Source organism: Squalius cephalus, assembly GCF_949319135.1.
Source record: "Squalius cephalus genome assembly, chromosome: 2".
Classification (NCBI taxonomy): domain Eukaryota; kingdom Metazoa; phylum Chordata; class Actinopteri; order Cypriniformes; family Leuciscidae; genus Squalius; species Squalius cephalus.
In genome coordinates, this window is record NC_137123.1 from 3792533 (window position 1) to 3905292 (window position 112760).

Genomic DNA, 112760 nt, shown 5'->3' on the forward strand with positions numbered 1-112760 from the left:
CATTTATAATGTTACGAAAGATTCGATTTCAAATCTATTTCAAATGTATGTCAATGTATGTTTGTAAATAAAACGTATCATGGTTTCCACCAAAATATGAAGTGTTTTCAACACTGATAATAATCATAAATGTGTCTTGATCATCAAATCCTCATATTAGAGTGATTTCTGAAGGATCATGTGACACTGAAGACTGGAGTAATGATGCTGAACATTCAGCTTGATCACAGGAATAAATTACACTTTACTGTATATTCACATAGAAAACAGATTATTTACATTCTAATAATATTTCACTGTTTTTACTGTATTTTTGATCAGATAAATGCCACCTGAGACTTCTTTGTCATTCATATTAAGTAATTTTTACCCAGAATTAAGACTCACAAACTTAGAAGAACAAAACTTTATTTTAGTGGCAAAATTTGTGTCAGTGTACCAAGATTTAGATATAGGCTACATCAATACAACTGTTAAGAGTGATATGTCCTTATTTAGGTGACTACGTAAAGGTATGTGTGTGTGTGTGTGTGTGTGTGTGTGTGTGAGTGAGTGTGTGTGAGTGCATTTGGTTTATATTACATTGTGGGAACCAAATGTCCCCACAAGGATAGTAAAACCTGAGATCACCAGTCAGCGGTCCATGAGGGGAATGGGTTAATAAACATACTAAATTATACTAAATTAGGTGATTATACTAATAACATACTAAATTATACTAAATTATTACTAAATTTTTTGAAAATGTAAAAGTGCAGAAAGTTTTCTGTGATGGGTAGGTTTAGGGGTAGGGTTAGTGTGTGTGTGTGTGTGTGTGTGTGTGTGTGTGTGTGTGTGTGTGTGTGTGTGATGGGTAGGTTTAGGGGTAGGGTTAGTGTGTGTGTGTGTGTGTGTGTGTGTGTGTGTGTGTGTGTGTGTGATAGGTTTAGGCGTAGGGTTAGTGTAAGGAAATAGAATATACAGTTTGTACAGTATAAAAACCATTAAGTCTATGGAGAGTCCCCACAAAGATAGTGAACCAGACGTGTGTGTGTGTGAGTGTGAGTGTGTGTTTGGGAGTGTTTGGGCCATCATTCACGCTGCATGTGGGCCAGATCATCTTTCCACATGTGATCTGGGCCGGATCTGGGCCGTCACAATGTTGCTATGATGAGGGAACCTACTTAACTATATTTTGGGGACAAATTTGTACCCAGAAGTGACCAAAACCTGACAAAATCTCCAAAAACCTAACATTAGGGACGTCTTCATTTGTAAATCTGATAAAAAATAAAATAAAATAAAAATAATAAGTAATAAGTAATTAAAAGTTTTTAAAAATGTAAAAATGCAGATAGTTCGTACAGTATAAAAAACATTACGTCTATGGAATGTCCCCATTTAGATAGCTAAGTAAACGTGTGTGTGTGTGTGTGTGTGTGTGTGTGTGTGTGTGTGTGTGTGTGTTGTATTGGTGGGTGTTCAATCCCTGTTGTGCAATTCAGGAAATGACATCATCTGTGTGAGTGTCAACAGCGGGCATTGTGTGTGAAATGAGTGTGTCTGAAACCCCCGTTTGCTCTCAGTAAGTCTGCCAGTGAAATTACAGACAAAATCACTGACATTAAAGTCTCGATGCTTATAAGGCTAATGTATCGTGTTTTAAGCACTTTTAGGTATTTTAACTGAAAAACACATTTTTTTAAGAAAGGTTTTATTATAATTTTGCAGTGTGAAAATGGAGGGAAACGCAGCAAAGAAAGAGCGAGCGCGCCTTTGGTTTATATGTGACATACTGGCACAGAGCGAGAACAGCTGCTCTCTCGCTCTCTCTCTCTCTGTGTGTGTGTGTCTCTCTCTCTCTCTCTGTGTGTGTCTCTCCCTCTCTCTCTCTCCCTGTCTCTCTCTCTCTCTCTCTCTCTGCCTCCCCCCACCTATCTCTCTCTCTCTCTCTCTCTCTCTCTCTCTCTCTCTCTCTCTCTCTCTCACACACACACACACACACACACACTCACCCAGATATGAATAGCTGCTGACTTCTCACACAGTAGCAGAGTGGAGAAGGAGGAGAGTATACCGGACGAGGCCAGTGGAAAAAAAAAGAAGAGAAATAGTGGAAACTTGAATTCCGACAGCGTGGATTAAGACAAACGGAGCTTACGTGAAAGACGAGACCAACCCGAGGAGGAATCATCTGGGAAAACTGACTGGAAACTTCTGAAAAGAAGAGAGCCCTTATTATTATTATCAGATAGAGGAGAGGAGAGATTTTTCAAACCGCTATAAGTGAAAGTCGGACTGACGGGAATCTCCGACGCGTTACTGGAATACAGATTTCCTGTGGGAGTTTTATATTATAAACAGAAGAGAGTCTGACAGCATGTTTCCTAACATGGAGCTGAAGTGGGCACTTCTTCTTTTGGGTGAGTAGATGTTTATGTGTTTGTGTGTGTTGTTAAGTTGAAGGTGGACTGGTCATTAAGAGCAGGCAGGCATGAGTGTGTGTTAAACAAGGACTCTATTCTTTAAGCTGGAGGGTTTCTGTTCTGTTCCCAGTTAAACCAGACAGACGTCGCTCACATTCTTCTTCACAGCACTGAATCATAATGAAGAGCCTCTTTCTTAGACACAACACAGACAGTGAGATATGACTGATAAGAAACTACATCAAAACTGTTTATGTTTGTCAGTGGATCCATTGTGAACTGTGAGATTTCATCAAAGTCATTTGTTTAGATCTGTCGAGTAAAATAAAATGTTCTCATTTTTATAGTAAAAAGCTAAAGTCGGACTCCTGGATGTTGATGGTGTTATTATTGTCTCATTTACAAATTATTATGAGTCATGGACTTATTTAAACAATGCCATTACATAATTCCATTATATTTTTATTCAATTATGACTATTATGACATCACTTTTCTTTAATTATAATATATTTTAATTAAAGAAAAATGATGTCATAATAGTCATAATATTATAATATACTATAGTAATAATATAGTTACATATCATTTAAAAAATGCTTACCATTCAGTTGTCTTTTTGACTCTTTGTCCATATAAATTTGAGAGAAATACACTATGAAAATGTCAAATTTTACATTGAAATTTGGATTTATATTATTCTACATTCTAAATTTTGAATATTCAAATAGTACATTATCAGATACTGTTTCAAGTGTACATTATACACTCACAGATGGGGCAAGGCATGATGCAATATGTCACAATTTTACAATAAATGTATAGCGTCTTACACCATCTTCATCTATTTCTTCATCTATTAGCTATGAATCTGTATTTTGTTGTATTTTTAATTAAAAATGAATATAAATGCAAGTGGATTTGGAAAGAGCCGGTCAGGTCACTTTGAAAGTAAGCGGGGGGAACTGTAAATTGGATTTCCAAAAGGACTACTTTATCTCTCAGTAATTCCCATTGATCAATGTGGTACAGCAACAGTTAAAGCTTCTTCTTCTTTTGGTCCCATGACGGAGGATCAGTTTCACAAGCCCTTGCGTTTTTTCTTCAAAACCCCACAGAGGTGCTCTCTGACGCAGTGTGAAATCTTGTGTAGGCGCCTTCACTTTCATTTGCCACTTCTCAGATACCATGTGTGTTGGTCAGGGTTTGCATACATTATACACTCTTAAAAATAAAGGTTCCCTATTGGCATTGCTGGTTCCATGAAGAACCTTTAACATCCTTTGAACCTTTCCACTGCAAAAAAGTTCTTTAGACTAAGAAAATTATGTCTTTTTAGGAACTGTTCACTGAAAGGTTCTTTGGGGAACCCAAAATGGTTCTTTAATGACATGGGCATGAAACAGGAAAACCACTTAAAAAACATACTAAATTATGTCTTATTCGAAATATAAAATATTTGAGACTAGATTTGTCCCTAGAAATTACTTAAATAATCATGAGGCTTGTCAAATGTTGCTACTGTGAAAGCAGCGTAAACACTTAGCCTAACCACAGATGGTCTAGATTGAAGTTTTCTAGTCTTCTACCACACATGCCACATGTTTCCTCTGCCCTTTAGCAAGCTTATAGAGTCTGAAGTAGTGAGGTTAGGTATAGTGGTTCAGAGTCAGTGGTTGTTCTGTGGGAAAACATCAGTGCCTTGAATTTAATGCGAGCGCAACTTGCAACCGGTGCAATTTTGTGAGGAGAGGTGTGACGTGCGTCTCTTTGGTTTGATAAAGATCACTCTTGCCGCAGAATCTGGATCAGTTGCAGAGGTTTGACAGTGATGCTGGAAGGCCTGCCATCGCAATGATAGCAGTGATTGGAAAAAACGTGTTTCTGAATGACAGATGCTAGTGATAACATGTACTGTAGATGGAGAAGAGAAGCGGCCCCAGCACTGAGCCTTGAGGCACTCCAGTAGCTAGATGTTGGGTCTTAGACACCTCACCCCTCCACGACACCCTGAAGGACCTACCTGGTTACCTGAGTCAGTTACACAACTCAAGGGTACAGCACCATACAGTATGTAAATTAAATATTTCACCACCAACAGTCAAACTGAAACCCAGATATGAAAGTGAAGGCACACAACCACTAAATACTTTATAAGGTCATGAACTCTTTTTTGTTTTGTTTAGTAGGTTTAGACATTTGATTTTAGAGCAAACCAAAAAAAAAAAAAAGAAGAAAAAAGCATGACTTGAGTGTGAGCGCTGGGTGGAAAGTTATGTGTTGCATCTGTCGCTCTGCGTTCACCTAAAAAAAACCCAGCAGAACTGAAAATGGTGTGAAGTGCATGCTCTCTCGTCTTGCAGATGTACAGATTATTCTGAGAGTTTTGAGTAAAGAGCTGCTGGTTTAGTCCGTAGAAGCGCTCAACACATCAGCCACAGCACATCGAACAGGGCATCTCTGGCGTCTGTGGTTTCCTGAACACGTACACAATTAGATAGTGTTGCTTGTATGTGTGAAAGTGTTCTTTGTACACAATGTTCTGTTTGTATGCATGTAGTGTTAATTTTGTCAGCTATTTTTAAATGTATTATTATAGGCTGTGTATAATATAAATTGACATACTCTCTACATTATGAAAACTGTTAAAACAACAATCTTCTCCCAAAAAATGAAAATGGTGAAATTCCTAATAGTAATTCTGATAACTTTAATGAAATTCCAAATGTTTTTCCTATTAAAACAACAGCAAAAAAGACAAATAAAAGACAAACAGTTCATCACTGAGAAGGTTTGATCACAGATTTAGTCGCACAAACAGCACAAGTGGCTCGAGACAGAACAGACTGACTGAATGACACTTTCATTTAAGCAGGATAGTGTCTCAAATGGAGGTCGCTGAACTCCGGCTTACATGTTTGTCCATGTTTTCAGGTCATCAGTGCTTCTTCTGCAGTGTAGAGAAAGTGCGTGTGCATGGTTGCTAGGTTGCAAATATTAAGTAAAACACTGGGCAGAAAATGTATCCTGTTACAGTTTTTTTTTACACACTAAAAGCGGTACTTGAGGCTCACTCAGTGAAACTCTTTACTCATGTACCTAATCTTCAAATCGCAAGCATCAAAGCTCATAGAAGCTTATTAAAAACGGTCTGTATTATTTTGTCTCCTCTTTTTATTTGATAAAAACAGAGATTTTGGTAAAGCTTACATTTTTTTTACTACATTTTAGTCTTATCTTTTTTCCGTCAATGATATTACATGTTGATATAGTCAAAGTTATCGTTTAATGACGTTGGTGCCGTCTCGTCATCGTCTCGTCTTAGTCATGGAAAAAAAGGATCGTTGACGAACATTTATCATCATTGATCATGTCATCATTGATGATTTCGTTAACAAAATGAACACTATATGTAGGGACGCTGTAATGGAAACTCATGTGCAGGCGTTGTGTAAGATCCAAGAACTGTAGGTGGTCGAAGAGAACCGCTTCACTGCAAAGTTGTGCAACACTCATGTCCTGTTACACTCAAATCTAGGGATGCACGATATATCATCCACCATACCGGTATCAGCCGATACATGTTCAGTTTTAATGTTATCGTTATCGGCCTAATAAGAAAATTTGACCGATATATTAAAGCCGATAAAAATTGATTATTTCCTTCAGCTGAGACACTTCAGATGCGCACTGTTCATCATGATGGTTCTGAATTACTTGAAATATGATTGAAATCACTTCAAAAAGGAAAAATACGGTTAAGTGCAAAGCAAGTCTGAAAATAATTGTGTACTAGGGTCATGGCTTTTAATGGTGAGACAGTTTTTTTAATCAGGTTCTCAAAAATTATTTAAAAGAATTGGATTTAGATTTATATATATATATATATATATATATATATCGGTTATCGGCTTTCAAATACAAAGGGTTATCGGTTATCGGTATCGGCCAAAATTTTAATATTGGGGTGCATCTCTACTTAAATCTGCAGTCACTGCAAAATAAACTGATTTTATTGAGCTTACATTCTGAATTGAACTAATGATGAATTGAACAATGGTATGAAAAGGTCTTTCTGTTTAGTTCTTGCGTGCTGCATGCAAAAACACACACACACACTAATACAGCATGTAGTGTAGTGTAGTGCAGACTCAAATAAATGACTTTTACGAGTAGGTTCTTTTAGAGAATCAAAGATTACAGCGCAACCAGTGTAGATCGATTCAAACGCCAGATCACTTTATCAACCATTCAAAAAGAATCAATAATTATTTTTCATAATGCATACTGTAACACAACCTTTAAGCAATTCATTCTGCCCGATGTGACTGGAACTTAAGTTAGGTTTAAAGTTTAATTTGACTTGACAGAAGAGTTTTTCAGATGTATGTATGGATATATTTATGAATGTACAAAGATAATTGTACAGATCTTCTTTTTCTTCATCAGGTTTTTTCCTGCTGTCTAGTGAGTCTCATGGATGTGGCGTTGGATTCACCATAAGAAGAGGGAAATGTGTCGGTAATGAGAACCTTGTGTGTTATAATATAATATGGTTTTGTCATAATGTGCATAATACACAGTTAATGCTCTGTATGTCATTCAGAAGAGGGAAATCGTGTAACTAACTGTAGTTTTTAAACTTTGTAATGATATTTCTTTCTTGATTCCTGCCTCTCTTAAGATGATGATGAGTGTGAGACGCTGAATCTGTGTGGTGAAAATGCTCAGTGTTTCAATACACATGGAAGTTACTACTGCACCTGTGATAAAGGATTTAAATCAAAAACACCCAATTTCACAGCAACAACCGGACAGTGTCAGGGTACGAGAGGGGTTTATGGGATAAATTATGATTACTATGATTACTATGATTAAAACACTATGATTAATACCGACTGTTTCCCCAACAGATATCAATGAGTGTCTTGAGGAGACCTCTGCATGCTCAGATGGTCTGAAGTGTGTGAACACCATTGGCTCTTATAACTGCACGTGTCCTGAAGGATATGATCATAACACAAGTCTAGACCTTGGGTGTGAAGGTGAGCAGCCTCACTCGTATTGCTTTCCATTTACTGTTAATCAAACCAAAGAACTTCAGTTTCAGAAATTAACTTTTTATTAATGGTCAATATGTGCCTTCCAGAACAAATGTTTGGCTTTCATTATTTCGACATTTACAGTGGCAGTTGGTTAAAATGGTGTACAGAGAGCAGAGAGCGTTCTCAGAACATTCGGTTAAAGTTATGAGCAAACGTTCTTCCAGTGTTGTTAATAAAACATTCATCATCTAATCATTTACTATACATCGTTCGCGGAACTATTTGACCTGAAACGGTAAAATGTAACATTTTTGTAAATGTTGTACTTGTTTCGGAATGTTCAGAGAAGATTTAAAAGTAACGTTTGCAAAATGATTAAATGGAACCAAACAAGATCTATGTGATGCATTTATAAATTTTAAGCATATCATTTAATGAAACATGAAACACAGAAACATATGAGGATGTTCACAGGAAAGCTGACGTTCACAGGATCAGTTATGTGGCTCTGTGTGGAATGCAACATCATACTTGCCACATGATTTCACTATGACTTTGCATGCAGGTACGGTTCGTGTATCATCTAGGAAAACATTGCATTTGCTTTGCATGGAAATTGCATCATATAAAGATTGCCATCACCTCTGGGTCATTTGTCACATCGGAAATGTTTTAAGTCGAGTTGCATTGTGACATAAAGTGTCTCTTGCCATTTTTGGCTCGTCTTTACAAATGTATTGGGTTTACATCTGGGCTTCCTATACAAAAAGAAAGTAAATATGCTACACAAATAGGATGAGTTGCTATTCATAATCATTCAGCAGTTGAACTGATAAAACATCTGTCATTAACCTCTGTCATCTCACTTCTTTATGTGTGAATGTTCCCCTTGTGCTTGTGTCTAAATGAAACCCTCGTCTCTGTGTGTGTGTGCTCGCTGTAGATGTGGATGAGTGTGTGTCCTCAGTGTGTGGAGTTCACAGCAGTTGCACTAACACACCTGGCAGTTTCTCCTGCATCTGTTTTCCCGGGTTTGAAAAACGTGATAACGGCACCTGTACAGGTGAGCGTCAGTGTGCTGATGATGCTAATGACACTGACAGTGTGTTTGAGTGATGGGCACATTAAACATCATAACATGCCGTGTGTGTCTGCTGTCTTAACATCAAAGCGATTGCAGTATTATTAAATAAAGATGCTATTAAAGGAGTCTGCATTCATGTGACTGACAGTCTTCTCTCTCTCTCTCACAGACATTGATGAGTGTAAAAAAGATCCAGATGTTTGCGGCACAAACGCAGAGTGCAATAATCAGGAAGGCAGCTTCATCTGCAAATGTGACTCAGGTTACAGTAATTACGGCAACAACCAGTCAAAATGCATCGGTGAGCGATCAAGTAGAATGCACTTTTCAAAACATAAATGTGCTAGTTTAAGTGATTAATTGTGTTGTGTTTATGTGCGCAGAGATGAACTGTGACGTGTTTAAAATGGAGCCTGATATGGAGAAAAAGGTAGAATTTCTGTCTCCTTGTGATTATTTTCATTAGTATTTTATCAGATGGCGTATAAACGGTGTGTGTTCTTCTAGTTGAAGGATTTACTGGCGCTGTTGAGCAACAGCTGTGAGTCTCTGAGTGATACAGCTGGAGGCCGTCAAACCGGAGATCAGTTACTGGAGGTGAAACTGCAGCTTCCTCTTGTTTCTTCTGCATTTCTGATGTTGAAATCGGGGTAACTTGATGATAGAGCTGAATATTCCTCTGTTTAACTCCAGATCCTGTTCACCTCCACCGATGATCTGCTGTCGGATGGGAACATCGCTGACGGCGAGGCGCTGAGTCGGTTTCTGGACACGGTGGAGAACAGCATGCGTCTGATCGGACCTCAGCTTAAACAGCCTGTGACCAGGATGGAGACGCACAACACCTGTGAGACACAAACATCATCTCATTGTTACTGAATAGAAATACTGTTTCAGACATGCATAAAATGAAAGAGATTGGCACTTTTATTGTAAACACAAAACATGCTGTTTATGTAAGATTGTAACGGTACTGAAAGCAGTTGTTCTGTATGATCATGTGAATCACAGTCGCTGAGGTTGCAGTCACACGGAATCAGACTCCGCCCAGTGGGCGTGTCACTCTGAGCACAGACTCCGCCTTCTTCAACACCAGCTGGGAAACAGTTGTAGGGAAATCATATCCAGGTACAAATACACATATGCACATATATGTACTTATGAAAGCATCAGTGCATTCAAGACCCGATGTAAATGTTATCTTTTAGGTTTTGCGTTTGTGGCGTTGGTCAGTTATAAAGATATGAACTCATCCAGCGATCATTTTCACACGATGAGCAGAGAGAGATCAGACGATAGAGAGAGAAACATCACTTATCAGCTCAACTCGAAGGTGGTGACGGCCGTCGTCAGTAATCCAGAAACCAAACAGCTGTCTGAGCCGGTGACGCTCATCTTTACACACAAACAGGTGAAGATATCTGCTCACTCACGAACACCGACCTCACACACACTGAGATCTCACTGGAGACACACACACGCACAAACTAAATGGTTTCATTTTGGGTGTTCTGTGTGATTACAAGGCCATTGCTATGTGGTTATTGCAAGTTGCAAGTGTGTTACTGAATCTTAGTGCTGCATTTGATACTATCGACCACAACATTCTTTTGAATTGACATTAGTGGAAGTGCACTGGCATGTTTCATATCATACTTATCTGCCCATTATTTACCACTTATTAAAACAGTATTAAAACATTTACAATTATTACCACAAGTTTGTAGCAGTAAATGAAGATAAATGTTATATTGATGACACAAGTTCAGTATGGCGTACCACAAGGCTCAGTACTAGGACCATTGCTTTTCACTCTGTACATGCTACCCTTGGGAGATATCATTAGAAAGTATGATGTTTTAGTTTTCACTGTTACGCTGATGTTACTAGGGCATTGTTATGTGGTTGCTAGGGCATTGCTAGGCAAGCCTATAAAGCACAATCCTATGTTACTAATATGTTCTGATCTGGTGCTGAGATATAGCTTTTTTTATCATTGCTGGAGTGATCTAAATGGTTGGTTTGGCAAACATTTGCCAGCATGATATATAAGAACTGGATGCCTTTCTGAATGAATGAAAAGAGTTGACAACCACAATAAATGTTTATATGTCGTGTGTAAATGAACAAAAACACACAAGAGAGTTTTCTTTAATACAGAACTGCATTAAATTTTCTAAAACCAATGTTTCTAAAAACAGTTAGTGGTTTCAAGAATGTAATAGGTTTAAATAGACTTGCAATTGATAATCAGGGTCTTTGTGGTGAAGCTGTTTGACCAAAGATTTTTTTCTGTTTAAGCTAGTGATAAAGATAGGAGAGAAACTCCAGCATCCCACCAGCCGCTCGTGCGGATAATCAGACGTTTATGTATTTATTACTTTTTCTGTCTCTTCTTCTCACTTCTCCAGGAGAGGGCGGAGTCTAAGGGCGTGGCTTACAATTGTGTGTACTGGAGTGAGGCTGAGGGGGCGTGGTCTGGGCGGGGCTGTAAGGAGGCGTGGTTTAACAGCACTCATACAGCGTGTTCCTGCTCTCATCTCAGCAGTTTCGCTGTGCTGATGGCCCTTTATCCCATACAGGTACATCTGTGAACCAGAAAAAACTGAGATTTTACATATTTCAGATTTTAGATGAAATAATAATGATTTTTTTTCCTCTTCCTCTCCTCCAGGACTCGTTTGAGCTGGTGTTGATCACGCGTGTGGGTTTAGTTCTGTCTCTGCTCTGTTTATTTCTCTGTATCCTGACGTTCCGGTTCTGTCGCTCCATCCAAGGGACCCGAAACAGCATTCATCTTCATCTGAGCGTGTGCCTCTTCATCGCAGACCTCGTCTTCCTCTGCGGGATCTCCAGCACTCACAATCCGGTGTGTGTCTTGTATCTCCTGTATATAGCAGCTTTGAAGTCTAAAAGTTACACTGTAAAAAAATAAAATAATTGTTCACTCAACTTACATTTTTTGAGTTATGTTTTTCACTGATTTAGTTATGTTGTAATTACTTAGAACATTAAATTTGTCAAATTGAAAATATGTAATTACTTGAAGTTACAAAACTTAGTTGGAATAATTTATGAAAGTAAAGTGAACTTACTTTTTTTTTGGCACTTTTACATTTCGCTTTGAAACCAAATCTTCCGCCATCGTCTTGTCAGTCAGCTCATCATCACGCGATAAATTAAATCTGACTCCTTCTGCGACTCATTCGACTCCCGCTGCCTTGAAGTCTAAAAGGTATCACAAGCAATTACAAAAACAAATTGTGTTTTCTCTCTCTCAGGTTGGGTGTGCGATTGTGGCGGGGCTGCTTCATTTCTTCTTCTTGTCTGCGTTCTGCTGGATGCTGCTGGAGGGGGTTCAGCTCTACCGGATGGTTGTGCTGGTGTTTCACACCACATTAAAGCATCTCTACATGTATGCGGTGGGATACGGAGTCCCTCTCGTCATCGTCATTATCTCGGCCATCTCTTATTCGCAGGGATACGGCACCGATCGACAGTGAGCACTGTTTGTGCATTTATAGCATTCATATGTGCGATTGCTTTCTAGCTGTTTTAATGGTTATTTTGTGTTTGTGCTCCAGCTGTTGGCTCGCTCTTGAATTTATGTGGAGCTTCTTCGCGCCCGTCTGCATCATCGTCATCCTCAACAGCTTTTTTTTCATCATCACTGTGTGGAAACTGGCCGAAAAGTTCTCCAGCCTCAACCCGGACCTCTCCAATCTCCGCAACATCAGGTGTGTGTGTGTGTTTATTTCTTAAAGGGGCCGTTCACTCAAAATGTCATCAATTACTCGCCCTCATGTCATTCCAAACCAGTAAGACTTTGGTTCATCTTCGGAACACAAAATTAAGTTATATTAATGAAATTTGAGAGATTCCTCTCCATTCATTGGACGTCTGTTCACCCAAAACTCAAAACATTCATAAAGAGATGAGAGTTTGAAAGTCTTATGGGTTTGGAACGACATGAGGGTTAAGTAAACGATGACATAACTTCCACTTTTGGGTGAACGATCTAAATAGATTCTGTCAAGTTCTAATCGGTTTCTGGTGACTTTCAGGGGTTTCACAGTGACCGCAGTGGCTCAGTTGTGTGTTCTTGGAGGGATGTGGGTTTTCGGCTGCTTTCTCTTCCAGGAGGAAGGAACTCAGGTTGTGTTGTACCTCTTCACCATCCTAAACAGCCTCCAGGGGGCGCTCATCTTCATCATGCACTGCCTGCTGTCCAAACAGGTACACACACCAAAAACGGAAACACAGTATGGTCTGGATTCAAGCTAAATTTGAAAGATCCCATCAACTCTGTCAAACAGACAGAATTTTGACTCCCTGCTTAAAGCATTTGACTGTAATCTGGAGAATGAACCTCATTGGTTCTTGCAGTGTGTGTTTAACGTGTTTTGTTTTTAACGCCCCCTTCAGGTCAGAGAGGAGTATTACAAGGTGATTAGCAGGATCTGCTCAGATAAGGAGAAGAAATATTCAGATTTCAGCACCAATCAGTCCAGCAACAGTCAGGTAAATTTGCTTCATCGTTGATACTGAAATCAATCTTGTCTCATGTAATCGCTCAATCAGTGTTTCAACCATGGAAATATGTCAATAAAACAGCTTTTAAAGTCACGTAACGTTACATTTACCTCAGGAAAGCAATTCAATGTGCATGAACTTGTGAGTCAGGTTGAAAAAATAGCATTTTGACAAATATATTTAGCTATATATTGTGTAATGTAATTTCAGTGCATCACTAGATTGTGGTTCAGCTTCTAAATGTGTCCTCTGACCTTTACAGCGACCTCTACGGAGCGATCAGAGCACAGCAGAGTCAAAGATATAGAGCGTCTGTCACGTCCTGGAGGATCTCTAGTGATGTTTGACCTTTAAAGACACATGGAAACGCAACTTCTCACAGAGCACATGGGACAGCTTTCCACTGAGAAGATCTTAAACTGCTTTCTTTCTGTCTGTTAGCAAGAATATTTCAGGTGCGGGCTCGTCACACTGGAGGCGGATTTGAAACGTATCAACAGCTAAATTAATAAAATGTGTAGGTCCGTTTTCTTCCTCTAATGGACTTTGGAGACACTTTAGCTGTTCTTTGTCGTGCCTTTAGTGGAAAACGTCCTACGTTACATGCAAACGGCAGCTTTCATTTGCTTATATAAGAACAGTTGTGAACATGATATTTGAAGAACTAGTCTCCAGTCTGCCTTAAGAAAGAGCCTTAATCTGAATCCTTAATCTATTATTAATCACAGATGCAGGTTCATGTGATCTGCACTTACACGCCACTTTACGTCCTTAAGCTGTTGGGAAATTTGACCTCTATTTATGTGGGAAACAGGTGAGGTACTTTAGATTAATTAAGCTAATTTAACAGAGCCGATGTTGCATTGCACAGAGCAGGTCTTAATTAATTTCACAAAGACTTATCCTCTTAAAAATCCAAGTAATACTAGCTCTGAAACTACTATCATGAAGACCATAGAGATTTAAGCACAAGCATGCATGCGCCTTGAATTTGTTGCGCTAATTGCACTGGCTCGGGCCGTTGTTTCACATTTGAAAAAGAAACAGAAGAGACACAACAACAACAGATGCTAACACTGACATGCTTTTCTGTGAGGGGGTTAAGAGATTCACCCAACTCCATAGTTTAAAGACTTTTTAATGGGTAGAAGATGACGCATGCATCAACAGCCAGTGTTCGCACGCGCCATGAAGTGTGGTATAATTTGAAAGGCTATGCGTTTGTGCCAAAACTAACATATTTAGGGCTTTAGTGTCCTCATTTTAAGAACAAAGTGATTTTGTAAGAAGATCAAGCGAATGCCAAAGTTTTAAAACTCTTGCTTCTGCAACACAAATGTCTTTTGTTTTGTTTTTTAAGCTATCCATTGTATGTGAAATGATATTTGAAAGAAACAAATGTTTTATTTTACATTTTCCACAATGGATATTATTTTGTATCTTTAGAAGAAAAAGCTGTTATTTTTTTAAGTTGATTTGTAATGCTCAGTCTACAACTATACTTGATTTCTGATTGTAACGTTACTGTACGTGTCGTGTATTATTGGATTTCCGTGTCTGAGCCAGTTCAGATTGTGATTCAGATTCAGATGTGGTACTGCCATGTTTTTTTTTTAAATAAATATTTAATAATCGCTAAAAGAAGCTGTGGCTGAGTTTTGTGTTCACATGAGGTCAATATGGCAATTATCCCATAAACATACACTTTTATTCTATAATCACACACACTGATCTGCACATTACAGTAAAAGTACTTGCCCCAATAAAGCCTCACACATTTTTACACCTTGAGGTTTCATTTCTTCCCAGTAGATATCTTACCTTACATGGTGACTCAAATGCTCTGGAAGAACAGTGATGTAATGGATCATTAATAACAATGTGTGAAAGGAAAGCCATGGCTCTTGTTTAAATAAAACCCATTCAGCAATTAAAATATGGTGCAAGTGATTGGTTCTTATGGAAACTCAAAAGTGCTGCGTAACACAAGAATGAACCTCACTGGTTCTTGCAGAAGCACAAACTTGCTACGTAACACGAGAATGAACCTGATTGGTTCTTGAGGAAACTCAAACGCGTGCGTAACACATGAGAATGAAGGGAAGGGGGGGGGGAGTTTAACAGAACCCACTCAGTCATTGCCGTCCACAGAAGACAGGAGGGAGGATCCCGGATTGTGCATTCGACTCGTGAGCGGCGCGTTCTACGACTTTATTTTCCATCGTGCATCTCGGGGGAGAAAAGGGACCGGGTCTCCAAGGGGTCTTTTCAGACGGCTTCTGGTCGGCTTGGCAGCTCATCTTCTGCCTTGGACAGGACACGTAGGAGCTTGACATCAATATGATGGAGGTCCCCTTCCGTTGCTGCTGTGGGGCAATCCAGTATCCGTGAAAATAAGAAAAGTAATCCGTGAGAGTAATCCAGCGGGTTGTTGGAGCACTCGTCATTTGAAGACGCTGCCACCGAAATGGCATCATTCTCAGCGCCTTCCATAGCTCCGAAGGACTCCATATCCTTCGCGTCAGGGGAGGGGAGGACATCAGCGGTCTTGAAACTGGAAGGGAACCTGGAACAGGGGGGTGAGAGGCGCATGGACGCTGAGCCCGCGGGACTTTCCTCGGCTTGAGAGAGTCTGCAGAGGAAGAGCGCGGCATGGCTTGGGCGAGTTCTTCACCTTGAACGAGGGCGACACAGAACCTGAGAGTCCAGAGGCTCATATCTCCACAGTGGGAGCAGTCCGACCCCCCAAGCACGACCCAGGCAGAAGATACACGACTCGTGGCCATCCAAAGGTTCAATTGGCTCTGCACAGGAGAGGCAATCGCGAGAGGTCATCCTTGTCCGAAGCTCACCAGAACACAGCAGGGGAAGAGAAGGCGTGTAGATCACGGTGAGTAGTCTTGATAGGATTCTGGCTTCTTGCTTTTTAGATGGTTGGCTAAAGGAAAATATTCTGAATGGATGACGTCCAGGCGGTGCCTTATATAGAGAGGAAAGCCCTTCTCATATTTGGCACGCTTGAATGCCATTGGCCAGTGTTACTGGTGTGATTCAATAAGGCTTCAGTAGTGTTTGGAGGAAGGGTTTCCCCATAAGCATTGGCAACGCAATGACAAAGTGAGCCGAATCAAAAGGGAACATGGAACAATAAAAACAAACTAAGTGGGTGCAACTGGCAGTCTCTAACTTTAATCTCTTTCATGCATCTTTAAGCACATACATCATGTTTAACAATGTTATGCAAAACTATACTATTTTTATTAGTACTAGTTGTCAACCTCAAGACAAAATCATTGGTTGTGTTCGAAATCGCTCCTATACCCTCATTCACTATTCCCTACATTAGTCCACTAATATGGTTCACTTGAAGGAGTGAATGAAAACGAGTGGGTGATTTCAGACACTGAGTGCACTGGAAGGGCTGCCGCTTTTGCATAGTTTGAGCTGTTTAATAATCATTTGAAACTGAGCAAACTGGCAGCTGGCAGTCATGGAAACTATAGATAAAACCTTTATCAAACAATAATCAATTAAAAAGGAATCTCTACCTGTATGATATTACGCTGTAGCCACACTGGACCAGCAGTTTGGATCTTCTGGTCAGACGAGGAACTTCATTCGGCACCATCCTCAAAGTGCATTATGGGTATTCTTTAGTCGTTGAGCATACATCAGTTGCACACTCATTGTGGGATTGAATGAGTGCACTTGATAACTTCCACTACAAAATGGATATCCCTTCAAATAGTGCCCTGTTTAAGGGTATTGGGGCGATTTCGGACACAAACATTGTCCTGCTCTGTCAGACACTGTCTATCTCTACTTCTTATTCACATGAAATCTTAATGTGACACTGCCTCCTACTGGCAGAAAGAGCTCAATGTACAGTTTCAGGATGAGCTCAATGAGTCTTTTATCCAGATTGAGCTGTGTAAATACACTATGATGATTCTGGAGCAGTTTGTTCTTTAGCGTGTTTCTTCTGGTGGGTCTGAAAACTACTTAAATAAGCGAATCTCTTGTCGCAGATGGAGCAGCGGTAAGGCTTCTCTCCTGTATGAACTCGCTCATGGACCTTCAGGACATGTGATCCAACAAATGTCTTACCACAATATGAGCATTTGAATGGTCTTTCTCCTGTATGAATCCTCTGGTGCAACACTAAGTTACTGTTATGTTTGAAACTCTTCCCACAATCACTACAGTGATGCGGTCTTTCTCCCGTGTGGAGCATCTGATGACTTTTGAGAGTACCTGGATTGAAAAAGCTCTTCCCGCAAGAGGAGCACAGGTATGGTTTCTCTCCAGTGTGAATCCGCTCATGGGATATCAGGGAGAATTTACTATGGAAACGTTTATCACAGTTTGAACACTGATACGGTTTTTCAGAGTGTAATTTTCGGTGTGGCCTTAGGGAACGTAAATCCTTAAAGGTTCTCCCGCATTCATTGCACTTGTACGGCCTCTCATCGCTGTGAATCCTCTCATGAGAAATTAAAGAAGATTTGTGACGGAATCGATTATCACAGTGTGAACACTGATACGGTTTTTCCTCAGAGTGTATTTTTTGGTGTGACCATAGACAACTTCCGGCTTTAAAGGTTTTCCCACATTCGCTGCACTGGTACGGCCTCTCGTTGGTGTGAACGCGCAAATGGATCGTCAGATGGGATCCATGGTTGTAGCTCTTCTCGCAGTGAGGGCACTTGTACGGCTTTTCACCCGTGTGGATTCGCTTGTGAGCATCAAGATTCCCTTTGGTGATGAAATACTTTTTGCACTCGCTGCAGTGAAAACGCTTTTCGCCTGTGTGAATCTTCATGTGAGCTTTTAGACACTTATAAATGAAAAAATCCTTCCCGCACTGTTCGCAGTGAAACTCCTTCTTCACTCTGTGCTCTTTTGAATGACGTCTCTTCTCTTCTAAGGTTGTAAAGCTGATGTTGCATCTCTTGCAGGTGAAGTCTTTCTGTTCTGTGTGTGTTCTCTCATGTCTTGCTAAATGTCCCTGTGAGCTCATGATTTTCCCACAGGTGACGCAGGAAAAACTCTTGGCCGTCGGCTGATCTTTTGATAACGAGGACGTTTCTTCATCTCCATCAGTAGATGAACCGCCATTCTCATCTGAAAGGAATGAAATGGTAATACAATTTAGAAATTTGAAACATACTCAAAAAGTGTTAATGTACCATTCACACATCATACATAAATTCTGTAATATTCGTCTATTAACCAAACTTCTAGGGTTCTGCTGTCAAACCTGATCAGGAGCATCAGAGACCAACAGCCAATATGAACCTGATCATACAGAGTCTCTACTGAATGACCAATGAATGTCATTCAAGTGTCATGAAAAACAACAAAAGATCATGAAAGAAACACACCTGCAGGAATAAACTCATCATCATTATTCTGATCTTCATCAGCCTCATTATAGTCATCATCCTCCTGTTTAAGGCTCTGTTGTTGTTCCTCTACTGTGGTTTCTTCTCCTCGTCTCTCTATCAGGTTCCTGCAGTCCTCCAGTTTGACGGAGCACATCTTCATCTGCTGTTCTCCAGCGTTACAGTCAGAGGTTTGTTCAGCGGATCCATGATCCTGAGCGTCAGTATAACACAGTAAAGTGAGGCTGAGCTCTGAGTCCTGTGTGTCTCTGGATCTCTGATCTCTGATACTCCAGAATGAATCCTGAGCTTCTGTCCCACAATCCTCATCATAGTCAATCTCATCCTCCTCCTCATGGCTCTGTTGTTGTTCCTCTGCTGTGGTTTCTTCTCCTCGTCTCTCTATCAGGTTCCTGCAGTCCTCCAGTTTGACGGAGCACATCTTCATCTGCTGTTCTCCAGCGTTACAGTCAGAGGTTTGATCAGCGGATCCATGATCCTGAGCGTCAGTATAAGAGAGGAAACTGAGGCTGAGCTCTGAGTCCTGTGCGTTTCTGGATCTCTGATCTCTGATGCTCCAGACCGAATTCTGACAGTAAAAAACACAACATATATTAGCTGACTCTGACATTGGGCTCATGACTTTTACTTGGAATCTTAATTGGTTAAAAGAGGCCTCATTTCATTGGACAAACTGACAGGTGATCAAATGATTCATATACAAACCCCTCTGTTGGGTTTGTCTCCTCTTTCTCTCAGCTTTGCCTCCAGTGATGCCACCTCTTTCTTCAGCTGACAAATTTCAGTGATGAAATCCTCAATATCCAGCATGGACAGATCAGTTCCTACTGATTTACAGCAGATCACATCCATCTGCCCTCTCATGGTCAACATCTGAAGACAAACATCACCATTATTATAAGACACATTTATAACAGACTGATCAAATTCAAAATTATTCTTTTCATATGATGATCAAGAGAGAAACTTGTAACCTAGAGTGCAAATGATCATTTAGAGGTCTTTAGAATTGTGTGGAAAGACTCTAATAGCAGCCAGGGCCGAGCATCTCAGCAAACTCATAGGAAATAACTAAAACAATCCAAGGTTTTATTTAGTACAGTGGCTACACATCATAACCCCCAGTGTTAAATTAACTGTCCTCAGAGTTTATTTGAGTCCACACTCAAGAGTGTTAAAATTAACTCTGAATCAGTGATAAGTTAATGAGATGATTAAGTGATTCACTGAGTGATGATTGAGCATTAGTAATGAACACCTGCTGTCAACAAGCAGAACCACTGACGGAAAGAGTCACTATTTGTAAGTCACCATTATGGTGATCAGTGTTTGCTTTAGTTGGGCTCTTGACCCTCCTTTACTTTATATTAGATTTTGTTTGGGCAAGCAAAGAAGTCTTGCCTAGTGTCATACTGGATTTCTGAGAATGCCTTTGGTTTCATGTTCTTTGGTTTTGACTGTTTGCATGTCTTTTGGTTTTACCCTGCTGTCCAGTCTCTCGTGGATTTTAAAGAAACAAACAAATAATCAAGAGGATCACATGATGGCACCGTTGTGTTTGGCATGCCGTCTGTTGTTCCTGGTGCTGTGGTCATTTTTTAATACAATTTTAGCTTATTATCACTCAGACACACTTATATATGACCGGCAATCTCTGGTAGAGATTAGAAAAGTAGTTTTGGACTTCAACTACGCTGTCTTGGTTGTCTCTTGTTCATATCCTCCACCGTTCCTGTCGGATATCCCTGACTACCTGCGTTGACGGCCTCTTGTTACATGGAGGAAACGCCTTAGGCGCTGTGGCAAGCGGAGCGGTCTTGCAATTAAAATGAAAACTACTTTGGGGTATCGTGGCTACCGTGCTGTTTGTGCTGGACTAGTTTAACGTGGAGAGGTGGGGTAAAGTAATAATTACCAGAGCTTCTCAGTGATTTTAGTCCCGTCCGAATGTGCATCTCAGTAATCATTACGGACAACGTCAGTAAATATTACAGCGACTTTTAACTTCAGTAAAAAGTTCCGGAAAAATTACCTCAGGTAATACTAATCCCGTGAGAATAGACCCGCTGTAAATATGTACGTAAATATTCCATCATTTCCTATTTAAAAGTAGTTTTCCGTGGTTTGTCAAGTATGGAGGCGCTTGAAAAAGCATTCAGTTGTGTTCTAGGCGGTGGGATATCAAGTCTGTGGCAAAACTCAAGTGTTTTACACACACCATTCAGATCAAAAAGGAGGTTGAAAGCACTTGTTAGAGGCACAAAACTTATTTAAGATAAGTGTTAGATAAGTGTCTATCACCAACATAATACAATCTGAATTTAATACATCCGACTGGACCAAACTGTTTTATATAGGCCTATACAACACACACATATATATATAGTGTAACGACTATGGCTCGATGGGTAAAAATGGACTTTTAATTTATATACTAATTAAAAGTGAAAACACTTTCTAAGTCCCACAGACTTGGCAGACTCTGTAACTGAATCCCTTTTACGACCCACTTCCCCCTTTCCACAGTGTGAGCTTCAAAGACATTCTTTGAAATGTTACACACACACACACACACACACAAAACACACTCGTGGACTTTGAAACAGACATTCCCACACAGAACAAGTCACTAAATGTTGATATGTATTCCTATGTTTCTTTAAAGTGTCATCGTTTGCCATTACGGAAACACTGACAATTTTATTGTACGTTTAATCAAGCTTTATTTGTGTGTAATGATGCATATGAACGTAACGTTATGTGTGTCCAAAATCTACCTGTAATTCTTGGTATCTGTCTGACCGTCCTGTTTTAATTCGATCAGTCCCACCTAAGTTATATAAGTAACATCTTTAGTTCAGTATGTATAATCTTAAGAGGAAATATGAATTATTTCGTTCAGGAGACATATGGTGAAAGGAGGCGTTTTCTTCACACAAAGAGAATTTTCCCGCCTCAGAACCGAAAGATTTCATTGGGTACCGTCATCAAACAGGGCGTTACCCCGCGCTGCTTTAAAAACCACAACACAAGCAGACGTCTCTCTCTCTCTGCTCTCACACGCTCTCACCCTCGTGACTCCGAACTCTGAACTCTGCACTCTCACCCCTCCCTGCTCCATGAGCAGCGGAGCGAGAGAGGGGACAGGGCCTTCATCCAAACGCGGATGTAAAAAGCCTTTCTTGGCTTGTAACCAAGTTTTCTCGCCCTTCCCGCACCGGGAAGAGACTTCCGTACCTCGGTAATGTTACATTCAGTGAGTTTTTAAGAACTTCACGCGAAACGCAAGCCTACAAATCGATGAGACACGGTCCAGCCAAGATACGCACGTGGTCCCGAAGCCCAGCTTCCCACAGACAAAGGAACAGAATCGCAAGTAACGTATAGAATGATCTCTCTCGAAGCTGCTTTCACAGTTGTCTCTTAAAAAGGTTCTGTTTGTGAATTACCATACTTTCTCCCTCACTTTCTTCCTATTTTCATTCTGATCAAGTCATGTTTATGTTTGTTTGTTTAAACGTTCGTGTGTCTTGTGTAATTTTACGTACGTAGATTAGCCTATATTACTTCCTATATGCATATAATCCTTTGTGTGTCATTTTTGATTAAATAAATCTTTTATACTTTGACTGACTCTGTGCTACAATCCCACCAATGTAATTGTCAATGAAATTGCGATAAGATCTGGCTACTAGCTCTTTATTTTAATTCATAAACCCAGCAATTTGCATCCACGGCCAGGAGAGAATTTGTCTGAGGTTTGATAATATAAATATTCCTTCTTAACTGGTATAATCAAAGCATTCGCTGGTCGAATGACTGATGAGAGACCAGTTATAGAACGAAATATTTTTGATAATTAGCAGGTAATGTAATAGCATATGTGAAATTTATGAATTATGACTATGAGTTATGATTTTAATATTTCCCCAAATTTGAATATTGCTCGAGCTAATATTTCATATGTGACCTAATTACGATTGTTACCAATAAACGCAACAATAGGAAGCAACACTGATTGACAATCAATTTCACATGCTGTTGTGCAAATGGAATAGACAATAGGTGGAAGTTATAGGCAATTAGCAAGACACCCCCAATAAAGGAGTGGTTCTGCAGGTGGTGACCACAGACCACTTCTCAGTTCCTATGCTTCCTGGCTGATGTTTTGGTCACTTTTGAATGCTGGCGGTGCTTTCACTCTAGTGGTAGCATGAGACGGAGTCTACAACCCACACAAGTGGCTCAGGTAGTGCAGCTCATCCAGAATGGCACATCAATGCAAGCTGTGGCAAGAAGGTTTGCTGTGTTTGTCAGCGTAGTGTCCAGAGCATGGAGGCGCTACCAGGAGACAGGCCAGTACATCAGGAGACGTGGAGGAGGCCGTAGGAGGGCAACAATCCAGCAGCAGGACCGCTACTTCCGCCTTTGTGCGAGGAGGAGCAGGAGGAACATTGCCAGAGCCCTGCAAAATGACCTCCAGCAGGCCACAAATGTGCATGTGCTTGCTCAAACGGTCAGAAACAGACTCCATGAGGGTGGTATGAGGGCCCGACGTCCACAGGTGGGGGTTGTGCTTACAGCCCAACACCGTGCAGGACGCTTGGCATTTGCCATAGAACACCAAGATTGGCAAATTCGCCACTGGCGCCCTGTGCTCTTCACAGATGAAAGCAGGTTCACACTGAGCACATGTGACAGACGTGACAGAGTCTGGAGACGCCGTGGAGAACGGTCTGCTGCCTGCAACATCTGTGAAGAGCACAGGGCGCCAGTGGCGAATTTGCCAATCTTGGTGTTCTATGGCAAATGCCAAGCGTCCTGCACGGTGTTGGGCTGTAAGCACAACCCCCACCTGTGGACGTCGGGCCCTCATACCACCCTCATGGAGTCTGTTTCTGACCGTTTGAGCAGACACATGCACATTTGTGGCCTGCTGGAGGTCATTTTGCAGGGCTCTGGCAGTGTTCCTCCTGCTCCTCCTTGCACAAAGGCGGAGGTACCGGTCCTGCTGCTGGATTGTTGCCCTCCTACGGCCTCCTCCACGTCTCCTGATGTACTGGCCTGTCTCCTGGTAGCGCCTCCATGCTCTGGACACTACGCTGACAGACACAGCAAACCTTCTTGCCACAGCTCGCATTGATGTGCCATTCTGGATGAGCTGCACTACCTGAGTCACTTGCGTGGGTTGTAGACTCCGTCTCATGCTACCACTAGAGTGAAAGCACCGCCAGCATTCAAAAGTGACCAAAACATCAGCCAGAAAGCATAGGAACTGAGAAGTGGTCTGTGGTCACCACCTGCAGAACCACTCCTTTATTGGGGGTGTCTTGCTAATTGCCTATAATTTCCACCTATTGTCTATTCCATTTGCACAACAGCATGTGAAATTGATTGTCAATCAGTGTTGCTTTCTAAGTGGACAGTTTGATTTCACAGAAGTGTGATTGACTTGGAGTTACATTGTGTTGTTTAAGTGTTCCCTTTATTTTTATGAGCAGTGTATGTATATATATATATATATATATATATATATATATATATATATATATATATATATATATATATATATTTTGTGGTAACCAGACGGAAACATGGCCCCTCACAACACAGCACAATCACCTGCAGCACCATGGAGAGCACCATCAGAGGAAGACAAAAGATCAGGGCTGCACAGTGAGGTTCAGGACCAAGGATAGCTCCAACACAGGTGTGCACAATTTCCCCCTCTGGCAGGGAGCCTCAGCTGCAGGCTGTTGGGACAATTAGCAGCTACATAAAAGAGAGCTAAGCAGCCACAGTAGGAGAGAACAGAGGAGGTGAGCAGACACTGAGTGCTGGATGTTATACCACCCAAACATCGGAGCAGATTTGACCCACCAACGTTCTGGAGCATAGAGGCCTAGGGGAGGATGCGAGTAGCCTGAACAACCTTTGCTATCCCTACATCTCTTCTGCCTCCCTTCCAGATATAAACTTGATGTCACAAGGAGCTACCTAAGAAAGAAGTAAAACCTGAGTTACAGTTTTCTCCCACGCTTTATGAAGAATAAAAGTTATGTTTTGTTGCACTGAAACTCTGCCTAGTGAATTGTTTTGAGTAAAACTATCCAAGTCTCGTCTGTGAAGGTTACATATGGTGGACAATGCGGGCAATGAGTTGAGCCTCGCGTTGGATTCAGACTGGGCAGACGAGAAACAATAAGAAAATGGAGGAGGCTCTGACTGCCATTCTGCAGGCTCAAACTACACTGAACGCAGCAGTCACCGAGCTCTGCCGAAGGACTGAGGCACACGGTAGAAGACCCCAAGATTATCTGACCAAAATGACTAGAGAAGATGATGTTGAAACCTACCTCGACCTCTTTGAAAAAAAAAAGGCCCGAAGAGAGAGATGGCCCAGGGCAGACTGGGCGAACCTGATATTCCCTCTGCTGACCGGGGAAGCACAGAAGGCCTGCCGTGACCTTACCGTTCATGAGGCAACCAATTATGAAGTGGTCAAGAGAGCAATCCTCGCCCAATATGGACTCAGCCTACCTGCCAAGGCCCAACGCGCCCATAGCTGGGAATACCAGGTATCTCTTCCAGCACGGGCTCAAGTAACCACACTAACCCGCGTGGTGAGAAGCTGGCTAGAGGAAGGGGATGGGCCACCTGCTGTGGAAAGAAAAGTGATTAATCGATGCATATGTAGCCTGCCTGCCGATGCCAAAAAGTATGTGGCTCAACAAGGACCACAAAATGTAGAAGCCTAAATTGCACTCCTAGAAAACCACCAGGTGACTGTGAACTTGTTGAAGACTGAAGCAAATAAAACCACCTCTTGGAAACGGAGGCATGAGCCTCCTAAGAAGCACCCGGCAGCGGTCCGAGCCAGACCACTAAAAGCCCAAGGAAACTGGAAAGATGAGAGGCCTCCGCGAGATCCTGTTCCGTTCTGATGTTTCACATGTGGAAGGGAGGGACACCTGGCCCGTGATTGCTCAGGCAGAAAGGAACTCATGCCCACGGCCGGTACCTCAGAATCATCAAGGCTACACTGCCATTTCCTTACCTACCTGCTGGGCTCATGAGGGGGTAGTCACCCCTAGGGTCCCTGTTAAGATTGGGGGCAGGGACACAGAGGCCCTTACAGACTCAGGCAGTATGGTGACACTGATCCAACCAGAGCTTGCAGGGCCTATCAGGGGAAGAGAGATCTCTGTGTCCTGCATTCATGGGGACTCCAGAAACTACCCTACTACAGAAGTAAGCATGGTTACCCCACGAGGGCAGTTCAAAGTACAAGCAGGGGTTGTGGATCACTTACCAGTCCCTGCCCTGGTCGGCCGAGACTGTCAAGCGTTTTCGGCCTACTGGACAGACTGAGCTGCAGAGGGGAAGAGACCTACTCGACGTAGACGAAGAGACCGTCTATCCAATCACCACACTTCACTAACCACTGTAGAGACCACAGACACAGAAACAACCAGCCTGAAGAGCCCCCCAATGATGATAAAGGTATGGAAGACTGTTCCAACCCACTGCCTCAGAAGATCCTGAAGGTGAGCAGATACTTGACGACATAGAATCCAATAAAGTATTTTCTGAATTTCCCCCATCAGAAATCCTACAGGGAGAAAGGCTGGGACGGTTCGGCACTGCTCAACTGCAAGACCTGGCACTGAGCGAAGCATGGGGGAATGTACAGGTGGTTGAGGCCCAGCTACAAGATAGGGTGAGTAGACTCAAGTATCCACATTTCATGATCAAGAATAAATTGTTGTATAGAGTGGATCAGCGAAGAGGTGAGATTGTAGAAAAGTTATTGGTCCCCAAACCATATGCCTCTAAAGTGTTGTATTTAGCCCACACTCACCTGCTGGGGGGCCATTTGGGGGCAGAAAAGACCTACGAAAGGATCCTTACCCGTTTCTATTGGCCCGGCCTCAAACCAAGAAACAGTTAAGAACCTTCCTCGGGCTAGTTGGTTACTACAGAACATTTATCCCTAGCTTTGCCACAAAAGCAGCCGAATTGACTCGCAAATACCTCCCAAATCAGGTAAAGTGGACAAAAGAAGCAGAGCAGGCCTTCGTCGAGCTAAAGCGATCCCTCTGTTGCGAACCCATCCTGCAAGCCCCAAACTTCAACAAACCCTTTGTTCTACAAACAGATGCCTCGGAAGTAGGGATTGGAGCCGTGCTATCTCAATTGCAGAATGGTATGGAGCACCCAGTCATGTTTATTAGCCGTAAGCTACTGCCCCCTGAGAAGAATTATGCCACAATTGAAAAAGAATGTCTGGCTGTCAAATGGGCTATTTAAAAATTGAGATATTACCTGTTGGGCAAAAATTTGTCTTAGTAACTGATCATGCCCCGCTTAAATAGATGTCTCAAAACAAAGGGAAAAATGCACGAATCACTCGCTGGTTTCTTCAGTTGCAGGGCTTCCAGTTTACAGTGGAACACCGGGATGGGAACTCTCATGCGAATGCCGATGCCATATCCAGGAGCCATGACTACTCTGGGACGTGCACTCCAAGCGGAAGCTTGGAGCTGGAAAAGGGGGTGTGTGGTAGCCAGACGGAAACATGGCCCCTCACAACACAGCACAATCACCTGCAGCACCATGGAGAGCACCATCAGAGGAAGACAAAAGGTCAGGGCTGCACAGTGAGGTTCAGGACCAAGGATAGCTCCAACACAGGTGTGCACAATTTCCCCCTCTAGCAGGGAGCCTCAGCTAATTAGCCAATTAGCAGCTACATAAAAGAGAGCTAAGCAGCCACAGTAGGAGAGAACAGAGGAGGTGAGCAGACACTGAGTGCTGGATGTTATACCACCCAAACATCGGAGCAGATTTGACCCACCAACGTTCTGGAGGATAGAGGCCTAGGGGAGGATGTGAGTAGCCTGAACAACCTTTGCTAACCCTACATCTCTTCTGCCTCCCTTCCAGATATAAAGTTGATGTCACAAGGAGCTACCTAAGAAAGAAGGAAAACCTGAGTTACAGTTTTCTCCCACTCCCCTCTCCAACGCTTTATGAATAAAAGTTACGTTTTGTTGCATTGAAACTCTGCCTAGTGAATTGTTTTGAGTAAAACTCTCCAAGTCTTGTCTGTGAAGGTTACAATATATATACAGATGTGTGTGTTTGCGCACAACATGATATCAGGAAGCAACGTAATACGCACATGGCGACAGGAGGGTGACGGAGGTGCGTCATTTGAGTTACTCCTCCCACTTCTGCTAGTTTTACTGAGATATCTTATACCATGCGAATTGGAGTAAAATTACATTACCCCACCTCTCCATGTTTAACTAGTCCCGTCCGAATAGGGCTATAAATAATTAAGCTGTTAAAAGCACATTTGTTGGGAGGATGCACTGTGCTTAACCTAGCCATCTAAAAAGCATCATGCTCAAACAGAGCAACAAATGTTCTACTTCTCTAAAGGAAGAAATATGTAGCCCACAACATGACTCAGTTGTGCAATACTGCTTCTTCATTTTTATTTAAATAATAAATAACGATAAACAAGCTACAATTAGTCCAAAATGCAGCTGCTAGAGTTCTTACTAAGTCAAGTCAAAGGCGCTAGGTCCCAAAAAAAAAAAAAAAAAAATATGTCTATGATACTCTGTCAAATAGGCTAATTTAGATTTAATCTGGTCGTGATGAAATTACTGAGTGTGTTAAAGATATGAAATACTGGATGACCTTTAATTTTCTTCTATTAAATTCAGATAAGACTGAGGTATTACTTATTGGACCAAAAACATGTACACAAAATCTCTTAGAATACAATTTGCATTTGGGAAGGATATACTGTAACTTCATCCTCTACAGTTAAAGACCTGGCTGTTATATTAGATAGCAAATTGTCTTTCGAAAATCATATTTCATATGTTACAAAAACAGCCTTCTTCCACCTCATCGCTAAGCTCCGGAACATGCTATCTCTTTCTGATGCAGAAAAGTTAGTTCATGCATTCGTGGCCTCTAGACTAGATTACTGTGATGCTTTATTAGCTGGTTGTCCTTCATCCTCAATAAACAAGCTACAATTAGTCCAAAATCCAGCTGCTAGATTTCTTACTAGGTCAAGAAAATATGATCATAACCAATTTTATCATCTCTAAGTTGTTTACCTAATAAGTTACATACTGATTACAAAGTATTGCTACTAACTAATAAGGCCCTAAATGGTTTAGCTCCTGTGTATTTAACTGATCTTCTATCGCCTTACAAACCATCTCGCTCTTTAAAGGACAAGTTCGGTATTTTACACATAAAGCCCTGTTTACAGATCGTTTCTGATGAAATAGAACGGTTAAGATTAAACTTTTGACAGATGCTGCTGTCGCGAGAATTTTAGGTTTATTTCGCTCCCCCCCCCCCCCCACACCCTACACCCTACACCCTACACCCTACACCCTACACCCTACACCCTACACCCATTCTGGAGGGGGGAGGGGAAAGCGAAATAAACCTAAAATTCTCGCGACAGCAGCATCTGTCAAAAGTTTAATCTTAACCGTTCTATTTCATCAGAAACGATCTGTAAACAGGGCTTTATGTGTAAAATACCGAACTTGTCCTTTAAGATCACAAAACTCTGGACTTCTGGTAGTACCTAGAATATCTAAGTTCACTAAAGAAGGCAGAATATTTTCACATTTGGCTCCTAAACTCTGGAATATCCTTCCTTATAATGTTCAGGGGTCAGACTCACTCTCCCAGTTTGAATCTAGATTAAAGACGCATCTCTTTAGCCAAGCATTCACATAATGCATCTCATTACCATGTACTCCAGTTATATCAGATCAAATGCACAGGATTACCTTTTGTTTGAAATGGTATTTTCCAGCTGCTTCTCTGTTTTATCTCGGGATGCCCATCCAGAGGTAACTAGAGAGTATGTCAGCTCCAGTTAGCCTCTCACAAAGACTTCAGATGCCCAACACCTGTGAAGAGATGACACCAACTCTGAATCAACATGCACACTGCCAAGTTTTCTATATATTGTAATCATTATGATCAGAACTAGTAATTATCGCTGTAATGAGATCGGTTATACCTAAATGAATACATGATGTTAGCTAACTGCATTTTTTGTATTATCTTAGAACTGTACATTTCCGACATTACTTTGACAGTCACCTCTTATAACAGATTACTCTAAATTGTAATGTAGACATTTTCTGTAAAGACGCATTGAGACGGTATGTGAAAAGCGCTATAAAAATAAATAAGAATTGAATTGATGATGAACGAGCAGAATTGTACAGAATTGATCTGTAAATAACGAAAATGACTTTAATGGGAGAATATTCAGAAATATAAATGTAATATATAAATGCACGTGTTTAGGCGCATTTGCCTAGTTTCTTGAGTAGGAATATCAAATATTATATTATCATCTAACACTCTTATTAAGCTGCTGGATTCAATAAACTCAAATTTCGGAAATTAAACAGGATGTGATACTCATTTCTAAGAGTCCTTTAAAAGTGGCCAGATTTGAAAATTAAATATCGTGTTAGTACACTGGTTTATCAAATGATTAAAACACGTCAGCTAAAGTAAACAATAAACGTGTGGTTACTGTGGTTTTAATAAAAATATCGTAAAGTTGGACAATGGTTAAATTAGGGTTTTAAGGATAAACAGCGAGAAAACGCTTGATTTAAGCTCAATAAATCACTTCAGACAAAACAACATACCTCAGTCTGAGCGCGGCAGCTTCGTCCTTTCTTCAGTGGTTTTACCGGCGCACTCACTAAGGAGCGTCACAGCGGCTCCTACAGGTTCCAGTAACACCTGCTGTTCACTAGAAATCGTATTTACACGGCAAACTTTTTCCGCCTTTTTCTCATTCAAAAATACCCTTGAATTCCAGTGGCGCGGAGCCTTGATGACGTGTTTTAACGGTCATCAGCGTCGTAAATCCTGCAAAGTTTTTTATATTTTCATTTTTGTTGTTGAATATATATATACATTTATAACACTATACGTTGAATTATATTACATTTGCATCAAATTACAAAAAATTAAATAAAAATAATAATACAAAATAGCTGCTGTGAGGCTGTGGGAGTAACAGTAAAATTGACATCCCTCTTCTGACTGGCATTATCAATCTCTTGTTTTTCTCTTGTTGAAAGTTATGAAAACACTTTTGTGGAGTTTTTATTTTGCTTTTTGAGCAAACTGGAACACAAACAAATATATTTAATGTAATCTCTCATCCGCTTCTGAGAAACCCGGAAATGTGAAATGGTTCAATTGTGAAAACACAGCAAAAACCGTCTGCTTGCACACCCTATATGATAATATAAGTTTTTAATATTAACGTTTTTGCTATAGTACAATAACGTTAATTCGTTCAAATTAGGACGGCGACAAAAATATGTTTTTAGCTGTTATTTTTGTAATTAGTCATGCTCACTGCAACATTCTGCAACCACCTTCTAGTGGTTCAACGGATCTCAAAACTCACAGTTCGAATGATATTATGTTTTTTTAGTCACAGATCAGATCATTTTTCAGATCAGCAAGAAAAATATATATTTTGGGGGTGGGGGGTAAATTTGCTTTCCATTTATTACTTAAAGCACTCTTCAAGTACTCCAATACCATATCAAAAACTAGCCTAACTAATAAAGTCCAAACATTATTAAAGACAAGTGAACAGTCAGCAAAAAATAAGAACAAATGCATAAATCACAAGCATAGATAAATACAATGTAACAAAGTTACAAATAAAGTAAGGTCTAAATGTAATGTTCATTTCAGGTACTTTCTCGAGACAAAACCGACTGTGTTCATGAGAATACTTGCTGAGACTGGTATTTTGACCTAATTTTGTGTGTGTGTGTCCATCTAAATGCAAGGAGACGCGAAAGAGGAATCAATTTGGGCTTGAATTTGAACATGAACTGAGGTAAATAACTGTCATTTCTTGCCCTGATGTGGTACTGCCATGTTTTTCAGTTAGTATTACTGCTGTGGTCGAGTTTTGTGTTCACGTGAGATCAATATATACATTTACAATAAATATATAAATCTGCAAATGCACAGTGAAGGTAAAGTAGCTACCTGAACAAACAAAAACACACATCTATCATGGTGGCACAAATGCTCTGGAAGAACATAGATGACATGGAAGTTTAAAAGCATTGTGTGAAAGGAAAACCACACTTTCACATCCCAAAGAAAACCATCCGATAATATATATATTTCTTTTCCTTCCTTACAATCATTCTTGAGCGCATTCCGAACACATGAAACGTGTTTAAAAGCGCTGTGAAATCCAGGCACTCATAGATAGAGCCTATTATTTTATTTTGAGGCTTTTTAATAGTTCAAGTTCTTTCAAATTTAAGATACAATAATTAGCCGCGTTTTCACTGCAGGAACTTTCCCCAGGAACTAATCTTACAGCAACATAGTGTCGGCCCACATCTGGTACACATGGATTCCACACGGCCCAGATGTGGGCCGGATCTGGGCCGACACTATGTTGCTGTCTGGGACTTTGGGGTGGTACTCGGTGTGTTTCGACCGCAGGAACCAGGGTCTACATGAAGTTCTGGGTAAAAATGGCCCCCTCAGAAAGGACTTACTCACGAGGTACTACTTTTTTAATAGGTCAGGAACTTTCGGTGGTGGGACTTGGGCGCTGAACATGCTGATTGGTTGACTCCAAGCAGCATTTTGATTGAATGACTGGTTGACACACAGCAACAAAGCCGTGACCGGTCTTTCTCCCATATGAATTCGCTGGTGATTTTTTAAGGCACCACACTTACTGAAACTCTTCCCACAATCGCTACAGTGATATGGTCTTTCTCCAGTGTGAACTCTCAGATGAACTCCAAAATGAGCCAGATTAAAGAAGCTCTTCCCGCAGTAGGAGCACAGGTACGGTTTCTCTCCGGTGTGAGTCCTCTCATGGCAAATCAAATCAGATTTGTGACGGAATTGTTTATCGCAGTGTGAACACTGATATGGTTTCTCCTGAGAGTGTATTTTCTGGTGTGACTTTAGACAGCTTGAGTTTGTGAAGGTTTTCCCACATTCGCTGCACTGGTACGGCCTCTCGTTGGTGTGAACGCGCACATGCCTCTTCAGATGGGGTTTGTGTTTGTAACTCTTCTCGCACTGAGGGCACTTGAACGGTCTTTCACCCGTGTGGATTCGCTTGTGAGCATCAAGATTCCCTTTGTTGCTGAAATACTTGTCACACTCGCTGCAGTGGAAAGTCTTTTCGCTGTGTGTCTTTATATGAGCTCTCATATTATGAGGAGTGGTGAAAAAATCCTTCCCGCACTGTTCGCAGCGAAACTCCTTCTTTGTGTGCTCTTTTGAATGACGTTTCTTCTCTTCTGCGGTATAAAAGCTGATGTTACATCTCTTGCATGTCAAGTCTTTATCTTCTGTGTGTATTCTCTCATGTCTCACTAAATGTCCCTGTGAGCTCAATGTTTTCCCACAGGTGACGCAGGAAAAACTCTTGGCCGTCGGCTGATCTTTTGATGTTGAGGCTGTTTCCTCATCTCCATCAGTAGATGAACCAGTGTTTTCATCTGCCAGGAACAAAATGGTGGTAAAATGTCAAACTTTAAAACGTATTTGATAGGGATGCAACGGTTCAAAATAGCTCACGGTTCTGTTTGTATCCTGATTTTAGGTTTGCGGTTTCGGTACGGTTTGGTATGTGCTGTGTTAAATACTATAGAGCAGGGGTCCCCAACCCCCGGGCCGCGGACCGGTACCGGTCCGTGGGACATTTGGTACCGGGCCGCACAGAAAGAATAAATAACTTACCTTATTTTCCGGACTATAAGTCGCTCCGGAGTATAAGTCGCATCAGTCAAAAAATGCGCCATGAAGAAGAAAAAACATATAAAGCCTAAGTCGCACTGGACTATAAGTCGCATTTATTTAGAAATTTATTTCACACACACAAACAAAACAATGTTACGGACGGGACAGTTCTCCGTTACAGACGTGAGCGCTCTGAAAGCGGCACTAAAAGACTGCTTTAAAACTTTCACAGAGACCTCAAACAGAAACCACAAAGCCTGTCTTTAAATTTAATTTCATTTTGTATTAATTGTATCTTAATTTTAATCAATGTTTCATCAATCAATTGCCTGGATTTAATAAATAAGAAGTAAATATATTAGAAAATAGATAATCACGACACGGAGGCGCCGGCACGTGAACTTGTAGCTCGTCTCATAAATAAACCGATACTCAGCGTATAAGGTAGCCTACTTGCCTCACAGACCTGAGACATATATAGAAAGCTTGAAATGTCTTCTTTTAAACAGAACAATTCAAAACGAAAGAAAACAGACTCTCTGCTTATGTAATCCGTATGCAATGTGCATTTCTCTCTGGCGCGTTCACTACTGCGAAGATCGTGAGTCAGCATTGTCAACTTCATCTATGCAGCCGACACTGACGCAGAAAACACTTGTTTATTAGTAAACAATTAAAATGTCTCCTGCTATATTTTTCATATTCATAATCATTAATTCTGCCGGTTCATTGTGACAGCTTTTAGATGCTTTATTGGCAGCGCCACCCTTACATGTTACATGAACGCATCAGCACCGAAAACATGGAGATTTTTTTCTGTTGTGGGGGGCATATTGTTGTGTTCAGGCTTTCTCAGTTGTCTTTAGGCGCGATGTTACGAGGACGCTGCTAATAAAGTTGCGAGTAAGCCTACACATTGGATTCACGTTTATTATTATATTTAAAAAATACCCCAGGTTTATGCCGGTCGTATCATTTTATTTTGTTGTATTTATCCGCCACACCTTAAAGGCCGGTCCGTGAAAATATTGTCTGATATTAAACCGGTCCGTGGCGCAAAAAAGGTTGGGGACCGCTGCGATAGAGCAAAGATACAAATAAAATAAACAGTGCTTTTCAGGTTTTCAGGTAGGTCTAACATTAGTTTTCAGGTACAGGAATTTAATCAAAATGTAAAATAACATTGCATATTTGAATGTATAAATTAAAGATCAATCCTCATTAAAGTAAGAAAAGCTATTCAATCAAGCGCAGTGAGTGATTTTCTAGTCTTTTGTTGTTTGATTAACATTAAAAACACAGACAGCAGGAATATTAGGTTACTGTCACTTTAAGACCGAATGCACAGATCCAGTATACTGATACTGTCCACATGCGGTCTTTCTCGATTGTATAAGTACACTTAAGGCATAACAGACTATGTCTGCTAAGATACTCATCAAAATGGACAATGTTGACATAATCTTTGAGCATTTTGTTCGTTCAAGCACAAGACTTTAAAGAGAACTCAATATTTGCAAAGAGCGACCATTTTGATCATGTTTTTTTGATTATCGCTGTTATAATGCATTTTTTCGGGAGTCAGCGTGTACATCCATCGAAAGAAGCATACATTAGTGGTACTGTCTGTTTTACGCATTGTTATTTTCAACAAACCATATTATAGATGCGTCATCAGATTTGAGATCAACCACGGTGCAAGTGCATCCCAATACGGTTAGATTTTTTTTTACCTCAAGAACCGTTACACCCCTAGTATTTGACTAGAGCTAGTTATGTTCCCAAATATCTGAGTCGATGTGCTCTCAAACCTGGGGTGCGTTTCCTAAAGTCAAATATGTTCGCAAGTTCCGTCATTACCGGTATAGTTCAATGGAGATCATAGTTGGCTAACAATGCTTTTGGGAAACACACCCCTAATCAGGACCACCCGAGACCAATATGAGCCTAATCCGACAGAGACTACTGACATTCAAGTGTCATGAAAAAAGGTCATAAAAGGAAGAAACAAACCTGCAGGAATAAACTCATCATCATCCTCATTATTCTGATCTTCATCCTCCTCCTCCTCATGACTCTGTTGTTGTTCCTCTGCTGTGGTTTCTTCTCCTCGTCTCTCTATCAGGTTCCTGCAGTCCTCCAGTGTGACGGAGCACATCTTCATCTGCTGTTCTCCAGCGTTACAGTCAGAGGTTTGATCAGCGGATCCATGATCCTGAGCGTCAGTATAACACAGTAAAGTGAGGCTGAGCTCTGAGTCCTGTGTGTCTCTGGATCTCCAGACTGAATCCTGAGCTTCTGTCCGATCAGTCACACACACTGAAACCTTCTCCAGATCCTGACAAACACATCATAGTCAACACAAATAAAAAACAACCTGTTGATATTAGCCTCATTACTGAGGCATAAGAAGTGAGAAGCTAACAAAGCTTTGGTTTGATTGAGCTGAAGGATGAAATGATGAGCTGCTCAAACCTCTCTGTTGGGGTTGTCTCCTCTTTCTCTCAGCTTTGCCTCCAGTGACGCCACCTCTTTCTTCAGCTGACAGATTTCAGTGATGAAATCCTCAATATCCAGCATGGACAGATCAGTTCCTACTGATTTACAGCAGATCACATCCATCTGTGCTCTCATGGTCAATTGATGTTGGTATTTTTTAATAAAAAGTTAAATTATGGTTACTGCTGTTAAATCATGGCTAATTTGATTTTTAAGAATAAACGGCGAGGAAACGCTTAAAAGCTAATTAAAACATTAAATACTGTAAATCAATAATCAGTTAAAAACCTCAGTATGAGCGCGGCAGCTTCGTCCTTTCTTCAGTGGTTTTACATCGCGCTGAGGAGCGTCACAGCGACTCCTACAGGTTTCCGAAACAACCGCTAGATATCTCACAGCAAACTCTACCCCCGATTACTTGACTTCTATCGTGTATTATTTCTGTGTCTGAATCATCTCTGTAAACATGAACTGAGGTAATAACGGTCATGTCTGGGCCTGATAAGTGCTAAAATAAGCTGTGGTTGAATTTTGTGTTTACATGAGACCAATATGCCAAATATCCCCTAAACGAGTAGCATTTACATTTATTGGAACATTCGGCATCGTTCTCATACTATTAGCAACACATTTAGGGTGTATTTACATTAATGTTATCGCGCTCACTCCAGCGCGGTAGGAGGCGCCACGGAGCTCTTCATTCCGCAAGTAAAACAAACCCGAACGAAAGAAAGAAGATCTTACTGTTTGAACACTGAGCCGGTGGGTGTTAAATACGTTTTACTACATTTATATTGACGTTTTTTGGGGATTTTTTTATTAATCTGTTTATAGAATGGTTGATTTTGTTTAGTGTTTTGATGATCGGAAATTAAGATTTTTTTTTTCTCTCTCTCGCCGAATCGCGTTATTTTTGCCGAACGCTAACGTTAAATGTGTTGATTAATTCTAGCGACAGAATAATGCGTTAATGTGGGTGATATTATACAATATTTGAAGATATTCCTGCTTAACGCTGGCTCAAAAATGACAACAAAGCATTTCAATTTCTGCATATTCTCTGAAATCAAAAGTTATATTTACTAACAGATCAGTTCTGCTCTCGTTTATAATCATAAACAATCTTTTTGAGTTTGATCAGTGTCTGTTCATTCTAAATGCCTTGTAATAAATATGTTGTGTTTGTCGTCAGATGTTGACCATGACAGCACAGATGGATGTGATCTGCTGTAAATCAGTAGGAACTGATCTGTCCATGCTGGATATTGAGGATTTCATCACTGAAATCTGTCAGCTGAAGAAAGAGGTGGCGTCACTGGAGGCAAAGCTGAGAGAAAGAGGAGACAACCCCAACAGAGAGGTTTGAGCAGCTCACTTCAATCTCTGTCTGTTTGTCCATTTGAAAATGTGTCTTTAAGTTGATTTATAATAACACAATGACATATTCAGCATATATTTTGTGTTTTGCACTCTCAGGATTCAGTCTGGAGCGTCAGAGATCAGAGATCCAGAAACACACAGGACTCAGAGCTCAGCCTCAGTTTACTCTGTTATACTGAGACTCAAGATCATGGATCCGCTGATCAAACCTCTGACTGTAACGCTGACCAAACCTCTGACTGTATTGCTGATCAAACCTCTGACTGTAACGTTGACCAAACGTCTGACTGTAACGCTGATCAAACCTCTGACTGTAACGCTGATCAAGACTGTAACGCTGAAGAACAGCAGACGCCGCTGAAGATGTGCTCCGTCAAACTGATGGACTGCAGAAATTCAAAGGAGACGAGAGAAGAAACCACTGCGGAGAAAGTACAGAGCGATGATGATGATGATGAGGATGATGACGACAATGATAATGATGATCACTGTGATGATGGTGACTTTATTCCCTCAGATATGGGTATGTTTCTTCCTTTAACATTTTATCTTAAAGAGACAGTTCACCATAAAAAGAAAATGATCCCATGATCTGCATCCATCCATCATAAAAGTAATCCACACGGTTAATGAAGGCCTTCTGAAGCAAAGCGATGCGTTTTTGTTAGAAATATATCCATATTTAGAAATTTATAAACTAAAATAACTAGCTTCTGACAGACGGCCGCACACACTGATTTACAGCGACAGAGTGACCGTTGACCTGACGCATGACGTACTGACGAACGCGGAAGCGTTAGATAGAGCAAAACGAAACAACGGTCCCAAATTTGAAGTCTAAAATGAGAATTTTTAAAGAGAAATGTGGGAGAATTTCGATATTAAGAGAAGAGGAGCTTGAGTTTGTTGCCCAGCCCTGTTTGTTTGAACCGCGAGAGTCTCATAGCTTTACTCCTACATCTGCGTCATACATCGTCACTCTTGTGGCGTAAGTGGACTTCCGTAGGCCGTCTGCCGGAAGCTAGTTATTATAGTTTATAAAGTATGGATGTTTTTCTTACACAAACGCATCGCTTTGCTTCAGAAGGCCTTTATTAACCCCCCGGAGCAGTGTGGATTACTTTTATGATGGATGGATGCACTTTTATGGACTTGAAGGATTAGTTCACCCCAAAATGAAAATTTCCTAATAATTTACTCACCCCAATGCCATCCAAGATATCCATGTCTTTCTTTCCTCAGCGGGAGAGAAATTATGTTTTTTGAGGAAAACGTTTCTGGATTTTTCGTCTAACAATGGACTTCATTGGTTACCGTCATTTTTAAGTCCAAATCAATGCAGTTTCAAAAGTCTTTAAAGTGTTTAAACGGGCTGTACGCGATCACAGCTGAAGAAGAGGTTATCTAGAGAAACGATAGGTCATTTTCAAAATTATAATTTATAGACTTTTTACCTTCAATAGTTGGGATTGAGCTGGTCAACAAACGGACAGGGAACTACGCCATCACGTTGAAAGGTCGCGCCGGCGCCGGCAATACAATTTGAACTACTATTCATATTCATCAGAATGTTATTCATATACTATTCATATTCATATTCACTGAATACTATTAATATATATATAATAGCAAACAATACTATTTGAACTATCCTCTTACGTACGGTCGCATTGTAAACAGTGGGGCGGTACTTCTGCCGGCGCCGGCGTGAGCTTTCAACGTGATGACGTAGTTCCCTGTCCGTTTGTAGCTTATGTATGCTTATATATGTATACGGTGATGGGCGTCGTGTTCCTATAGGTAGATGAGGATCAGCTGAGAGTCACTGATGCGAGTTTGACTAACGTGACCCGCCAGAACTGACGCTACGTGTTTAACAAGTGTTTTTACAGGGTTTACAACTTGAAGTTTTAGATGCGCTCCATCATAATTAAAGGAGAACTCCGGTCAATTTTAACATTGAGCTCATTTTTTTGTAAATTTGGAGTGCTGTCTATACAGAGAACAACGACAAAAATCGGTGTTGCCTACACCGTGTTATCCTCTTTTTAAAATTTGCACCCTGTTTGCACACGCGCGTGATCATAGGTAACTAAACCTATGCGCGTGAACTCGACAATCGACTACTTTGGACCGAAAACAGGATGTAAATACAGGTATGAGCGCTGGCTTAAATAACATCATTTTTATCCATTTCTTTCACATCTACTGCAGTCAGATTCACTCGTGTTCACTGAAGGAATCACTCACATGACCTGTGCACTTGTAATGACACATCAACAAGGATGTTAAGAGGCTAAAAGCAGGTTTAAATATTGCCCCATTGAAGTCAACAGGGTGCAAATTTTAAAAAGAGGATAACACGGTGTAGGCAACACCGATTTGTCGTTGTTCTCTGTATTGACAGCACTCCAAATGTACAAAAAAAATGAGCTCAATGTTAAAATTGACCGGAGTTCTCCTTTAATCGCAAAATTTCTTAGGATGCCGGTCGACATGGCTTGAATGTTCATTATGTTACACGTTGACCCAAATTACATGAATATATTTTCAGAATTGATATGTGTTGGGGACATGCAAGCCGATAGATATATTATTTTGTTCTTTTCAGATGTGAATGGCGGTTCATCCTCCGACGAAGAAACGGCCTCGACGTCAAAAGAGCCGCTGAAGGTCAAGAGTTTCTCCTGCGTCACCTGTGGGAAAACATTCAGAAAACAGGGGAATTTAGTGAGACATGAGAGAAAACACACAGAAGAGAAAGACTTCTCCTGCAAGAGATGCGACATCAGCTTTCCCACCTTAGAAGAGAAGAGGCGTCATTCGAAAGAGCACAGGGTGAAGAAGGAGTTTCGCTGCGAACAGTGCGGGAAGGTCTCTTACACTTCCGGCAATCTGAAGATTCACATGAAGACGCACACGGGCGAAAAGCCCTTCCACTGCAGCGAGTGCGACAAGTATTTCAGCACCAAACAATCTCTTTTTGTTCACAAGCGGATACACACGGGGGAGAAGCCGTACAAGTGCCCTCTCTGCGAGAAGAGGTTCAGAGACGGGTCCCACTTCAAGACACACATGCGTTCGCACGCCAGCGAGAGGCCGTACCAGTGCAGCGAGTGCGGGAAGACCTTCAAACAGCCCATTTGTCTGATATCTCACCAAAAAATACACTCTGAAAAACTGCACCGATGCTCACACTGTGACAAGCGCTTCCGTCAGATATCTCAGCTGAAGCGGCACGAGAGGATGCACTCCGGAGAGAAGCCGTACCTGTGCTTCCACTGCGGGAAGAGCTTCTCCGACCCGGCTCACTTCAGAGTTCACCAGAGAGTTCACACTGGAGAGAGGCCGTACAACTGTGGCGTTTGTGGGAAGAGTTTCCGTCAAAACACCAACTTACTGAAGCACCAGCGGATTCATACGGGAGAGAGACCCTTCAAATGCTCACATTGTGACAAGACGTTCGCTCGATCGGACGTCCTGAAGATCCACGAGCGCGTTCATACGGGAGAGAAGCCTTACCGCTGCTCCATCTGCGACGAGAGATTCGCCTATTTAGGGGGTTTTCAGACCCACCAGAACAAACACGCTAAAGAACAAACTGCTCCTGAATCATCTTAGTGTCTTCCCTCAACTGATCCTAAAAATGTACATTCATTCACTGAGCCAGTAGGAGGCAGAGTCGCGCTGAGCTTCCATGTCAATCATGCGTAGAGATGAACTGAATGTTGATTGCCATGATTATAGTCATGTTTTACAGAGTAGGACAATTGCAATAATCTGATTTACGGTTGAAGAACCTATTCATAACAAGCTCTATAAACTTTACACTTTACAATTCGGTTCATTAGTTAACATGAACTAACTATTAATCTTAGTTAATATTAATGTCAACATTTATTAATACGTTATTAAAATCAAAGGTGGTATTTGTTAACATTGTGTGTCTGAACTAACATGAACAATGGACAGCTGGATTTTTATTAACTAACATTAACAAATATTAATAAATACTGTAACAATTGTATTACTCGTTGTTAGTTCATGTTAGTTAACACTTTAATGTTAACTAATGAACCTTATTGTAAAGTGTTACCGTTTTTTAACAGCTGCGTTCACGCGTGGAGCGTCTCAAACGCCATCTCTGCATGCTGTGAGTTTGTGTCGCGAATAACGTTTATCTGGGAACACAATGTGCGCCACTTCCTCAGATTTCATAAAAAATCATCTATAAACCTACTCCAATACGTCATTATGTTTCTAAATATGCAAAGTGTTAATCAGGATTTTAAAATAAAAGTTTAAACCATCGCTCTGAGTTCGCATGTTTTGATGTCCTCATGTTCTTGTTCAAGAAATTACTGTGGCTGTTGCATTTATATCATAATGAAGTGGCCAAATATAACAAATTAAGCAAATGTTTGAATTAAATGTCATTTGGACAAAATTAAACAAGGATTTTTATCTACTGTAAAGTGTAATAACACTAGGCCGAAAGCGCCCTTATGCAGACATTTGTTATAATACATAATGTACATAATATTATGATTGTTTATATTATGTATTTTAACAGTGTTGTTCTATGATTACTTGCTTTTGATACTTTATTTGAACTAAATATTATTGCTTCATTGTTGTTTTATATGTATAAGCTATTTTAAAAGCTTAGGTCTATTTTTATTACCACAAAAAAAAAAGAGAAAAAAAGATCAGATTACTTGATTAATCGTCAAAATAATCAACTGATTACTCTATTACCAAAATAATCATTAGTGCCAGCCCTGATTGAGGTGAATTTGACTGATAATGGACAGCTTTCTGCAGATGTATTAGAAATTGAAAAAGTGTGGTAATCATTGGTAAATGTAATAAACATGCGTGCATTAACGTGTCAACTTTGACAGCTCTGATTATAAATGATTTTGTCTTCAGCATACTCGAGCTTCATCTAGACCTGGACCCAGGTATTTCATTAACTTTGTATTACCATATTGGCAAAATTAAGTACGTTTGAATCTGTAAACAACATAATTATGGAATTCCAGTGTATAGAGAGAGAGGGGTTGGATTTATAGTTAAAGAGCAAATTTGTTTGTTTAATGTTTTGCAATGATAATTTCATTTACAACCAATTGGGAGGACCAGACATTACATTTAATATTTTAGCGGACGCTTTTATCCAAAGCGACTTACGAATGAGGAGAGCAATAGAAGCGTAATATACAAAATAAAAGGGATGTCCAATATTTCAATCATTTAATTGTCATGTGTGTGTTTATCATAGTGTTTATCATTTTACTGCTCATTCTTAAATCAGTTTAAGATGAATCATAAAGGGAAGGAGGGACACCTTGTGGTTGGACTGTCTCTCAGGATCTCAGGATTCCTTGTAATTCTATCTCAGAATTACAAGGAAGTCATTGTCACCTGGAGTCTGATTTTCTTTGGGAATTGTATATCACGAACCTTAAAAAAATAAAAGCAGCTATTTACGATGCTTCCTAACATGGAGCTAAAATGGGTAGGCCTACTTATTATGGGTGAGTGAAATGTTTTACTCTTCACGCGTGTGTGTGGGGGAAGTTGTATTAGTAGTCAGACTAAAGCTTCTTGTCAGAGACGGTATTAAAAAAATTAAGTAAACAAATACTAATTTTAAGCTCGACGATTTCCGTTGTTAGACATCGAAACCAAAGAGCCATAGAAAATGCCTCTTGTTGTGCACCAACAGCGATCGATAAATCGATTAATGAGGAAATAGTGTGCGTGCCTTAATTTTGAAGTGAACCACCCACACACACAAATCGCGCACATGTTCAGCGCGACCGCTGAAGTCTGGCACCTAACTTACTCGGATCTTTACCTGATTTTCCATAAGGTTTTAAAAGCTTTTCCTTCATGTCGCATTTTCTGATCACTTTCAGTTCTGTTCAGGGATTATCTTTAGATCAGGGCGTGAAGATGTCCCTCACAAGGAGTTGGTAATATTGGCTCTGTCGACGATTATTTCAGAAAATACTTTTGACTCGTCACATGTCGACAAAACTTATGTTTAAACAGTAATATTTATTTATGACTTCTGTTGTCAGTCAAAAAGAAAGTTACAACAATGCCAACACATGACCGTAGGCTATTATAGCCGCAAAATATTATAATTTTTTTGTCTGCCCTACAGGTAAAAGAGAGAACAAAATATAGTTTAGTCAAAGTGCCACTATTAAAAAAAAATGTATAGGGTGAAAGCTGCAATTTTACAAACATTAAAATGCAATAAATATCGACTTTATCTAGCAATGTCTATTACCATTTAGATTTCAGCTTCTCTGCATTTTGAGTAGATTTTGATGAGCAAAATCGATTAAGATATTTATTCAACCTCATAAAAAATGATTTATTCAAGAAATAGAGACGAATATAAATCAGTGTGGCGGTTAATTGTAATGGCAGTTAAAGGTCCCATGACATGAAAATTTCACTTTATGAGGTTTTTTAACCTTAATATGAGTTAACCTTAATCTTCCCCTTATGTCGTCACTCCCCTTTCCGAGCCTCTGAAGAACCAGTGGATTATGTGAATTTCTGATGTGTAATTGTTCAAGTTCAGACAGATAATCTTTCTCTCAAAATCATTCAATACTGTTTATGCATCAGTAAATCAAGCCAGTGACTAAACGCTCAACTTCACATCGTTTCTCTTGGTAGGATGAAAATAATCTTTTTTTAAACTGTGATTAAAATATATACAGAAAGCGATCACAGAACAATCCCTTTCCAATCGCCCAAGCTGTCAATCACACAGCACGAGTTTATCTGGACACTTGCCAAAACTCGTTATGAAATCAATGGCGCTGTTACACTGCTCAACAAGTGCAGAAACTGTGTTGCAATGATAAGATCTTCATTCACACGATCAACAGGTTGTCATCTGCTCAATGCTCATCACTGCAACCTTTTATGTGATGGGAATAGATCTAAATACTTAAACTTCTCACGATTCGTAGTATTTGAGAGAGTTCCACATGTAATGCTAGCTATTTCATATGCAAGCATGTCAGCCAATCACAGCAGTGGGCGTTTACTCTGAAGTCTCACAGCAGCCAATCACAGCAGTGGGCGTTTACACTGAAGTCTCACAGCCAATCACATCAGTGGGCGTTTACACTGAAGTCTCACAGCCAATCACAGCAGTGGGCGTTTACACTGAAGTCTCACAGCAGACACGTCCCTTCAAACAGAGTGTTCAAATCAGAGGCTAAAATCAGGCAAGGAAAAATGCCTTTTATTTCTAAATTCTTACTATTTTTGATCTTAAAAACGTACTAACATTATAAGGGCACCCCAGGAAACATTCTAAAATAATAAAATAATCCATGTCATGGGACCTTTAAATTTAAAATTGTGATAACACGCGTGTTTCTGTGGAGGAATGTATCGAAAAAAGCAAGGAGGATTAAAGCACAGACACAAATATAGTAAGATTTTTGTATGTTTTCCACAACATGCTTAGTCAGCTTTATAATCAATGCGGTTTGGCTGCATACACATTTAATGATGTTCAGCATTGTGTAGACAGCAACATATGAATATAGTTTATAGTATATAGAGTTATGCTGTACTTTCTTTCTCTTCCCAGGTCTCCTTCTGCCGTCATGTAGTGGATGTGCCTTTGGATATAAATTTGTTAATAACAAATGTGTTGGTAAGTGACTTGTGATTTAATTGGATTATAGTGCAAAAGTATGATTGTAATGACGTTTTTATGTCTGTCAGTACAATTTGTGTATAATTGTTGTGATCTAGTCTTCTAACTTTGTAATCCCATGTTTCCTTCTCTTTTGCAGATATGGATGAGTGTGAGACGATTGTGTGTGGCGATAACTCCAATTGTGTAAATACAGATGGAAGTTACCAATGCACCTGTAATAACGGGTTCGGAAGGACCACCATATCAGGACCGTGTTATGGTATGAGAGAGGATTGTGGGATTGAGTAGTCCATCTTATTTGAACATGTCTACAGTTACAATTATTCATTTAGCACTTTAATCCAAAATGACTTAAAAAAACATGGTAAAAAGCAGCTTAAGAGACACAATATTTTCAGTTCATCATGCTGACTTAATGTATAAGCTTAAACTTTATATAAAATCAACACACAGTGTGTTTCGTTACTGAATGAATTTGCGTTTTGAACGAAATTCAATGACTCACTCATTGAGATCATAGTGATTGTGTGTTGATATTTTGCTGGCGTTTTCATGACCCTAAATGAGAAAAGTCGCAAATTTAGGTTAACTAGTGTTTTCCGACAACTAAAAAAAAAAAAAATTGACCCGCCAACTTAAAATATGGTCATTTTGATTGGACAACACATCTTCCCATAACCTAGACTATTTTAAAATGCCTCGAACAGCACAGAAAATGTTCTCTCACTCATCTTTTCTCTCTCTCTCTCACAGACATCAATGAGTGTAAAGTTCCATATTTTTGTGGCACAAATGCAGTGTGCAAAAATCATCCCGGCGGCTACACCTGCGAATGTCACAAGGGTTACAGTAACTACGGCAACAACCAGTTAAAATGCATCGGTGAGTGTTATAGCAGCAGGGCAAACTATTATTCGCTTCATTTTAGATGCACCGATGCAGTGTTTAGGTTGTTCTTATAGACGTTGGTGAGTGTTAGCTAATGACTTATTTTGAAAATGCAACAAAACGTCCTCGCGCGGCGCAAGCCATTGAAATGAATGGGTGTCATAGCACAGCGCATTCCACGTCCTGTCTGAAAGGGCCATTAGTGACTGAGTACTTGGTGTGATAATGTAATGTTAGTATTGCATGTCCGTTATGGCACGTTCATTTGTGGAATATGCAGTGAACATAGCCAAAGTTACAGCACAGTAACTGTAACGTTAACTACCCGCAACTTAAAACCTGCAAACGTTAGCCCAGTGCATAACAACAATCGCTGATTGCTGAACAGAAATCTTGTCAGATGGAGTGTCATACTAGTAAGTTAGCCTACTGTAAGGTTGAGGATGGCCTTATGCAATATTTACACAGCTCTATTCCAGTAGATAAAGGTAAATGTCTTGGCAATGAAATACATTCTTTTTTTTTTCAATTAACATAGGCTATTTATCAGGCAGGTGCCTGTGCACTGTCAGAGTCCTCTGGGTTGAAATGGGATTACAGGTTGTTGTTGCACTGTCTCAGATTTTGTTCAAACCTTGTCTTTATCAAGAATATGTCCCAAAACCAAGGCCTGTAAAATATTCCTGTTCAAATCCTATGTCTTCATATTTTCACCCCTGGAAATGACTTCAGTTTTACAGCCTGAAAATCACATTATCTGGGAAGCAATATTTGGACATTAATATAATGAAAAGCATTATTCATAGGCATTATCTACTTATACAGTGATACATTTTGAAAAATAAAACTTGTGATTTGCTTAAATATCGGATCCTTCTGCTATTACGAAACACAATTTTGGCTGTTTATAGCATTATCTCTTTTAATGTGATAAAAACACTAAATAATAATTTTGACTATGTATTGGTATGTAATTTACGGTGGTGTAAGGTGCTGGACAAAGCTTTAAAATGGACCTTGAAATGCTTGAAAAGTGCTTGAATTTGACCTTGGAAAAGGTGTACAAACCCTGAGACGAGTGTCGAAAATAAATATCCCCTGCTCAGGTCGTATGGAGTGTGTGAATTCAATTGGCTCTTAGTAGGGATGCACGATATATCGGCCATCATATCAGTATCGGCCAATATATGTTCATTTTTTATGTTATCTTGATCGGCCCGATGAGAAAATTGGTCCGATATATTAAAGCAGATAAATAATGTATTATTTCCTTCAGCTGAGACACTTCAGATGCGCAGTTCATCATGATGGTTTTGAACTGCTTGAAATATGACTGGAATCACTTCAAATAAGGAAAATACAGTTCAGTGCAACATGTGCTGCGCAAGTCTGTCATATAAGCTACATAAAATTGTGTGCTTGGGACATGGCTTTTAAGGGTGAAACTTTTGTTTTTGTAATCAGGCTCTTGAAAATTATATAAAAATTTGGATTTAATTTTATTGACCAATATATCGGTTTTCGGCTTTTAAATATTAAGAATTATCGGGTATCAGGCAAAATTTTCATATCGGTGCATCCCTAGCTCTTACGAGTGTATTTGTCCACTTGGGGACGAGCAGACGCAGTGTTTTCCACTGGGGTTAACAGTCAACAGAGGGCTTACATGTCTCCGATCAACACACAGTGTGTTTCGTTACTGAATGAATCTGCTTTTTGAATGAAATTCAATGACTCACTGATTAAGGCAGTGATTGTGTGTTGACACTTTGCTGGTATTTTTATGACCCTAAATGAGAAAAAGTCACACATTTTCAAGAAAAGCATCATAGGTTAAATAGTGTTTCCGACAACTCAAATAAATCGAAATGGGTCAAATTGACCCGCCAACTTAAAATATGGTCATTTTGATTGGACTTCCCATAACCTAGACTATTTTAAAATAACTCGAACAGCACAGAGAATGTTCTCTCACTCATCTTTTCTCTCTCTCTCACAGACGTCAATGAGTGTAAAGTTCCAGATGTTTGCGGCACAAATGCAGTGTGCAAAAATCATCCAGGCGGCTACACCTGCGAATGTGACCCGGGTTACAGTAACTACGGCAACAACCAGTCAAAATGCACCGGTGAGTGTTATAGCAGCAGGGCAAACTATTATTCGCTTCATTTTAGATGCACCGATGCAGTTTTTAGGTTGTTCTTATGGATGTTGGTGAGTGTTAGCTAATGACTTATTTTGATCTTTCCTGATGTTGTTGTGCACAGAAATGGACTGTGATCAGTTTAAACCTCAGCCTGAAGCCGGACACACACCGAAGAAGGTAGAATGTGAACTTCTGCTTATTATGATTTATTAGATGCCAAGCTATCATGCTTTGTAAATGTTAAGATAAATTGTTCTTTAAAAAAAACATTTATAGAATGCTCTTATAACTTTGTTAATATTTTATATGTGTTGTTCTCATGATGTTGACAGAAAACCTTCCGGGAACAACATTCTTGTCTTGATGAATGTTCTCGTAGTTTGAAATCCCTTATGATGTTATCTATATTTGCTGAAATGTTAACCTTAACATTCTTGGAATATTACCAACAACAACAAAAACAACAAAAAAGCATTCAGCAATGTTATATTGAGTATAAATAAGTCTAGGAGAATGTTGTATTAACATTATCAAAACCTTGTAAATGATGGTCTAATCACGATTATCAAACTGGACATTTTAATGACTGTTTTCTGTTTGTCTTTCAGTTTAAGCATTTGATGTCAATGTTGAAGAGCAACTGTGATTCTCTGAATAACACACAGGGAGAACATTTCACAGCGGAGCGGTTACTCGAGGTTAAACACACACTGCATGATGTATTCTCATAGTAGTTTGTGTACATGCTTTGATGAATTTCACTGATTTATTTCACAGACCTTGTGCAATTCCACCGATGATCTGCTGTCGGATGGGAACATCGCTGACGGCGAGACGCTGAGTCAGTTTCTGTTCGCGGTGGAGAACAGCATGCGTCTGATCGGACCTCAGCTTAAAGAGCCTGTGACCAGGATGGAGACACACAACACCTGTGAGACACAAACATTAAGAAACATCATGAAACTTGCTGTGTGTTTAATTAAGATGGTTTAATTAAGCAGTTGTTCTGTATGATCATGTGAATCACAGTCGCTGAGGTTGCAGTCAGGCGGGGTCAGGCTCCGCCCAGTGGGCGTGTCACTCTGAGCACAGACTCCGCCCTCTTCGACACCAGCTGGGAAACAGTTGTAGGGAAATCATATCCAGGTACAAATACACTCACGGTCATGGACACATACACTATAATGGCGAAAGTTTTGGGACGTCTGCCTTTACATGCACATGAACTTTAGTGACATCCCATTCCTGATCCGTAGAGTTTAACACGGAGTTGGCCCACCCTTCCCAGCTATGACAGCTTAAACTCTTCTGGGAAGGCTTTCCACAAGGGTTAGGAGTGTGTTTATGGGAATATTTTTAGAAACCATTCTTTTAGACGCCCATTTGTGAGGTCAGGCACTGATGTTGGACGAGAAGGCCTGGCTTGCATACCTGCCAACATGTACGCATTTTTCGTACTCGGCACCAGTGGCGGCTGGTGATAATTATTTTTGGGGGGGCGCCATTTTTATTTGGGGGGGGGGGGGGGGTCAAAATACAAAGCAGAAACAAAAAAGCAATTTTGATCTCTTTTTATTTACATTTCAGACCAACAAAGTAGTAACAAAAAGCATGTTTCCTACTTGAACATAATGTTGCTCTCCTTTATATACAGACCCTTTCCAAAAATTAGAATATCATGGAAAAGTTTAATTATTTTAGGAATTCAACTTAAAATGTGAAACTAATTTTATAAAAAAGGCTGATTGCTTGCAAAGTGAGATATTTTAAGCCTTGATTTGTTATAATTTTGATGATTATGGCTTACAGCTTATGGAACCCACGAAATATTTTTTTTTGAAAATTAGAATATTACATGAAATCACACTGTAGTAGTTACACAGTAATCCCATGGTCATTGAACCAGGTTTTGGTTATTTTGGCAGTGTGGGCAGGTGAAAATCCTGCTGGAAAGTCATCTTCATCTTCATAAAGCTTTTCTGCTGAAGGAAGCATGAAGTGCTCTAAATGTCCTGGTAGACGGCTGCGTTGACTCTGGACTGCCAGGACATTCTGCACTTCATGCTTCCTTCAGCAGAAAAGCTTTATGAATTGCATGGCATCTACTTTGTATTCTTTATAAAGCAATGTTCTATGCATTTGTCCCTGTCAAATAAATATTAAATAAATAAAACTCATGCTAACTTAGTGTTTAGCTAACTTAGTGAAGATTATTAGTAGGCCTACCAGACAAAAAGACGATGTCTAACGTTATATGTAAATAAACTGCACATTGAAACATATGTTTGCGATGTCTGCCATCATATTCCTGTCTCTCTTCAAGTCTCGTAAGTTAGCATGTGTTTGTTGTAACGTGGCTGTTGTACTGCGATGCCCACCATGTCAGAGTTCATCTGCTGTCAGTCAATCCTGCATCACCATGGCGCACACACTTACCATGCTTCGTACTCTGTCACTTGCCTGCTGCTGGATGTGTAAATCTGGTTGTTCCGGTCCGAGATCCTTAAAGGACAAGTTCGGTATTTTACACTTAAAGCCCTGTTTACAGATCGTTTCTGATGAAATAGAACGGTTGAGATAAAAATGTGGACACATGCTGCTGTCCCGAGAATTTTAGGTTTATTTCGCTTCTCCCCCCCCCCCCCCCACCTACACAATGGCAGCCTATGGGCACTGGAACAATCCTTCATAAAACGCATTAAACTTTCGTTTACAAAGACGTGAAACTCACCGAGTGGTCAGGGGTGTTCACTGATATGCTCACACAAAAATTGCTGAAAAAGATGCTTTCCAACAGGTGTTTTACCATTCGTTGTAAAACTGTGGACCTATTTTTCCAAACGTCTCACACCCGTAGATTCTTCCGTTGAGAGCTTGAATAATAAACACTCCAGCCCAGTTGGTGGCGATAATGCACCTTTGCCAATTACAAGCAAACCACTGGCATTTAATTGAATACACAGAAGAAGCAGAAGAAGAAGCGGCGGAGTAATACCGTACCGCACACAGCCCATCCAATTCAAGTCAATGGAGGAGACAAAAACTACGATAAAACCTGTTGGAAAGCATCTTTTGCAGCGATTTTTGTGTGAGCATATCAGTGAACACCCCTGACCACTCGGTGAGTTTCACGTCTTTGTAATCGAAAGTTTAATGCGTTTTAGGAAGGATTGTTCCAGTGCCCATAGGCTGCCATTGTGTAGGTGGGGGGGAGAAGCGAAATAAACCTAAAATTCTCGGGACAGCAGCATGTGTCCACATTTTTATCTCAACCGTTCTATTTCATCAGAAACGATCTGTAAACAGGGCTTTAAGTGTAAAATACCGAACTTGTCCTTTAATCTTTTTTTTCTTCAAGCGAAAGTCTTGAGAAAGGGTTTTTTTGTAAATAAATAACAGAATTTCGATTAACTGCTGCCATTGCGTAATAAAAAGTGATCAGCCTAGTAGCAAGCAAGGTTATTTCCCACCGCGTAGTACCGTTGAATGACAGGTGACGAGAACCAATCAGATTGGATAAAATAACATGTATCCAATTATGATTGGCCAGGGACGCAACGACTTGCGCCCCGAGGAGGATCTTTAAGAAACCAATTAGAGACCAGCTTCAGGTCACATGCTGCCCGAGAATTTGTGTACTCACATAGACACCCATGTGTCCGGCGTCCCTCGCCCATGAAACGTATTGAAAAACATAGTAAATAGTTAATCGATTAAAGACAGTTTTTATTAAATTCTGAGGCTCTTACTACCAGCCGGCACATGAGTAAACTATTATTATTATTTTTTTATTTCATTTTAATATAATGTTTTTACACATGTTCATTTATGAAATGTTGATGGGGGCGGCGCCCCAGCGCCCCCTATGGACAAGCCGCCACTGCTCGGCACGCATTTTGACCCATACGTACGCTTGTACGATTCTCTGCTCTCTAGGTACGCATTTTGTTGCTTCTCGCATTTCGCCGATTTCAGTTTCTATGCAATCTATGACGCTGATTCTGCCACTGAGACACAGCGTTTAAGTGGAGTGAAAAGCTTACGGCCAATCAGAGCGCTGCATGTTAACCCGCCGCCCCTCCTATCCATATGCTTCGCGCTCAATTCAATTCAGTGCCTCAAGCAAGCCAGACTAGCCGGATAAGATCATCTATATGGATAAGATACCTAGGCTTTCATGCCATGGCTGAACCGCCACAAAAAAAGGTTCGGAAAACACAAAGATTTTTAGATGGCTATCGTGAGAGATGGCCTTGCCTCCAGATGTCCAGGCTACCTCATCATGCGTTCTGCACATCGACGTCGACATCAGTCACCAAGGGGCAACAGGTAACGAACACAGTCTCACACACAAATTCTCCCTATCCCAAAACATAATTATATTAAAAATAAAAGGATGATGACTTTGAGTAATAAACGTTAATAGTGTCAATAGACTAACGATAGCTTATCAAACCCGCCATCCTTCTCATTAGTTGGGGAAATTATTTAGCAGTTAGAATAGAAAGGTGGTGGAATGGCTAGAAATCTAGAAGGTTTTAGATAGGCCAGGTGCTGATTAACGTAAGATAAAGGTAACAGTTAGGCTATTTTTAGCCTAATTGAATTTATGAACATTAAAAATGACCTTGACATCATAACAGGCAGTCCAGCTGTGACGAGCTCAGTTCAGTTCACGCGTTCATGTAACTTAGGCTAACATGTAAAAGCTGTCGCAAAGAACCGGCAAAAGTAATGATTATAAATAATGTCAAATATAGAAAGGAGACATTTTAATTGTTTATTAATAAACAAGTGTTTCCTGTATCAGTGTCGTGTCGACTGCAAAGATGATGTTGATGATGCTGTCTCGCGATCTTCGCAGTAGTGAACGCGCCAGAGAGAAATGCACATTTCATACAGATAACATTAGCAGAGAGCAGTCTGTTTTCTTTCGTTTTGAATTGTTCTGTTTAAAAGTAGACAGGTCTGTGAGTCAAGTAGGCGCTGAGTTTCGGTTAATTTATGAGGCGAGCTCTAGTTCACGCCGGCGCCTCCATGTCGTGATTATCTCTTGTCTTCTATATTTACTTCTTATTTATTAAATCCAGGCAATTGCTTGATGAAACATTGATTAAAATTAAGATACAATTTATACAAAACGAAATTCATTTTAAAGAAAGGCTTTGTGCTTTCTGTTTGAGGTCTTTGTGAAAGTTTTAAAGCAGTTACTAGTGCCGCTTTTCAGAGCGGTCATGTCCGTAACGGAGAACTGTCACGCCCCTAACATTGTTTTTTCCTCATAAATGCGAACACGAAAAATAAAATAAAATGAATATTTTATGTTTTGTGGAGAACCAACCCTTCTTCCTCCAGTGGGTAGTATTACTTTTGGTTTGCGCAGTGTAATTCAGAAGGCTAAGTGTAACCTGGTCTGACTCTCATCTTTAACACATTACTACTTAGTACTTAGGCCTATTTATTAACTCACTCCGCCTCCTATTGGTTAGAGTCAGACTAACAAAAATATGGGCACAAAATATTGGACAGGATATAAGACAACATTTGTGTAGTTTCAATACATGTACAGCCATTCATCCATGCCATTCCTCTACACAGTAATAATAATTTATTGTAATCTAGAAGGTACTAGTGATGAGCCAAACAATGTATTTTAATGTAAATGACTTGTATCCTTTCAATGAATTGTGTGTGTGTGTGTGTGTGTGACGTAATTCATAATATTTGTAACAACATGCAGGAATATAATTCCCCCTCTATTTTCAGATTGCAGACGCCATGTGGAAGGAACAAAACACAAGAAATTGGAAAGTGCCATTGCCTCAGTCCCTAAGATCACCACAAAGTTTTTTGGAGATCAAGATCTACGGACCATCAGGGCAGAAACACTTTTCTCCAACTTTATTGCTGAGCACAATGTGCCAGTGTCTATAGCTTACCATGCTGGACCATTATTTAAGAAGATGTTTCCAGATAGTCAAATTGCCCAGCAGTACGGCTGTGCCCGAACCAAGACAGCAGCTATATTGAACACACTTTCCTCAAATGATGAACAGGTCATCAGTGACCTTATGTGCCGTTCCCCATTCAGCATTGCAACCGATGGTAGCACAGACATGGATGATGTCAAGCTTTATCCTTTGGTTGTCCGTGTCTATGATCCCAGTGTTGGAAAAATAGTTGTAGTACTCCTGAAAATTGTTGAGTGTAGAGAGTCTACTGCCGAAGGGATATACAATCTCATTGACCAGGAACTAAACAAAAGGAAAATACCATGGGGCAATTGTGTAAGCTTTTCTGCTGACAACGCCTCTGTCATGCAAGGGATAAGAAAAGGTGTCGCAGCATTCATTAAGTCACAGAATCCCCACATTTACATGGTCGGCTGTGCATGCCACCTAATGCATTTAGCTGCGGAAAAAGCTTCAAGGAGTCTATGTATTGACATTGAAGACATGCTCATCTTGATCTACTACTACCTTGACAAGAGTAGCAAGAGGAAAGCTTTGCTGCGTGACCTACAAATGCTGTGCAACACTGATGTGAGGAAGATTTCGAAATTATCCTCGACCAGATGGCTGGCTCTTGGCAAATGTGTCAGTAGACTCCTCCAGCAGTGGGAACCTCTGACTCTGTTTTTTGCTGAAGAGGCAGCAGGGAAGAAGGCAGCTAAACCTCTCACATCCTCAGCTCATCCCTCTCTGAAGAGCCCAGCTGCCTCTAAGCCCTCAACTCTCACACCTACCTCGGGTAAGCTTGCTGTCTCAAAGACTTTGTCCTCCAGCTTTTTGAAGACCAAAGTCCACCAGAGAAAGTCCAAGACCGGACCAAGCTCCACACAGCAACAGGCAGGGCCTACACCAAAACGGCAGCAGACAGGACCTACAACCAAACAGCTGCCGGCAGGACCAAGCACTCCACAGCAGTCAGCTCAACCACCTAAGGGGTTTGACTTAAACCAATTTGTTTTTAAACAAAAAGAAATGGGCAAAAAACAGAGGGATCTGTCCAAAAAGAAAACAGAAGAAAAGGAAAAGGAGATAGAAAAAACAGAGGTCACAAAACCACAGAAGTTGTATGCTTTCTTGACTGACCCACAGTCCAAGCTGTAGGCTCTTTTTTTAAAGAGAGCTATACCTTTATTTGAAACTGCAAATCAGAACCTGCAGAAAGAAGAGCCATGTGTGCCCATATTGCTGCAGATATTGGAGCTACAGTTGCAAAAAATGCTTTTGGCATTCTGTAAACCTGACTGTGTTGTGGAAATGATGGAAGAAGTAAAGAGAGGATGCAAACCCACACTGTACAAATCCAGTGAACACCAGCTACCTGATGATGAGCTGTCAACTGGACATGACACAAAGACATTCATCAAAAGTCAAGCTAACTTACCTCTTGGAGCTTTCTTCAGGGATGTAAGGAAATATTTCACTGCAGCTGTTGAGTACATGCTCTCTAAATTCCCCTATGGGGACGAATTGCTGCGTCATGCTGCCGTAGCTGATATAAGCAGACGACAAACAGCTAAATTCTCCTCACTGACATACTTCATAGACAGGTTCCCCTGCTTCTTGGGAAATGGTGTTACAGTGGATGAAGTGGAGGAGGAGTTTCGGCTCTTTCAGTCCTCCACCTTGAATGATGGTTTTCTTACCAAACGGGCTGATGAAGCTTGGAGAGAATTAGGTGTGATGGAATCAGGAGGGAAGAAACTTTTTGCAAACCTCTCCACAGTTATGCTTGGGGTGTGTGTGATTTTTCACAGCAATGCAGACTGTGAAAGGATTTTCAGCTTGGTCACTAAAAACAAAACACAATGTCGTGCTAGCCTGAGCACAGAGATGCTTAGTTCTCTGGTGACAAGAAAAGTCATGATTGCCTCCAAAGGCAGCATTTGTTACAAAGAGACTTTCACTGACGCACTACTTAAAAAAGCCAAATCTGCAACCTTTAACAAGTTAAACGATGCAAAAGTTTAAACTATGCATGGAAAAATATAGTTTTTGTTGTTGTTTGTTTTTAGCAAACTGATTTTGATATTGATAACTGCTAGTTTTGCACATTTATTTAATGTTTTGATTTATTTATTTACAAAGAATGTCCTCAGTTTACTTTTATTTCTGACAAGATTTTCAGGTGGAAGAAGTTTCCATGGGCTATGCCTCCTGTACAAAATGTTCGGAGTGATTGCAGTAATTGAATAACATTTATGGTCTACTTGTATATGGTTATGGAGTAACTAATAAATCTTAATTGGTGAAAGTATATTATGTGTATAATATGTATTATAGTGTTAGGTATCTCATAGGTTTCTCACAGGTGTGTGTGCAACGGTGGAGCGTACATTAGTGGTGGGCTGTCAGGTTCTCGCGCGCGGGGGCGGGGGGTCGAGGGTGGGGGGGTTGTAGTACTCATAAAATTTCTTCAAGGTTGGCAGGTATGGGCTTGCAGTATTCATCGTTGAGGTCAGTCCAGTTCCTCCACACCAAACTCCACATCCATGTCTTTATGGAGCTTGCCTTGTGCACTGGTGCGCAGTCATGTTGGAACAGGAACATCCCCAAACTGTTCCCACAAAGTTGGGAGCATGAAATGTCTTGGTATGCTGAAGCATAAAGAGTTCCTTTCACTGGAACAAAGAGGCCAAGTCCAACCCCTGATAAACAACTCCACACCTTAATCCCCCCTCCACCAAACGTTACACTTAGCACATTGCAATCCGGCAAGCACCACTCTCCTGGCGACCGCCAAACCACTGCATCCAACGCTTTGCATTGCACTTGGTGACGTAAGGCTTGGATGCAGCGGCTCGGCCATGAAAACCCACTCCATGAAGCTCTCTATGCTCTGTTCTTGAGCTAATCTGAAGGACACACGAAGTTTGTAGGTCTGTAGCTGTTGACTCTGCAGAAAGTTGGCGATTTCTGACCTGCTCTGTGACTTTACGTTAGTTGCTGTTGTTCCCAATTGCTTCCACTTTGTTATAATACCACTAACAGTTGACCGTGGAATATTTAGTAGTGAGGAACTTTCATGAATGGACTTATTGCACAGGTGGCAACCTATCACGGTCCCACGCTTGAGTTCACTGAGCTCCTGAGAGCGACCCATTCTTTCACAGGTGTGTGTAGAAGCGTCTTCATGCCTAGTGCTTGATTTTAGTCAACTGTGGCCATGGAGTTTATTGAAACACCCAAATTCAATGATTTGGAGGGGTGTCCCAATGCTTTTGGCAATATAGTGTATATGTACATATAAAAGCATGAGCGCATTCACGAAAAGATGTGAATGTTGTTTTCCTTTAGGTTTTGCGTTTGTGGCGCTGGTCAGTTTTAAAGATATGAACTCATCCAGCGATCTGTTGCACAAGATGAGCACATCATCACAGGAGCAGGAGAGCGGAGAGAGAAAAACCACTTATCAGCTCAACTCGAAGGTGGTGACGGTCGCTGTCAGTAATCCAGAAACCAAACAGCTGTCTGAACCCGTGACACTCATCTTTACACACGAGCAGGTGAAGATGCCGACCAGCACAACAACTCACTAACTTCACTGTTAAACGGTTACAAATGGAAAAAACTACCACATAAATATGTATTCCCTGTTTGAAAATCCAGTTTAAGCTTAAGTAGCTGTTTTGTTACTGGTCCAAAATGGTCTACCAGTTTGCTTCAACTAATGACTTGCTTAGACCAGCAGAAAACCCAAACTTTAGCTGGATTCCCCATCAGGGTTTAAAGAGATTGTTTAATGCAGTTTTAAAGCGCTGGAATGCATTTACACCAGATTTACAACTGCAGAATGCGTGTGAAATCTGAATTTAAAAAAATTCAATTGATGACTGAAGACAATCTAAAATGTGACTGTAGAAATGATAAAATACCTACAATGTGCGTCATGTACCTGGTGCTGCTTTTCATTTATGAAGAAGCGAAGCAACGTCAGAGCTGAGAATTGTGAAGACGCCTTAGTTCATGCACGCGCACACACACACACACACATTGTGTTTTGCATTAGTTTACAGCTTTTCCAAACTTAAAGGTATAGCGGAGGATTTTCTTTTTCCGGGTGGATCATCAAGACTATTGGTCCTCCTAAGTGTCAGTCATTCTGGTGATATGTTTACGTAAGGCCGCACACGATTCACACGATGGCGTGCACTCAAAACACAGGTTGGGCTTCCCACTGATGCCTCAGTCGCCAAGTTTCTACTTGACAGGTAAAGTTTGGCATGCTATTTGGAGAAATCCATTTAAAATCACTGCTAGTAAAAGTTAATGTAAGCTATGATTAGCTCGTGCACATGTTTAATAGGCGTTCCCTCTCGGGAGCAGGTAGAGTGTTGCGCATGTGCATTTTTTCAAAAAGTGGAGAGGGCGGTTCTTTTCTAAAATTCGGGAAAATCCTACGCAATACCTTTAAGGCAGGTGTTCATGTGCTCCTCGTTTCCTAAACGGTTCTTCTCACTTCTCCAGGAGAGGGCGGAGTCTGAGGGTGTGGCTTCCGCGTGTGTGTACTGGAATGAGGCTGAGGGGGCGTGGTCTGGGCGGGGCTGTGAGGAGGCGTGGTCTAACAGCACTCATACAGCGTGCTCCTGCTCTCATCTCAGCAGTTTCGCTGTGCTGATGGCCCTTTATCCCATACAGGTACATCTGTGAACCGGAAAAAACTGAGATTTTAATTCAGATAGATGAAATGATGATGATTTTTTTCCTCTTCCTCTCCTCCAGGACTCGCTTGAGCTGGTGTGGATCACGCGTGTGGGTTTAGTTCTGTCTCTGCTCTGTTTATTTCTCTGTATCCTGACGTTCCGGTTCTGCCGCTCCATCCAAGGGACCCGAAACAGCATTCATCTTCATCTGAGCGTGTGCCTCTTCATCGCGGACCTCGTCTTCCTCTGCGGGATCTCCAGCACTCACAATCAGGTGTGTGTCTTGTATATGGAAGCTTTGAAGTCTAAAAGTTACACTGTAAAAAAAAAAATTGTTCACTCAACTTAAATTTTTGAGTTATATTTTTCACTGATTTAGTTAAGTTGTAATTACTTAGAACATTACATATTTTCAACTTTCAAATTAAGTTACTTGAGCTTACAAAATTTAGTTGGAACTTGTTGGCACTTTTACATTTCTCTTTGAACCCAGATCTTCCGCCAGCGTCCTGTCAGTCAGCTCGCCTCACTCTCATCATATGATAAAGTAAATCTTAGCCTAATGGTGACTGCACACGAAACATCTAAACCTCTGTTAATTCTCAATAAGAGCTTGTGTAGACGTCTGACAGAAATAAAGTCGGTCTGGTTTGTCATAAGTGAAGCTGGTAATGCTGTTGTTTGACCCTCCTCTGCTAAGATCTTGAAACATTTAATTGATTTGGTTTTCAATTGATACGTTTCTCTGACATCAGATTGCTAATTATTTGCAAAAAATGGGAATGAAAAAAGTTGTCTCAATCATTGTTAACACAAGGCAAAAATGTTTTGTCACCTTAATTCAATTTTTAAGTTGAATCAACTCATCCTTTTTAAGTTAAAATAATATTGTTTTCCCACACTTTACTTGGATTTACTTGTTACAACTGACTGGACTAGGAAATAACAGTTGAATCAACTTAAAAAAATCCATTACTTCGACTTTGTTTTCAAATTTGACTCAACTCTAGGGATAAGTTCATTCAACAAGAAATATATTGCCAAGTTAACATGGAATTTTAATTTTGTAAGTTGACTCAAATTGTTCTATGGGGAATCACAAGCAATTACAACACAATATTTAGTGTTTTCTCTCTGGGTTTCTCTCTCAGGTTGGGTGTGCGATTGTGGCGGCGCTGCTTCATTTCTTCTTCTTGTCTGCGTTCTGCTGGATGCTGCTGGAGGGGGTTCAGCTCTACCGGATGGTTGTGCTGGTGTTTCACACCACATTAAAGCATCTCTACATGTGTGCGGTGGGATACGGAGTCCCTCTCGTCATCGTCATTATCTCTGCCATCTCTTATCCGCGGGGATACGGCACCGATCGACAGTGAGTGTTCAGCTGTAGAAGTGTGTGTGTGTGTGTGCAGCATATCTCAGATCTCTGAATCAGTGTCATCTTATTCATTATTGTAGTTTTATTATTGTAAAATAATTAATAATTTTAGTTTTTGTTAACGATAATAACCCTACTCTGAAATAAATATCACTCTTGCCACTCCAACATTTTTTGTAAAATAAACTATTAAATAATTTTTGTTTTTTAATAGATAAAAAACCCCATGAAACCCATTTAAAGGTTTACTTTTGGCTGATATACACAGTTAAAATTGCAAATGATTTCCTTTTGGAAAAACGGGCCAAACTTTTTGATGATTCGCCTTGTTCAAACAAATCATGCAAATCACAACGAACTTTATATTAATTAAAAGCTATTAAAAATGTCTTGGAGGTCTTTGATAATGTGACGCCCCAAAATGGTTAAACGCAGCTCCAAAGAAGCAAAATATAAATTAATGTATTTTGTTATGTAGATTTCTCAATTCCTCTCTAAGAGGACTAACATTTATACTTTTATCAAAAGTAATGTAAATGATGGCATACATTTTTTAAAGAGTGATTTTGAATCCAATTAGTCAAGTTCACCCACACCATAAAGTTCATACCCATATTTTAATGTAATACAAGTAATACTCAGTATAAAAGATTCATTCTGAACCAGAACGACAGGTAAACTCTATTCAAAATGCTAGAGATTCACGTCTTTCTGTCGCCGATCAGGTGTGTGAAATGTGTCGATATGATCATGTGTCGACACATCCACCTGATCTCAAACAGGAAAACCCCCGTAGCAATACTTCATTGTGAGGCTTCAGAAACTTCATGGTCAAACATCAACTCAGAAGCTGTAAATCCCGATGAATCATTCACAGAGTCCCTGAAGACACACAGTAATGAGGCTCCAGTCTCAACATGTTGTTAGAAGAGCGGAGAAGGCGGGCAGGGCATGACAACATCAGGGTATTAGCATTAACTAAAACTAAAGACGGAAAAAAATTTAAAAACTTGAAATAAAATAAATGTCAACTGAAATTTAAAAAAATTATTTTACAATACAAATGCAAGAAACAAATTCAAAATGTTAAAAACAAAAAAAATATTTGATCACAGATAACTAAAGTAACACTGGATGAATGGACCCAGCCTGAATACAGTCAAAGGGAAAATGATAGAGAAAGAAAGATGAATTAGCCACAGGACGTCTTCTCGTGTGTGTGTGTGTGTGTGTGTGTGTGTGTGTGTGTGTGTGTGTGTGTAACCATGTGACTGATTTATCATTCCAGCTGTTGGCTCTCTCTTGATCGTTATTTCATCTTGAGTTTTTTCGCACCCGTCTGCATCATCGTCATCCTCAACTGTGTTTTCTTCATCATCACTGTGTGGAAACTGGCAAAGAAATTCTCCAGTCTCAATCCAGACCTCTCCAAACTCAAACAGATCAGGTGTGTGTGTTATTTTACTATCATTCATACACTATTATAGTCACGGCCCCGGGAACTAGAGGAGCTGCAGCGACATGTTTTTATTATTCCACCTTTATTCTTATAATTGCTTTAACGATTATTATGTTTTTATATGTTGTCGATTGAGCACTTTTGGCCATTGGTTCGGAGAACTGTCAATGTGCTTTGGCAGTGTAAAGCGTTTTTACTGTACCAAATTATAAAACTACTAGTTTTTCAAATAGGAGGACGATACATGACTCGACCGCAAAACACGATTCTTTTCATGGTATGTAATCACTCTATCATATGTTTTGAAATCTCACCCTGGTCATACTGAGTCAATATTTATTCTGATTACTTTTGTGTGACTAATCCCACCATTATAGCTAGTGTGAGTAACAAAATGCTTTCTCTGAGTCAAGATTTGCCTGCAATAATGATGCAAAAACTGACATTTAAATGCTAACTTTTATGAAAAATAGTCTTTAATTATGTCTCAATTTATAGCCAAATGCATGAAAGTGTTATGTCTGAAAACAACGTTCTGTTTATAAATGTATATTTAGGGCTATACCGCCATCTAGTGGTTACGCCGTGGTATTGCAGATGATAAATGCTGCACAATTTAGAGGTAAATATTAAGTACTAAAAATACAAAATAGTAAATAAAAATGTTTATTGAACTAAAAAGCCCAAATAGCCTATATATGTTCGTTCTCATACAACTCTATATGTTCCCGCGGCTATGATTATATTTTTTTATGAGTCAGTTTTTAATTTAGTTTTATCTCAGAGGTTCTGATGAATTATATTGGGGGTGTGTTTCCCTGTAGGAGTTTTACGGTGACCGCAGTGGCTCAGGTGTGTGTTCTGGGCGGGACGTGGGTCTTTGGCTTCTTCCTCTTTCAGGAGAACGGGACTGAAGTCATGCTGTACCTCTTCACCATCCTCAACAGCCTCCAGGGGGCGCTCATCTTCATCATGCACTGCCTGCTGTCCAAACCGGTACTTACACACACCATATGCTCATTAAGCCTGCATTTATTTGATCAAAAATACAGAAAAAAACAGTAATATTGTGAAATATTATTACAATTTAAAATAATGGTTTTCTATTTTAATATACTTTAAAAAATATAATTTATTTTTGTGATGCAAAGCTGAATTTTGATCAGCCATTGTCTTCAGTGTCACATGATCTTTCAGAAATCATTCAAATAATTTTTTTCATAATTATTAATTTTTTCAATTAATTTTGTCTAATTTAGGAAATATGTAACATAAATCTACATTTCATTGCAGCAATTATGCATACATTTAATTGTGTAATATCATATCGACCACTAGGGTTTGATCTGAAACTGTTTAGTCAGTTAATTTTGATCAATTATGTTGGCTGTTGTGTCGCCCCCTTCAGGTCAGGACGGAGTATCACAATCTGTTTCTCCGAATGTGTCCACATAAGAAGAAAGCAGAATCCAGTACCAGCCAGTCCAACAGCAGTCAGGTACGTCAAGCCCAAAGTATACTTGAGTTTTTACCCGTATGCGAGGGTCCGCGTACAGTTTACGTGATGCAGATTTCGTCACCAGTATGGAGTATGTGCGCCGCCTGATTTTTGTAAGGTTGCACATGCGCACTGAATGTGTTTTACACACTAATCAGTTGTTCCACAAGATAGCAGCATTGTCTCGGACCGTTGTTTCACAGTAGAAAACGAAACTAAAGAGACAGAACAACAAGAGGCGCTCGCGTTGACAACCGCTTGTGTGAGAGAGCCGTAACTTTAGTTTAAGGTGAATAGGGTACATTTTTTAAATAACAGATATCACCATGAAACTTCCTCAGTTGATTACTTACACAAGTATATAAAAAAAATGTATTACAAGTTTTTGAAATGTGTATGTTTATTATGCAAATGATGCATTATCTCATTAGATATGCGCAATTTTGCATATATTTTCGGTAGATAGATCTGAACATATGATAAAGCCATGTGCAAAATTCTTTTTTCATTTTGTTTACTCACAAGATGAAAATAAAATTCAGAGGGATTTCAGGATATATGCTTTCATTACCTAGGAAATCTAAATATACTGTCCATAGCCTTAAAAAAATTGATTTTCGCCATATTTTTTTAATTAAAATGTCACATAAATCAGGTCAGGAATGATTTATTAACAAATCCCTCTGAACATATCTTCAGAACACTGCTAAGTGTATAACTGGAGAGTTTGGTGTACACAGGCTGAGATGTTTCTACTGGACAATGACAAAAAAACTCATTTTGAGAAAACGGCATTTAAAGATTTAAATCGCTCTAAATGAGATTTCGCTTTAAATCCCCCTTTGGACATTCACGATTGGTTACTGATAGAAAGGAAATGCCCATATTTGGGATAGCGTTGTGCAGGAGACTCGGAGCTTTACAGCGACACCGGTCATGACAGACTTCAGTGAACAGACGGAGCTCGGTGTGTCACGTTGTAATGCAAACTTCCTGGTAAATTCGGGAGAAACTCACTGCCGCAAGTAAACAAAATGTAATAAAATAAACATCTTAATGCATATTTTCAACGTTTTCTTCATAGCAGCTTGAAAGAACACATATTGAAGGAGTAAATGAGTGCAAAATCTCAAAACTGAGCACTGCATGAAAGATGTTTTTGCCTGCCGTGTCTCGCCTTAAAAGAATACAAAGGCTTTTTTTTTATCGGTCATAACTTCGGGAAAAAAAATAGCGCAGACACTGAACAAAGATGAAACTTTCTAGAGCAATTGTTGACTGCCTGCGTTTACGCACCCTATCAAAATTGAAGGCTACGCATTCAACTGTACGTATATGCTAGTGTACGTGTAAAAAAGGTAAGTATATTTTGGGCTTTAGTGAGTGTGTTTGAGTGTTTTAATGCAGTGTTTGTGGCTTCAGCTTCTTCATTCTTCCTTTGTCTTTCACAGAAACCTCTGCGGAGCGACAACAGCACCGGAGAGTCACAGTGCTGATGGACAAACTGCTGAACACAAGTCACTTTCAACGACAAACCAAGACTTTTCACTAAGCTTCAGTTCAACCTTTCCAGTCGGAAGATCTTCAGATTGCTTTCCATCCGTCTGTTCAGTGAGAGCATTGCACAGGGTATGGCGGCGACCTGGTCAGTTCAGCGCTAAGTGATACATTTTTACTGCAGGATTAACGAATTGTATAATTGTTTAATAAAAGAGAAAAGCAATCTGGTTGTTATATTCCTGTCAATGGTGCTGCAAATGTGTCTATTTTCAATGTGATTTTGAAGTGTTAAATATTGTGGCCAATAGCAGACATTTCTGTTGAAGATAATGAACAATCGCAGGTGTTTAAGTTACTGGTAGTGAGAATCTGCAGGGTATCTCTCAAAACGCTGAATGAGTTTGTTTAGCGCAAGTTTTACACTGTAATGTCTAAAACTAAAAATCAAAAGCAAACTGTGAAAAAAATATATTAGTGAGTGGAAATGGCTAATGAGCCAATTAGTGGTCCTCTGCCGCCATCTACCGGTTATAGTGGTTATTTAATGTCTTTTTTCGTTTTAAAATTAGTGTTTGTTTTTCACCAAGGTTTTAGTTTTCCTACATCGTGAAACATTTCGTTTTTCAATCGAGGACAATCTTTTTGAAGGATGAACAAAGAAATGTTATTTGATCATCACATTAAAAAAATAACATTTAAATTGGATAATATTCATACTTTTGAGCTTTGAAGTCCTTGAAAAGTCATTGAAAAGTTCTTCATTCTCATAACATTGGTCTATAACTTTCTAATTTGCTGGGTTATGATCAAAGTTATATGAGATTTATACATTAATAAAATATTTAGGGTGCTTCTGTCTTCGGCTTCTCTTTGTTATTTTTTTGTGCAACTGGAGGGTCTTACTTTTATATCATGCAAATTGTAGCTTCTTTAAAATAATCAATGTTTTATTGCGTTGAGGGAGATTTTGAAATGATTATGTCACAAAAACAGTTTTAAACAGCCTTAAAATGACTCTTAAAAAGTCTGAAAAATGAATGTGAAACTGTAGTTGGGTTTTAAACAGTAGAGCGGGTTCATTTATGACGGCTTTACAATACATAAATGATCTGATCTTAGAGACTGGGGTTATTAAATAATACATGATATTAACAATTTATAGTGTTGTCTGTTTGTGTGCTAATATTTCATGAGTTTATTTTAAAATGTATTAAAAAGACGTATTTTATTGAAATCACTCTGTGCTGTTATTATGCTGATGATCAAACCATAAACATCTTTACTGAGAAATAAGTCTGATTTTTTTAGTGCTACATAATCAGTTTTTTCTCGTTTCTGCCTCCATTTCACAGGAATGTAAAGACTGTAATGACCAGAGTTATTACCCTGAGTGAAATGTGTTTATATTGGTAAAAACTTAGAAGTCGTGTGAGAAGGACAAATCAGCTCATTTGTAAGTCTTCTCAATAGCTTTCGAAACTCAAACTTCTGCCGATTTTCAGAATGGATTTATTTATTTATGTAAGCTTTACAAACTTTGCTTGTTGCACTAATTTTGCTTATTCTGATCACTTTTACTGGGCTTTGCCTTGTTTTTACTGTTGACATTGTAAATATTCATGTGTGTTTCCAAGGGATAAAGTCTGTTAATTTCTTGACCGCCGTTTGCAAATATTTGACACATTTTTATAGTTTCTACCTGTTTTGTTAAAAACATTTCTGTCATATTTTCTCATTTTCTTTTACTTCACTTGCCATGTTTTGATCAGTTTTCTTGTTGTATTGTTCTCATGGCAGGGAATTTTATTAAGTTTTAAGAAAGTAAATGGTCCTTATATAGTCCTTATTGTCATGACTATAGAATTCTATCACATTCTTTGGGTAGTGAATGTTTTGGGTGGGTTTTGAAGAGCTTTAGGGCTGGGAATCGCAGACCGAGTCAGAAGAGTCAGAACAAGCATCTCTCTTGACACGAGCAGGAGTACAGCAGAACGTAGTGGAAATTCATTTTAAAAATCACTGGAACAAATAACAGGCTAGAGATAACCTTTGAAAGAGCTTAAGACTTTCAGGACATTCTGCAGGAGATTTTCTTTAGGACTTTATATCATAAAGACTTAAAAAGCTGCTATTATGGGACTGTTTGTTTTTTATTTAAAGGGGTGGTTGATTATGATTTGACTTTTCTAACTTTAGTTAGTGTGTAATGTTGCTGTTTGAGCATAAACAACATCTGCAAAGTTACAACACTCAAAGTTCAAAGCAAAGGGAGATATTTGCTTTTATAGAAATCACTTTTTAAGGACTACAACAAACGGCTGGTAGAGACTACACCACATTCCTCCCGGGTTAGTGACATCACCAACCCTAGAATTTACATAAACCCCGCCCCCTGAACACGATTTATCGATTATCAAGACAGAATATGCTAATCAATGACTTAAAGATAACTACACATAAGCAACATAAATTCATCATCTAACCATTCAGAAACATCCTGTTGCTTTTACATGTTGTCCCTTCTTCTTGATTCTCTCCATCATTGTCTGACTCCGGTTTGAACATTAAAGGCTAACAGTTTTTGAAGTTTTCAGTCCCAGCAAACATTTGGACGTTTAATGACCGTTGAAAAGACGTCCGTCCGAGACGTCCCGTCATGGTTGAAAAATAGTTCCAAAATGGAAGTTGAACCGACGTCTTTTCTGGCCGTGAATTCCACGTCTCTTTGCGCGTCCCTGGACGTCTAAATGCGTCGTCATATGTGTTTAAATGTGTTGCTGCATAATTTAAGTGTATAAGCCTGCATATAAAATAATCACACACCTATTGTGTAACATCGTGAAAGACAATCAAGTCTTGAGGTTTAGCCTACACATCTTGACAAAGGTTCTAAAAAGGTCCAAAATTGGTCCAGTCAGACCTGAACGTCAATAAAACGTTTTAATCACGTGTACATCAAAAACAATAACACATTATTTGTGGACATAAGCAAAAAAGAAGCATGTTCTGATTAAGCACAACATTTTATTGATCTTGAACAGCCAAAATTTCTCTTTATTTTTTATATGTTTAACATTTCGTGAGCTTAGAATTATAAGGTTCTATCTCCACTTTTGGTCGAAATTGAGTTTTTGACAATCTGATCCATTAGGTGTTTATTAATGCCTGTGTGGTGTTATTTTTGTAAAAAAAATATTTTGTTAGTAGTTATTAATAAAATAAAAGGTTCCATCTCACAAAACATAAACCGAGTTTAAAAACTTTGATCCTCAATAAACTACAATAAACAGAGATAGAACCTTATAATTCTAAGCTCTCGATTTGTTAACCAAACTAAATACCAATAGCAAAATACTGAATTATTATATAAAGATAGTTCACCCAAAAATGAAAATTATGTAATTTACTCACCAAATTCCAAACCTGTATGAGTTTCTTTCTTCTGCTGAACACAAAAGAAGATATTTTGAAGAATGTTTGTAACCAAGCAAATAGAGCAACCATTGACTACCATTATTGGAGAAAAAATGATTATTAATGGGAAGCGACATCTGCTTGGTTACAAACATTCTTCTAAATATCTTTGTGTTTAGCATAGAATACAGGTTTGAAACATGAGGTTGAGTAAATGATGACAATTTTCATTTTTGGGTGAACTATCCCTTAAACACCTTGTTTGGCTCATTTTTGTATCCACCACCCCCAGCTCTTCCTGGAGCGTGTTTCAGGTGTTCTGCCATTGCTGCATCAATTTCAGAGTCTGTAGCATGTGGGCTCCACCTCTTCACAGCATCTAAGGGAAGAGAATATATTTCTTTTTAAAATAAATGAAAATTTAAAATTTGAGGTAAATGACATGCACTTATTTTCAAAATATTTTTATGGTCTTCAGCTAAATTCAAAACAGCATTTGTCCCCTGCCTCTTCAATACCACTGTGGTGCCCTTGAGAAAGACCCTTAACTAGGTGTGTAACAGTGAGAAAGTGAACAGGACATTTCTGATAAAGACAGGTGGGCTGTGATGTCCCCTGAAAAGACATGTTTAGCAATTCTAAAATTACAAAATATTTTTAAAGCAGTTACTGAAAACATACATGTTCAAATCCAGCTAATTTCATTCTACTTCAGATAATTTACTTTCTGAAAGAAACTCTCAAAAGGCTACATTAATAATTTACAGTAATAACTTTGACTGTATCATTAAACATACTTTATACTATGGTATACCGTTGTATAAGTTCAAAGTAACTTTTAGCCTACTAGCTAATTTTAGCCAAACTCAGTTAGCCAATTTCAGTTGACAATGTGGGCATCATTTCTTTCGGTTCATTCATGTCAAACAAGTAAAACTCTAGCACGTGAATCTAATAATACAAAATGTACGTACCCAACAGTAGATTTCTAATAATATGGGCCTCAATTCCTCCTCTCTCCGTGGTTGTTCAAACTTCAGTGTTCTCCGGAGTGAGTCTATGGGGAAAACGCGTTAACATCTCGTGAGATAATCTAACCTATCGCGGGATTTGGTAATGTCGGGAGATCTTTTGTTACATCTTGGCAGCACAGTTTTGGCAATTACATCAAACTCAGACATAAATGGTGACCAGATATATTTCTGTTTTACATGTATATGCATACATTCCATAAAAAAAACACACAACGTATCAGGTAGGCTACAGGTTGAAATAATGACTAGAATGCAGAGGCTTTGCATTCACTTAACCACATAGGAACTGTGTGATTATAATTTATTTAAACAAGATAAAGTAAATATATTTACTTTGTATACAATTCGTGTATTTCATAAAGATAATTCCTGTTTTTTTTCTGTCTTGCTTGACTAGACGTGTAAAAGACATCAGTGGACGTCTTCACAACCTCTTAAAAACTACTTGGGCAATTAAATTAATTTTTGCAGTATTAACCATGCAAGGATTAAGCACAGCTTTTGCATATTTCACAAGGATTTCATGATGGAGGGTCATGATGGACTATAAATGCACGTGTAAAAGACGTCGCCAGGTGACGTCCTCTCACCCAATACACTATATATTGAACTACACGTAGCTAAAAGTCAAAATAACAATTATACATGCAATCCCAGAGAACTGTAGACATGTACAAATGTATCTGAATGCATTTTTAGGAAATGTTCTGTGTTACATATTTTTACCGATTTATGCCGTCATACCGCGACTATTTTTGGCCAGGGACACGACGTTGCCGTCGGACCAATGTTTGCTGGGGTGTGTCTGTGTGTATGTGTGTGAGTTAAAGGGTACATAACATGCACAGTTTCACCTAATCTCATGTTAATCTTGAGTACCTATAGAGTAGTAGTGCATCCTTAATATCTCAAAAAAGTGTTTAGTTTTATTATATTTAGAAAAGAAAAATACAGCTTTCCGATTCTCTCCGGAAAAAGCCGAGGTCCTGGAGGCGGAGCTATAGAGTCAGGCGGTAGTGCTTGATTTCCAGCAAAAGACAGAAATCTGATCCAGTTGTACTTACATGAATGGGGTCTTTTATCACTGGGACCGCTCCACGTTTTAATAGCAAACGATTTGCAAATCCAGCGTCGACCTGGGCCTTGTTAATAAAACATTCGTCACTGAAACGACCAGAACACACAACCGCACTTCCTACACTCCGTTGCTGCCCCGGAAAAACAAACTGCATCCACTGTTCCTGTAACACTGGGTTCTTTGGAAAACTGAACACGGTAAGCTTTCCCTCACATCCAAATACACACTTTTTTGGAGACATTCTTGAACAAATCCTATGCAGCGCTGCCGATGATTTCCTGTTGAAGCGCGTTGATGTGCGCGGTCTCGCTCTCCTCTAGTCGACGTGCGCGCGGGCGAGCTTTTCCGAGAGAAATGCTCATATAAGGAGTTCCACTCTTATCTACGTCATTAGATCCACGATCTAAAAAAAAACAGCCGAAACTTGTACCAACCCGGAAGTAAGATTTTCAGCATAGAAATTCTCCGTTATTCGTCCAAAATATTTTTTTAAAACTTTGCCCATGTTTAGCATGAGAATCTATCTCTTTAACACTGTAAACAACTCTGAATACATGAAACACCATTGTACCCCCCCCTTTAAAAGGACACAAGCTCTTGAAGCTCCGCCCCCTGTGCCGGGAGCAGCAGCTCATTTGCATTTAAAGGGACACACAAAAACGGTGCATTTTTGCTCACCCTCAAAAAGTGACAATTTTAACATGCTATATACAAATATCTGTGGCGTATTTTTAGCTAAAACTTCACATACACTCTCTGGGGACATCAGAGACTTATTTTACATCTTGTGAAAGGGCATTATACCACCCCTTTAAGGGGCTACCAGAGGAGTTTTGAGATCTATAGTCAAAATAGACTTGACCCTCCCTTCGCCAGCAATGCATTTTTCTATGACCCTCCAAAATAATTGTGAAAAATGGCATGACCCTCCCTGATCATTCATTGATTACTTCTGTACTGGTTTGCGCTTGTTTTGCAAAGATGTTCAGATAGCCATTGTTGTTGTTCTTTACAACCATGACAAACGACTTAACCTCTGCTTTCGCATCTTACACATCACACTCCACTGTTACGGTGGCCATTTCAGTAGATTTACTCACTAACATTGTTGTGGAAACACAATAAGCATGGAAACTGTAAAACTCGATGTACATTCACTTCACATGTAGAGTTACACTCACAGGACACTGCACTTATATCGCAATCACAAAAGTTCATTATTTGCTTGTGCTTTAAAGCTTTGCCGGGTAAACATTTCATTGGTGTTCAGTTCTGACATAATTCACTTTTTCTGAGCGCATACGCCTGAAGCACACGTGTGCACTGTCAAACAAGGCCAAACTGAACTTTTGTTGGGTCAGACCCATCTGATAGCGATGGGGGGCCGAGACTGAGAGAGCTACATGGAGCTACGTACATGGAAAAATATGCACCAAACAAGCCACTTTGACATTTAGCTGTATTCATGAATAGAAAAGTTGGGTGACCCCCCAAACCCCCCCCCCCCCCCCCCCCCCCAAAGAATAAAAAGACAAGACCCTCCCCTCAACAAAGAATAAAAAGTCATGGCCCTCCCCTCAACAAAGTATGGCTCGCGGCGAGTCGCGCTGGAATGCTGACTTCCTGGTAAATTCAGGAGAAACTTTCCTGCCGCAAGTAAACAAAATGTAATAAAATAAACATCTCAATGTATATTTTCAACGTTTTCTTAATAGCAGCTTAAAAGAACACAAATTGAAGGAGTAAACTAGCCCAAAATCTCAAAACTGACCACTTCATGAAAAATCGTCTCGCCTTAAAAGAATACAAAGGTATTTTTATTGGTCATAACTTCTGGAGAAAAACAGAGCAGACACTGAACAAAGATGAAACTTTCTAGAGCAATTGTTGACCACCTGCGTTACGCACCCTATCAAACGGAGGATACTTTGTAAGGCTATGCATTCAACCGTACGCATACGCTAGTGTACATGTAAAAAAAAGTGTATTTTGGGCTTTAGTGAGTGAATGCTGTGTTTGTGGCTTCAGCTTCTTCATTCTTCCTTTGTCTTTCATAGAAACCTCTGCGGAGTGACAACAGCACCGGAGAGTCACAGTGCTGATGGACAAACTGCTGAACACAAGTCACTTTCTTCAGTTCAACCTTTCCAGTCGGAAGATCTTCAGATTGCTTTCCATCCGTCTGTTCAGTGAGAGCATTGCACAGGGTATGGCGGCAGCCTGGTCGGTTCAGTGCAAAGTAATGCATTTTTACTGCAGGATTAACGAATTATGTAATAGTTGTGTAAAGCATAATTTATAATTGTTTAATAAAAGAGAAAAGCGATCTGGTTGTTATGTTCCTGTCAATGTGTCTGCAAATGTGATTTTGAAGCGTTAAATATTGTGGCCAATAGCAGACATTTCTGTTGAAAATAATGAACAATCGCAGGTGTTTAAGTTACTGGTAGTGAGAATCTGCAGGGTATCTCTCAAAACTAAAACTAAAAATCGAAAGCAAACCGTGAAAAAACTATATTAGTGAGTGGAAATGGCTAATGAGCCAATTAGTGGTCCTCTGCCGCCATCTACCGGTTATAGTGGTTATTTAATGTCTTTTTTCGTTTTAAAATTAGTGTTTGTTTTTCACCAAGGGTTAGTTTTCATACATCGTGAAACATTTAGTTTTACAATTGAGGACAAACTTTGAAGGATGAACAAAGAAATGTTATTTGGTCATCACATCAAAAAAAATAACATTTAAATTGGATAATATTCATACGTTTGAGCTTTGAAGTCCTTGAAAAGTTCTTCATTCTTATAACATTGGTCTATAACTGTCTAATTTGCTGAGTTATGATCAAAGTTATATGAGATTTATACATTGTTAAGGTGCTGCGAATGCGTCACATCTGTAACTGGAGATGGAGTAATAGATCTGTCATGGGAACAGCTGAAATCACTCCATTAAATTAATAAAATATTTAGGGTGCTTCTGTCTTCGGCTTCTCTTTGTTGTTTTTTGTGCAACTGGAGGGTCTTACTTTTATATCATGCAAATTGCAGCTTCTTTTAAAATAATCAATGTTTTATTGCGTTGAGGGATATCTTGAAATGATTGTCACAAAAACTGTTTCAAACAGCCTTAAAATAATCCTCAAGAAGTCTGAAAAATGAAAGTGAAACTGTAGTTGGGTTTTAAACAGTAGAGCTGGTTCATTTATGACGGCTTTACAATACATAAATGTTTTGATCTGAGAGACTGGGGGATATTAAATAACACATGATGTTAGCAACATATAGTGTTGTCTGTTTGTGTACTCATGAGTTTATTTTAAAATGTATTAATGTATGTATTTTTGGGCAATGGGGGGTCCTGGTCAATACAAGGGGGGTCTCATGAAAACCAACAGAAAAAACAGTAGACACGGCTAATAACTGCATATTACTGCTACTAAACAACAAAAGCAACACAGCATATCAAATACTTTGTTTTTAATTAATTATCAATTGCAGTTTGCAAACACATTTGCTTGAACTTTAATTGCCATAGCCACACCCATGACAGAAAACATATTTAAAAAATAGTATCTATTCTCTATGGAAGCTTGTTTCCGCCACTGAATAATAAATAAATAATAATAATTGCGACTTTTTATCTCACAATTCTGACTTTTTTTTCTCACAATTGCAATATATCAAGTCAGAATTGTGACTTTTTTCCTCAGAATTGTGAGATATAAAGTCGCAATTCTGAGAAATAAAGTTGCAATTGCGAGATATAAAGTTGCAGTTCTGAGAAATAAAATCGCAATTGGGTGTTATAAAGTCAGAATTGTGAGATATATTCTGAGGTAAAAAAAAAAAAGTAATTTTTTTCCCCTTAGAATTGGACTTTATATCTCACAATTGTGAGTTTATATCTCACAATTCTGAGAAAAGATGTCAGAATTGCGAGATATAAACTCGCAATTATGTGTTATAAAGTCAGAATTGCATGATATAAACTCACAATTGTGAGATATAAAGTCCAATTCTAAGGGAAAAAAATATATAAACTATAAACTATAATATAAACTCGCAATTATGTGTTATAAAGTCAGAATTGCATGATATAAAGTCGCAATTGCGAAAAAAAAATCTGAATTCTGACTTTATATCTCGCAATTCTGACTTAATAACACGCAAATGCGACTTTATTTCACGCAATTCTGACTTTATATCTCGCAATTCTGAGAAATAAAGACAGAGTTGCGAGATGTAAACTCGCAATTGTGAGATAAAAAGTTGCAATTCCCTTTTAAAATGCTTTACTCTGTGGCGGAAACAAGCTTCCATAATTACTATACTCTCACCACCTTTTGATTGCCCTACTTCTGTCCAGTTTCCCCCTGGCATCCTCTCTGCTCCTCTTTTGTCCAACAAAGCGATCCATTTTTAGCTTCAAGCTATAGGCTAGCTGTAGCAGCTCTTGCGGGCTCGCGGAAGCGCCTTGAACGCAATGACGCAAGGCGCAGCGACGTTCGGCGTCGCAGTGATTCTTATGTTTATATTTTTTTATATAAACATGAGGCCTGAGGACATCTGCAACTTTTAGACCGTCCAGACTGCACTTGACAATCCCAGAAGCATTATATTTACAATGTGTACTTCAAGACGTACTGTAGTTCTGTTTGAAGTTAAAGCGCAACACAATGGTCAGCGCATTATTATTATTGTAATTAATTTTTTTGGACCACAAATGCAATTTTGTCTGTTATGGTGTAAGAACGTGTCACTGTCAACCCAAAAACTTTGCTTGTTGGACTAATTTTGCTCATACTGGGCTTTGCCTTGTTTTTGGTGTTGACATTGTAAATGATGCATGTGTTTCTAAGGGTTAAAGTCTGTTAATTTCTTGACTGCCGTTTGCAAATATTTGACATATATTAATGGTTTCTACCATTTTCTTTTACTTGCCATTAATCAGTTTTCCTGTTGTATTGTTCTCATGGAAGGGAAAATTATTATTTTTTTTATAATTTTATTTCGTTTTAAGAAAGTAAATGGTCCTTATAAACCTTGTTTGTCATGACTATAGAATTCTATCACAGTCTTTCGGTAGTGGATGTTTTGGGTGGGTTTTGAAGAGCTTTAGGGCTGGGAATCACAGACCGAATCAGAAAAGTCAGAACAGCAGCAAAGAGAGAACAGCACCTCTCTTGACACGAGCAGGAATACAGCAGAACGTAGTGGAACAAATAACAGGCTAGAAATATCCTTTGAAAGAGCTTAAGACTTTCAGGACATTCTGCTGGAGATTTTCTGTAGGAATTTAATATATCATAAAAATAGTTCAAGAATTAAAAAGCTGCTATTAACTGTTTCCTAACATGGAGCTAAAATGGAAACTTCTTTTGGGTGAGTAGCATATCATTTTACTCTGTTCACATCTGAAGTGTATTTCTGACGCACTTTAGTTGGACTAGTAGTCAGACAGCAGCTGGGAACATGTGTCAAAGACCACAAGTACAGAACTGTGCCTGTCTGTGTTAAACAAGACTTCTTCTTTGAGATCAATGATTTCCGTTGTTAGAAACTTGAAACCAGAGAGACTTCGAGGATATTATTCACACAGTATCGCAAGTTTCTTTCTTATACACCAACATGCCTAGAATCGCCCCCGTGTAAGAAAGACTGACCATGTGGAAATGATTGTGAAACAGTGCACAAAAGAGTTTTGTTTTTTTTAACCACCCCCTTGAATCCAGCACATGCTCGCGATCCCGAAGGTCTGGAGAAGCTATCTTTAGCTTCTATCTTTAGGATATTAAATACACGTTAGCTCTGTCTGCAGCTTTTATGACATGCTGCAACAATTATTTCAGTAAATAGTTTGTCACCAGAAGCCAAATTAGATACTAATATGACTGTTTTTATTTACAGCCATGAGGCTCAATGTTTAACAATTTTCTCTGCCTCTTTTCGTCAAAGTGGCACTCAAAATTACAATTTCACATTCGCAGTAAATCGGTAGGCTACAGGTTGTATGTTTCCTTTAAAAGGGACCAATTATGCCCCTTTTCACAAGATGTAAAATAAGTCTCTGATGTCCACAGAGTGTGTATTTGAAGTTTTAGCTCAAATTACCCAACAGTTGAGGGAGCAGAAGAGTTGAGGGAGCATTTTCTTTGAAAAAAAAATAATTCCACCTCGTCTTCAGCGGCTGCATCAGATTTCGGGAGCAAATTGAGAGAGCTGTGTGGATTAATACATCCAGCCTAACAACACCTACAACGCTTGGGAGACATTCTCGTCAGTGCAGCAATGGCGGATGTGTACAACTTGCTGTGAACTCGATCAGGGGTGCGTTTCCCGAAAGCATCGTTGGCCAACTATGGTCGCAAGTTCCGTCGTTACCAATAGAGTTCAATGGACATTGCGATGAACTTGCGACCATAGTTGGCCAACGATGCTTTCGGGAAACGCACCCCAGGGCGGGTCTACACTGTAAAAAATAAAATCGTAAAAAAAACGGTCAATGACTGTCAGCTACGGCTGCCAAACAAAAACCGTAAAAATAAAGTTAAATATCCTAATTTAAATGAAGTGCAAAAAACTTTTACAAAAATTTTCCTTAAATGTTTTACAGAAAAACACTGTTATTTTACAGCTATTTCATTAATTATTACGATCAAACACCTTCATTGTAAAAGAATCCCATAAAAAAACGGTCAATGGCTGCCATACAAAAACCGTAAAATTAATGTAAAATATCCTAATTTAAATAAGTGCAAAATACTTTTACAGAAATCTTCATATTTGAGAATTAACAGAGGTTTAGAAGTTGAAGTTTTATTGAAAAGAATAAAGTTTGAGGTCACCATGATGGAGATCAGTGTTTGCTTTAGTTGGGCTCTTGACCTTTTAGCTTTTAACATGAGTATTTATCTGGTTGCTTTAACTGAGTGTCTCTGATGCATATTTGTTATGATAGGAATCCAAGAGAAACTTAAATCAGATGATATTGGTCACTTTTTACTGATAATAGTCATCATGTAGTAGTTACTTGCTTTATTAATACCACCTGAAGTGTAATATCAGATGAAGTCGTTAAATATTACACTGTAAAAAAAAATCCCGTAAAAAAACGGTAAATCTCTGGCAGCAAAGTTTCCAGACGGGTTCTGTTAAATTACAGCAAATTACCGTTTCACAAAATTACAGGCAAAAACCGTAAAAATACAGAATTGACTTTACGGTCAAAATTAATTAAATTACAGTACATTACTGTTAATAATGGCTTATTAAACCGTGGAAAAACGGATAAATTATGTCAAATTACATAAGAACATTTAACTTTAAGGTTAAACTGTAAATTTAGGGTTTTATAAAGTTATTTTATAATAATGCTCTGTCTATCTACAGTAATTATCTTTTAATATATAGTTTTTCTGTGTAAAATAACTATGAAGTTATGTATAAAAATGTAATAAGTCCATAAATTCAAATACAAAGTTTGTATATTTACAGTTTTTATTTTTTTTTGCAGATCCAGTTTCACAACTTTGACCAATCTCTAATTAAGCACTTAATAATAGCAAATGTACAGTCAATTTCTGTTAAATTAACTAAACGTACAAGTACGGAATACCTGCACATTTACAGTATTACTCATTAAACAAACACTGAACATCAATATACGTGAATGATAGGAAATACAGGCTTAGTATATCATTTAGAACATGTAAAAATATCCACATTAAAAGACTTTATATTTATATTAAGAGAACAATAGAAGCAACAAGTGCAGTGACAAGTCCCAGTTAGTGTAGCACAGTGCACAATTTTTTTTTTTTTATTAAAACAAAGATTTAGTATTATTGGGTCAAGTGTTTATGAAAAGATGGATCTTTAGCAGTTTCTTGAAAATGTGTTGAGTTGGGCCGGTCATCCCACCAGCAGGGAACAGTCCAGGGAAAGGTCAGTGAAAGTGATTTTGTGTCTCTTTGGGATGATGGCACCACAAGGCGCCGTTCACTTGCAGAACACAAGCTTCTGGAGACACATAGATCTGAAGCAGTGAGTTTAGGTCTTGCTGCAGCATGTGGATCAGTTGCAGAGGTTTGACTGATGCTGGAAGGCCTGCCAGGAGAGCATTACAATAGTCCAGTCTGGATAGAACAAGAGCTTAGACAAGGAGTTGTGTGGCTCCGATAGGAAGGGCCGGATCTTTCTGGTGTTGTATAAGGCAAATCAGCAGGATCACACAGCAAGGATGGTTTGGCTGAAACCATAAGCAGGTCTGTCTTGGCAAGGTTGAGTTGAAGGTGAAGGTCATTCATCCAGCAAGAATTTTCCATCAGGTAGGCTGAGATGCGAGCAGCAACCATCAGATCCTCTGGCTGGAATGAAAGGTAGAGATATGTGTCATTAAGTGATAGGAAAAGTCATGTTTCTAAATGACAGAGCCTAGTTACACTACAAAAAAATAAATAAATAAATAAATAGATGGGTGGAATCTAAGGTCTTACTGTAGTAAAACATTGTGCAGCTCCAGTGGCCTCACAAGGATCAAATGAATATTCACATGGGAAAATACAGTATAAAACAAATTAAATGTTCTGCCACTTTTAGTGCAATCATATGGAATCAGATGACTCAGCCATAACAATATTTTAAATTACTTCTTCCCATACCTTGTTTGCCATGATCATTCTGCTTTCCACTTGACCTGACATCACAAAAAAATAAAAAAATAAATAACAACTCAGTATTACATTTACACATGTCAGAATATGTTCCACTGGGACAATGCAAAACCTCAACTGACTATGATCTGGAAGCTGAGCAGGAAAGGCTAATAGTGAAGGTTTGAGCTGAGACACCTAGGGGTGTAAGTTAACTTTCTGTTCATCTGGATCAATGCAATTTTCATAACCAATGATCAAAAGTATCCTATGAAAAAGGCTACTATGATGAACCCAGTTCATCCAAAATGTAGATAAGTTCATTTCTTCATCAGAACACAAACATTCTATCAACTTTTATTTTATAAGCCTAATATATGCACATGTATGCATTCTATAGCTAACGTTACGTGTTGGCAAGCAGATGCAGCCAGAATATGCAATTTATCATGTTGTGTTCATATTCTAGTCTCATGTGCTTTCCTGTATCAAGTAAGTTACAGTATTTACTGAATTCGTTTTCTTAACAGTCTTGATAGCCACGTCAACCCTTACGAAAATTAACTATGGTTTAACCACAAAGAAAAAAACAAACAAACAAACAAACAAACATGGTAGGCCTATTTGTAGTATAACTGTGGTTATTAAAATAGTAATAAAAATCCGCCAAAAACGTGGTTACTATAATTTTACTATAATTAAAACCAAGGATATTTTTTAAGAGAAGCGTTTTCAGCTTCCAGGCAGTGTTTCAAAATGTCCCGCCATTTAAGAGATTGATTTACTTACAGATAGTATCGCGTATTAATGAAGATTTTATATACAATTAAACGGACTTTGATATGTATAACAAGTCTACGAAAGCTTGTTTTAGGTCTTTTGAGGTGTGGTTCAACAGATCTTTCTTAAAACAGATGGAAAATGTAAAGACGCATGATGCTACATTTTTAGTGTTTTGCCCTCCAGCTCTCGCCAGTTAACTGAACATCATTTAAAAATGCTAACGTTAGCTTGAAAACTGTAAACTTAACACAAATGTAATATAAAATATCGTTCACATGTAACTTAGTATAATGAGACTCTTACCTCAGCCGGTGATCGGTTGGCATGATGTCCGCTCGCTGTGACGAACAAGGCTCACTGAAAAGGGCGTTTATTTCCGAAGAATCCAAACGGACTGACTAAAAACAGAGCTCCTGCTCACGGCTGCTCTTGACGAATACGATTGCTTTGAACCACTGTTGATCTCACAATCAGTGTTGCCAGATTGGAAATGTCCAAGTATCGTACCAGAAGCTCAAAATTATCGTATTTGGAAGAAAATTATCGTACACGAGTCAACGACATGAAAATGACAGACATCCCTGTAGTATTAGGTTCTTTACGGTAGCATTGGAATGCATAGGAAATGTGTGGAACATATATTGAGTGTGTTACGGTACTTGTGTTGAGGCAATAAAAAGTTATCAAGAGTTATGGATGGCTGTCGCGTCTGGCTCCTTAAGAAAGGTTGTCGTTGTACCTATTAACCAACAGAACATGGTGTCAGAAGTGCAGAAATAACGGCTCGTTCGTGAATTAACAAGTTGTGAAGTTAGTTTCAGTTTCGGGTTAGCGATTAACTGGACAAGTTAACGGCACCATCATGAATCAGTTTCAAGTTTCTCCGCCGGAAAAATTCACGTTTAAAGCGGAGGACTGGTTGAAATGGATAAAACGTTTCGAAAGATTTCGTGTTGCGTCAGGATTGGAGACGCAGGCTGATGAAAATCAGGTGAATGCCTTGATCTACATGATGGGTGAGGAAGCTGAAGACATATTAACTTCCCTGCATTTAAGTCCTGAAGAAGCGAGTGACTACGAAGTAGTAAAGAATAGACTGAACGATCACTTTGTAGCTCGCAGGAACGTGATTTTTGAGAGGGCTAAATTTAATCAGCGGCAGCAAGAAGTGGGTGAGTCTGTGGATCGCTTCATAACGGAACTGCATTGTCTAGCCGAGCACTGCGGTTATGGAGATTTGCACGATGAGATGGTGAGAGATAGACTCGTCGTGGGTCTGACTGACAAAAGGTTGTCAGAACAGTTGCAACTGGACCCTGAACTTACACTTGAGAAAGCCGTCGTACGAGTTTGACAGAGTGAGCAGGTAAAAAAACAACAAGAATTACTCAAGTCAAACTTCAAAGGGGAAATTTCAAGTGAACAGTTGGATAGTGTGCAAGCTAAACAGAACAGTTATATGAAGTCTAAACCATTGAAGTCACAATATGGACATTTGGCAAAGAAAACACCTCAGGAAAGACCTAAAAAGGGGTCATTGTGCACAAGATGCGGAGACACAAAGGGCCATAATCTGCAGCAATGCCCAGCGAGAGATGCAATATGCAATCGTTGTCATAAAAAGGGACATTATGCTAGGGTGTGCAAATCAAAGAAAGTATACGAGGTGAGTATAGCCACGCCAACTGAGGGGATCAATGAGGAAATTGTATTCCTGGGCACTGTAACGGCTAATGTGGAAGGAAGCCCATGGATGACTGACATTAAAATTGACAATTTGGAAGCAGTGTTCAAAATTGACACTGGAGCTGATGTTACAGTTGTTCCTATGACGCTGTATAATCAAGGCCAGTTCAACAAGCTGAAACATCCGGGAAAAATTCTTCAGGGGCCGGGTGGAATGTCACTGAAGGTAAAAGGGAAATTCACAGCGACCCTCAGCAAGCACAATAAATGTACAAAACAGGACATTTATGTTGTTGAAGGTTTGCACATGCCATTGCTAGGCCGACCAGCAGTCGCAGCACTTCAGCTGGTAGCCAGGCTGGATGAGGTCAGCTTAATCACAAAGGATAGAGTGGAAAGGGAGTTTCCAAAACTCTTCAGTGGTTTAGGCAAAATGGAGGGTGAGTACAGCATTGTGCTGATTCCAGGTGCAAAACCCTTCTCTCTTTCAACACCTAGGCGCATTTCCCTCCCTCTTCTACCAAAAGTGAAGGAAGAATTGTACAGAATGGAACAGCTTGGGGTAATTTCAAAGGTGGAAGAGCCAACGGAATGGTGTGCTCCCATGGTCGTGGTGCCCAAGCGGACAGGGAAAGTGAGAATTTGCACAGATCTCACTGAACTGAATAAGTCAGTTATGAGGGAAAAACATCCTCTCCCTTCTGTAGAGAACACATTAGGACAACTTGCAGGTGCCAAAGTGTTTTCTAAGCTTGACGCCAATTCTGGGTTTTGGCAGATTCCACTTTCAAAGGAATCGTCTTTACTCACCACCTTTATAACTCCATTTGGCCGATACTGTTATAACCGCCTATGCTTCGGAATCTCCTCTGCGCCAGAGCACTTCCAAAAACGCATGTCAAGAATTCTGGAGGGACTGGAAGGAGTTGTATGTCAAATGGATGATGTACTCGTTTGGGGATCAACACAGAGTGAACACGACGAGAGGCTGCGGAAGGCGCTCTCGAGACTTCAAGAATCAGGAGTCACACTCAATGAGAAATGTGAGTTCTCCAAAAAGAAAATCAAATTTCTTGGACAAATCATCGAGGCGTCAGGGGTGAGTGCAGACCCAGAGAAGGTGGAAGCAATAAAAGCCATGACACAACCACGTAATGTAAGTGAAATGAGACGGTTTTTGGGAATGGTCAACCACCTTGGTAAATTCTTACCATTTATGACTGACAAAACACAACCACTCAGGGATTTACTGAGAAAGTCCAACATGTGGGTCTGGGGGTCAAAACAGCAGGAGGCCTTTGAGAAAATCAAAGAGGAACTGACAACACCTCCAGGTTTGGCACTGTATGACACAAACAAAGATACAGTTGTTTCTGCAGATGCCTCTTCATATGGGCTGGAAGCTGTTCTCCTTCAGAAGCAAACATACAACGTATGGAAACCTGTGGCATATGCTTCAAAGTCTCTCAGTAGTACGGAGCAGCGATACGCGCAAATTGAAAAGGAGGCGCTGGCCTCCACATGGGCCTGTGAGAGGTTTGCTGAGTTTCTCATTGGAAAAAATTTCCACATCGAGACAGATCACAAACCCCTAGTTCCTCTGTTTAGCTCAAAGAAGTTGGATGAACTTCCTCCACGTATTCAGCGGCTTCGTATGCGTCTTTTGAGGTTCTCATATACCATATCGCATGTGGCTGGCAAAAATATTGCAACAGCTGATGTGTTGTCTAGAGCTCCCATAAGCAGTGTGGCAGAAGGGCTTTCTGAAGAAGACGTCAATTTGTATGCTGATTCTGTCATGGCAAGTTTACCAGCTACAGAAAAAAGACTAAGAGAGATACAAGAACACCAAGACAGTGATTCCATACTTCAGCAGTTAAAGAAATACTGTGTGGAAGGATGGCCAGACAAATTCTCCATTGACAGAGCTTTCCAGCCTTACTTGTCATTCTCAGGAGAACTTTCTGTGCAAAACGGTCTATTATTGAATGGAATCAGGATTGTAATTCCAACTTCCCTCCGAGCTGAGATACTGAGGAAACTACATGAAGGACACCTTGGTGTTACAAAGTGCAGGGAGAGAGCTAAACAGTCAGTTTGGTGGCCGGGGCTCAGTAAAGAGCTAACAAAAATGATTGAGAACTGTGACACATGTGCACGTGAGAGAACAAATCTCAGAGAAACAATGTTGCCTACTGAATTTCCATCCAGGCCGTGGTCCACAGTAGGAGCAGATCTGTTTCAAAAAGACAACAAGCAGTACTTGGTCATTGTGGACTACTTCTCTAGGTTCTTTGAAGTTACCAAACTGACGTCGACGACTTCTGAAGCATGGGTTGAGCACTTTAAATCCATTTTTGCACGTCATGGAGTCCCAGAGGTAGTGCGCTCGGACAATGGGCCACAATTTGCTTCGGAGTGTTTCAGAGTGTTTTCACAGGACTGGGGTTTCAACCATGTAACGTCGAGTCCTCATTTTCCACAAAGCAACGGAGAAGCGGAGCGAGCTGTGAGGACAATCAAGAACCTCCTCAAAAAGTCAAGTGATCCATACATTGCACTTATGGCGTACCGGGCATCTCCTCTTGCTAATGGATACAGTCCTGCCGAGCTCCTCATGGGGAGGAAAATAAGGACATTAGTTCCTATGATTCCGTCTCAGCTCACTCCAAAGTGTGCAGATTGGGACATGCTGCAAAAGAAAGAGCTGACATACAGGCGTAAACAGAAACAAAATTTCGACTCAAGACACAAAGCACATGACATGACGCATTTGCAACCAGGTGAACATGTCTGGGTCAAAGACACTAAGGAAAGGGGTACTGTTGTGTCTACTGCTGGCACACCCAGATCTTACCTTGTAGAAACACCCAAAGGTACATTGAGGAGAAACAGATTTCACCTCTCACCAACTTCAAAAGCTCCTGTGACATCTTCTGATCTTCCAGACCCAACAGAGATAAGTGCATCTCCACTCTCTGCAAGTTCAACTGTCACGCCAGAAATTCAGAAGGTCTGCCAACAGTCTTCACAATGTTCAAGACGTTATCCTTCCAGGGTTAGAGTTCCTCCTGGGTATCTAAAGGACTTTGAATGTAGTTAGAGATACCCCGGATAAATACTGAGTGGTCAATGGGGCAGAATAATCCCCACACTCAGTTGAAGGTTTTGGGTAGTCTACCCCATCCTTCTAGTATAGAGAGAAAAAGTTATGGAACGTTTTGCTGTCATTTGGTTGTGTATAAAAAAAAAAAAAGAGCATTGTGGTAATGTAAAATTTTACAGAATTATTATTTAGAGAAGATAACTGTTTCCTTATTTAGAGTTTACTTAGCTCCCCTAAAAAAAAGATGAAAAGAGAAGGAGCCTTATTTTGAAAGGGGGATGTAGTATTAGGTTCTTTACGGTAGCATTGGAATGCATAGGAAATGTGTGGAACATATATTGAGTGTGTTACGGTACTTGTGTTGAGGCAATAAAAAGTTATCAAGAGTTATGGATGGCTGTCGCGTCTGGCTCCTTAAGAAAGGTTGTCGTTGTACCTATTAACCAACAGAACAATCCCAACCTGCACAAAGTCATTTCTGGGAGTCAAGAAATCTCCAACGGGGGGGGGGGGGGGGGGGGGGGGGGTGTTCGGTTCTGATTCGGGATAAAAGCCCGCCCGCAATTGATTGGTTGGGTCCTTACATTGCGCTTCGTGAGGCACACTAGCACACACACGCAAGGTCTCTCGCTCCCTCTCTCTACAGGTTCTTCCCCCGGTAGACGTAGTATCCACGGCTGGATCAATGAGAAGTCCTATTACAACGACCATCATTTGAAGTGTCACACAGTTCTGAAATTATCGTACATTATAGGATTTTTTCCATTATTGATCGTACATCGTACAGAGGTCAAAATTATCGTACAAATACGATAATTATCGTACATCTGGCAACACTGCTCACATTCCACTTCACGAGAGTAGACTGAATTCAAATCTCCCGCTTGCCCAAACTCGACTGATCAGCTAATGTTAACCGTTGTGGGCGGGAGTAAACAGCGGATATGAATTTGAATCTGCGTCATCGCGCGCGCGCACTCAAACAAACACACACACACACACACACACACACACAAACACACAAAGCCCTGAATGTGAAGCAACGGAGATTTGGAAAAATATTCATAAAATATACATGAAATTATGGGAGAATAAGACAATGAAATAATGATCAAAATGAGTATAAAATAAAATGTGAAATAAAAAAAAATTCAGGCCTACTGTAGTCTATGTAGGGTACTGTATGTACAAATCACAGTCTATGGTACAAATACTTTTATTTAACCTTAAAAAAAACTCACTTTAGCCCCCACATGCTTAATAATCTGTAAGGAAAACATATTGAATAGATGCTGATTTCCGCAGTTATACCTTCTTTTCTTTGTTTTCTAATTTCACAGAAAAAATCTGTAAAATATTACTTAATAATTTCTGTAAAATTACACATAACTCTGTAAAAATACAGACAAGTTCCTTTTAAAAAACGTAAAATTGCTGTAAAACCAAAATACAAGCAATTACCTGTAAATTTAACAATGGACCTTTAAATTACAGCAAATGCCTTTTATTTTACAGATATTTGCTGTATAATGACAAAACGGTAAAATTCTGTAAAAAAAATACAGACAATTACCTGTAAAATTACACTTTTTTTTTTACAGTGTAGTTGTTCATTTTGCATGACAAAACTGCTATAGAAGATCATTCGGTGCTGTGATACTCAGATTTTATGAAGTCATTATACAGAAAATGTTTTGACAGGATCATATAGACTCACTCAGACATCAAGAATCAGTGTATGAATCGCAACAATGGTGACAATGAAAAAAAAATCTGAACTACTATAAAGTCACAAAAAGGCTTTGTTGGTTGTCACCATTGCTGAGATTCATATGTTGATTCTTGATGTCTCTATACTACAAAAAAAAATTAACCAGCTCAAAACTTTTTCTGTATAATATATATATTTTTTTAATTCAGATTGTTATAATACTGATGCCACAATATTTAAACGGTCATGAGAAAAATTGACATTAATTTAAGACTTTGTATAAAGCTAAATTCCATCTACATATTATGTAATTATATTCAGAGATTTGACTGACATATCAGCGAATCAGATCATCATAAGATGACTATAACATCATCAATTAATGACCAAGATCATCTGATATTTTATCCTGCATTTATTGTTATAACAAATGTGCATCAAATACACAGTTAAAGCAGCAAGAGAAAAACAAAAGTAAAAAACATAAGGGTCATGAGCCCAACTAAAGCAGACACTATTCTCAATCATGGTGACATCAAATTTCTTTTAAAGTTTTTTACGCTTTATTTAATTTAGGATGTTTTACTTTAATTTTATGGTTTTTGTTTGGCAGCCGCAGCTGCCAATCATTTGACCCTTTTTTTAAGATTTTTTTTACAATGAAGGTATATGATCGTGATTATTCAGGAAATACCTGTAAAATAACAGTGTTTTTCAGTTTATTTAATTTAGGATGTTTTACAGTTTTTGGGGGGAGCTGACAGTCATTTGACCATTTTATCATTTAACTGTTCTTTTACTGTTTAATTACAGATTATATTTGTAATTTTACATACATTTTTATGTAATTTAAGAAAACAGAAAAAATACTGTATGAAAAATACAATCAATTTTCTGTATAAAAAATGTGAATTACTGTAATTTGTCATTAATGTCACAATACCTAAAATAACAGCTGAATATTTATTTTACAGATATTATTTGTAATTTTACAGTGTTTTGAGTACAATTTAAAATGAAAGAAAATGATCGTCAAAAAATCACAGTTATTTTCTGTAAAATTAGGATTTTTTTTTACAGTGTATGTTAAAACGTCACTAAAGCCGCATTCTGAAAACATACTTGGTTACTTACGTAACCTCGGTTCCCTTAGAGATAAGGGAACGAGTACTGCATTGCAAACGCTGTGGGAAAACTCCTTTTCTCGAGAAGATTTTAGCCTTATTTTAAAATGCATTGCAGCTGCACAGCGAGAGCATCATAGCTCGACTGAATGAGCTGATTGGATGTGCTGCGGCAACTGCTCAAACCTATGGCGAGTCAGCGGAGGCGAGCGGTCCAATAGGAGTGCTTGGCGCCCTGCCAGCCTTGAACGCATCAAAATACACGTGACTGAAGTGTATAAATTTAAGGGCGCTCGCCATAAAGACAGGTTTAATCGACTGAAACGAGGTACCTGATGTGAGCGAAATTACACGGCAGGGCAACACAGTAATCGTTCCCTTATCTCTAAGGGAACCGAGGTAACGTAAGTAACCAAGTACGTTCCCTTGCGAGAACGTTCTCTCGTACTGTGTTGCAAACGCTGTGGGAACCCAATTTAAAACGCCATGCTATTCGCCGGTGACCACAGTAAACCCGAGACTTATAATAGAGTAGTGTACCATAGACCAGAAGTCGGGTCTAGAATGGTATATACTGTAAGCACAAAGGCTATGAACACATATCTAGGACTGAGTCAAAAGAACCAGGGGCCTAGTATACACTGAAGTACAAGCCACTGCAGGAAATTCTGAGTTTTAAATGAGCCTGGGTCCGAAGAGCCAGAGCCTCTAGACAGAAAGAACCCGAGTCTGCAGGGCGGGAACCTCTAGGTTATAAAATCTAGCAAATGTGGACAGGGCGGACCAGCCGGCCGCCGCACAAATGTCTTCAATGGCAATACCACTGGACCAGACCCAAGAGGAAGCCATACCTCTTGTGGAATGAGCTCTAACAGCTATGGGGCACGGGAGACCCAGTGAGGTGTAGGCCAAAGAGATGGCATCTACTATCCATCTAGATAGTGTGAGTTTTGTGACCAGAAAGCCCCTTGGTGCAGCCACCGAAACAGATAAAGAGCTGATCAGACTGCCTTAAAGAGGCTGAATGCTCCAGGTATATACTCAGGGCTCTGACAGGGCAGAGCGCACGAGCATCCCTATCTTCCTCCGAAGGTGGAAGTGCTGATAGGGAAATAACTTTGGCTCTGAACGGAGTTGAGAGCACCTTCGGCACGTATCCATGTCTTGGCTTAAGGACGACCTTAGAGTCGTTGGGCCCGAACTCAAGACAGGAAGCGCTCATAGAGAGTGCTTGTAAGTCCCCAACTCTCTTAACTGACACTAATGCTAGCAGCAAGGCGATTTTTAGAGAGAGAGGTCTCAGATCGGTCGACTGAAGAGGCTCGAAGGGAGGACCCCTTAAAGCAATTACATACCAAAGAGAGGTCCCAAGCCGGTACTGACGGTGGCCGAGGCGGATTAAGTCTTCTGGCTCCCTTAAGGAAGCGAACAATGAGGTTGCATCTTCCCAACGAGGAGCCAGCCACTGGAGAGTGAAAGGCTGCAATAGCTGCCACATAGAGTATACTTTGAGTGTGGAGGGGGAACGTCCCGTGTCCAGCAGCTCTTGGAGAAATATAAGCACTGTGGATTCTTCACACTCATGCGGGTCGAGGTTCCAAGCTATACACCAGCTGGAGAACACTGACCATTTTAGGTGGTAGAGGCGCCTAGTCGACGGAGCTCTAGCTTCCAATATGGTATTCAAGACGCCATCAGGGAGGTCCGTTGAGGGGCCATGCATGGAGGGCCCACAAGTTGGGACGGGATGCCATACTGTCCTGTTTGCCTGTGTGAGGAGATCGCTCCTCAGCGGAATCGGCCACAGGGCTGTCATGGACAGCCGAATCAACTCTGGGAACCACATCTGGGTTCGCCAGAGGGGGGCTACGAGAAGGACTGCACATTTGGTGTTCCTGATTGGTTTGATGGCCTGAGGGAGCATCAAGACCGGTGGAAACACATAAAGGGGAAGGCTGGGCCATTCGTGGGCAAGGGCATCCCTTCTCTTTGAAAAGAAGATTGGGCAGTGACAGTTGTCTTCTGAGGCAAAGAGGTCTATCTCTGCCTTGCCGAAGACTCTCCACAGCGAGAAATCCGTCTGCGGGTGGAGTGACCATTCCTCTGGGGGAACGTTGCCCCGAGATAGCATGTCCGCTCCCGTGTTCAGAGTGCCTGGCACGTGAGCTGCCCTGAGTGAGCGCAGATTGGCGTGAGCCCTGTTCCCAGGAACTTGATACGTTGGCTGGGGGACAGCATACTCTTGGCAAAGTTCACTCTGAGCCCAAGGAGTTCTAGATGGCCGAGGAGCCAGTTTTTGTGAGTATGGGACTCCGCCTCTGACTGATTCAGAATGAGCCAAGGATTGTGTAGGGATTGGAAGGATTGTGTACTGATATGTCTGCCCCTCGAAGGTGAATCTCAAGAATAGCCTGTGGTGGGGGCTCACTTGAATGTGAAAGTAAGTGTCTTTTAGATCTACTCCAGTCTCCCAGGTGGATCTGTGCTAGGATGTGTCTGGCCGTGAGCATCCTGAATGGCCGTGACATGAGAGCCTTGTTCAGGTGTCTGAGATCTAAGTTGGGTCTCAGGCCGCCGTCTTTCTTCGGAATGAGAAAATAACGGCTGTAAAACCCCGACCCCGTTTAGTGAAGTGGGAACTATCTCGCTAGCCCCTTTTGCTAGCAGACTCGACACCTCGGAGCGGAGGACGTGAGCTATGGCGCTCCTTACCATGGTGTGAATGATAGGTGGGGGTCTGCGTGCAAACTGAAGCGAGTAACCGCACTTTATAATGTTCATTACCCACTCTGACACTCCGGGAATGCCAAGCCAGAGCCCAAGAGGCTAGAGGCAGGATTACATCTGCTGGCAGAATGCCCAGATTCAGGGGCCCAACCTGACAGGGGATTGTGGGAGAAATTTTGCTCGATTTGTGCTTTGTGTGGGTCGCTGTTAAAACAGCGTTTGGTTGCAGGGGTGTGTGACGTATGACGGGCCCATGTACTACATCTAATACACTTCCAACCGCCTGAAATGAAGAGGGGGTTGTGCGAGACACTCAAGCGATCTTTGGCGGGACATAGACCCCTCTTTCTGCCGGTTAGGATGCCTTCTTGGGCTCGTGGTCCAGCGTGACCTACCTGCGGAGGTCATTGAATGTGTCCGGGTCAGGTCCCGACTCATCCATGCTGCTGAGGAGCTTAGCTTGAAACACCTGGAGGATCACCATGGTGTGCAGTGCAGAAGCGGCTTGACCGGCGGCAGAATATGCGCGGGACAGCTAAAGCCGAAGTAGTCCTGCATGGTTTGGAGGGGTGCGTTGCCTTAGACTTCCAAATGGATGCAGGAGGGCACAGATGACCGCCTCTTCAAGCGGCGGGAGCGTCACATAGCCCTTTTCCTCAGCGCCGTCAACAGTGGTAGAGGCAGAAGAGCGTGTACGTGCTGAAAAGGGCCAGCTTTTAGTGAGCTCTTGGTGGACTTCAGGGAAGAAGGGGGCGGCGCACTGACGAGGGGCCTGTTGGCGCCCCGGCAGGAACCTCTCATCAAGGCGGCTTTTCGTGGGTTTTCTGGGGTAAGCCAGTCGAGACCCAGCTCGCCGACGGCACGAGTCACGACGTGGAGAAGGTCGGCGTCGATGCTCGCCCTGGTGTCGAAACGATCAGATTGAGAGGGAGGGGCGGGGTCCGCGGAGCCCAACCAATCCTCACCCTCAGATGCAGCGACGGAAACAGCATCGTCAAATTCCTCCACCGATCCACCAAAGGAAAACGAGACCAGCCGCTAGAGGGGCGTTGTTCACTTTTTGTAAAGAGAACCGGAGAGGTGTCCGATTCCGGTATGGCACACGGGGAGGGACCCGACGTGAAAGCACTCCAATCATCGTGTTCCTGTGGTCTTTGATCACGTCGCTTCTTCCTACCGAGCTTGAGGGGCGCCGGAGACGGAAGTTGGGCGGGCGCAGAGAGCGAGCCTGGATCTGAGCACCGCAACGGGGATGCTGTCACAGGAAAGGCAGCCACCTTTAGTGAGCGCTGCCTCGGCGTGCTCAGGGCCGAGACAGACAGCGCACTGGGTGTGTCGGTCCGACACATGAAGCGGGATTTGCATCAACGCGCGCTCAGCTCTTTTAGATGCAAGGATTAAAGTGTTAAAGGATATTACGCCGAATGCCACAGGGAAACGCTTCAGCTGGACGAGGTCTGCTGAGGCACTGAAGCTGTTCCGCTGAAGGGGCTGTTCTAAGGCGAAGAAGGCTTTCTGATCCGGAGAAGTCAGTGACGAGGTGAGTCGAGCTGAAGGAGATAAAATCTGTCTTTCCGTTCAATGCTGGCAGGGCGCCAAGCCTTCCTATTGGACCGCTCGCCTCCACTGACTCGCCATAGGTTTGTGCAGTTGCCGCAGCACAGCCAATCAGCTCGTTCAGTCGAACTATGATGTTCTCGCTGTGCAGCTACAATTCTCGAGAAAAGGAGTTTTCCCACAGCGTTTGCAACGCAGTACGAGAGAACGTTCTCGTAAGGGAACAGGTCGTTGGGAGACACTGCTTATGATTTATGGGTATTAATAAAAAAGGAGTGAGTGGATATTTATCACTATAGGGTTGTTGTGTACACACACTGCCAATACACATGTCCAAACAGCATGCAAAAGTAAATTTTGCATAATAGGTCCCCTTTAACATCTGAACTAAAACTACATGGTATGCAGATTAACACCGAAGTTTAACAAACATTAAAAATGCAGTAAATATTTGGAAGAGGCTAAAATTTGCAATATCTTATCACTGAACATACAGGCTATAGTTTGGTATCTCCGCTATCTCTCCGTCTTTAGTACACTTACCAACACGCTCCCTTCAACTACAAGCAAAATCGATTCAACTATATTTACCTTATCATATACAAATGAATTTGTTTAAGAAATCAAAACCAATATTAGTCGCTGAGGAATATGACCGTTTACTTTTAAATTGTAAGAACTGTTTATTCCTGTGGAGTAAAAAATTGTATTTTTGTATGTTTTTCCACAATCTTATCAAATGCGATTTGGCTGAAAATTGCACACATTTAATGATAAGAATACGTAAAAATTATAGCTAAAAAATATCACAAAGTTATTGTGAGTTTTTACAATCGCTGTATTTTTTTCTTTCTCTTCCCAGGTCTCTTTCTGCCATCATGTAGTGGATGTCTCATTGGATTTAAACCTGTTCAAATGAAATGTGTTGGTAATTATGACCTCGTGGTTTGATTAAATAAATAAATAAATAATTAACAGTTCGACTAATGAAGTTTTTAATGGTCTGCACATTTAAAAAAGGGGAGTATGTGTCACTGATGTAGTCTTTTTATCTTTATAATGACATGTTTCCTTCCTCAATCCACTCCTCTGTCTGTCTGTTGTTCAGATGAGGATGAGTGTGCAACTGTTCCGAGTGTGTGTGGCGATCACTCCAAGTGTGTCAATACACATGGAAGTTACTCCTGCGCCTGTGTTCAAGGGTTCAAAATGCACGTCCCAACAGGACAGTGTACAGGTATTAGAGAGAATTGAGGAGTCCACCATATTAATTTAGTAGAAACTTTAATCCTGTTTTTTACAAAACATAAATGCATTTGATAATATTTGCAGTACATAATTTGGCAACTGCTTTCTTTCCCTCCTGTCAGATATAAACAAGTGTGCCGATAAAACATTTTCCGGCTCTGGTGATGTGAAGTTTGTGTTCAAAACTGATAAGTTTGTTACGAACTTACCTGAAATGGACTTTCGGGGCATGCCTGTTAATGATGAGGACGATTCAGGTGATGGAATGTATATTGACAGAGGTGATGTAGAGGAATACATGCAGAGCTATGATGTGGACTTTCGGAGCTCAACTGGCTCTAAATCAAAATGTGAAGGTGCCTTTTATCCTATTATGCTATATGTCTTATTATGCTTTTCCACTTATTCAACTTTAGTTAGTGTGTAATGTTGCTGTTTGAGCATAAAAAAGATCTGCAAGGTTACAAAGTCCACCCCAAAGGGAGATATTTTATTTAATGATGTTTTATTAACAAAGTTCGGGAGGAGCACGTTCAAATAATCAAGTAATCAATCAACTCATCAAACAATTACCATGTCTACCCTATCAGCATGAGAGGAAGCATATATATTCACTCTGTCAACTCATCTAACTTCCTTGACAGTTTTCAGCATCCCTCCACCACCCCGACTCCTCACTCTTGGCTTGTTCTTTCACAGCCAGGAATACGGGGGGAGTACTCTGGGTTCGGGCCGAATACCGAGCCCGGAGCCCTCTCCTCGGACAGCACGCCAAATACGCATTTATTCTATCTGACTTATTTGTAAGTGTGAACTCGTGAAACAGAATCCACTTTCCAAGAACTTCAACGGACTTCTCGTTTGTACCTTGTAAGGGTGGATTCCTGCAGTGGTTCAAGCTGCAAGACGGCTGAATGACTAAAGAAACATTATTAGCAAGATGGTAGAAAATTGCATATTTCTAGTCTATTTCACCCACTGCCACTTATACCAACGACGGAAATAAGCGCAGTTACAATAGCTAATATGTGGGAGAGCGTTGTTATAGAGAGTGACGATATTGTATTGAGATAGGTAGCACTTCAAAGTCATACCAAATCAAAACTAGTTAGCACATTATTTGTAATTGAAAAGGTTTAATGACAAAATATGGTTATGGTTACACTTAAAATAGTTACAAAATAGGTGTATGAGATGATGATAACTTATACCAATAATCTTACCCAGCATATATGAAAAATGTTACCTGAGAGAGAGAGAGAGAGAGAGAGAGTAAGAGGAGGTAAAGAGAGAGAGAGAGAGAGAGTAAGAGGAAGGAGGAGGTAAAGAGAGAGAGAGAAAGAAAGGAGGAGGTTAAAGACCTCCGTGAAGTTGGCACCCCATAAAACGAAATAATTTCCAAAACTATGCACAAACGAATGACACCGGTTTGGAGCGATTTGAAGGACATGGGGTGGAGAGTGACGTCACACAACCCAAAAAATAATGTTCAATATCTCAAACACCAAACCAGCACAAACGTTCGTTTTTGCGGCACAAATCAGCACAAACGCAGCACAAACGAATGGCATAGTTTTGGAAATTATTTCGTTTTATGGGGTGCCAACTTCACGGAGGTGAGGTACCGAGAGAGAGAGAGCCCCAAGAAAGAGACCCAGAGAATAAGAGAGCCAGAGCATAAAAGAGACAGAGCAACAGTTTCAATCTTCCTTTATCCTTTCCTTGACCATGTGACCAAACCCCAAATGTGAGACATTCAAACTGACCAATCAGATAGTTACACTTTCCCCACTGTACTAAATGTGTGACAATTCAGACCCCCAAAGTACAATGTTGTCCTACAGGCCTAGATCACTATCAGCCCATCTGTGCCTTTAGGAACTCCACATGGTCCTTGTGGTGGAAAGAGGGGCTGGATTGGATTATTTTCAATCCTACAACCTCAACGTTTTTTACGGGCTTTGTGAAGTCATAAAGTTTCTCATTTAAATAATCCCGTACAAGTAGTCACGCCTGGTTGAGCTGCATTAGAGAAGACTGTGGTGTCGCTATGTCAAAGACGTCCACCCCGTTTCCAAAACTCATTTGATCTTCCTAAGGCTGACGAGAGTGGTTAAAATTGATTTTGAAATCTGTTCTGGACGATCCTCTTGCTTGTTAACATTCTTAAGTCTGAATCAGGCTTGAATTGGTTTGAAATTGACGCCATCCTTAATATTTTCACCTGAGCAGATTAAACTTGCGGTTATGGTAAGGGACGTGACATTTCCCAAACAAGCGCTGCCAATCACAACACACTGGGCCAGCTAACCAATCACAGCACATTTTGTATTTCGGAAGGAGGGGCTTCATGGAAACAGGAACTAGAGATGCATTCGAGACAGACTAGGAAGAGAGGTGCTGTAATAATATAAATATAAATACAAATAATGTGTTTTGAACAATCAAACATGAAAGCATATTCTAGTACACCCCAAAAACAAAATGAAGACTTCATAAAAGGGCATTATAAGACCACTTTAAAATGACATTAATTCTAATATTATTAATATTATAATAATGTTCTCTCACCCCATCTTTTCTCTCTCTCTCTCTCTCTCTCTCTCTCTCTCTCTCTCTCTCTCTCTCTCTCTCTCTCTCTCTCACAGACATCGATGAGTGTAAAGATCCAGATGTTTGCGGCACAAACGCAGTGTGCAGAAATCATCCAGGCAGCTTCATCTGCGAATGTGACCCGGGTTACAGCAACTTCGGCAACAACCAGTCAAAATGCATCGGTGAGCATTACAGCAGGGAGATTGCTCTGTTCATTATGCAGCAGCTAACGAGACTCTTGTAGAAGTTAATCAGTGCACTGTAGTCTTCTTAGTTATTTTGATCTTTCCTGTTGTTGTGCACAGAAATGGACTGTGATCAGTTTAAACCTCAGCCTGATGCAGAACACACACCGGAGAAGGTAGAATGGGAACTTCTGCTTATTATGATTGTTATAATTATATTATTATTATGTCATGTTAAGATAAAACGTTCTTAAAATAGCATTTAATGTTCATATATTATTCATATTTGATATGTGTTCTCATTTCTTTGTGGAAAAAAAAAAACGTTCTTTAAACTAGAGTTGTCAGGATACTGGAATTTCTAACTTCGATAAGATACCTTGAAAAATATCGATATTCGATACCATTTTCGATACCACAGGGAAAAAACTGCCATATAGGTTTTTTTTAAATTATTATCTCATAATTGTTTGAAATTTTGATTACACACAGCACAGGTAGGCTTTATTTTAAACTTAGTACTAAATTCTCAAAAAAAGACAAGTAAACAGTCAGTAATAAAATAAGAACAAATAAACAAATTGCAAACAATAGCACAAATAAAGACAATAGAATAAAGAGACAAATGAAAAAAATATATTTAGTTTTTCAGGTGGGTCTAACAGTAGTATTCTGGTAAGAAATACTACAGAAATTTAAATAAAGTAATCAAATAATAATAATAATAACTTTAATTTATATAGCGCCTTTCACAGAACCCAAGGACACTTAACAAACAACAAGAGAAAGTGGAGGGGGATAAGAAGAGAGAGGTGAGAAGCCAGTGGAGCTAAAGCCCATAGGCCTCAGTGAAGAGGTGTGTTTTAAGCTGGTTTTTAAAGGTTATTAGAGAGGAGGCAGAGCGGATGTCAAGAGGAAGCTTGTTCCAGAGTGACGGTGCACCAACACAGAAGGCTCTATCACCAAGTGTCCGGAGCCTGGACTTAGGGACAGCGAGCAGGTCCTTGTCAGAGGACCGCAGGGACCGTGACTGAGTGTAGGGATGGAGTAGATCAGTAATGCACTGGGGTTCAAATCCATGGAGAGATTTATACGTCAGGAGGAGGATTTTATATTTGATCTGGGACTTAACTGGCAGCCAGTGAAGCTTCTTCAGGATGGGAGTAATGTGAAGTCCAAGTTTTGTGTGGGTGAGCATCCTAGCCGCAGAGTTCTGTACATACTGGAGTCTGTCAGCAGCCTTGCTGGGCAGAGCGAACAGGATACCGTTACAATAGTCAAATCAGGAGGTGATGAAGGAGTGGATGAGGGTCTCAGCTACAGAGTTGGAGAGGCACTGTTAGAGTCTGGAGATGTTCTTAAGATGGTAAAAGGCAATTTTAGTAGTGTTTTTGATGTGTTGTTGGAAGGAGAGAGTGGAGTCCATGATGACGCCCAGGTTGCGTACTTGAGGAGATGCAGAGATTGAGCAACCATCCATATCCAGTATGATGTCATCAACATTTTTAAGAAGTGACAGCGGAGCAAACACCATGAGTTCGATTTTGTCTTTGTTGAGTTTGAGAAGGTTACTGTCCAGCCAGTGCTTTATGTCCTTCAGGCAGTTGATAAGTGGCACTGGTGGAAGAGGAGTAGAAGGCTTAGTACTGATGTAGAGCTGGGTGTCATCAGCGTAGCAGTAGAAGTGTAATCCATGCTTCCGGATGATCATCCCAAGAGGTAGCATGTAAATGTTAAATAGTAGTGGGCCAAGCACCAATCCTTGTGGCACGCCATGTAAGACTGGCGCAAGTTCAGAGCAAATGTCCTTAAGGGTGGTGTATTATGCCTGTTGGTGAGATAGGATTTAAACCAGGAATACACAGTACCAGTGAGGCCAATGAGTTCAGAGAGGCGAATGGAATGGGAGACTGTATCGAAGGCTGCAAAGAGGTCAAGAAGAATTCAGATGCTGACATGGCCAGAGTCAGCTGCCATGAGAAGGTCATTTGTGATTTTGATGAGGGCAGTTTCTGTGCTATGATGTGTCCTGAAACCAGATGTAGCATATGATGGTTGAGTTGGGAAGCCACAGCCCTTTCCAATAACTTGCATATGAAAGGTAGGTTGGAGATTGGGCGGTAGTGGTTGGTTCAGGCCTGTTTTTTTAAGTGTAGGGATCACCGAAGCAGTTTTAGAGCTGGTGGGGACCACCACCAGAAGACAGCGAGGTGTTGATGATGTTGACCAGTGAGGGACCCAGAGTTGGAAGACATGCCTTAACCAAGGCAGTCGGCATTGGATCCTGTTTGCTGGTCGTGGCCTTTGCTTTTGACACGAGCTCAAGAACTTGAGCTGTTTTGAGCGGGGAGAAAGAGGAGAGGCAGTCCTGCGGCGTGAAGACAGTTGAAGAGTTTGTGTCAAGCAGTGGTAGTGTGGTTGGGTGAGAGGAGCTGGACAGCTGCAGTTGTTGGTGGATGGTTTCTACCTTTTTCTGGAAGAAATCCAGGAATCTGGAGCATAGGCCAGCAGCGTCAGATGGTTGAGGAGGGTCAGGTGGGCAGAGTAGGCGGTTGATAGTGGAAAAAAGCTGTTTAGGATGATGTTGTTGGTTGCCAATGAGTGTAGAGTAATAGTTATTTTTCGCCTTGGACAGAGCATCTTTGTAGCTCTTAACATGGTTGTTGTAGGCTACCTGGTGGACAGTGAGGACAGATTTTTTATAGCACCTCTCCATCCTCCGCCCTGTGGCCTTCAGGAGGCGGAGTTCAGCAGTGAACCAGGGAGCAGGACAGGAGAAAGAGACAGATCGAGTGATGAGGGGGACAAGACTACGTGACAGGGCCAGGTTGTAATGATTAACCAAGTCGTCAACTGTACAGTTTGGGGGATAGCTGATAAGATGGCCTGCAAGAGTGTATAATAATTTATGTATGCACACTTGTTTGATGTTTCGATATGCAATGATCCTTTTCACACACTTCCTGTGTGTGTGCACAGAAACAGAGAACATAACAGCAAGGTGATCAGAAATAGCTAGGTCCATAGTTTGTAGATGGGTTGGGGTTATACCCGAGGAGCATACCAGGTCCAGTGTATGACCTGTAGGGCCATTGACATCTTGTGTAAAATTAAAGCAGTCCAGTAGTGACAAAAATCCTGCAGCATAAACATTACTGGAATCAACATGGATGTTAAAGTCACCAAGTAAGATGGTAGCTGGAGAGGTGGGGCAGATCAGAGCAAAGAGGTCAGAGAGCTCAGGCAGGAAACTAGCAGATGCCTTAGGCGGGCGATAGACAAGGACCACTTGTAGCTGCAGAGGCCCAGACAGAGCAAAGTGAATGCACTCAAATGAAGAGGCGTGTACTGGAAATTCTTTTATCTGGAAATCTGCATGATGTATGACAGCCAGTCCCCCACCACGTCCAGAACTACGGGGCCTTTGAATGTAACTATAGCCTTGGGGGGTAGCTTGGTTAAGCGCAAGAAAGTCCATTTGGTTCTGTCAAGTTTCAGTCAGACACAGAAAATCCAGTTTCCTGTCAGTTATAATGTCATGTATGAGTGGCGCTTTATTATTTAGTGAGCGAATGTTCAGCAGCATAAATGAGACAGACTTAAGGACAGATGTATTGGCATGAGGAATGACATCAACAGACCGTTCTAAGGGCCGTAGGTTAAATAAGTGTATGCGCGACTGGGATGTCTCCATGTAAACAAACTTATGTCGAGCAGCCCTGTGCACATAGGGGGAGCGACGTAAGAGATGGAGAGATTTAATCACCCCAAGGCTAACGTTACTCGGTACGATGTGCGAGTTGAGATTCTTGAGTTCCAAAGCGCAGTACCTTAGGAAAGCCATGATGCCAGAGGAGACCGCTAGCTTGCCCAACGCTAGCTAGCATTAGCTTACAAGCCGCAGACCATCCACCAGAGAATCACGGCCAAGCTTCAACAGAAAATACTGTGGAGGATCAAGCCGTTGTCAGAGGTAATTACAACTGTTGGCAGTTTGGGAATCGTCAGAATAAAGCCAAGGTTGAAAAGTAGCCTGTCTACCACTCTGCAAGGTAGCGTAGCCGCTGGAAAAAACACTGGTTTAGCAGATCCTGTAGCATAACCAAAGCACACAGCGAAAAAGTTGCAGAGTGTGAGAAAGTTAATCCAACTAGTAGTGTGATGTATAAACCAGCTTAATGAAGCAGCAGGAGTAGAATCGCAGAGTAGCTGGAGTTGTGCGTTTTTGTTTGTGAGCATGAGAAGCGGCGACAGACACGCCAGAGTCCTCTCACGTCGACTTAACGTCAAAAAGACCAAATGTTAAATAACACTGCATGGATAGTCTTCACTGTAAAAATGAAATACAGATTAGTGCTTACAATTAAATTAAAAGTTATTCAGTGATTTTTCTTTGTCTCTTGTTCTTTGATTAACATGACAGGCCGCAGCAGGAATATTCAATATTAGGCTGCTGTCACTAATGCACGGATCCAATATACTGTTACACAGCATGGGTTTTCTTTCTCAAATATTTATGTTCCAAAACTGTGTTTACTCTCGCCAACACAGACATTTTTACAATATTTTGTATGTATTTGACCGTTTAATGCAGTGAGCCATGAAAAACTAGTCAATTTGGTACTCAGGATCAGTTTGAGAACCGGCTTTATGTGAGCGGCACTTATATAGATCAGTGGTGTACGCACATTTGGTGTGTGATTATTACGAGAAAACGTAACATTTAACATTAAAGATGTCTATAGAATTTGATTTCTGTCTTCTTTCAGTTGAAGCATTTGATGTCACTGTTGAAGAATAGCTGTGAGTCTCTGAATAACACACAGGGAGAACATTTCACAGCGGAGGAGTTACTTGAGGTTAAACACACACTGCATGATGTATTCTCATAGTAGTTTGTGTACATGCACTTGCACAGTGGCTGAATGAAATTCATTTCACAGAACTTTTGCAATTCCACCGACGATCTGCTGTCGGATGGGAACATCGCTGACGGCAAGACGCTGAGTCAGTTTCTGTTCATGGTGGAGAACAGCATGCATCTGATTGGACCTCAGCTTAAAGAGCCTGTGACCAGGACGGAGACACACAACACCTGTGAGACACAAACATTTACAGTTTACACATTATCTCATTGTGTTACTGAATGGAAATACTGTGTTTCAAATGTGCATAAAATGAAACCGATATTGAGTACTGGAAGTACTGAAAGCAGTTGTTCTGTATGATCATGTGAATCACAGTTGCTGAGGTTGCAGTCAGGCGGGGTCAGGCTCCGCCCAGTGGGCGTGTCACTCTGAGCACAGACTCCGCCTTCTTCAACACCAGCTGGGAAACAGTTGTAGGGAAATCATATCCAGGTACAAATACACACATACACATACCGTAAGACTTCAAATAATAGCCTGGGCTTTTATTTTCCCAAATCGCCGAACTGCACCGGCTTGTATTTGAGACAGGCAGACGTCTATATGAGACAGGCCTTTAATTTAGTGTTGAGATGAGCATGACAGTAGGAGGTTACCAAATCTGTGTTTGTGTTTAACAGATCAGTTAATGTAAGAATTAGCCAACTATATTTCCGTATGTCTAAAGGGGGTCGCACACCAGACGAGAAGCGCAGCGCCACGTCTTTAAAATTCGAACACATTATTCTCTATGAGTGTACATTGTCTCAAATCGTCGTTAATGTATAAACAGACTTCACCCTGTGCTGCAATATACATTCAGTTTTACATTCATTTACAGAAATCAGCTGCTTGAATGAAAATTGCTGATGTTATCGGATTTTCAGGTGATATTCTCAATTCATTCAGTTAACGGACGCTCTGAGGTAAAGTGAATTCAGACTGCAGACTCAGCAATTATTTAATTGTACAGTACAATCATAACATAGTACAGACATGATCTTAATTCCATAATATACTTAAACATAACAATATTGCTGGCCATAAACTGACAAAGTGCGCGTCCGGTGTACGATAAAAAAAAGCAGGCCACGAAAAACGAGTCAATTTGGTACTCGGGATCGGTTTGAGAAACGGCTTTATGTGAGCGGCACTTATATAGATCCGTGGTGTGTGCACGTGGTGTGTGTGCACACAAAACGTAACATTTAACATTAAAGATGTCTATAGAATTTGATTTCTGTCTTGCGTTTCGAGGTTGTCATAGTCGCGACGCAGCGCTGCGCCTCTCGTATGGTGTGCGACCCCCTTTAGATTATTGGCAGCATAAAAAAAACAAACGATGTGACAGCATTGGGCAATTGGCGAATTCCTCCTCCTCGTCGCTCTCCTCCACTTCTCCCTCTCCGGCCTCCGCTAACTCTGCCTGCCTTGCTAGCGCTAACAGCTCCCGCCCAGATGCGCAGGGCTCTCTTGTGTGCGCAATCTGCTCCATAGAACTGACTTAAACATACAATCTGACGGGTTTTAGAAGATTAAATACAACTCGAAACTAAAAAACAAACCTAGCCTCTATTTGAGACCGGCCTTTATTTATCCAAACCTGTAGCCACACCAGGCGTGTAAAAGAGACAGGCGTCTATTTGGCACTATTATTTGAAGTTTTACGGTATATGTACTTATCAAAGCATGAATGCATTCAAGACTCTAAATGTTATTGACTTTTAGGTTTTGCATTTGTGGCGCTGGTCAGTTTTAAAGATATGAACTCATCCAGCGATCAGTTTCACACGATGAGCAGAGAGAGATCAGACGATAGAGAGAGAAACATCACTTATCAGCTCAACTCGAAGGTGGTGACGGTCGTCGTCAGTAATCCAGAAACCAAACAGCTGTCTGAGCCGGTGACGATCATCTTTACACACGAGCAGGTGAAGAAGATAAACGGTTTAATAGATACAGATGAAAAACCAAATAAATGTGCATTCCCTGTTTGAAAATCCGGTTTAAGCTGGATTCTAGCTGGTTCACCATATTATGTTCCAAAAACCAGCTGGACCACATTAAGCTGGTATGACCAGCAAGTAGCTGGTTTGTTTCTGGCCCAAGATGCTTCACCAGTCTTATTTTAGTATCAATGATTTATAATTATTAGGGGTGTGATGAAACATAAAATATAAAATGTTATATTTTAACATTATTTTTATGAAATCTTCAATGATGAAATATATGACTGAAAAAATTGTATTTTATTCGACTGCAAGACACAAAATGCAAAATAATGCAGTAACATTTTGAAACTAATCTAAGGGTGTTTCTAATTTTTTTGGTAATTGAGTACTCGGTCGATTATTTTGACGAATAATCGAGTAATCTGATGTGTTATGTGGAAATAAAACTAGACCTATGTGAACAATCTGTTCATTGACTACGAGAAAGCATTTGACAGTGTGGACAGGCAGACACTCTGGAAGCTTCTACGACATTATGGAGACATTATGGAGTACCCATAAAGATCACCGATATCATCCGGAACTCACACGACAGACTGTCCTGCAGAGTGATCCATGGCACCCAAGCCACGGACAACTTCCAAGTGCGGACTGACGTAAGACAGGGGTGCCTACTTTCTCCTTTCCTGTTTCTGCTTACCATAGACTGGGTCATAAGGACATCAACTGCACAGAGAAGGCACGGTATTCAGTGGACCCTATGGAAACAGCGACTTTGCCGATGACCTGGCACTTCTCTCGCACACCCAGCAACAGATGCAGGTGAAGACCAACACTGTGGCAGAGAACTCCTTACGCATTGGGCTGAACATCCACAAAGGGAAGAACAAGGTCCTCAAGGTCAACGCAGCCGACACAGCACCCATCAAGCTGGAAGACGAAGGCCTGGAGGAGGTGGAGAGTTTCACCTACATCGGCAGCATCTTTGACAAGCAGGGAGGTACCGATGCAGACGTACAAGTGTGTATTGGCAAGGCAAGAACACCTTTCCAGCAGTTGAAGAAGGGATGGAACTCCAGTGCCCTAACCATCCACTCCAAGATCAAACTCTTCAATACCATTGTAAAGCCAATACTCCTATATTGAGCAGAAACATGGAGAACAACAGCCTCAACCATGAAGAGAATCCAGACGTTCATCAACACCTGCCTCATGCTAATACTACGAATCAGATGGCCAGTTACCATCAGTAACAGGGAACTGTGGGAGAGAACCAGACAGCAGCCTGTAGAGAAAGAAATCCTCCACAGAAGATGGCGCTGGATTGGCCATACCCTCCAGAAACCTGCTAACAGCATCACCAGACAGGCGCTCACCTGGAACCCTCAAGGCAAGAGAAAAAGAGGCCGCCCTTGAAACACTTGGCGACGTGACTTGGAGGCAGAATCCAAGAAAATGGGACTATCATGGGGACAACTGGAGAGACTGGCCCAGGACCGGAACTGTTGGAGAGCTCTTGTTGATGGCCTATGTCCCAAACAGGACTAGAGGCAAATGATGATGATGTGAACAATAGCCTTTAGAATTACTTAAAATACATATATTATAACATATATAATAAGAATGAAGCATTTGGTTCAAATAAAGTGTCAAATGCAAGTAATTATATAGTTTTATTTAACAACACTGTTAAAGTACATAATAGGGCTTTGCAAATTTGAAATAGTTAACCCCGGGTCATTCTAAACCCTGGGTAAATGAAATCCTGGGTTGTCTTTATTCACGTTTCACATTGCTCATACTATACCCGGGGTTAACAGTTAATCCTGGTTATTCCATAAGCTTCCGTTTCACACAACACATTCCTAAACCCTGGGTTAAAGTCCTTATTTGCACATTTGCTGTGTCACTGTTACTGACTGGACAAACGCAGCACGTGACCTGTTTACATAAAGCTGAGACTTTGCTTCATGTCTTGTCTATCAGCGCTTTGTCCATGTCCTCTTTGCTCTGCTTTTCAACTTGACAAGAAATATTGTTGTGTTTTAATATCACGAGATCTCGTGGCACTTTTCAGGCAGGTGTTTACTAATTCCTCATTTCCTAAACTCTTCTTCTCCCTTCTTCAGGAGAGGGCGGAGTCTGAGGGTTTGGTTTATTCCTGTGTGTTCTGGAATGAGACAGTGGGGGCGTGGTCTGGGAAGGGCTGTGAGAAGGTGCGGTCTAATGACACTCATACAATGTGTTCCTACTCTCATCTCAGTAGTTTCGCTCTGCTCATGGCCCTATACCCTGTCCAGGTACATGTGTGAAATATTTCAGATTTGAGACTAAATTATGATGATATTAACACGTCCGTTTGCTCTTCCTTTCCTCCAGGACACGTTTGAGCTGGTGTTGATCACGCGTGTGGGTTTAGTTCTGTCTCTGCTCTGTTTATTTCTCTGTATCCTGACGTTTCGGTTCTGTCGCTCCATCCAAGGGACCCGAAACAGCATTCATCTTCATCTGAGCGTGTGCCTCTTCATCGCAGACCTCGTCTTCCTCTGCGGGATCTCCAGCACTCACAATCAGGTGTGTTCGAATGAGAAAACAAGTGTTGGTCGTGAATTAATTATTTGAAAATAATAAATATTACCCTGTCTGTTGCTCAAATAGGCCTCATGTCAGAACTTTTCTTTCCTTTTAAAATGCTTATAACCGGATGTCCCTTTTCTCCATATTCCATATTACTTTACAACTGTAATTCACTGCAGTGCAGTGGCAGGACACTAGGAACATTTGTTTGGACTCAGTTTAGATGACCTAATATTAGGTACCTTCTCGCGGAGGGTCTGGACATACCACAACATGGTGTACCAGGCCTCCCACTATGCCCTCAGAGGGTGCTTCTGCCTGCTTCGCCACCATTGGTGACCCGAGGAGCAGAGACACCCAACGGTAGACCCACCCTTGCTCATGGACAATCTCTTTCTAGGGCTTGTTCGATGTTTCCTTGCCAGTTCTTTGTTTCAGGGTCCTGAACAGGTAGACTCTATTTAAGTGATCTCTCTGTCAAACGTTGTGGCAGTGTGGCAGCTTCTGCCCAGTGTTTCTCAGAGGGTTCTGAATATTTTGGAAAAAGGTTACACAATTCAGTTTGACTCCCGTTCGCCTCATTTCAATGGGGTGTTAGAAACAGCAGTAAATCCAGATCAATCAAGGTTCCTAAATCAAAAACTGCATCCTCTCTTGGCAAAAGGCTCCATAGAAGTTGTACATCTTCATGTGAGAGAGGCAGGTTTCTTAGCTGGTACTTTATTGTGCCCAAAAAAGACTGGGGGCTGCATCCAGTTTTGGATCCACATGACTTCAATTGTACTCTGGGGACATACAGATTCAAGATGCTAAAGTTTAAACTCAAATTGTCTCAAATTCAACCCAAGGATTGGTTTGTGACAATAGACCTAATGGACACTTATTTCCAGATGAGATTTGGCCAGAACACAATAAATTTCAAAACACAATAAAAAATCCTTTCAGCCTAGCCTTGACAAACTAGTGCACTGATCCTGTTCTGGCTCTTCTGGGACTCCAGGGAATGCGTGTGCTCAATAGATGTGTGGTTGATTTTATCCCCGTTGAAATAGCTAGCAGCATGACATTGAGATGTTGTGCGTGCTCATATGAAGTGTTTGGGGCTCAGGTTGAACATCAAGAAGTTTTTTCCAATCTCCCTCTCAGAGAACCCTTTTTCTATGAGTTGTTTGAGACTCTACAGTGATGGAGTCATATTTGTCTCCTGCATGTGTACACTCTATCTTAACCATGAAGGCATTAGGCTAGACCTGAAGTTGTCAGTTGTTCAAGTCTCTGTCTCGAAATAAGGGTGGTATTTCTGGCATTGAAATACTTTCCCGGTCTGCAGAGACAACACTACATTAGTTTCTTACATAGTGGGCTACGTTTTCATCTTTTTTTTACTGACAGGCGCAGCAGATCCTGTTCTGAGCAGAGACTGAATACTGAATTTCCCTCTCTGAGAGCAGTTTATAGTCTGGGACATGGAAACCTGGGACAACCAAAACCTGGGGGCAGACATCCTGTTGAGGCAGGGACTGAGGCCCGGGGAATAGCAACTCCATCCACAAGTGGTGGTGTCGGTATGAGGGAAATACGGCAGAGTGGAAGTGGATCTGTTTGCATCCAAGGAGTTAACCCACTGTTCCCCTGACGGCAAAGCTTATCAGTCAGCTGTGAGTTCCTTCTTGGGACCTATCTCTTGTCCTGGGAGGGCAATAACAGAAGCTCCATTTGCTCCTGGAAAGGTCTATTTTATACCCCAGGCTGGACTATATTGCTAAGGTTCCTTCTCCAAATAGTCAGTCTATAGTTTTGCAAGCTTTCTTTCCTCTGCCTCATGAATAGTGGAAGCAAGAAACTCTTCACCTGCTATGTCCGGTCCGGCCTTTGAGAATTTATGTCCAACGTTCGGGCCAGTGGTGAAAATCCTCTCAGCTCGTAGTCTATTTCAGTTGCTGCAATAAGGAAAATGTGGTCACTAAACAGCATATTTCAAATTGAATCACTGATGCCATTGCCCTCTCTTATGAGGCGTGCTGTATGGCTTCGCCTTTAGGTGTTAAGCCCTAACACACCAAAATGATGCCAAAGAACTAGCACTGATGAAATCCGACTGTGGTATTGCCTCGCGTCGCCTCGCGTCAGTGGGAAAAGCTGCACTTGAACACACCGAGAGGACTACAGCCGACTGTCAGCTAGAATGCGCGTTAACTGCGCCTGCGTGTAAATGAGACAACTGTCTATTTCTGCAGATATATTCGTCTATATTCGTCATTCAAAAAGGAAAAGCGACGCTGCTGGCTGCAGATACACAAACCTAAACAAAGCAGTGCGTGCTTACCGTTTTGAATATCAATCCTGCTAAACACTTTCTTTATTCCACTCCGCTCATGTTAATATTGAAATATTCACCAAGGAACACTCAGGTAAGATGACGTAACATTAGAACAGCCTTCTGTCTGTACCGTTTTGACTTTTTTGCTTGCTGTTTTGCTATTATTCTCGTGCACTGACTCATTCACTAAGCTGAACAGCAAGTCAGAGTTCCCTCCTTCACCGACGGCCGACGTTGATTCAACATGTCGAATCCGCCGATAAAAAAAACGCAGAGGACCAATTTCTGTCAACGGCGCGGAACACTCTGAGAAAACTTAGTCGGCCAACGCACAAAAATTGCCCGACGGCTGACCGTCGGCTTGGTGTGTCCTTGGGCTTTAGGGTTCACTCGACTGGGAGAGCGGCATCTTCTAAGGCTCTTGCCCAAGGGTCTGTGCTGCAGCAGGATGGTCATCATCATACATGTTTTTCAAATGTTACAGCTTGGACACTGATTCAACACCAGGGGGCGCATTGCAGAAAGATCCTAACTTTACAATCCCATCTTATCTGTTTGCTAACCATGACAATTTCAGTTAGGACCTCACTTAGGACAGAAGCTATTACAAAATGTCTTTCTTAAGTGCATAATCTTATCTTAACTACAGATAGGAAAAGGGTAATACAGAAGCATCCTAACTCCACAAAAAATCCTAAAACTGTCTTAACTTTAGGACAACCCCAATGGTGTCCTGACTTCAAAATTATTTGAAAGCCAACTATAAAAATCACACAATAATAGCCCTGTCTGAGAATGGTGTCACATGTATTAATGATACAAGAGATGTTTGATGGTGGAAAGACCATGTGAACACCCAAATGATGTGCTGCACTTTGACGACAAAACTCCAACAAATAATCACAGACTCCTATGAAATAAAAAGATTAGGCTTTGCCCTTTCTACCAAGCTTATCAAAACTTTACTTAATGAAAAGCACCACTTATTTTGTTTCTCCATTCTCCAGTTTTTCCGTTTTACTTCATACCAGCTCTTTGCGTGTCGTTGGTTGCCTGGTAACAGACCAGAGAGTTGATTACCGAACTCAATGGAGGGGTTTAAATTTCCTAACTACAGATAAGATGAGATTTTGTAAGATAGGATAAGAACCCTAAATCAACTTAAGATTTGCTTCTGTAGTATGAATTTGTGAAAAATCCTAAATTAACTTGTCAGATCTTAACTTAAGACTTAAGAAAGAACGTTTCTGTAATACGCCCCCAGGATCTCAGGTTCTTCATGGATGATCCAGGTCGTTCTGCCTTCAGAATTTGCCTGAGCCAAAGTTAACAGCCTAGCATGGTGGTGTGGGTATTATCATTCCCATAGTGTCAACACCATGGCACAGTGTCAAAGTTCCCATCTGAAAGGGAACATCTCAGGTTACATATGTAAAGTACTAACACAATTTCTACAGAACCCCTATCCTCCCCCCCCCCCCGCCCTTAACTAATTTGGCCCCTGCCCATGCGGAGGTCTTCGCACGCCACTTCAGGCACTGGTGTTAGTTAATGGCTAATAAAATTGGCTTATTTAACACAAAATGTAAAATGTTATTGTAATCAAACAGGAGCTGATCTGACATGTCTGTTTCTCTCTCAGGTTGGGTGTGCGATTGTGGCGGGGCTGCTTCATTTCTTCTTCTTGTCTGCGTTCTGCTGGATGCTGCTGGAGGGGGTTCAGCTCTACCGGATGGTTGTGCTGGTGTTTCACACCACAGTAAAACATCTCTACATGTATGCGGTGGGATACGGAGTCCCTCTCGTCATCGTCATTACCTCTGCCATCGCCTTCCCAAAGGGATACGGCACCCAAAGACAGTGAGCTTCTGCAACCAATGCTGTTCAATGAGGCAAACTTTCGTTTAAAAGCTTAATTAGATTTGAAACTTTTAAGTTTGACCGTATTTTTGTTTTAGGTTAAAATGCCTTGTGAATGGGGCACTTTTATGATAGCATTAAGTTGTTCAAAATCTTTCTTTTTAGTAAACTCTTTGTACACAAACAATGTTCTCGATGCTCAAGTTCATGTGTAAAGCCCCTGGTTATACTTATCAAAAAAGTGCCCCATTCACTCCCATTCACAAGGCATTTTAACCTAAAACGAAAATAAAGTCAAACTTTAAAACGTGGCGTTTCCATTCTAATTATGGTTTCAAACGAAAGTTTGCCTCGAGTAGATTAACAAAAAGAGCCTAGGTTGCATTTTGGCGAGAGTTACCCTTTAATATTTGGTATCAACAACCACCTGATCTCCAATAGTTCAGAAGAATTCTCCTTCAGCTACTTCATGGTCAAACATCAACACATCAGATCATTCACGAGTCTATGATTAATTTTCAAAGGGAATCCGGATGGGGAAGAAAGATGAATTAGTCTTTTGTGTGTGTGTGTGTGTGTGTGTGTGTGTGTGTGTGTGTGTTTGTAACCATGTGACTGATTTTTCATTCCAGCTGTTGGCTCTCTCTTGATCGTTATTTTATCTTGAGTTTTTTCGCACCCGTCTGCATCATCGTCATCCTCAACTGTGTTTTCTTCATCATCACTGTGTGGAAACTGGCAAAGAAATTCTCCAGTCTCAATCCAGACCTCTCCAAACTCAAACAGATCAGGTGTGTGTGTGTGTTATTTCACTATCATTCATACACTATTATAGTTTTTGTGTCAGTCTTTAATTTAGTTTTATCTCAGTAGTTCTAATGAATTATATTGGGTGTGTGTTTCTCTGTAGGAGTTTTACGGTGACCGCAGTGGCTCAGGTGTGTGTTCTGGGTGGGACGTGGGTCTTCGGCTTCTTCCTCTTCCAGGAGAACAGGACTGAAGTCATGTTGTACCTCTTCACCATCCTCAACAGCCTCCAGGGGGCGCTCATCTTCATCATGCACTGCCTGCTGTCCAAACCGGTACTTACACACACCATGACAGCAGAAAACACATGATGAATTGGCTTCAACACACTGAAGGTTTGGTAACAGTGGTTTGTTTTGTATCTCGCAGGATTTCAGTGATTTGAAGTGACAGTTCACGCCCCAAAAAAGGATGCAAATGGATCACAAAATGCAATTCATGCCATAAGGGTTCTGAAGTAGTGGTTGACCGATATTTCTCCAAGGGCCGATATTTGGCATTTTTAAGTGATTGGCATTGACCAATGTTTTTCTGATTGACTGACAAGTGTCGGAAGCAGCTTTTATTTTGACATCGATGGTACTTTTATTTTGACAGCGCAAAGAACACCAGCGTCTGAGCGCAGTTTTAAGCGTAATCTTTAAATCCTTGATTTAAAACCATGCTGAGCTATTACCAAATGGCCACTACATCATATTCATGTCATATCCTCCAATCCAATTGGGGTTGGCCAGAAACTGTAATTTATTGTTTAGTCAAACATCATTTGCTTTAGCTGTTGTGTCGCCCCCTTCAGGTCAGGACGGAGTATTACAATCTGTTTGGCCAAACGTGTCCACGTAAGAAGAAAGCAGAATTCCGTGTCAGCCAGTCCAACAGCAGTCAGGTACTCGAGTGTGTTCGAGTGTTTTAATGCTGTGCTTGTGGCTTCAGCTTCTTCATTCTTCCTTTGACGTTCACAGAAACCTCTGCGGAGCGACGGCAGCACAGCAGAGTCACAGATGTAAAGTGCCTACAAACTTCTGAACACAAGGCACTCGGACACTTTCTGTAAAAAATTAAGACTTTCACAAAGCATTCACAAAGGGTTGTTGTCGTCTGATGAATATTGCAGATGTGGGTTTATCATAGATAGATAGATAGATAGATAGATAGATAGCACTTTATTGTCCGTGTACTCAGAAATTTGTCTTGCAATACAAGCTCATATAGTGCATGTGCCAATGAGAAAAAAAGAGACAAAAAAAGAGAAAATATATCTAATGCAACTGCAATTACTTTATTATCTTTAATCTTTTACTTTACTATGCCTGTTATATTTAACAATATTATTTCATATTTCACTCCTAATAGTCTATTTATAATTCTATATTCTATTTACCACTATATCTGCGCATTATATGATATACTTTAAAATATGAAACCAAAACCACCAATGCAGCAAAGCGTTGTCTAAACCAAGCGGCAACGTCCCTGTCTCTCTCTTGAAACCAACACGGAAGTGAATTAAACGGCAATTCATCGACTGGCCGCTTGAGGCTGGCTGCAGAAGTGAGTCAAATCTGCATCTCCCCCATGTTGAAATGCCCAACTTTACAGCAGAAAAACACATGTTTACAGCCTGGAGCAAAAAGTGGCTTTGGTCTATACAGCTAATTCTGCCCTTCATGACGACTGTGAGGGGGGTGAATTGTTTTATAACTCATGCGTTTAAATTATATTAACAAAAATAAAGAAGTGTGAAGTCCGCACACTGACGTTAACTGCTTCCAAATGGATTTTATTAAATTATATAAAGCCTTAAAGTTCTGCATAATTAAGGGTGTCCACTTTTGAGTGACAGGTGGATTCCCGCTGCTGTGGTCATTAGTCATCATTAGCCGTTTGTCTGCTGTCTGTTAGCCGTCACGTTACCTCAGCTCATTGTCTGACTGTAAAAATAAATAAATTCGGGAGTGACGCGCTGCCAAGATGGCGACGGTCGGCCACGCCCACTTTAGGCTTGAAAAACGGTCTTCAGAAACCTACGGGTGACGTCACGGACACTACGTCCATATTTTTTTACAGTCTGTGGTCTTAACGAGCGAGTCATTGAATCATTCACTCAGAAGGTTCGTTTAAATCGTTTGGTTTATTCAGGCACAAAGCAGATGATGAGCGAGTTGCACTTTCTCGTGTGCAAGCGGAGGACTTTTCTGTTACGAAAAACACAGCAAAGGCCGTGTCCGTAATGTAAGAACAGATTAAACTGATCACACCATTATTTGAACATAATATTTAGTTTGTTTTTGTCTTTTCTTTGCAAGTGGAAAGTCTTACATTCAAGATCATGCAAAAGGCAACTTCTTTAAAATGATAAATGTTTTATTGAGGGAGATCTTGGTTTGATTATGAAGGTGAAACTGTAGCTGGGTTTTAAACAGTAGAGAGAGTTCATTTATGACAGCTTTACTATAGATATTTAATCAGAGACTGTGGATATACACATTTTTTTTTTAAAGTTATGTTGTCTGTTTGTGTACTAATATTTCCAGAAAATGTATTAAAATATATATTTTTTCCAAATCATTTTGTCCTGTTATTACTGTATGCTGATACTTTTTCTGAGAAACAGTAGTCCTGATTTTTAGTGCGTCTTACTAACCTGTTGTTTGTTTCTGCCTCCATTGAATGTGAAGACTGTAACGACCAACAGTTACCCTGAGTGAGATGTCTGTTATATTATATTATATTATATTATATTATATTATATTATATTATATTATATGTAAGATAAGATTTAGAGCTGAGGTCATGTGTGAAAGGACAAATCTTCTAATTTGTCTCGTCAACTTATTACACTGTGTACGCTGTGTTATGTCTCCCCCTTCAGGTCAGAGGGAGTATTGCGAACAGCAAAATCTGTGCACGTTAGAAGAAATGACCACAACAACCAGTCCAGTTAGTAACAGTCAGGTAAATTAACAATTGGTAAAACAAAAAGGTCTTAGTAAATAGAAGTGGTGAAAAGTGAATTAACCCTTCTAAGTGTCTCATATCTGTTACA

The 112760-nt window shown here is 40.5% G+C and overlaps 3 protein-coding genes and 1 long non-coding RNA gene across 8 annotated transcripts; 2 read left to right on the top strand and 2 right to left on the bottom strand.

Moving 5' to 3' along the window:
- Positions 1-1985: 1985 nt before the first annotated feature.
- LOC307154468 (adhesion G protein-coupled receptor E5-like) lies at positions 1986-112277 on the top strand. 2 transcript variants are annotated; one of them, XM_079864442.1, is made up of 22 exons: positions 1986-2402; positions 6854-6925; positions 7089-7229; positions 7318-7449; positions 8393-8512; positions 8703-8834; positions 45632-45760; positions 47766-47894; positions 48034-48089; positions 48521-48610; positions 48690-48843; positions 48942-49058; positions 57218-57426; positions 58388-58558; positions 58643-58837; positions 104280-104450; positions 104530-104724; positions 108690-108907; positions 109540-109698; positions 109818-109989; positions 110511-110600; positions 110677-112277. In XM_079864442.1, exons 1-22 carry the CDS (start codon positions 2360-2362, stop codon positions 110719-110721), a joined length of 2940 nt encoding a protein of 979 aa, XP_079720568.1. In that variant the 5' UTR covers positions 1986-2359; the 3' UTR covers positions 110722-112277. The 2 variants fall into 2 exon arrangements, with proteins under 2 accessions (XP_079720568.1, XP_079720569.1); XM_079864443.1 differs by lacking the exons at positions 45632-45760; positions 47766-47894; positions 48034-48089; ... (11 more) ...; positions 110511-110600; positions 110677-112277 and adding exons at positions 8917-8963; positions 9041-9130; positions 9227-9380; ... (7 more) ...; positions 12959-13054; positions 13329-16933 and having other exon boundaries at positions 1987-2402.
- Positions 14757-35923, bottom strand: LOC307154484 (uncharacterized protein). Of its 4 annotated transcripts, XM_079864473.1 has the most exons (5): positions 30189-30414; positions 29307-29429; positions 19177-19344; positions 18451-19039; positions 14757-18190 (listed from the first exon to the last, which is right to left on the bottom strand). In XM_079864473.1, the coding sequence occupies exons 3-5, from the start codon at positions 19342-19344 to the stop codon at positions 17007-17009; spliced, it is 1941 nt and encodes a 646-aa protein (XP_079720599.1). In that variant the 5' UTR covers positions 29307-29429; positions 30189-30414; the 3' UTR covers positions 14757-17006. The 4 variants fall into 4 exon arrangements, with proteins under 4 accessions (XP_079720599.1, XP_079720598.1, XP_079720601.1 ...); XM_079864472.1 differs by lacking the exon at positions 29307-29429 and having other exon boundaries at positions 16235-18190; positions 30189-30251; XM_079864475.1 differs by lacking the exon at positions 29307-29429 and having other exon boundaries at positions 16977-18190; positions 18451-18754; positions 30189-30251.
- Positions 36485-42067, top strand: LOC307154500 (uncharacterized protein). Its single transcript, XM_079864504.1, has 4 exons — positions 36485-36555; positions 36986-37153; positions 37270-37696; positions 39785-42067. Exons 2-4 carry the CDS (start codon positions 36986-36988, stop codon positions 40792-40794), a joined length of 1605 nt encoding a protein of 534 aa, XP_079720630.1. The 5' UTR covers positions 36485-36555; the 3' UTR covers positions 40795-42067.
- LOC307154562 lies at positions 78005-79721 on the bottom strand. The gene is made up of 3 exons (XR_013820381.1): positions 79656-79721; positions 78579-78613; positions 78005-78284 (listed from the first exon to the last, which is right to left on the bottom strand). It is a non-coding gene; the product is annotated as an uncharacterized lncRNA (long non-coding RNA).
- Positions 112278-112760: the final 483 nt, after the last annotated feature.

Bases quoted from the DNA above. Each gene is read 5' to 3' on its own strand.
- LOC307154468 (XM_079864442.1), top strand. From the start codon at position 2,360: ATGTTTCCTAACATGGAGCTGAAGTGGGCACTTCTTCTTTTGG. The intron at 7,230-7,317 runs GTACGAGAGGGG...TTTCCCCAACAG, and splicing joins AACAACCGGACAGTGTCAGG to ATATCAATGAGTGTCTTGAG. The intron at 48,090-48,520 runs GTAGAATGTGAA...TTTGTCTTTCAG, and splicing joins CCGGACACACACCGAAGAAG to TTTAAGCATTTGATGTCAAT.
- LOC307154484 (XM_079864473.1), bottom strand. From the start codon at position 19,344: ATGTTGACCATGAGAGGGCAGATGGATGTGATCTGCTGTAAATCAGTA. The intron at 19,040-19,176 runs GTTTGTATATGA...TTTTACTGTCAG, and splicing joins GAGACAAACCCAACAGAGGG to AATTCGGTCTGGAGCATCAG. The intron at 18,191-18,450 runs GTGTGTTTCTTT...CATTCCTTTCAG, and splicing joins TGATGAGTTTATTCCTGCAG to ATGAGAATGGCGGTTCATCT.
- LOC307154500 (XM_079864504.1), top strand. From the start codon at position 36,986: ATGTTGACCATGACAGCACAGATGGATGTGATCTGCTGTAAATCAGTA. The intron at 37,154-37,269 runs GTTTGAGCAGCT...TTGCACTCTCAG, and splicing joins GAGACAACCCCAACAGAGAG to GATTCAGTCTGGAGCGTCAG. The intron at 37,697-39,784 runs GTATGTTTCTTC...TGTTCTTTTCAG, and splicing joins CTTTATTCCCTCAGATATGG to ATGTGAATGGCGGTTCATCC.